Genomic DNA, 144,179 nt, shown 5'->3' with positions numbered 1-144,179 from the left:
GCAGAAAGCGCCGCCGTCCACGGGCAACCAGACCCGTCCACCCGCTCCACCTCCTCCGACGGCTGGCCGCAAGTGGCTACACTGCGAGGCATGTGGTGGTGGGGTTGAGTGTCAGCTTTGAGGCATTGAGGGGCACTTGGCGTCTCGCTGTCATCGTTGCTTTAAACGTGATTTCCTTGGCATTGGGAACAATGGGAAGGGTAACGAGAAGCAAGCTGCTCTCGCTACACAGGAGCTTGGGTTCACTCCTTCGTATTCGGTGGACTCTGCATGGTACATGGACACAGGAGCCACAGACCATTTGACGAGCCAGCTTGACAAGCTAGCCACTCGCCAAGCCTACACCGTTCATGATCAGGTTTGCACTGCCAATGGATCAGGTATGCCCGTCTCACATGTTGGTCAGGCATCTCTTCTTTCGCGTACCACTAAAACCTTGTGTCTTCTTGATGTCCTTCGTGCTCCTTCAGTCACATGTAGTTTACTGTCGGTTCCTAAATTAACTCGTGACAACAATGTGTTTGTTGAGTTTCACCCTTTCCTTTTTTTGTTAAGGACCGGGACATGAGGGCCGTTCTACTTAGTGGTCGAGCTTGCGACAGATTATATGAGCTTGATGTGCCACCAGTCCATGCACAAGTTCCTCAAGTTTTCAGTGGCGTTCGCGTGTCATCGTCGCAGTGGCATTCTCACCTTGGCCATCCTGCCACTCCCATTGTGCGCCATGTGCTTCATCGTCATAGTCTTCCTATTCAGTCGAGTAATAAGGAGTTTTTAGTGTGTGATGCCTATCAACAAGGCAAAAGTCATCAGTTGCCTTTTTCTGTATCGAGTCGTGTTGTCAAGACTCCTCTCGAACTTGTGTTTTCAGATGTGTGGGGCTATGCCCAAACTTCTGTCAGTGGTCACAACTATTATGTTAGTTTCATTGATGCTTTCAGTCGCTTTACTTGGATTTATCTTATTAAGCGCAAACCTGATGTGTTTCATGTCTTTATGCAATTTCAAGCACATGTTGAGCGATTGCTTAAGCACAAAATTATCAATGTTCAATCCGACTAGGGGGGGGGGGTGAATATCGTAATCTCAACACCTTCTTTCAGAAGCTTGGCATCTCACACCTTGTGTCTTGTCCTCATACACATCAGCAGAACGGTGCAGCAGAGCGCAAGCACCGCCACATAGTTGAAATTGGTCTAGCACTTCTTGCACATGCCTCTGTTCCTTTTTGGTTCTGGAGCGATGCTTTTGTCACTGCTTGTTTTTTGATAAACAGGACTCCCACACGACTTCTTTGCATGAAGTCTCCTCTCGAGGTGTTGCTTCATGAAACTCCAGATTACTCCTTCCTCAAAGTGTTCGGTTGTGCGTGTTGGCCACATCTTCGTCCATACAACAAGCATAAACTTGAGTATCGATCAAAAAAATGTGTGTTCCTTCGGTACAGTCCTCTACACAAAGGTTACAAGTGTCTCCACATTCCGACGAATCGCATTTACATTTCCCGTGATGTTGTGTTCGATGAGACTGTCTTCCCCTTTTCCAGGCTCACATCATCCACTGATACTCCCATCACCGAGTTGCACTCTTTTCCAGTTTTGCCTGATCAATTTGTGGATGCTGCATATTCTCCTCTGTTGTTTCCTAACCATGGAGCATGGACTGGATGAGGTGCGCGACTTGAGCTTCTTGAGGATGACAATGAGGCCTCACCTGAGCCAGCCGACACTACGCCAGCTGTCCTGCTGCTACGCCTGTTGCTCATGATGTTGATCGCGCGTGCATGGGACATGCATGTGGATCCGACAAGGCACCCACGTCGCCTGGGTACGTGGCCTCGTTGTCTCCTGGGCTGACTAACCCCGCGGCGCTATTGCCTGGGTTGCCTGAGTCAATGGCCTCGCTGCCGCCTGGGCTGGCTGACCCTGCGGTGTTGTCGCCTGGGCCGACTGACCCCGCGGCATTGTCGCCTGGGCGGACGGCCACGCCGACTGTTGCTTCGAGCGGGTCATCATCTTCTGGCTCGTCCTTGCCGATCACGCCCAGCCTGTCTTCACCGACCACTCCAGGCGCGTCTTCTTTGCCGCTGATGGACACTGGCTCCTCTATGGTGGCTGCTCCACTGCCACCTCCGCCTGTCGTCCTGCGTCCTCATACTCGCAGCAAGAGTGGCATCTTCCAACCGAAGAAGCGCACTGACGACACTGTTGTGTGGCTTGCGGCATGTATGGCGCATACTGAGGCCGACCCTACGACTGAACCACGACATTTTCAGGCAGCACTTGGCATTCCACATTGGCGTGCTGCGATGGAGGAGGAGATTCATGCTCTCCAACGAAACAACACTTGGCACCTGGTTCCACCTCCATCTGGTGTCAATGTCATTGACTCTAAACGGGTATTCAAAGTGAAGAAACATGCTGATGGTTCCATTGAGAGATACATGGCACGTCTGGTTGCCAAGGGATATAAAATATGGTATGGCATTGATTATGCAGACACATTCAGTCATGTTATTAAACCAACCACTATCCGTGTTCTTCTCTCCTTGGCTATTACTCGAGGATGGTCGCTTTGATAGCTTGATGTTCAGAATGCTTTTCTCCATGGAGTTCTGGAAGAAGAGGTTTATATGCATCAGCTGCCCGGTTTTGTTGATCCTGCTCAGCCACATCATTTGTGTCGTCTTGTCAACGCAATTTATGGTATGAAGCAGGCCCCTCGTGCATGGCATGCACATCTTGGCGCTGCTCTTCGTGCTCATGGATTTGTGCCTTCTGCAGCGGACACATCTTTGTTTATCTTTCAGCGACCGGAGGTGAATTTGTACATTCTGGTCTATGTTGATGACATCTTCCTTGTTAGTTCGTCTGCTGCTGCTACGGATCGGCTTGTGTCCTCTCTTGGTGCTGAGTTTGCTGTTAAGGATCTTGGGAGACTGCATTATTTTCTGGGTCTGGAGGTTCTTCATTCTGATGGTGGCTTAACTCTTACTCAGAAGAAGTACTCTCAGGATCTCCTACGTCGTGCAGGTATGTTGTAGTGCAAGCCTTCTACGAGTCCCATGTATGTCACAGACAAACTGACAGCTCTTGCTGGTGACTTGCTTTCTCCTGAGGATGCCACTGAGTACCGCAGCATTGTTGGTGGGCTGCAGTACTTGCTCATCACTCGACTAGACATATCGTTTGCAGTAAATCATGTGTGCCAGTATCTTCATGCGCCGCGTCATTCTCACTGGTCAGCTGTTAAGCGCATCTCGTGCTATGTTCGTCACATTGGTTCATATGGTCTTCATCTTCAGTCGGCGCCTTCTGGACTGATCTCTGCTTTTTCTGATGCCGACTAGGTTGGTAGTCCTGATGACAAGCAATCCACGGGGGGACATGCTATGTTCTTTGGACCTAACTTGATCGCCTGGCAAGCTCGCAAGCAAGCTACGGTGTCTAGGAGTAGTACTGAAGCTGAGTACAAAGCGGTTGCTAATGCCACAACTGAGATCATGTGGGTGCAGTCATTGCTTCGGGAGTTGAAGGTCTCTCCAAGTCAGCTGCCTGTCCATTGGTGTGATAACATCGGTGCTACATATCTTTCATCCAATCTAGTATTTCATGCCCGAACGAAGCACATCGAAGTTGACTATCACTTTGTGAGGGAACGTGTTGCTCAGAAGCTTCTTCAGATCAAGTTTCTTTCTTCTAAGGATCAACTTGCTGATATTTTCACTAAACCCTTGCCCTTGCCTTCTTTTGAAGGATGTCGACGCAATCTTAACCTTCTGAGTGTTCCAGGACATAGTTAAGATTGAGGGAGGGTGTTAGACTAAGTATATAGTAGATATATGTGTTGTAACATAACCTGTATATGTACGGTTCCCACTTATAAATATATGACAGCCATTTCCACCAAGGGTATCGAGCATTATTCTAAACCCTAGTTTGTCTAATAGGCCATGGCGAGCAACGGCGCGGCGCAGCCAGGCGATGGTAGGCGCGGGCAAGAGCGACCAGAGGAGTGAGCGCGGCCAGGGGCTCGTGGCAAAGCGTAGAGGGTGTTGTGAGCGCGGTCAAGAAGAGGGCGCGTGCGGAGCTCCCGGCGCTCGGTGACGGTGGTCTAGAGTGACGGTGCCAAGGGGGAAAGAGGGGGAATCAACGCTGCTTACTGGGGGAGGGCCGATGGCGAGCTCATATGAGGCCAGGATGGACGAGGTGACGTAGATCGATGGCGAAGCCACGACGACCGGAGGTAGAAGAAGACCTCGATCCGCATGATGCAGCGCCTCCGGGCTCGAGTTTGTAGACGAGGAAGAAGCGACGGAGCTAGCGGAGCTCGTGGACGAGGCCCTAGGGCACGTGGATGATAGAGAGAGCGCTGGCAAAGGCGGCCATGGCAACGAAGCTTTGGCCGAGAGTTTCAAGGAAGAAAACGGTGCGAGGGGGAAGAAGTGGTGGTCTAGGGTTTTTCTAAGGCGACGGGATGGTCTTGTAGGACATCGGGGGTGCATCGGATGGTCGACACAGCGACATCGGCAGCCTCGGTGAGGTGGATGGCCGCCATGCCATATCCTATGTTTCATGTGTACGCATGAAGCAGATATTTTCTCCCATTGGGATGGGTCCAATGTACTATAGCACTAGAGCCCACTAGCACAGTACTAGTTAGGCCCCCTTTTCCCTTTTTTGCTTTTCTTTTATAGTCTATGTTTTCTACTTTTCTAAGCTATCAAATGAAATTGTTCAACATGGAACTTGTCACATAAATCTAGTGCATCAGCATAGGGCCACATAGAAAATTTCATGCGGTTTGGGAAATGTAACAATATTTGTTGGAATTTAAATGACTCAATTAAATGTTTTTGGTCCACTAAAATATTGCTAGGGCCAAAAATATAAACCAATTTGAGTTGATTTCTTCATGGCAATTACTTGGGGATTATTGGCAACATCTCGAACATTTTTGTTTAATTAATTAAAGAAGATTTATTTTTCCTTGCTATTTAAATTTTGAATTGGAATAGGTTTTGGATCTTAAAGACTATTAGCAAGTTAATGATGATGACTTGGCATAATTAGAGGAAGTTCGCTGTAGCATGATTCTCGGGGTGTTACAAATCTCCTCCACTACAAGAAATCTCGTCCCGAGATTTAAGAGGTGGAGTAAGGGAGCAAGAGTTGGTTACAAAATTCTAACGAGTCTTCTCGGTATTGGTTGCTATTCTCAAAGTGGTTTATCCATAGTGTTGATGTCTTCATTTCTCTGCATCAATGCAAAATGATGAAGTTGCTATTCTTCCTTCCGGACCTTCACCATACTTATGAAAGTAAAAGAGGGGGAAAACTCTATAAGGACCGATTTTATCAAGATTGAGCATCGACGGTTAACTCAAGGGAAGAAGCATAAAGTATCTCTCGAGTTGATTACATGAAACACATCAAGAGCATTATAAGAGGGTACGAAAGTTTAAAATAGGTAAGCAACCGTTCGATTCCTGAAGTAGAGTGTGAAGCGGGTTCAGAGCAACGGAATAAGTATTGCGGCTGAAACTAGAATAGATCAATAGGAAGGTGGCTCCTGATCTATATATGATGCCAATCGTGACGAATAACTTTAGAAATAGGGGTGTATAGGAGTCAGGTTTTGATCCTGTGGAACTATGGGTTATGGGCCCACCATGTGGGTAAGAAGTAGGAAGGCCCTAACATCTTGCGCGGTCATGATAGCAAGGCATGTCCGAGGATAGCATGTCAGTTATGTTGGCAAAAACGTTGGTACCAAGGGCGAGGGAAAAAGGGAACCATTTCCTGCTCGCAGGAACGAGTCGGACCAATAGATAAAGTTCTCGTCCACCGGCGGTTACCGGTATGTCATCAAAAATAGTAGCAGGGTCTTGCTGACAAAGTGGTACACTGAGGTATTTACATAAGAAGGGAAATATTATTGCTTATATCATACAATTCACAAGAAAGGTTAAACAAAACAATGGAAAGGGAAATGTGATTATTAATTTAATCAGAACAATGGAAAGGAAAATGTGTTTAAACATAAATATCGAGAGTATATCCTTTCCAAGGACAAACAAAGCTTGGCATCCATGATAGGATAGTAAGTAGATTTCCATTTAGGTAAAGGGGAGAGGATATTCATGATGTTACCTATACAATAGTGTTTGGATAAGTGATCAAGAAACATTAAGTATTACACCTCCAATGTTCTTAAGGATGTTTGGAGTACCACGGTCATGCTTCGGGATAGCATTGACATGGTTATCAGGTAAAGGTTACACTTTGGATAGACAAGGATCCATCGGAAGCCACTTATAAAATAAGTCATAAACTTTCGGCAAGGAAAAGATGAGGATGTGGCCGACGGCTCAGCAACAATCCATCAACATGTCAAAAAGGATGTATTTCCAAAATTATATGAATATGTTTGTGTTAGGGGGAAGGCAAGAATGTTGTCAATGATAAAACAAATCATCAATGGGAGAGGATGGTATTTCTCATCATGAATTTGATTGATATCCTGGAAGAGTTCAGAATGTTGATGATGATCACGACACATTTGTCGAGAGATTCCATGAAGAGGTAATCGATCGGCGATGACATCAAGTCAGAGGAATGATGAAGCAAAAGGTTATTGGAAACACATGTATCACACAAACTCAAAACCAAGCTTGCTGTTCATGGTGAAATGATATGACGAGGAAGATCGATGTAAGCTTAGATAATCGTCGAAAATTATGCTCCGGGATGAAGGACTAGATAACACAGTTAAAATTTAGCTATCGCAGAGATATTCTTGACATACTGGAGGGTAATACTCAAAGGAAAATCAAAATAGATGTTGCATAGATGCATCGATCTGCAGAAGACAAGTGCTTTAACTTGTCTGAGAAATGGAATCAAGGAGAAAATATGGTCGCAACCACGATTGAAAAGGATCAATTCACAGATACCAGATGATATTATATAGAGGAAATAATTGTTGTTACGAGAAGCTTCCACGATAAGATCTACATCGTTTCCATGGGCATGAACGCAAGGTTAAAGGTCGACTCCCACTTCTCCATTGTACAACTTTCATTCACTTCTCACTTTCAAAGAAGTTGTAGCATTGAAATTTTATCTGACGAAAAGATAGTAGAGTATAACCCGCATAACTTCCGAGTTCACACAGATTAGGGAAGGCATAGGTTCAACCCAGTGGGGCATCTTGGGAACATATACCACAAACTTTAAGAGTAAGAAAACACAAGCTCGAAACCAGAGCATGGTTGACAAAACATGGGATGCATTTTACCAAAGGCTTTATGTATCAGGGGAAGAACTCACAAGGATTTTAAATATGCGGGGCTGTTGGGTAGTAATGCATCAAAGGATCTAGCGGACCATAAAGAATCGGTCGTGGGTACCAATGTTGAACCAGAAGAAGTAATGCAAAGCATCGGAATAAAGAAGTATCTGGATAATTTCAAAGGCTAAATACAAAGGAATTAAGATTTCCAAATTGGGGGATCAGAAGCAGAGGCTCTGATCAAAAGACAAGTAAGTTGAATATACGTAGATTGGCAATCAATCAATGTTTGATTTGCCGAGAACCAGCTCAAGTTCGGAGTGACGTCTGAGCCGGAAAGATAATTTCTAGGGAACAACCGATGACTGCGTGCATTGACAACCATATCGAATGAAATGTTCAAAATGATGATGACAAAGGATACTAACGATATCGCCAGACATATGAAAAGTATCCATGATGCAGTTGGGAAATGTAGTAATTTCAAAAATTTCCTATGCACACGCAAGATCATGGTGATGCATAGCAACGAGAGGGGAGAGTGTGTCCACGTACCCCCGTAGACCAAAAGCGGAAGCATTATGACAATGCGGTTGATGTAGTGGTACATCTTCATGATCCGACCGATCTTAGTATCGAACATACGACACCTCCGCAATCAGCACACGTTCAGCTCGAGGACGTACCTCGTACTCTTGATATAGTTGAGGCCGAGGGAGAGTTTCGTCAGCACGACGGCGTGGTGACGGTGATGATGAAGTTACTGGCGCAGGGCTTCGCCTAAGCACTACGATGATATGACCTAGGTATGTAACTATGGAGGGGGGCACCGCACACGGCTAAACAATGTCAACTTGTGTGTCTAGGGTGCCCCCCTTCCCCCGTATATAAAGGAGCAAGGGGGGAGGCCGGCCGGCCCTTGGGGCGCGCCAAGGAGGGGAGGAGTCCTCCTCCTAGTAGGAGTAGGACTCCTCCTTTCCAAGTCCAACTAGTTGGGGGAAGGGGGGAGGAAGGAGAGGGAGAGGGAAAGGGAAAGAGGGGTCGCGCCCCCCTCCCCTAGTCCAATTCGGACTCCCCTTGGGGGGCGTCACCTCCTGGGCTGCTGCTCTCCCTCTCCCATAAGGCCCACTAAGGCCCAATACTTGCCCAGGGGGTTCCGGTAACCCCTCCGGCACTCCGGTTTTCTCTGAAATCACCCGATATACTTCCGGTGTCCGAATATAGTCATCCAATATATCAATCTTTATGTATCGACCATTTCGAGACTCCTCGTCCTGTCTGTGATCATATACGGGACTCCAAACTATCTTCGGTACATCAAAACACATAAACTCATAATACCGGTCATCACCGAACTTTAAGCGTGCGGACCCTACGGGTTCTAAAACTATGTAGACATGACCAAGACTTGTCTCCGGTCAATAACCAATAGCGGAACCTGGATGCTCATATTGGTTCCTACATATTCTACGAAGAACTTTATCGTTCGAACCGCATAACAACATATGTTGTTTCCTTTGTCATCGGTATGTTACTTGCCCGAGATTAGATCGTCGATATCTCAATACCTAGTTCAATCTCGTTACTGGCAAGTCTCTTTACTCATTCCGTAATACTTCATCCCGCAAATAACTCATTAGTCACAATGCTTGCAACTCTTATAGTGATGAGTATTACCGAGAGGGCCCAGAGATACCTCTCTGAAACACAGAGTGACAAATCCTAATCTCGATCTATGCCAACCCAACAAACACCTTCGGAGACACCTGTAGAGCATCTTTATAATCACCCTTTTATGTTGTGACGTTTCATAGCACACAAAGTGTTCCTCTGGTATTCGGGAGTTGCATAATCTCATAGTGTGAGGAACTTGTATAAGTCATGAAGAAAGCAGTAGCAGTGAAACTAACACGATCATAATGCTAAGCTAGCGGATAGGTCATGTCCATCACATCATTCTCCTAATGATGTGATCCCGTTCATCAAATGAAAACACATGTCTATATTTAGGAAACGTAACCATCTTTGATTAATCGAGCTAGTCAAGTAGAGGCATACTAGGGACTATAGGTTTTGTCTATGTATTCACACATGTACTAAGTTTCCGGTTAATACAATTCTAGCATGAATAATAAACATTTATCATGAATTAAGGAAATAAATAATAAATTTATTATTTCCTCTAGGGCATATTTCCTTAAGATGCAAGCACACAAGTATTTGCAAAGCAATAGTTAGCAGTGGATTATCGGAAGACCGGATCGTATTTCAAAGACTTTTGTGATCCACATGAAAGACTAGGGATGAACGAATCCTCGATAATTGTGGGGAATTATCCTTAGATGTGTTCAAACATAAATGGAGCTGCAAGGTAGCAGGCACAATGGATTCTCGGGATATTGGAGTGTTTCATGGAATCGTGTAATAACAAGAGCAATGGGAATGAATGTATGAATGGCGAGTGTATTTAATTATACATAAGGATATAACGGTGGTAGGGAATTGCAAAGTCGGTGGGCACAAAGGTCTCGGAAAAACCTCAAAGTGTATCGGAATCTTCTGATGAAGCAGGCGGTCGTCTGGAATGAAGGGGCTCTCCGGGGGAAGTAGTTACGAGAACCTAGAGTTAGAGTTAGTAAATCTTTAACCCGAATAGAAGAGAGATCAAAGTCCCAGAGTATAGACGAGGAGTAAAATATCCTAATACCACCCAATGGCGACGTGGGCCCGTAAGACACACAACCATGTTATTAAAAGTATTGTAGTGACTAGACTCAACTTCGGCCAAAGAGTTGGAAAGGGGGATTCCTACAGGCAGTCGGCTCCGATACCAACTTGTGACGCCCCCGATTCAATTGTACACTAATCATACACGCAAATGTGTACGATCAAGATCGGGGACTCACGGGAAGATATCACAACACAACTCTAGACACAAATTAAAAGAATATAAGATTTATATTACAAGCCAGAGGCCTCGAGGGCTCGAATACATCAGCTCAAAAACAAACGAGTCAGCGGAAGCGACATTATCGGAATACATACATGATTTAAACAAGTTTGCCTTAGGAAGGCTAGCACAAAAGACACATCGATCAAAAAGGCAAGACCTCCGGCCTGGGAGCCTCTTAACTACTCCTGGTCGTCGGCGTATGCCACGTAGTAGTAGGCACCCTCGGGGTAGTATTGGTCGTCGGCGGTGGCATCTGTCTCCTGGGCTCCACCATATGGTTGCAGCATCCGAGGAGAATGGAAAGAGGTGGGAAAAGGGGAGCAAAGCAACAGTGAGTACTCATCCAAAGTACTCGCAAGCAAGGATCTACACTACATATGCATTGGTATCAATGAAATGGGTAGAATCTGTGGACTGAACTGCAGAATTCCAAAAGAAAAGGGGAAAGCCTACCCTATCGAACACTAGCATATTCAAGCAGCTCCAAGCATCTTGCAGCATTCAGAAGAGTAGAGAATAGCAATTTATATTTAGCAAACATGTTGTAACATTAGCGCCCAGAGATCGGTTCCTCGACTCCCTGCGAGGAAACAATCCCGGAGCCATCATTTCCATTTCATGCCTCAACACTCTTTATCCAGTTCTAGTTGTATTGATGGGGATACAACTCCGAGTGTCCGTTACCGTAGGACAGGCTATCGATAGATGTTTTCTTCCCTGCAGGGGTGCACCAACTTACCCACCACAATCAATTAACTCCGGCCGGACACACTTTTCTGGGACATGCCCGGCCTCGGCCAAACGATACGCCGCAAAGCGACCTAGGCCTAATAGAGAGGTCAACACGCCGTCTACATCCTAAGCGCGTAGGGGTATCGAGCCCATCTCCCTTTGCACTCTTGCATGTTGCGAATGCGGCCGGCGAGCAGACCTAGCCCCCCTTATACAAAGTGAGGCGTTCCAGTCCAACCTGGCGCGCGCCGCTCAGTCGATGATGTCTAATAAGCTTCGGCTGATGCATACGACGCAGAACACCCATACTATGCCCACGTGATGGTTAGTGCTATCAGGACAGAGGCCCCTCGGATCAAATATCCAAACCGTTAGTGTGTTGGTAGTGCGGTCACGAGCAGAGACTCACGAAAGATGTGACCCCATCGCCCCGTCTCGAGGACTTGCGGCAAGGGCTAAGAATTCCCGGCCACGCGTCATATTCAACTCTCAGGTACCCTCCAGGTCAACTCGTCTCCACATCACTCGCGGGTACCCCTCAGGGTTGACCCGCCTTTCCAAGTAACAGTTGTAAAGTCCAAGTATCCGTGTGTCCAAACACCAGGAGGAAACCACGAGGAATCAACCTTGGTGGATTCCACTCGATGTAATCATCAAGGTGAATGTAGGAGGAACCACCCTCGAGTTTCACACTTGAGGTGTTGCACGACAACATCGTTATCGGAAGTGAAAAGGAGGAATCACCCTCGACGACCACAACCGGGTAACTACTCCACAGAGTTAGGATCAAAAGTGCTAATGAGGTATCACCCTCGGCACTCGATAGTAACGCCGCGGTGCCGTACAACTAAGGTGAGTGTTGTGCGGTGCCGGGGCGTGGTATTCAATCCCGTTGATCGGGTCTTCTGATAATCCAGCGGGACAACTAGGACAAGGTGGGGGTCACTGATGGATCTCTAACCAGCCTATACTAAACAATTTAGAATAAGCAGGTAAGGTATGAAAGAAGGTAACAAAAACAAGCTATGCATCAGAGTGGGATCATACAAAAAGCAGTAGCAATTCTAATGCAAGCATAAGAGAGAAGGAAATGGGCGATGTCAGAATGGACTAGGGGGATTTGCTTGCCTGGAAGTTTGGTAGACAGATACAGATCTTCAACGGTGAAGTAGTAATCACTGGTTCAAGCGCGGTCTCGGGGTCTACCGGAAAAAAGTAATAAAGGGGAAACACAATAAATAATAGAGAAATCAAAGCATCACAAAACAGAACATGGCAATACGCGGTGCTAGGAGTGACCTAACGTATTGCTACATGTTACAGAGGAAGCGGGAAAATATCCGGAGGGGTTTCCCCAGCGTTTGGTATTTTCTTGAAAGGAAGGGGGTGGTTCCATGTTCACTATGCTAGAGGCACATGACAGACGAACGTTTGGCATATTCAGGTTCGTCATATTTTTGTGACGATTTTCATATATAAATTAATTTCAACCGACTTACAGTTTATCCTAAATGAATTTCCAAAGATTAATAGAGTTTATGAATTTCTAGTTTTGATTTAAATCGAGTTGACCAAGTCAATTTGACTGGTCAAATAGGGAGGGGGTGGCCGACATGTCGTAAGCTGTACCTAAAAATAAATAAAACTAACCTAATTAAATGGGACCCAGATGTCATAGGGTAGCACCTAATTTAACTAGTACTAATTAGCGCTTAATATAACCTACTCCTAATTAATTGGGTCGGCCATTGGTACAGCCGTGCCTCACATTTAGTGGCTGTGCCACGGTTGTGTGACCATGTTCAAGACACATGGGCGCACAGGCATTGGCCATTCTCAACAGCAGCAAAGCAGCGGGAGGTAGTAGTGCAAGCAAGCTATGGCAGCGGCAGCAGGAACTAAGAGCAGCAGCAGCGACGGAAGCCAAAGCATCGACATCGGCTGCAAGCGGCAAGAGCAGCAGCTAGAACACGCAGCAGCAGCGACAGTGTTGAGTAACGTGATTGTATTAGGAAACATAGGTTAGACTAGGAATTATTTTGGCTTGCCTTGTACTTCAAGTAGATCATTTACTCCTATATATATGCCCATGAGGTTCAAGCAATATATAAAACTATTCCACCAAATCCCTCTCTTCCTTCTAACATGGTATCTATAGTCGATCCTAAACCCTAGCAGCCGCATCTTCCGCACCTTCTTTTCTTTCGTTTTACTTTTATACTTTGTTTTAAGAAAATTGTTTGAATTTCAAAGTTTTCTCATGATTACAAAAATTGTTCATGGCTTTAAATTTTGTTCACTTTTTAAAAATTGATTCACAATTTTAAAATTGTTCACCGTATATGAAAAAATGTTCAATATGTATTTAATATTTGTTCAATACATATAGCAAAATTGTTCAATGTGTAGTTGAAAATAGTTCAACGTATATTACAAAAATGTTCAATGTGTATTTAAAATTTGTGCATCATATATCACAAAAATTTACACTGTATAGTTAAAAGTTGTTCGGCATATTTTCACAAAAAAATCAATTTATATTTTAAGCGTATATCGCAAAAAAAAATCTGTTCGAGAAAACGATATTCATTTCTTGAAGGAATGATTAAACAAATCTACCGCTGTACATAATACCTACTGTTGAGCGCTGCAGTCAAACATCTGGTCAGTCGCTAGTGCAGTGGTGAGTAAGGCCCAGTTCTTTTGAGCAGATTGTGGAGAATTTTGCTCTGGAAAATCTGGAGCCAAAAGAACTCGTTTTGACTTCCAAAATCTGGAGAGGATTCTATAGAATCCTAGTGCAATCTAAAAGCAGCCAGAAAGCTAGATTTTCCCAGAATCCTGAGATTTTGGCAAGTCCCACCTCTGAAAACGTTTCATAATATAGGAATACCCCTATCCCATGGAGAAATTACGCCCAGAATGCCACTAGCCCATCCACGCGCTGGAGAGAAAACACTCGAGCGAAGCGCTCGACCGCCCATGTTCGCATCAGGGGAAAACGCTCGGCCGCCCTGTTCGCGAGGGCTAGGGTTTGCCGCCGCCGCCTGGCCCTTGCCGCCGCCGCCGCCTGGCCCTTGCCGCCGCCGCCGCCCGCCTAGCCCTTGCCGCCGCGGCCGCCCGCCTTATCTCCCTCCGTCGCCCCTCTTCCTTCCCTGCTCCTCCTCCCCTCCGCCGTATCTCCGCCAACACTGACGGCCCACCTCGCCGCTGCCGGACGGGAGCTCCGCCAGCCCCGCCATTCCTCACGACGGCCCACCTCGCCGCTACCGGACGGGAGCTCCGCCAGCCCCGCTCCTCGCGACGCCGCTGGACGGGAGAGCTAGCCCACCACCGTGTGCTCGCCGCAGGCCGCCCTTCCTAGACGCCCGCCGGACGCCCGCCGGACGCGAGCTCCCGTTCATTGTCTCGTTTCTCTTTTGCCTCCTCTGTATTCTTCTGTCACTTCTATTTGTTTCTCTGCCAATATCTAGGTGAATAGATGGATGGATAGATGCAAGGATTGATGAATAAATGGTACTGGTAATGGATTGCTGTATGTTTGATTCTTTGAATTTGTAGCTTGATAATTTGCTATAAATTGCTTGCTATTTCGGTACTGCTACTTGGTGCTTGGTAATTATGTGCTGATGAATAGATGATGTATGTACGTGCTGATGGCTAAGGGTAGTATAGACATTTCGGCACAGAACTCAGTCCACAATCTCAAACTACAATTTCAGAAAAGAACTCGACAGTAGATTCTGCAGGAAGCGGATTCTGTGAGAATTTTCCAGAATCTTGATTCTGCAGAATCCTACATGAAAAGAACTGGGCCTAAGTCTTCTGTGTATTGATGTGTCGCGGGTTCGACTCCCGAACGCTGCATTTTTTGTGACATTTCTCTTTTAGGTTCGCTTGTGGGAATGGGCTGGCCCGTTTGGCGTGAATCCTTCAGCGGAAGCTACTCGTTTTGACGCACGCGAGCGTCAACTAGGAGCACTCGTGGCTGGCCGCGACGCCATAGCCTATGTTTCATGTGTACGCAGGAAGGGGATATTTTCTCCCATTGGGCTGGGTCCAATGTACTATAGCACTAGAGCCCACTAGCACAGTACTAGTTAGGCCCCCTTTTCCCTTTCTTTGGTTTTCTTTTATAGTATATGTTTTCTACTTTTCTAAGCTATCAAATGAAATTTGCTCAACATGAAACTTGTCACCTCAATCCAGTGCATCAGCATAGGGCCACACGCAAAATTTCATGCGGTTTGGGAAATGTAACAATATTTGTTGGAATTTAAATGACTCAATTAAATGTTGCTGGTCCGCTAAAATATTGCTAGGGCCCAAAATAAAAACCAATCCGAGTTGATTTCTTCATGGCAATTACTTGGGGATTATTTGCAACATCTCGAACATTTTTGTTTAATTAGTAAAGAAGATTTATTTTTCCTTGCTATTTAAATTTTGAATTGGAATAGGTTTTGGATCTTAAAGACTATTAGCAAGTTAATGATGATGACTTGACATAATTAGAGGAAGTTCGCTGTCGCATGATTCTCGGGGTGTTACAAATAGGTATCTCTCACATAGCTTTTTTAGGTCCAGAATTCCAGCTGCCGGTATTCTCCCTCTTTGTGTAAACCTTGCATATTATGAGAGAAAATACATTAGAATTACTCCACATAGTGTTATAAAGCATAAAAACGCTATAAGTAGCAGTAGGAAAACATCATGCAAAATGGACGTATCAACTCCCCCAAGCTTAGACCTCGCTTGTCCTCAAGCAAAAGCTGATATCGAAAATCATGTCCACATGTTTAGAGAGAGAGAGAGAGGTGTCGATAAAAATAAAATACGAACATGCTAGCATCATGCATATTATTATAATAGCAACAAACTTTATCACAGAACTTCATCATATAGGTTCTGATGAACAAGTAACAATTCATCACAACATCGAAGTAGAAAGCATAAACTTTATTGAAAACTAACAAACTATGTTCTCAGTCAACTTTGCAACTAGAATTCATCATGTTTTCAGGAAGGGTCTCGTATCGTAGCCTTTTGGCAAGTCCACATACTCAACCATCATTTAATCTACTATCATTGCCCATAGTCACAACATATATATGAGCAAAAAAATTCAACCAGACACATAGAAACACAAGGGCTTATAGTTTCGCTTCCCAACTTATTCACCTTAAGGGTGATGTCAACAGTAATAACTCATGGTCACTTATATTCAACTTGATATATGTTCCTAGATCATTCCCCACCACATGATGCTTGCCAAAGAGAAAAATAAAAGGAACAGAGGAAAATACTTTGACTCTTGCATAAAAGTAAATACATAAAATTAAAAGATAGGCCCTTCGCAGAGGGAAGCAGAGGTTGTCAGCGCTTTTTTTGGTTTTGTATGCACAATCTCTTAATGCAAAAGAACATCACGTTATATTAGACCTTATGATAGCAACCTTTATTATGTAGTCCATCACTATTATTACTTTGCCATCACAAGTTCGTACAATGCTTATTTTCCCTTACACTAAAGGACCAAACACATTTAGGAGCAATTTTTATTGCCTTTTTGCACCGATGACAACTTACTTGAAGTATCTTACTCAATTCATAGGTAGGTATGGTGAACTCTCAAAACATTGATTTGGGTTGAAGGGCTTTGGATGCACAAGTAGTATCTCTACTTAGTGCGGATGTTTAGCTAGCAAAGATATTGGGCAAGCACCACATGTTGAAGGATCTATGACAATATAACTCCTACGTGAATATGAACAAACATAAATGACTATGTTGTCTTCCTTGTCCAACGTCAATAGTTTGGCATAAGATATTTTAATGGGGTGCACAATCATAAAAGATGTCCAAGATAGTGTATTTGCACGTGAATCTTCTCTTCCATTATTAATTACTTCATGAATTGCATCATTGACCAATGATATGTTTTCCAACTTTAAATAAAATTTTCCAATTTTACTTTTGCTTATGTGATGTCATTACTTACCATAATATTAGCATATGATCTTTTTCATTATTTTCTATATTTTGATTGAAAAATAAAAGTAAAGAAGCAAAATCTCAAACTAAACTTTATTATATAAGTCTCACTTGATTACATAGATAGATAGATAGATAGATAGATAGATAGATAGATAGATAGATCACGAAACTAGCACTTGAAAATAGATCATACTAAACTTTTATTCAACTAAATTACGAATAGCTAAGGATCAAACTAAGATAGGTAAAGGTAATAAAGGTGATGGTGATACGATATTGGGGCATCTCCCCCAAGCTTGGCCCATACCTGTGTACTCAAGTCTCCTTCTTTGGTGATGAAGATGAAGATGGTGGTGGTGATGAAGTAGTAGGAAGATCATACTTCAGCCTCATTAGGTACTCCAACCTACGTTTGATGCTCTGGAGGGTGATGTTTTGCTCTTGCAACAAAATAATTTCACGAGTGAGGTATTTATTCTAAACACAAACCGTTTCGAAGGCCTTGAAGGCTTTGATTTCAGTGGGGGTGAGATGATCATAGAAAAGTTGAAGGATGTCCTCCTCTTTCTTGGTCTCCCCTACAAGCATGGCTTTCCCTTATTCTTGAGATTGGTCTCTATAACGCCCCGGATCCGATGCGCCAGGTGTCTGCTAGTTATTCGCCGTCGTTGCCATGTCATTTGTTTGCGTGTTGCATTTTAGCATGTCATCATGTGCATGGCATTGCATATGTGTTCATCTCATGCATCCGAGCATTTTCCCCGTTGTCCGTTTTGCAATCCGGCGCTCCTATGTCCTCCCGCATCCCCCTTTTGTCTTTCGTTGTGAGTGGGTTTTAAACTTTCTCGAAATGGACCGAGTCTTGCCAAGCGGCCTTGGTATAGCACCGGTAGACCGCCTGTCAAGTTTCGTGCCATTTGGAGTCCGTTTGATACCCCAACGGTTAACCGGGTAACCGTAAACCCCTCTTTCTCTTTGCAGCCCAACACCCTTCCAAAGTGGCCCAAATCCCAGCAAACTCCCCTCCATGCTCTCGGTCGTTCGATCACGATCGTGTGGGCGAAAACCGCTACTCATTTGGACTCCCCTAGCTCCCAGAAACTATAAATATGCCCTCCCCGTCCAAATTCGCGGTCTAATTCTTCCCTAACCCTAGATCGAATCGCCCCCGCCGCACCCGGACATGTCCGCCCGCTGCCGGACAAAGTCCGCTGCCTGCCTCCATGTTGCTCGGCCAATCCCGTGCCTCCACGTCAGCGTCGCCGCCTCCCGTGGCCAACGGGAGCGCGCCACGTGGCCTCCGGCCTCCGCCCCGCCGCCGCGGCCCGCCGGGGCCAGGCGCGGCCCGCCCAAGCCCGCGCGCGCCGCCCCGCGCCCCGCCGCCTCGCGCCTCTCATGCAGCCGCCGGGCTCCGCCTCCGGTCGCCGCCGGCCGGCGCGCCTCCCGCGCCCTCGGCCGCCCGCGCTGGCCGGCTCCCGTACCGCCCGCGCCCGTCCCGCTCTGCCGCGGAGCTCCGCCGAGCTCCTCCACGCCCGCGCCCGGTCTCCGCCGCCGCCGGGCCGAGCTCCCGCGGCTGCGCCCGCCGACGCGCACGCCACCCATCGCCGGACCGCGCCGCCGCCGTGTGCCCGTCCGCCTCCGGCGCACCTGCGCCGCCCCCGGCCTCCTCCGCCCCTTCCCCGACCGGATCCGCCCGCCTCCGGCGTCCCCCTCCTCTCCGGCATCTACTCCGGCAAGGATCCGGTGAACCTAGGGAACCGCCCCCCGATCTGGATCTGAAATCCCGAAGGTTGACTTTCCCCTCCCCGAAATTCGTCTAAGTCCCAGATTTTGTCATTTTCATGCCATGTTCATGCCATCGTATCTCTGCATACGTAGCTCCGTTTCGTGCGTGTAATATATCCAATTGTTCGCCTCGACGAGTACATCATTTCATTCCATTGCATCATTTTCATTTGAGGTCATCTTGATGCCTGAATCATCATTGTAAGAGTGCTTCATGATGTTTTCTGCTGTCTGTTATGAGAACGAGCTCTTTTGTCATTTTTGCCATGATTGATGTGTGCATCCTATGAGGTTGATATCTACATGTGTTTTGATCTATGCCATGTCTACTTTACAGAGGTTCTTACCATGTATTTTTGTGATCAATGTGGTGACTAGCATATTTTGGTCCCTGTTCTGCTGTTATTTTGGTGCCATGTAAACTTGATGCTACAGAGAGATCCATGCATATTTTGAGATACTTCAATAAGGGTGTTTTGAACATATGGTTATTGTCTATCCATTAATGGCATTGTTTGCAATTATGGAGTAGTCTAGCATGTCATTTGCATGCTCTACTTTTGCTTCAAAATGTTTCCTAGCAGATTGTTTACATGTTTTTCAATTTGGCCAAGGTTGTTGTAGTTGATCCTTGCATGCTATGGACTTGTTTTTGACTTGGTTTGTTTCACAAACATGTCTTCTTGATGATGCTATGCTTATCTTGTCATGCAATGTCTTGTGGTGAGTGAATCGAGCTTGTTAAGTAGTGTACTTGATGTTGCTGTTTTGCTAGGCTGAATCTGTTATTTCGTGATGCTATATAAACATGTTGCTACTAGTCATTCTATGCATAATCTGGAGATGTTCTATAAACATGTTTCGATCTACATGTCATCCTCTATCCATCCATGCCCCTGGTTGCATTTATAGGTTGCTGTAGCTTGTTCTAATCTTTCTCTAAAGTTGCTTCATAATGTTGCTGCCGGCCTGTTAACATTAAGTTCAGTTGTTTCCATGTGTTTTCCAAGTGATTCATGCACCCTATGAACTTTCTATTGCCATGCTTAGCTTCACAAATATGCCTTCTTACTGTTGGGTGCCTTGCCATTCCATGTTTTGCCCTGTAGAGAGTTGCACAAGCTCATCTACATGCCTTCATAATTCTGTTTCTGCCATGTTTGAATCTGTATTATAACTTGCTATGTTTACGTGGGTGCCATCATATTTTCTGATCCTTTTTGGCTTATGGTCAGTAAAGGACTTTTAATCTATGCATTTAGTAGATTCATGCCATGCCTTTGTTTGCCATGATAAGTTCCTGTAATATGTTGTTTGATAGCTCTAAACATTGCATCGTGATGTTATTTTCTGCAAAGTCTGGAATTGTTACAACTTGCAATCTTACCATGTGTGTTTGAGGGTGTTCTAGTGATTTCTGGAGTTAGCTCAGTGTTCATGTTTTGTAATGCTTTACCTGTACATCATGCCCATGCCTTTTGTTATCATGTTGGGATTCTGTAGCATGTTAGTTTGATGCTTGCAATATGCCTAGTTGCTGTTTTGGACAGATTGCTGCTATAACTTGTATAGTGTGTGTGTTGAACCGTTGCTCCGTTTTGAGTGTGCTCTATATGAAACTTGCTTAGAATTGCATGTAGTTTCATATTATCATGTTGCATCCTTGTTTTGAGGTGTTTTCTTGATGTTTGGGTGCATTTTGCATCAATGCCATGTTGATCTTGTTTTGCTCATATCTTCTAGGCCGTAGCTCCGAACTAAATGAACTTTATATGTAACTTGACTAGAATCTCGTGTAGATCAGCTTTGTGCATCTTAACTTGTTGTTTAACAACTTGAACATAAGGTTTATTCAGATCTTGACCAATTTTGAAATATGCATATGAGGACTTACCGGAATTGTTATATGTTGTTCCCGGCCTCATTTAACCTTGCCTTGATGTGTTGCTCTCGTTTGCGTCATCCCTTGCCATGAGTAGCTTCATGTAGCATTGTCATGCATCATGATTGTTGTGCATCATGTCTTGTTCATGTGTGGTGTGTTTACCATGTTGTATGCTTCTTTTCGATAGTTCCTGTTTCGTTGCGATCGTGAGGATTCGTTCATCTACGGTTGGTTCGGCTTCATCCGTTCGTCTTCTTCATGGACTCGTTCTTCTTCCTAGCGGTATTTCAGGCAAGATGACCGCTACCCTCAATCTCACTACTATCATTGCTATGCTAGTTGTTTCGTTCTATCGCTATGCTGCGCTACCTATTACCTGCTTTTCAAGCCATCCCAAATTGCCATGTCAGCCTCTAACATTTGACACCTTTCCTATGCAAACCGTTGTTTGGCTATGTTACCGCTTTGCTCAGCCCCTCTTATAGCGTTGCTAGTTGCAGGTGAAGTTGAAGATTGCTCCATGGTGGACAGGATTTTGGTTGGGATATCACAATATCTCTTATATTATTAATGCATCTATATACTTGGTAAAGGGTGGAAGACTTGGCCTTTTGCCTAGTGTTTTGTTCCACTCTTGCCGCCCTAGTTTCCGTCATACCGGCATTATGTTCCCTGATTTTGCGTTCCTTACGCGGTCGGGTGATTTATGGGACCCCCTTGACAGCTCGCTTTGAATAAAACTCCTCCAGCAAGGCCCAACATTGGTTTTACCATTTGCCTCACCTAGCCCTTTTTCCCTTGGGAGTCGCGCATCCCGAGGGTCATCTTTATTTACGCCCCCGGGCCAGTGCTTGTCTAAGTGTTGGTCCAAATCGAGCGATGTCTGGCGCCCCCTGGGAAACCAGGGTCTATGCCAACCCGACGTCTGGCTCATCCGGTGTGCCCTGAGAACGAGATATGTGCAGCTCCTATCAGGATTTGTCGGCACAGCGGGAGGCTTTGCTGGTCTTGTTTTACCATTGTCGAAATGTCTTGTAAACCGGGATTCCGAGTCTGATCGGGTCTTCCTGGGAGAATGTCTATTCCTTCGTTGATCGTGAGAGCTTGTCATGGGCTAAGTTGGGACACCCCTGCAGGGTATAATCTTTCGAAAGCCGTGCCTGCGGTTATAGGCAGATGGGAATTTGTTAATGTCCGGTTGTAGATAACTTGACACCAGATCCGAATTAAAATGCATCAACCGTGTGTGTAGCCGTGATGGTCTCTTTTCGGCGGAGTCCGGAAAGTGAACACCGTTTCTGGGTTATGTTTGACGTAAGTAGGAGCTCAAGATCACTTCTTGATCATTGCTAGATTCACGTCTGTTCTGCTTGCTATCTTCTCGCTCTTATTTCCGTATGTTAGCCACCATACTTGCTTAGTCGCTGCTGCAACCTCACCACTTTACCCCTTCCTTTCCCTTTAAACTTTGCTAGTCTTGATACCCATGGTAATGGGATTGCTGAGTCCTCGTGGCTCACAGATTACTACAACAACAGTTGCAGGTACAGGTTTATGCGATGATCTTGACGCGAGAGCGATGTTTGCTTGTTTTGGAGTTCTTCTTCTGCTTCTTCTTCGATTAGGGGATAGGTTCCAGATCGGCAGCCTGGGCTAGCAGGGTGGATGTCGTTTGAGTTTCTGTTTGTGTTTCATCCGTAGTCGGATGATGCTCTTATGTATTGTGATGTTGTATTCATGTGGCATTGTATGCCTCTTGTATGTATCCCCATATATTATGTAATGTTGATGTAATGATATCCACCTTGCAAAAGCGTTTCAATATGCGGGTCTATCCTTGGTGGGACCTTCGAGTTCCTTTTGGATAGGGTCGCATATTGGGCGTGACAAGTTGGTATCAGAGCCTCGACCGACCCTAGGAGCCCCCTTGATTGATCGTGTAGTTTGGCCGTTGTTGAGTCTAGAAGAAAACTGTTTTCGGAGTCTAGTTATATCGGAGAGTAGGGATTCTTTTTTCTCCTCAGCCCCTTCGTCGCTCTGGTGAGGAATCTTGATGTAGGTGTTTTGAATTACTTCTCTTCCCCTTCAAATTTTTCTTTAGGATCATGCAGTTGGTTTTTCGATCGTTGGTTCTCAGCTCTTTTCATCTGGTGCATTTTCTCGTCAAGTCGACTCGAGGCTCTTCATCTTTGAGTTCAATCCTCAGTTGTTTTCTTTCCCACCCGCCCTCCCTGTTCTTCTTCTCGGAACCGGAGTCCGTAATCGAGTATCCATCCTACTTGTGTGAAGTCTTTGCATTCTTTCAACCGGTGTTTCCTCTTCAAGTTATTCGTCGTTTCCCCTTCCAAGTTGTCTTTGTTTTCCCGCCCTCCCACCCTTTTTTCTTCCCAGAGTCTGAGTCTCTCTCGACAATCTATCTCATTCATGCGGAACCTCTTCAGTCTTTCGTAAATTATTTCAACCGGTGAATTCTCGTCTCGTTCGTCATTCTTTATCCATTTCTTCTCCGGTGGATTCAATTCAAGTTTTCGGTTGATCATCTTATTTTCCTTGGCTCAAGTGTTTTCCGTGCTCGTTCGCCTCTCGCCAATTTATCCTTCCGGAGTGTTCAAGACTTCTCAGGAGATTCGTCTGTGTTCCAACTAATTCAAGGTTGTCACCTCATTCAAATATTCCAATTGTTCCGGTGCATCATCTATTTGTTCATCATCCCTTTCCAACGGTGTTTTTCTCTCTAGTGGGCCCTAACCCACAGGTCTTTTGCCAGGATCTTACCTGACTCTTCTAATCCCCGGAGTTATTCTCAAATTCTTTTCAAAGTGTGACGTAAGAATGGAACCCATCAGTCACATGTCTTCTTCAAGATCGATTTCAAATCATTTCATTGTTGGCTCAACCTCTTCGCTTGTCATTCTCCCAGAGTATCTCAATAATTTTGGTGGTGTTTCTCGTTGTCAGTTGAAGACCGAAGAACAGTTTTCCCTCCCAATCTTGTCTATCCTCTTGAAGTTTTATGGTTTTAGCTTCATGTTATCCTCTCAAATTATTCCGTTTGACAGTAGTTCTTTTCGTCCATCCGGAGTATGTCAGGAGTTGTTTTCCCGTTTCTTTTCACCGGAGACCATCGTTCCAGAAGAATTCTTCGTCCTCAGATTTCAGCTTCCATTATCCAATTATCCCGGTGATTCAGCCCCTTTCATCAGTCATTTTAGAATTCTTACAGTGATTCGTTAAAGAATCTTTTCTTTGATTATCATATTAATCCATTCGTTCTTTCGAATCCTACCGGTGGTTCATGATGACTTTCTCAAGTTTTGTGCTATCCCTTCTCAATCCCTTTTTCAAGAAGAATAAGTAGTATGCAAAATCCATTGCTTGTCATCAATTTAATTTGATGAGGATAAGCATAACATAAATCTTATTCTTATTTCATCCAAGTGATTAATCCCTTCCTTCAGAGTTTGTTCTTGATGAATAAATTCTAGTTCAAGTGTTTTCATCTTTTCTTTTCCGGAGTTCAATTTCCTCGACCATTTCGTCGGAACCTCCATCTAAGTCATCGCAAGGCTTTAATCTTATTCTTTATTCCTTCTTCCGATTTCATCATCCTTTTGTTAACGGAGTTCTTCATGCTGGTTCTTCTTGATTTAATTCGTTCTTCGAGAATTTATTAAGTATCATTCCGTCGTCTCTAGTTCATGTTCTATTCCTTCCATTTTTTAGCCAGAGTGATGCCTAAATCCTTTCAGTCTTATTCGTTTCTTATCTTAGCTTTTTATTCTCGTCATCCTCGTCATTCCTCTTTTCCTTCTCGAGTGCTCTTGATTCTTTGTTCTTGAGCTCTTGTTTCACCTCATCCCTTTTCCCTTCCGTCTCGGTCCTAAGATCTCGGGACGAGATCTCTTGTTAGTGGAGGAGTGTTGTAACGCCCCGGATCCGATGCGCCAGGTGTCTGCTAGTTATTCACCGTCGTTGCCATCTCATTTGTTTGCGTGTTGCATTTTATCATGTCATCATGTGCATTGCATTGCATACGTGTTCGTCTCATGCATCCGAGCATTTTCCCCGTTGTCCGTTTTGCAATCCGGCGCTCCTATGTCCTCCGGCGTCCCCCTTTTGTCTTTCGTTGTGAGTGGGTGTTAAACTTTCTCAGACTGGACCGAGTCTTGCCAAGCGGCCTTGGTATAGCACCGGTAAACCGCCTGTCAAGTTTCGTGCCATTTGGAGTTCGTTTGATACCCCAACGGTTAACCGGGTAACCGTAAACCCCTCTTTCTCTTTGCATCCCAACACCCTTCCAAAGTGGCCCATATCCCAGCAAACTCCCCTCCATGCTCTCGGCCGTTCGAGCACGATCGTGTGGGCGAAAACCGCTCCTCATTTGGACTCTCCTAGCTCCCAAAAACTATAAATATGCCCTCCCCGTCCAAATTCGCGGTCTAATTCTTCCCTAACCCTAGATCGAATCGCCCCCGCCGCACCCGGACATGTCCGCCCGGCGCCGGACAAAGTCCGCCGCCTGCCTCCACGTCGCCCGGCCAATCCCGTCCCTCCACGTCAGCGCCGCCGCCTCCCGTGGCCAACGGGAGCGCGCCACGTGGCCTCCGACCTCCTCCCCGCCGCCGCGGCCCGCCGGGCACAGGCGCGGCGCGCCTAGGCCCGCGCGCGCCGCCCCGCGCCCCGCCGCCTCGCGCCTCCCGCGCAGCCGCCGGGCTCCGCCTCCGGTCGCCGCCGGCCGGCGCGCCTCCCGCGCCCTCGGCCGCCTGCGCCGCCGCCCGCGCTAGCCGGCTCCCGCGCCGCCCGCGCCCGTCCCGCTCCGCCGCGGAGCTCCGCCGAGCTCCTCCGCGCCCGCGCCCGGTCTCCGCCGCCGCCGGGCCGAGCTCCCGCGGCCGTGCCCGCCGGCGCGCGTGCCGCCCGTCGCCGGACCGCACCGCCGCTGTGCGCCCGTCCGCCTCTGGCGCACCGGCGCCGCCCCCGGCCTCCTCCGCCCCTTCCCCGGCCGGATCCGCCCGCCTCCGGCGCCCCCCTCCTCTCCGGCATCTACTCCGGCAAGGATCCGGTGAACCTCGGGAACCACGCCCCGATCTGGATCTGAAATCCCGAAGGTTGACTTCCCGTCCTCGAAATTCGTGCAAGTCCCAGATTTTGTCATTTTTATGCCATGTTCATGCCATCGTATCTCTGCATCTGTAGCTCCGTTTTGTGCGTGTAATATGTCAAATTGTTTGCCTCGACGAGTACATCATTTCATTACATTGCATAATTTTCATTTGAGGTCATCTTGATGCCTGAATCATCGTTGTAAGAGTGCTTCATGATGTTTTCCGCTGTCTGTTATTAGAACGAGCTCTTTTATCATTTTTGCCATGATTGATGTGTGCATCCTATGAGGTTGATGTCTGCATGTGTTTTGATCTATGCCATGTCTACTTTACAGAGGTGCTTACCATGTATTTTTGTGATTAATGTGGTGACTAGCACAAGCATGCAAACTAGGCATCGTGATATTGCTGATTTTAGTCCCTGTTCTGTTGTTATTTTGGTGCCATGTAAACTTGATGCTACAGAGAGATCCATGCATATTTTGAGATACTTTAGTAACGGTGTTTTGAACATATGGTTATTGTCTATCCATTAATGGCCTAGTGTGCAATTATGTAGTAGTCTAGCATGTAATTTTCGTGCTCTACTTTTGCTTCAAAATATTTCCTGGCAGATTTTTTACATGTTATTCAATTTTGCCAAGGTTGTTGTAGCTGATCCTTGCATGCCATGGACTTGTTCTTGACTTGGTTTGTTTCACAAACATGTCTTATTGATGATGCTATGCTTATCTTGTCATGCAATGTCTTGTGGTGAGTGAATCGAGCTTGTTAAGTAGTGTACTTGATGTTGCTGTTTTGCTAGGCTGAATCTGTTATTTCGTGATGCTATATAAACATGTTGCTACTAGTCATTCTATGCATAATCTGGAGATGTTATATAAACATGTTTGGATCTACATGTCATCCTCTATCCATCTATGCCCCTGTTTGCATTTATAGGTTGTTGTAGCTTGTTCTAATCTTGCTCTAAAGTTGTTTCATAATGTTGCTGCCAGCCTGTTAACATTAAGTTCAGTTGTTTCCATGTGTTTTCCAAGTGATCCATGCACCCTATGAACTTGCTATTGCCATGCTTAGCTTCACAAATATGCCTTCTTACTGTTGGGTGCCTTGCAATTCCATGTTTTGCCCTGTAGAGAGTTGCACAAGCTCATCTACATGCCTTCATAATTCTGTTTCTGCCATGTTTGAATCTGTATTATAACTTGCTATGTTTACGTGGGTGCCATCATATTTTCTGATCCTTTTTGGCTTATGGTCAGTAAAGGACTTTTGATCTATGCATTTAGTAGATTCATGCCATGCCTTTGTTTGCCATGATAAGTTCCTGTAATATGTTGTTTGATAGCTCTAAACATTGCATCGTGATGTTATTTTCTGCAAAGTCTGGAATTGTTACAACTTGCAATCTTACCATGTGTGTTTGAACGTGTTCTAGTGATTTCTGGAGCTAGCTCAGTGTTCATGTTTTGTAATGCTTTACCTGTACATCATGCCCATGCCTTTTGTTATCATGTTGGGATTCTGTAGCATGTTATTTTGATGCTTGCAATATGCCTAGTTGCTGTTTTGGACAGATTGCTGCTATAACTTGTATAGTGTGTGTGTGTTGAACCGTTGCTCCGTTTTGAGTGTGCTCTATATGAAACTTGCTTAGAATTGCATGTAGTTTCATATTATCATGTTTAATCCTTGTTTTGAGGTGTTTGCTTGATGTTTGGGTGCATTTTGCATCAATGCCATGTTGATCTTGTTTTGCTCATATCTACTAGGCCGTAGCTCCGAACTAAATGAACTTTATATGTAACTTGACTAGAATCTCATGTAGATCATCTTTGTGCATCTTAACTTGCTGTTTAACAACTTGAACATAAGGTTTATTCAGATCTGGACCAATTTCGAAATATGCATATGAGGACTTACCGGAATTGTTATATGTTGTTCCCGGCCTCATTTAACCTTGCCTTGATGTGTTGCTCTCGTTTGCTTCATCCCTTGCCATGAGTAGCTTCATGTAGCATTGTCATGCATCATGCTTGTTGTGCATCATGTCTTGTTCATGTGTGGTGTGTTTACCATGTTGTGTGCTTCTTTTCGATAGTTCCTGTTTCGTTGCGATCGTGAGGATTCGTTCGTCTACGGTTGGTTCGGCTTCATCCGTTCGTCTTCTTCATGGACTCGTTCTTCTTCCTAGCGGGATTTCAGGCAAGATGACCGCTACCCTGGACCTCACTACTATCATTGCTATGCTAGTTGTTTCGTTCTATCGCTATGCTGCGCTACCTATTACATGCTTTTCAAGCCATCCCAAATTGCCATGTCAGCCTCTAACCTTTGACACCTTTCCTATGCAAACTGTTGTTTGGCTATGTTACCGCTTTGCTCAGCCCCTCTTATAGCGTTGCTAGTTGCAGGTGAAGTTGAAGATTGCTCCATGGTGGACAGGATTTTGGTTGGGATATCACAATATCTCTTATATTATTAATGCATCTATATACTTGGTAAAGGGTGGAAGACTTGGACTTTCGCCTAGTGTTTTGTTCCACTCTTGCCGCCCTAGTTTCCGTCATACCGGTGTTATGTTCCCGGATTTTGCGTTCCTTACGCGGTCGGGTGATTTATGGGACCCCCTTGACAGTTCGCTTTGAATAAAACTCCTCCAGCAAGGCCCAACATTGGTTTTACCATTTGCCTCACCTAGCCCTTTTTCCCTTGGGAGTCGCGCATCCCGAGGGTCATCTTTATTTTACCCCTCCAGTAAAGTGTTGGTAGAAACCGAGCGATGTCCGGCGCCCCCTGGGCAACCAGGGTCTATGCCAACCCGACGTCTGGCTCATCCGGTGTGCCCTGAGAACGAGCTATGTGCAGCTCCTATCGGGATTTGTCGACATAGCGGGAGGCTTTGCTGGTCTTGTTTTACCATTGTCGAAATGTCTTGTAAACCGGGATTCCGAGTCTGATCGGGTCTTCCTTGGAGAAGGTCTATTCCTTCGTTGATCGCGAGAGCTTGTCATGGGCTAAGTTGGGACACCCCTGCAGGGTATAATCTTTCGAAAGCCGTGTCTGCGGTTATAGGCAGATGGGAATTTGTTAATGTCCGGTTGTAGATAACTTGACACCAGATCCGAATTAAAACGCATCAACCGTGTGTGTAGCCATGATGGTCTATTTTCGGCGGAGTCCGGAAAGTGAACACGGTTTCTGGGTTATGTTTGACGTAAGTAGGAGTTCAGGATCACTTCTTGATCATTGCTAGATTCACGTCTGTTCTGCTTGCTCTCTTCTCGCTCTTATTTGCGTATGTTAGCCACCATACTTGCCTAGTCGCTGCTGCAACCTCACCACTTTACCCCTTCCTTTCCCTTTAAGCTTTGCTAGTCTTGATACCCATGGTAATGGGATTACTGAGTCCTCGTGGCTCACAGATTAGTACAACAACAGTTGCAGGTACAGGTTTATGCGATGATCTTAACGCGAGAGCGATGTTTGCTTGTTTTGGAGTTCTTCTTCTGCTTCTTCTTCGATCAGGGGATAGGTACCAGGTCGGCAGCCTGGGCTAGCAGGGTGGATGTCGTTTGAGTTTCTGTTTGTGTTTCATCCGTAGTCGGATGATGCTCTTATGTATTGTGATGTTGCATTCATGTGGCATTGTATGCCTCTTGTATGTATCCCCATATATTATGTAATGTTGATGTAATGATATCCACCTTACAAAAGCGTTTCAATATGCGGGTCTATCCTTGGTGGGACCTTCGAGTTCCTTTTGGATAGGGTCGCATATTGGGCGTGACAGTCTCCCGCAACTCCCTTGGCCTTGTCCTCCTTGGTGGCTTCTTTTTGATCCTCTCAGCTCAGCTCCATCTTTAGCAGCCAAGCATCACATTCTAAAAAAATTGTTGGATGAGGGAGAAGACATGATGCCTGGCTTGATAGATCTGACAGAAAAACAGCACGAAACAAGAACAGAGGAATTCTTCGCGATGCGATGGTCAAATCATCCACGGGTATATATTAAGGTTTTTTATCTTTGGAAACAAGTATACAGAAGGAAAATGGAGTCGGGAAGGTGCCCAAGGGGCCCATGATGTAGGGTCGAACCCTAGAGGCCCGATCTTTCATGATTGGAGCAGATCCCGCGACGAACACGAAGAACACGAGGGCAAAACATGAGAGGATTCACTCAAACCAACAATATTCGATTACACATGTGCTAGATCCGAACACACAAAGAGATACATGATCCACAATGAAGAAAGGACGATACACGTAGCAAGTTCTTCTCCGTGAGGAGGTCTTGAAGGTCTTCCCGCGAGGGGTCTTGAATCCACTTGGGGGATCTTCTTCGTAGAGGTTGTGAACTTCGATGGAGAAGGGATCAAGTGGAGAGCAAAGCTCTATCTCAAACGAGCTACTACTTTGCTAAGCCTCGAAAAGTGGAGGAGGAGGAGTTTATATAGTCTAGGGGCGAAGGGGTACATGGGCCACGAGCCCTTACACTATGCGTAGACAGGGGAGACCGTAAGTCCGGGCGTCGGGACAGACGTCCGGTCGTCGGGACGGACGTCTGGGCGTCGGGCCAGATGCCCGGGCCTTTATGAAGTTTGGGATGTCTGCGCTGGTGCCGGATGTCTGGGCGGTCATGGCTGGTCTTGGTGCTCTCTGGATAGGTGGGGTCCGGATGTTCGAGCTATAAGCCAGAGATCTGGTGGCTCGGGATGGGCCGGATGTCCGGGCCCTGGGCCGGATGTCCGGGCTGACTTGGACGATTTGGTTGCTCTCTGGATAGGAGGAACCGAATTTCCGGGTGGCGGGCCGGATGTCCAGGCCCTATAGCTCCAGGCTTGGGCCAGATGTTCGGGGCTGGGCTCGGCTAGTGGGCTTCACCTAAGGTTGAATGCTCCAGGGGCAGATGTCAAGGGCTTGGGGTCGGATGTCTGGTTCCTAGGGACTTCTCCAGTTCTGTCCGTTGTTTCTCTTCATCCATGAACTTGGGGACTTGACCGTCTTGATGTGCATCTTCAAGAGGGCCTTCTTGGTACCTGATCATGCACAACATTCCAGACTTAGGTAGTAGCCATGTCTTGAGTGGGTCGTATGGAATATCACTAAGGAGAGATGTCAGCTCGTTCTCGAGAGCTCTAGCTCATGCTCGTGTCATTGGTCCTCTTGGCAATTTGTGAGATGATGGTAGGTCCATGGGGATGGACACATGATGCTCCACATCATCTCCCCCTCCCCCCTAGGGAAAGATCCGACCTCGGATCGAAATATTCATCACCATGGTAGGGCAAGAGATCCTTGACGTTGAAGATATCACTCACATTGTACTTGTTGTGTGGGATGTCGATCTTGTCGACATTGTTGTTGTAGCGTTCAAGCACCTTGAAGGGTCTGTCGGCTCGTGGTCGAAGCTTGGACTTGCGTTCATTGGGGAAGCGTTCCTTGCGATGGTGTAGCCACACAATATCTCCAATTTTGAATAGCATAGGTTTCTTGTTGAAGTTGACCTTGGTCGCGAGGCGTTGTACTTGGCGCTCGATTGTGTTCCTGGTATCTTCATGCACCTTCTTAAGATAGCTCGCTCTAGCACTCCCATCCATGTTGGTGCGCTCTTGTAGGGGTAGAGGTAGAATGTCCAATGGGGACAATGGGTTGAAGTCATATACGACCTCGAAGGGGGACTTGCTGGTAGTAGAGTGTCTTGCTCGATTGTAGGCGTACTCAGCGATGGGTAGGCACTCCTCCCACTCCTTGATGTTCTTCTTTATCAACACGCGTAGGAGAGTAGATAGCGTCAGGTTTGTGACCTCCTTTTAGCTGTCAGTTTGAGAATGGTATGACGAAGAGAACAAAAGCTTGATTCCGAGATTAGAGCATAAGGTCTCCCAAAAGTAACTAAGGAGCTTGACGTCGCGGTCCAATACAATAATCTTGGGAACTCCATGTAGGCGCAAGATTTCCCTACAAAAAAGGGTTTCAACATGTGAAGCACCGTCTATCTTGTTGCATGGGATGAAATGAGCCATCTTAGAGAATCGGTCCACAACAACAAACACGTAATCCTTTCCATTTTGAGTTCTAGGCAAACCAAGCGCAAAGTCCATACTAATATCTTCCCATGGTTGATACGGAACAGGAAGTGTCATATAGAGACCATGGGATTGAGCTTTAGACTTAACTTTGCGACATGTAGAGTATCGGATGATGAAGCGTGAGACATCGCGGAACATCTTGGGCCAAAAGTAGTTCTTGGAGAGTGTAGCGAATCTCTTGTCGCGTCCAAAGTGTCACATAAGTCTGCCTCCATTAGCTTCAGGAAAAATAACAAACAAAGAGAGGGCTCGGGTATACATAGCTTGTTAGCGCTCATAAGATAATCATCTTTGATGTAATAGCGTTCCCAAGATGTATGCGTCAAACATTTGGCATAAGGAATAGCAAAAGTGGGATCATGCACATACAAGTCTTTGATGTGCTCAAAACCAACAACATTCAATTCAAGTTTAGTGACAAGCATGTATTTGTGGGAAAGAGCATCCGCCACAACATTTTCCTTACCTTTGATGTACTTGATAACATAAGGAAATGACTCAATGAATTCACTCCACTTGGCATGATGTTTGTTCAACTTAGTTTCTCCCTTAAGGTACTTAAGCGTTTCATGATCGGTATGAATGACAAATTCATGTGGACGAAGATAATGTTTCCACTCACGCAAAACTTGCACTAAAGCATATAGCTCTTTGTCGTAGATGGGATAATTGAGTTGTGCTCTAGAAAGTTTTTCATTAAAGTAAGCAATAGGGTGCTTCTCTTGCATTAACACGCCTCCTATGCCATTACCGCTAGCATCGCAATGAACTTCAAAAGTTTTTTCAAAATTGGGCAAAGCAAGCACGGGAGCATGTGTAAGCAAATTCTTAAGCTCATTAAATACGGTATCTTAAGATGGTCCCCAAATAAATGGTGCATTCATCTTACTGAAGGCATGCAAAGGAGATGCAATGGTGCTAAAATCTTTGACGAATCTACGATAGAAACCGGCTAAGCCAAGGAAACTACACACTTGTTGCAAGTTGGTTGGTTGTGGGCAAGTTTTAATAGCATTGATCTTAGATTCATCTACATGCACACCCTTAGAAGATACTACAAAACCCAAGAAAACAAGCTTATCAACACCAAAAAGGCAATTGTCCATATTAGCATACAGACGCTCTTTCCTAAGGGTTTGCAAAATGGTTCTAAGATGGGTGACATGATCTTTGAGAGATTTGCTAAAGACAAGAATATCGTCAAAGTATACCACAACAAATACACCAATGTATGGCCTAAGAACAAAATGCATGACTCGCATGAAAGTACCAGGTGCTTCGCGTAAGCCCATTGGCATGACCAACCATTCATACAAGCCAAACTTGGTTTCAAAAGAGGTTTTCCATTCATCACCTTCTTGGGTGCGTATTTGGTAGTATCCACTTTTAAGATCAATCTTAGAGAAAATTGTGGCTGCGCTAAGCTCATCTAGCATGTCATCTATGCGTGGAATCGGGTAGCAATGTCTGCCCGTGATAGCACTGATAGGACGACAATCGAAACACATGCGATATGTACCATCTTTCTTGGAAACAAGTATTATCGGGATGGCACATGGGCTGAAGCTTTCTCCTACATGGCCATTTTCGACGAGTTATTGTACTTGCCATTGGATCCCCTTGGTTTCCTTAGGGTTGATGTGGTAGGAAGCCTTGTTAGGAAGAGGTTCTCGGGGGATGAGGTCAATGTAGTGTTTGATGCCTCGAAGAGGAGGTAGTCCTGGAGGTAGCTCGTCGGGGAATACATCTTGGAATTCCTGCAATAGAGAAGACAACACTAAAGGTAGATTGTGAGAGGTGTTCGTTTTTGGTGCCTCGTCCTCGCACAATAGGACATAGTGCATAACACTTGATGGGTTCTCACACACTTCTCTCATCTCACTTTTGGTGGCAAATAGCACTAGGTTTTTCTTGTTTCTCATCGTGGAGGCACTCAATTTGGACTTGTGGCTCTCACTCGATTTGTGGTGGTTTGCTCTCTTTCTATTTTCTCCATGATGGTCGGTAGCTTGCTTGTTGGCGATCACTTGGCTTGGAGACATAGGTCATAGCACGTACTACTTACCTTTCATCTTGACGCTCTAGTGATTGGTTCACCCGTTGTGGATGATGCCACGGTCAAATTGCCAAGGTCGTCCAAGTAGGAGGTGGCAAACAGATATAGGAACAACATCACACTCCAAAGTGTCTTTGTATGCTCCAATTTTGAAGGAGACTTGGACCATGTTTTCCACTTGAATTGTGTTAAGAGTGGCTAAGCCATTGGACCTTGTAGGGATGAGGGTGCTTCATCTTTACCAATTGGAGCTAGGACCATAGTTCTTCACTTGCCAAGTTATGGAAACTTCCTCTGTCGATGATGACCTTCACGGGTCGTCCATTGATGCCCGCCTTGGTGTGGAAGATATGGCATGTTTGGTCTTCGTCTTGTTGATGTTGAAGTGTAAAGACCTTGGAGACAACAAGAGCGGGGCTCGAATCTTCATCACAAAAGACTTGATCATCTTCATCTTCGTTGACACACCCGTGCATGGCCACTTGCTTAAGGGCTTCCATTTTTTATTCACTCATGGAGTCATAGGTACCATCATCATTGAGAATGATGGTGCGCTTGTTGGTACACTCGAAGGACTTGTGGCCTCGGCCCCCGCAAGTGAAGACTTGATGGAACTTGTCTTGATGGTCTCATCTGATGGAGTTGTAGATGATGAAGCTCTCGTCTTGAAGTTGCTTGTAGTAAGAGGACGACTTGAGGTTGTGGAAGTTTTCTTGTAACTTGACTTTTCGACATCGCTTGGTGAAGCATTTGCTGGGGTAGGAGTCGTTTTAGTCGTTGAAGCGTGGTTGTAGGAGGATATGTAGGTCTTGGAAGCGAACTTGGCATACTTGTAGTCATCTTGCACTTGACGTTCCGCCTTGGTAGCTTGGTGCACTAGCTCGATGATGTTGGATTAAGGTTGGAAGTCGGCGATCTTCTTGATAGGATGATTGAGTCCATTCAAGAAACGTGCCATAGTTTGCTCATCATTTTCCGTGACATTGGCTCTTATCATGGCAATCTCCATTTCCTTGTAGTACTCTTCAACGCTCTTTGCCTTGCTTGAGGAGTTGTAGTTTCTTGAAGAGGTCGCAGTTGTAGTAGATTGGGACAAAACACGCTCTCATGACATCCTTCATTTGATCCCAAGTTGTGATGGGTGTGTCACCTCTTGCTTCTCGTCCCTCAAGGACTTGCTCCCACCAAATTAGGACATAGTCTTGGAACTCAAGGGATGCCATGGCGATCTTCTTCTCTTTCTCATAGTTGTGCAAATGAAAGATCTTGTCGACTTTCAATGCCCATGAAAGGTACTCTTCGGGATCATTGCTTCCGGTGAACTTGGGAATGTTGAGATTGAGCTTGCCATAGTGTTTCTCTTCATTGTGTTGGGGTCAGGTATGATGTCGCCCTTGACATGGAGGGTTGTCAACTTCAAGTTTCTCTGGGTGTAGAGGATTCCCATTGTCTTGTTTTTCTTGGTGAATTTGTGGTTCTTGGCAAGCTTGTTGTTCATGTCTAGCTTGAGGAGTAGTTTGTGGAACTTGCCAGTGCAAACATGCTACGTGCTAGGTGTATGTGTTCTTGTACTTGCTCTCGAAGTGCTTCTTCTTCTTCTTGAACACGTCAGTTGCAGTCGGTGACGGCACAGGTTGTTATTGAGTAGAGCATGTTGCGCCTCAAGAGCTTGTGCTTCACGCTGTTGTTGTTGTTGATGTTGTGCCTCGACATCTTGTTTGTCGTGGTGTTGGCGCGCTCGCTCTTCCTTTTGTTCTCGTTGGCATAGGCATTGCCTTTCTTTTGCTTGTGCAAGGGTAGCTTGATTTGGACGGTGTCGATGTTCTTGCGCTAGAAGTTACTCTTGATGATCGGTGTCATGTAGAGGATTGTGGTTTGCTTGATAGTCTTGGCGCGCGGCTCGATGAAGAGTGTTTGATGTCGGTGTACTTGAGCTAGAGATGGTGTCGTCGGAGTGGCGACTCGAATGTCTCCGTCTTGAGTAGGACGACGAGGTAGAAGAGCGGTTGACCATCATGGCTCGGATATCCTCCTTGAGGGATGCCATTGATGTGTCGAAGTAGTCCCTTGTACGTTGCTCAGATTGTTGTAGGTTGAAAGTGAGTAGGTCGATGTAGTCGCCCAATGAATCATTCTCTTGATGTAAAGCTCTTTGTGCACCGAAGAGGTGGCTCTTGGTGATGTAGTTGTTGGGGAAACCGAACACCTATGGGTTCGCAAGGATCCGTTCTATGTTCGGCGGAGGGATTACCTATACGAAGAGCAGGCCGAGCCTTAGCACACGGGGGATTTTTATCCAGCTTCGGGCCGCAAAGATGCGTAATACCCTAGTCCTGCTTGTCTGGTTATATGTGTGTTCTTGAGCTCTTGAACTACCTATGGTGCATGCTTTGTCCAAAAGTCTGAATCCTCTCTCTTTGTGCCTTGGGCCTCCTTTTATACGAAAAGGGGTTGCCACAGTGTCACACAGGAGGTGGCAAACTACTATGCACGAGCTTACGCTCGGCAACGTGGGGCAAAAACATTTAATGCGTCACCTATGTGTCCTCTTGCTTTATTGGGGATGGCAACAGAAGCCATCTCGTCCTTCGCTGCTCCTCCTCGCTTTGACACTCGTTCGTGTCAACGAGGAATGCAGCGCCACACTGGCCAACCAGCTAGTGTGTTGGCACAATAGTAAGCTTCCACGAAGATCTGCATGCCACCACGCAGGCGCCTGCTTAGTTGGCACGCCTATCGTCGCACTGGAGTGGTGGTGAGGTGGGGAAACCTTACCGGGCGCGGGTCTGGCCGCGACCCAGCGATCTTCCCCGACAAGGCTTGTCGGGAGGCCTAGGAGTCATCCCCAACAAGGGCTTTGCCGGGGGTCTTTGTTTTCTGGAACCACGTGGATCTGTGGGCTGTCAATCTTGGTCTTACCGTTATCTAGGATCTGTAAGCCGTCAATCTAGGATCTGCATGCTATTGAGCATGCGCTCTCCAGAACTTGGTCTTAACATTGTCGATGGTGTCAGAGCTCTCAGCCCCAAGGGTGATGGACTTGCTGGCGCTGTGTAGGGACGCCCTGACAAGGTCCTTTCCGGGGGTGGTCCAGCTCGCCTTCTACTCCTTGCGCTTTGGGTCTTGGTAGTCTTCGTACTTTGCCTTCCTCTGCCTCGCCAAGCCCTGCCGCAGGTGTGGCTGCGACTGCCCGTGCACTAGTAAGGGATACAGAAGTACCCATACTTTTGTACACTGACAGGAGCTCCCTGGCCTGGGCCACACATACGCGCAAGGCGTAGTTGGGCCAGGCCCAAGGTAGTGCGCGGGCGTGCGTGGCAGAGATGGATCACCATGATCTTTCGGTCAGTTGTGCTTCCCCATGACCCGCGCCGAGTGCGTGTCACAGGGTTCGCGTGTGGGATGGGCATGGCATGCATGCGTCACCCCGCAGTAAATGGTAAAGAGCTGGCCCGCGGCTTCCCCATAAAATGGGGAAATTCGCAGGGGCACTGCGCATTTACCCTCTCTGCTTCTCCGAATCATGGAACTATCGTTCCCCTCTTCTTCGCCAAATCGAAACCAGAGCCCCACGCCCCTGCTTGCCACCACTACGCCTTCATTGACTCTCGATCCCCTGCTCCTTCTCAGTCGCCATGGTGCCTAAAGCTAGCAAGGGCAAGGGAGCAGCCAAGGCTGTCGCGGGGAATGTGGTTCCGGAGAGTGAGCTGGTGAAGTTGCGGAAGAAGCGCGCCCTCTTCACTCCGGCAATCGACGTGCTCATGCTCAAGGACCAGTTCCTGTGCTTGTGGAGGAGAGAGATGACGGGGCATCCCGCCACGCAGGTCATCCCCGCTCCCTTGACCAAGCCTGGACCGGATACTTATCCTTTCTTTGTCGATTACTTCTCCTGCGGGCTCTGCCCCCTTTCTCAGATTTCTTAAAATGACATCATGCACACCTACGACTTCCATCTCCTGGATTTCATGCTGAATGATGTGGCATGCATGGCCCTCTTCACCCACCTTTGCGAGGGCTTCGCCGGATTCCAACCTAGTACGACGCTCTTTCGCCATTATTTCGTCCCCCGTGTCCAGCAAGGGGATGCCATTACTCGCTCTGTTGCTTGGATCCCAAGACCTCTATGCAAGTGCGCCTACCCAGATGGTTTCCAGAAGGAGCGGTGGAGGAATGCCGAGGCCGGTGGTGCTGGATCATAGAGAAAGAGCCACAATCATTTTGGAGGTTATTCGGAGTCCGCCGGTCCGTGGCGGCGACTAGAGCGATTTCGATCCCAATGATGGGAAGCTCATGGTTGCCACCACCAGAATCCTCTGCCTCGTCTCTACTGGCCTCAACCAGGAGATGATTCGGGCTGACTTCATCCGTCGCTGCATTGCTCCTTTGCACAAGAAGGGGAGGCCGGCCTGGGATTTCAAGAACGCGGCGGATATCATGAGGCTCCGCCCTGGCTTGAAGCATAACTTCACACTGATTCAGCATGTGTACGTCTGCCAGAGGCTCTTCCAGCTCAAGAATAACAAGGACGGCAACGCTGAGAGGAACGGCAAGGACGCAAAGGCCGACAAGACCGACCACCCATTCAGGTTGCCGGCAGTGGTGCATCCATTGAGAAACAACTCCCTCCTGACCGAGATCATTGCTACGATGCCCGCCTTCAATGCCCATCGCCTAGATCCAACCTGGGTCGAGCCAGTAGTGGAGTTGGTGTAGCAGTTCTTCGACAACTTGTCAGAGGGCACCGTCCATGCCGAGCCAGAGCTCATCCGCCCCACCACCAACGAAGAGGTGGCGTACATTGCTGCCAGGGCAGAGGAGGTGGCCCTTGCCAAGGAGGCCGGTAGTTGCGGCACCATGGAGGATGAGGCCGAGGCGGCCGAGGAGGAGCAGAGATTTCTTAAGTGGGTGGGACCCACTGGGGAGACAAACTGTGCCGGTGTCGGGGTTCCTCCTGCCGCGAAGGCGGCCGAAGAGCTGGCTGAGAAGGTGTCCGAGGCGGACGAGCCCTTGGCCCCTAAGAAGAGACTCGTCTTGCGGTAGACCAGCTCTGGTGAGCTACTCTGCCCCGGAAGGGCCACGGAGTGGCAAGGGGCTCAAGCGTAGCCCATGCGCCAGACGAGGCGCGCAGCCGTGGAGGCGCTGGAGGAGGCCGCGACAGCAAAGAGAGCAGCAGGCACTGGTCCCTCCTCGACCCGACGTGCTGCCGATCCTTCCTCGATCGAGCGCGTAAGGACCCCGTCTCCTTCCCCGGCAGGCTACGTCCCAGCGGCCAAATACGACCTTGGGTCATTCAGACCAAGGAAGAAGAGGAGGGCAGAGGAAGAGGATAAGTATTTACTCTGCTTCCCCCATCTATTCTCTGATTCCTTATTTGAATTGCTTCATCTTGACTTGATCTAATCATTGCAGGGACACGAAGACGCAGACCCTGCAGGTCGCAAAAGGAGCCAGGGCCTCAACAAGCACTGAGCCCCTGACAAGCACCCCTCGTGCGTTAGGGATGATCTTCATATGCCCGGAGTCCAACCCCCAGCGCAGACCCCAATCCAGCCCCCAACATAAGTTTGTCACTTATTTCTTGCCGGCGAGCGTTGGAGCACACCTCCTTATTTGATCTTGTCGGGTCTGTAGGAGGAGAGCAGCAGCAGGAGGAGCCATTAGGGGCCACTCCTGACACGCCGCCCCCATCAACTATGCCGAACAGAGGGGCGTCCCCGGCAAGGGCACCTACCGATGAGCCCATGCGCACGGAGGAGGAGGTGGCGGGTGAGGGAGTCCTGGACAAGGGGGTATCGGAACAGCCGGGCTATATACTTTGGCCGGACTGTTGGACTATGAAGATACAAGACAGAAGACTTCGTCCCGTGTCCGAATGGGACTCTCCTTGGCGTGGAAGGCAAGCTTGGTGATTCGGATGTAGATCTCCTCCTCTGTAAACCGACACTGTGTAACCCTAGCCCCCTCCGGTGTCTATATAAACCGGAGGGTTTAGTCTGTAGGATACAACAATCATACCATAGGCTAGCTTCTAGGGTTTAGCCTCTCTGATCTCGTGGTAGATCAACTCTTGTAATACTCATATCATCAAGATCAATCAAGTAGGAAGTAGGGTTTTACCTCCATCGAGAGGGCCCGAACCTGGGTAAACAACGAGTCCCCTGCCTCCTGTTACCATTAGTCTTAGACGCACAGTTTGGGACCCCCTACCCGAGATCCGCCTGTTTTGACACCGACATTGGTGCTTTCATTGAGAGTTCCTCTGCGTCGTCACTGCAAGCCTAGATGGCTTCTCCAACCTTCAACCACGCTGCCCTGGGTGAGACTTTTCTCCCCAAACAGATGTTCCTGTTCGGCGGCTTCGCACATCGGGCCAACTCGCTTGGCCATCTGGAGCAGATCGATAGCTACGCCCCTGGCCATCAGGTCAGGTTTGGAAACCTAAACTACACCGCCGACATCCGCAGAGACTTGATCTTCGACGGATTCGGGCCCATGTCAAGAGAGCCGAACAATCACGACGTGCATGACCTAGATCAGCAGTCGGACAGTAATTGGAACATCGCACCTGCTACAGCTCCGGACTTCGTTCCAGAGCAGGTCGTGCCCTCTAAAGACGGGTGGATGGACCCTGCCCCGGAGGCCGCACACTCCTCGGCGTTGGAGCCGAGCACAGACTCCTCTCCCAAAGGGGTCTGTGTCTCCGGACCCCCGGACTCATCTTCGGTAGTGTGTTCCAGACCGCGCGCAACCGTGCCCATCGAATCTAATTGGGCTCTAGTCATGGAGTTCACCGCCACGGATATCTTTCAGTACTCACCCTTTGGAGACGTGCTGAAGTCATTGAGGTCTCTCTCTTTGTCAGGAGACTCCTGGCCGAATTATGTCCGGCTCGAGTGGGAAGCTGGCGACGAAGAAATTCGTCACCCACCCACCACCCACTTAATAGCCACGTTCAACGATTTGACCGATGTGCTTAACTTCGACTACGAAGACGTCGACGGTATAGACGACAACACGGGAAAGAACAGGAACCACCGTCCACAGGGCGCTGGACTGCCACCTCTTCGTATGATATATATATGGTGGATGCTCCCAAAGTAAACAATGGCGATGAGGCAACTGGAGATAACCACTCGGGGAAGAAAGCAAAACATGGGCGTCATCGGCGCTGCTCCAAGCCTCGCCACAACAATACATGCACTAGAGAAGAAAATCCAGATGGTGCCGAAGAGGAATATGATCCTGATCAACCCACCTTCGAGCAAGCTGAACAGAACACAGGAAGGCTATCCCAGACGAACAGGCGATAGACGGATACTTGGAGGACGATAACTATATGCCTCCCTCCGAAGACGAGGCGAGCCTCAGTGACAACGAATTCGGCATACCAGAGGATCCCATAGAGCATGAGCGCTTCAAGCACAGGCTTATAGCCACTGCAAAAAGCCTGAAAAAGAAGCAGCAGCAGCTCCAAGCGGACCAAGATCTTCTTGCAAACAGATGGACCAAAGTCCTGGCGGCCGAAGAAGAAGGACTCGAAATCCTAAGCAGGGGATACCCAAACCATATACCACTAGAAGAAGAGGCTGAAGAGCCTGAACTTCAGGCACAAGATGAGGCTGACCGACCACCACATGGTCGGGATAAAATGGCATGTCAGGACGTACACCAGCCCGCACCCCCATGTCGGTTCACCACGACCCGGGGTAATACGCAGGACATGCGAGATATACTGGAAAACAATGCAGGACAACCAAGATCGATCTACGGAGCACGAGGGCGCGCCACAGCTCAGGACACCGATTGTCATGCCGGACACAATACTGATAAATCCGGCCGGGCCGGATATTACCAAAAAGACCTAATCGGACTACGCCGCGACATAGCCCGGCACAGAGGTGCCGCACACCCCCTCTTCTTCACTGATGAAGTAATGGAACATGAATTCCCAGAAGGGTTTAAACCGTCAATATCGAGTCTTACGATGGCACAACAGACCCCGCGGTGTGGATCGAGGATTTTCTTCTCCACATTCATATGGCACGCGGTGATGACCTACATGCCATCAAGTACGTCCCACTCAAGCTTAAAGGGCCAGCCAGACACTGGCTGAATAGCCTGCCAACAAACTCTATTGGCAGCTAGGAAAACCTTGAGGACGCATTCCTCAATAACTTCCAAGGCACCTATGTGCGACCACCAGATGCTGATGACTTAAGTCACATTACCCAACAACCCTGAAAGTCAGCCAGGAAATTCTAGACTCGGTTCCTAAATAAAAAGAATCAAATTGTCAACTGTCCGGACGCCCATGCCCTAGCGGCCTTTAAGCATAATATCCGTGGCGAGTGGCTTGCCCGACACCTCGGCCAAGAAAAACCAAAGACCATGGCGGAATTCACAACACTAATGACCCGCTTTTGCGCGGGAGAGGACAGTTGGCTGGCTCGCAACAACATAGTGCCAGGAAAGCCTGGCACCTCAGATACCCATCACAGTCACGGAAAGCCACGGCGCAATAGACACAAGCATCAAAACAACAACGACAATGCGGAGGACACGACAATCAATACCGGATTCAGCAACTCCAAATCCTATCAGCGGAAGAAGCCGTTCAAAAGAAACAACCCGGGATCGTCTAGTCTGGACCGCATACTCGACCGCTCGTTCCAGATTCACGGCACCCCCGATGAACCAGCCAATCACACTAACAGAGATTGCTGGGTGTTCAAACAGGCCGGGATGGTAAATGCCGAGAACAAGGACAAGGGGTTGCACAACGATGATGACGAGGAGCCTCGGCGTCCGAACACTAGAGGACAGAAGAAATCCCCCCCTAGGTCAAAACGGTGAACATGATCTATGCCACTCACATCCCCAAACGGGAGCGAAAGCGTGCACTTCGGGACGTCTATGCGATGGAGCCCGTCGCCCCAAAATTCAACCCATGGTCATCCTGCCCGATCACCTTTGCTCGTAGGGACCATCCGACCAGCATCCGTCACGGCGGCTCAGCCGCATTGGTCCTTGACCCAATCATCGACGGATTCCACCTCACGCGAGTTCTCATGGACGGTGGCAGCAGCCTGAACCTGCTTTATCAGGACACAGTGCGCAAAATGGGCATCGATCCGTCATGGATCAAACCCACCAAAACCACCTTCAAAGGTGTAATTCCAGGGGTAGAGGCCCGCTACACGGGATCAATAACACTGGAAGTGGTCTTCGGATCTCCGGATAACTTCCGAAGCGAGGAGTTAATCTTCGATATCGTCCCTTTCCGTTGTGGCTATCATGCACTACTTGGACGAACTGCATTCACTCGTTTCAATGCGGTACCGCACTATGCATACCTCAAGCTCAAGATGCCAGGACCTCGCGGGGTCATAATAGTCAATGGAAACACAGACCGCTCCCTCCGTACAGAAGAGCATACCGTGGCCCTCGCGGCAGAAGTACAAAGCAGCCTCCTCCGACAAATAGCCAATCCGGCAATGACATCCCCGAACACTGTCAAGCGAGTTCGGACTACACTGCAACAGGACCGTTAGGCACACCAGGAGCTCGATTAGCAATCCGGCCTCCACCCCAGCCCCATTCAAGCGGCGTTAGTGCCACGCGTACATAACTACGCGCTCAAGATACCATGGGCATATGTGGAGGCAGGACGACAATGCGGCCAGAGTGCGGTTCAGCCGCCAGGAGGCCCGCATACCTTTTTCTTTTTTCAGGACCCCACCTTCGGGCAGCCCCTTCAGAGAGATCGGATAGCCGGACTCATCACATAAGGTACACCAAGGAGGCACGTTGTCATCGCACGCAAGGGAGTACTCGGGTGGTCTCATCCAATGATCGTTATACCTGTCCTTACATTCACGCATGTAGCCTGCCCTTGGATAGGATATGTCAAATAGTCCTATTTTTTCTGCTTAATGCATCAATTGTACACCTACGTTTTGCCGTATTGTCCAAATAAATTGGACGTAATACATAGTGTCAGCTTCTTATTACTATCCTCGTATTTTCCTTTGAATATTTATTCAGTATTTGCATCCGTACACTTTGGTACGGTCAGTTCACCAGGGGCTTCTTATCAAGCACCATAAAATGGCAAGAAAAGTCCGAACACTTTCAATAGTGCGGCACCCCGAACTTATAGGATTATATGCATTAGCTCTGAATCATGTCTTGGGTCAATAGTTGGGTTAGCCCGACTCCCTTGTTTTGGTACCTTATGTTCTGTTATATCAGCTAAGGTAGCACAGGGAGAACTACTGCGATTGTGTCCCGATTCTTCCGGACGAGCACCTCAGTAGAGAAAGCCGAAAACTGGCCGTCATGATGCGGCGAGAGCTGGTCGCTGTTTACGAGGTAGTAAAATCCCTAAAGATTTTTTCCGCTTAAGGCGAGGAATCGGCCTTGCCCGATTTAGGCGTGCATAACGCCCCAATTTGGCCTTCCGAATACTAGGGGCTTGGCCGAAATTTAAAATTATAGACTTCTATGGCCAAGTGAGACTTATAAAGCCGAATAGTCCGATTGCCTGGTTCGCTGCGCTAAACACCTTCTTAAAGGACCAAGAATTTGGATAAAGAGTGTTTAGGTTTTCCACGAATACCCCAGTACTAGTTACAAGGGGGGCGGAAGCCGACGACTGGCCTACTTTCAGGTTTTGATAAACGGCCGCAGATAAGGTAATATTTTAAATCAAACAAAGCGTTATATAGCGCAATCAAACTCGTCCTCATATTACACAGACGACATGAGTACATTTACTCGAAAATAATGTTCTTAGGACATTCATTCGCCACAAGCCGAGCGCCTTTCATAACACCACCATAATACATCTCGGGGTAGCAATGCTCCTTGCCCTTCGGGGGTCCATCCTTCATGAGCTGCTCAGCATCCAGTTTGCCCCAATGCACCTTCGCGCGGGCAAAGGCCCGTCGGGCACCCTCAATACATACGGACTGCTTGATAACTTCTAGCCGTGGACAGGCATGCACTATCCGCTTCACAAGGACAAAGTAGCTGCCGGGCAGGGGCTCGCCAGGCCACATCCGGACTATGAGGTCCCTCATGGCCTGTTCGGCCGCATTGTGGAGTTCGACCAGGTGCTTCGGTTGGTCACTCAGAGGCATAGGGTGTCCGGCCCCAGTATATTGGGACCAGAACAACTTCTCCGTAGAGCTCCCCTCTTGAGCGCGATAGAACTCAGCGGCATCTGAAATGCTATGTGGCAGATCTGCGAATGCTCCTGGAGAGCTCCGGATTCGTGTAAGTAAAAGATATGACTCCTCCACATGCTTGCTTTGCATAAAAAATGTCTTACCCTCTGCTATCTTCTTGGCTGCCTGGATTTTCTGGAGGGCCTTTTGGGCTTTGGCCTTGGCGTCGGTCGTGCTCTGGAGGGCCTTTTGGGCTTTGGCCTTGGCGTCGGTCGTGCTCTGGAGGGCCTTTGCAAGCTCAGACGCTTGCGTCTTGTAGTCATGCTCCAGGGAACCGAACTTCTTGCCGAGCTCCTAGAGCTCCTACTGTACCTCTCCCACCCGAGCATCTTGCTTCTCTCGCTCGGTGCGCTCCGTATCCACCTTGGCTTCGGCCACGGACAACGCTTCCTCAGGGCCGCCACTTTGGTCGCGGTCCCTATCAAAATCCATGATGCTTTTTCTTAGCATAAACAACTTTTTATCCTCTATACGACATATGGACGGGGTTTCTCTTACCTTTGTTCGCCTCGAGATGCTTCTTCACGAGGCCGAGCTCTTCTTCGGCCTGCCCCAGTTTGCGCTTGAGTCCGGCAACCTCAGCCGTGTGCACATCGGCGGTCAGCAGCAGTGCCTGTTTAATTCATTCAGACAAATACCATTAGCTTCCTGCGGTTCTTTAGTTGACCCTCGATTTGGTTATTCTTTCCGAACACCAACCAGAGTATTAGGGGCTACTGTCTATAGGGTGGTATTTTCTCACACTTTCTTTACCTCAAAGCCTGTTAGCAGGCTGGTGCAGGCTTCGGTCAATCCGCCCTTGGCGGACCGAACCTTCTCAATCACCGTACCCATAAGTGTACGGTGTTCATCCTCGATAGAAGCGGCTTGAAGCACTTCCAACAAATTATCCGATGCCTCCGGCTGGGCGGAGGTCATCGGCACGGCCGGCTCGCCCTCCTTTGAGAGGGACGACTTACTGGAATCCGGAACCTTTGTAGGTTCCGGCGCAGTAACCGGCTGGGAGCCAGACTTGCTGTGACTCCCATCAGCATAATCCATGGGGTTCTCATCCCCCATGTGCCCGGCGCCCGAGATTTTACCTTGGGGCATCCCCGGAGCCGTCGCCTCCTGCTCCGGCATCCTCCGGGACAACACCTCGGTGTCCTCCACAAGTCGTCGGGAGGTTGCCGTCGGGAGCGAATTCATCTCCGACTCATTTAGAGACTCCTCCGAAGAGGACTCCTCGAGATCAGACCCGGCCGAACTTCATAAACATGTCCGGCATCATTATAAACCATGAGTCAAAGGCGCACGGAAAGTATTCTAGAATGCGGATACTTACAACCTCGCCCGGGTCTTGCCCCTGTGCAGCCACTCCTCGTCGCTGAAAGCGGCGGTAGTGCAGTGATCGGGAAGGGACGCTTTTCCCTTCTTCGTTGTCCCAGCCTCCCCTGACGAGGCGGCCTTCCTTTTCTTCTCCTCCCTAGCGCGGGGAGGAGGCATTTCTTCATGTTCTCCCCAATCTTCGGGGGGAGAATCTTCCCCGTCGTCTTCGGATGATGACTCTATCACGGCCTTGCGCCGGCGACCTTTTCTGGTCCCTGCGGCCACCTTCTTGGACCCTCCGGCCCCCTCAGTTGAGGCAGCCTTCTTCTTCTTCCTCTCCTCCCCTTCATGGGAGGAGTGCTCCTCATCATCTTCTGGCGAGGCGTCTGGTGCGGCTTCGCGCCGGAGACCCTTACGAGTCCCTGCGGCCTTCTTCTCAGCCTTTTTCTCCGGCACCTTGTAAGACACCGGAACCAACATCTCCGCTAGGAGTGCGCTCGCTGGGTCCTCAGGCAATGGAGCCGGACAGTTAATCCGCTCTACCTTCTCCACCCAACCCTGTTCGGTCAGTATAGTGACCTAAGAATCCTCCCACGCACATACCAGGAAGGAAATATCTTACAAATAACCTGAGGACTTACCGGATTGGCGAGACGGCTTGCGCTGAGCCCCTGGTCCTTGGAAAGGGGAGGAGGAACTTCGCCGGTCTTGAACAACACCTTCTAGATTTCTTTGTGCGTTGTGCCAAAGAGCTCTAGCAGCATCTAGTGTTCGGCCGGGTCGAACTCCTACATATCAAATGCCCGTCTTTGACACAGGAGAATCCGACGAATGAGCATGACCTGGACCACATTGACAAGCTTGATGTTCTTGTCCCTCATACTCCAGATGCAGGTCTCGAGTCCGGTCAGCTTTGTGGGTTCGCCCCAGGCCCGTCCCTTCTTCTCCCAAGAAGTGAGCTGCGTGGGGATTCTGGATCTGAATTTTCGGGCCGCCACCCAGTCGGCGTCGCGCGGCTCGGTGATATAGAACCACCCCGATTGCCACCCCTTTACGGTCTCCATGAAGGATCCGTCAAGCCATGTGACATTGGGCATTTTGCCCACCATGGCACCTCCGCACTCTGCCTGTTGGCCGCTCACGATCTTTGGCTTCACGCAGAAGATCTTCAACCACAGACCGAAGTAGGGCTTGATGCGGAGGAATGCCTCGCACACGATGATGAACACCGAGATGCTGAGGATGAAATTCGGGACTAGATCGTGAAAATCTAGCCCATAGTAGTACATAAGCCCGCGGACAAACGGGTGGAGTGGAAACCCTAGTCCGTGGACGAAATCAGGGAGAAATACTACTCTCTCCTGAGACTTCGGAGTGGCGGTAATCTGTCCCTCTACTGGAAGCATGTGCGTGATGTTCCCGGCTAGGTATCCGGCTTCCCAAAGTTGGTGATGTTCTCCTCTATGACAGAGGAAGCCATCCACTTGCCTCCCGCTCCGGACATGATGCGATCCTATAGAGAAGGTGAGAACTTGGGCGCTGGAGCTCAAGGGTGAGAGAATAGATGAGCAACGGAGCAAGAAGGCGTGGGTGAAAACGGGAGATATCTATCCCTTTATAAAGGCGACGTAGAATGTGCGCCTCCCCACTCGCCTCTCGAAATTTCTTATCTTTCCAAGCGCCTCGATTGATGGCGCTGGTTGGGTTATCCATACCCGTATTGAGATCTCGTGATAAGGGGACACGATCTCTGCTTTGACAGGACGTGCCAAAGAAACCGCCTCGCGATGAGTGCAGGAGCAGGTTGTAAAAATGATTCGAATAAGTTACTGAGCTATGGCGTGATGTCACACAATGAAGAATTGTCAGTAGATCAGATTTGTGGATTATTATTCTCTCTACGGTGATATATGGAATTTATCTTACATAGCCGGACATGGTCCTTATGTTCAGAATTAATTTTGGAGTATTTGGAGGTGGAACCCGCCACTTAATGCAGAAGACAATCTACGCGCTGGACTCATCGTCATTGAAGCCTGGTTTAGGGGCTACTAAGGGAGTCCTGGACAAGGGGGTATCCGGACAGCCGGGCTATATACTTTGGCCGGACTGTTGGACTATGAAGATACAAGACAGAAGACTTCGTCCCGTGTCCGGATGGGACTCTCCTTGGCGTGGAAGGCAAGCTTGGCGATTCTGATGTAGATCTCCTCCTCTGTAAACCAACTCTGTGTAACCCTAGCCCCCTCCGGTTTCTATATAAACCGGAGGGTTTAGTCCGTAGGACACAACAACAATCATACCATAGGCTAGCTTCTAGGGTTTAGCCTCTCTGATCTCGTGGTAGATCAACTCTTGTAATACTCGTATCACCAAGATCAATCAAGCAGGAAGTAGGGTTTTACCTCCATCGACAGGGCCCGAACCTGGGTAAACATCGTGTCCCCTGCCTCCTGTTACCATTAGTCTTAGACGCACAGTTCAGGACCCCCCGAGATCCGCCTGTTTTGACACCGATAGCGGGCACTGGTGCTGGCGACCCTGCCCTAGCAACGGACGTTGCCGGGGAGGGGGATGCATCCTCCCCACGCGCCGTGGGTAAGTTACATGCCCCTGCTTCTTGCCATTATCGCTTTGATTTCTTTGTTTTTCCCTGTCTGAAACTTTTCTAATTTTAGCTTTCCTTTATTCCCTTCTTGGCTTCAGATCCTCCCTTGGCAAACCAGGCAGACTTTGACGCCGTGATCAAGGAGACCGCCAAGGACGCTGAGGCCGAGGCCACCAATATTGCTGCCGAAGAGGCCGCCAAGGGATCCACTGAGGAGGCCGTCACGGGGCCTGCCGGGGGAGGCCGACAATGACCCTGTCAGGAGGAGGGGGCCAAGGAGCCTGCCGGATAGGCCAGCAAGGCTTCCGCCAAGAACGCCACCACGGGGCCTGCCGGGGAGGCCAGCAAGGCCACCACTGGAGAGGCCGCCGAGGATCCTGCCGGGGAGGAGGTGGTCAATGACCAACCTTCCTCCTCCTCAGCCTCTGCCCTGAGCAGGTACTTGAAGGTTGCTGATGACCTTTTCATTAGCATCCCAGAAATGGCAGGCACCAGAGTGCCTATCGAGGGGGAGGTCTTTGATGAAGAGATCCTCACCGCTGCCGGGCTGCAGGTTATTGACGAACCAAGCGTCAGCAGCGGTGGCTGCAAAGAGGACCAACTCCTTCAGGCCATGAGCGCTAACTTCCACAAGCTCCAAGCTCTCCATCGGGCTAGCAAGGAGAAGGTGGACTCCAGGATGGCGGCTGTGGACAAGGCCGAGGCGGACTTCCAGGAGCGCGTTTGCCCAGATGAATGTCTGGTTTGACGAGGCTCAGGAAGATCAGAAGGCTTCCCAAATCCAACTGAGCGAGCGACATCGGGAGCTCCTCCTGAGGCAGGCCGATTTCGACAAGGCACAGGAGGTGGCAAAGGCCAAGGCCACCAAATACGAGTCCGACAAGACGTAGCGCTGTATCTTGCTCGATGCCCAGAAGGAGGACCTGGTCGCTCGTGAAGCGGCTCTTGCCACCACGCTTCGCGCCAAGGACAAAGAGATCGAGAAGGTCGTCGCGCAGCGGAACCAAACCTTGATGCAGAAGTACCACAAAGCACTTGATGCTCTAGTCCTCGACCATGCTGGCAAGCTACCGTGTTGAGGTGGTAGACGCGACTAGGATCGAGCTGGCCGACAAGGTGGAATAGCTGGAGGCGGACCTGGTAGAGCTCACCAAGGAAATCTCCACGCTCAAGGACGACAGGGAGAAAGCTCTCTACGACCTGGCGAGAAGATGCTCTCAGAGTCCCAGGCTTGTGAGCAGATCCTGGCCAAGGATCTTGTGGACGAGCAGCGGCTGTTACAGACTGCCACCTCTTCCCACAACAAGCTCATGGAGAGCATGAAGCTTTGGACCAGCCACCTTGTGGATGTCGCGGAGAAGCTCACCACGTAGCTGACTACCAAGGGCATGCCAAACTTCAGGTTCTCCCGCGGGCAAACGTGGCTGACAGCGCCAGGTTGTCCCTGTTCTTCAAGCGTGTCCTTGACGCCCTGAAGCTGCTCCATGGTGCCAAAGTTGTCGGGGAAACCTAACACCTATGGGGTCACAAGGATCCCTTCTACGTTCGGCGGGGGAATAGCTGTACGAAGAGCAGGTCGAGCCGTTAGCACACGGCGGATTTTTATCCAGGTTCGGGCTGCAAAAATGCGTAATACCCTAGTCCTGCTTGTCTGGTTATATGTGTGTTCTTAAGCTCTTGAACTAGCTATGGTGTGTGCTTTGTCAAAAAGTCTGAATCCTCTCTCCGTGTGACTTGGGCCTCCTTTTATACGAAAAGGGGTTGCCACAAAGGCAAACAGGAGGTGGCAAACTAAAGTGTACGAGCTTATTGCTCGGCAACATAGGACAAACACATTTAATGTATCGCCTACGTGTCCTCTTGCTTTATTGGGATGGCAACGGAAGCCATCCCGTCCTTCGCCGCTCGTCCTCGCTTTGACACACATTCGGGTCGACGAGGCATGCAGCGCCACACTGGCCAACCAGATGCTGTGTTGGCACAATGGTAAGCTTCCATGAAGATCTGCATGCCACCATGCAGGCGCCTGATTAGTTGGCACACCTATCGTCGCACTGGAGTGGTGGTGAGGTGGGGAAACCTTGCCAGGCATGGGACTGGCCGCGGCCCAGCGATCGTCCCCGGCAAGGCTTGCTGGGGGGCCTTAGAGTCATCCTCGGCAAGGGCCTTGCCGGGGCTATTCGTCTTTTCGTTCCACGTGGATCTGTGGGCCGTCAGTCTTTATGAGGATCTGCATGCTATTGAGCATGCGCTCTCCACATCTTGGTCTTAACGTTGTCGATGGTGTCAGAGCTCTCAGCCCCAAGGGTGATGGACTCGCTGGCATCATGTAGGGACTCCCTGGCAAGGCCCTTTCCGTGGGTGGTCCAACTCTCCTTCTACTCCTTGCGCTTCGGGTCTTGGTAGTCTTCGTACTTTGCCTTCCTCTGCCTCGCCAAGCCCTGCCGCATGTGTGGCTGCGACTGCCCATGCACTAGTAAGGGGTACATAAGTACCCATACTTTTGTACATCGACAGGAGCCCCCGGGCCTGGGCCACACATAAGCTCAAGGCATAGTTGGGCCAGGCCCAAGGCAGTGTGGGCGGGCATGGCAGAAATGGCTCACCATGATCTTTGTGTCAGTTGCGCTCCCCCACGACCTGTGTCGAGTGTGTGACGTGGGTGTCGCGCGTGGGATGGGCGTGGCATGCATGCATTACCCCACAGTAAATGGTAATGTGCTTCCCTGCCTTCCCCATAAAAAAGGGAAATCCGCAGGGGCACTACTCATTTACCCTCTCTGCTTCTCCTAATCTTGGAACTGTCGTTATCCACTTCTTCCCCAAATCTGAACTACAGCCTCGCGCCCCTGCTTGCCACTGCCGCACCTCCATTGCCTCGCGATCCCCTTCTCCTTCTCAGTTGCCATGGTGCTTGAAGCTAGCAAGGGCAAGGGAGCGGCCAAGGATGCCGCAGGGAAGGAGGTACCGGAGAGGGAGCTAGGGAAGCTGCCGAAGAAGCGCGCCCTCTTCACTCCGGCGATCAACGTGCTCATGCTCAGGGACAAGTATCAGCGCTTGTGGGGAAGAGAGACGACGGGGCATCCCACCACGCAGCTCATGCCTACTCCCTTCACCAAGCCTGGCCCGGATACTTATACTTTCTATGTCAATTACTTCTCCTGCAGGCTTTGCCCACCTTTCTCATATTTCTTCAATGACATCATGCACACATACAGCTTCCATCTCCTGGATTTCACGCCGAATGATGTGGCATGCATCACCCTCTTTTCCCACCTCTGCGAGGGCTTCGCCGGATTCCACCCTAGTACAACGCTCTTTCGCCATTATTTCGTCCCCCATGTCCAGCAAGGGTATACCATTACTGCCTCTGTTGCTTGGATCCCAAGACCTCTGTGCAAGGGCGCATACCCGGAGGGTTTCGAGATGTAGCGGTGGGAGGAATGGCGAGGCCAATGGTGCTAGATCATAGAGAAAGAGCCACGGCTATTTTGCAAGGTAGGTCGGAGTCCGCCGGTCATGGCGACGACTGGAACGATTTTGATCCCAACAATGGGAAGCTCACGGTCGCCACCATCAGAATCCTCTGCCTCGTCTCTACCAGCCTCACCCTAGAGATGATTGGGGCCGACTTCATCCGTCGCGGCATTGCTCCTTTGCACAAGAAGGGGAGGCCGGCCTGGGATTTCAAGAACGCGGCGGATATCATGAGGCTCCGCCTTGGCTTGAAGGATAACTTCACTGTGAAGCAGCATGCGTCCGTCTGCCAGAGGCTCTTCCAGCTCAAGATTGACAAGGACGGCAACACTGAGAGGATCGGCAAGGACACAAAGGCTGGCAAGACCGGCCACCTGTTCAGGTTGCCGACAGGGGTGCATCCATTGAGAAACAACTCCCGTCTGACCGAGATCATTGCAACGATGCCCGCCTTCAATGCCCATGGCCTAGATCCAACCTGGGTCGAGCCAGCAGTGGATTTGGTGCAGTAGTTCTTCGACAACTTGTCGGAGGGCACCGTCCATGCCAAGCCAAAGCTCATATGCCCCACCACCGACGAAGAGGTGGCGTACATTGCCGCCAGGGCAGAGGAGACGGCCCTTGCTGAGGAGGCCGGTAGCTGCGGCACCATGGAGGACGAAGCCGAGGTTGCCGAGGAGGAGCAGAGATTCCTTAAGTGGGTGGGGCCCGCTGGGGAGACCGGTCGTGCCGGTGTCGGGGTTCCTCCTGCCGTGGAGGCGGCGGAATAGCTGGCCGAGGAGGCTACGAGGCGGACGAGCCCCTGGACCCTAAGAAGAGACGCATCTTGCGGCGGACCGACTCTAATGAGCCAGTCCGCACCAGCAGGGCCACATAGTGGCAAGGGCCTCAAGCGCAACCCATGCGAAAGACGAGGGGCGCAGCCGCGGAGGTGCTGGAGGAGGCCGCAACAGCGAAGAGATCCGCAGCCGCTGCTCCCTCCTTGACCAGACATGCTGCCGCTCCTTCCTCGGTCAAGCGTGTAAGGACCCCATCTCCTTCCCCATCAGGTGAGGGAGTCCTGGACTAAGGGGTCCTCGGACAGCCGGACTATATACTGTGGCCGGATTGTTGGACTATGAACATACAAGATAGAAGACTTCGTCCCGTGTCCGGATGGGACTCTCCTTGGCATGGAAGGCAAGCTTGGTGATTCAGATATGTAGATTCCTTTCTCTGTAACCGACTTTGTATAACCCCAGCTCCACTGGTGTTTATATAAAACGGAGGGTTTAGACTTCTAGGGTTTAGTCACAACAATCATAATCTCATAGGCTAGACCTCTAGGGTTTAGACATTATGATCTCGTGGTAGATCAACTCTTGTAATACTCATATTCATCAAGATCAATCAAGCAGGAACTAGGGTATTACCTCCATAGAGAGGGCCTGAACCTGGGTAAACATCGTGTCCCCCGCCTCCTATTACCATTAGCCTTAGACACATAATTCAGGACCCCCTACCCGAGATCCGTTGGTTTTGACACCGACATTGGTGCTTTAATTGAGAGTTCCTCTATGTCATCAAAGATAGGTTTGATGGCTCCATCAATCATCTACAACGACGCAGTCCAGGGGGAGACCTTCCTCCCCGGATAGATCTTCGTATTCGATGGCTTCGCACTGCGGGCCAACTCGCTTGGGCATCTAGAGAAGATCGATAGCTACACCCCTGGCCATCAGGTCAGATTTGGAACCCTGAATTTCATGACCGATATCCGCGGAGACTTGATCTTCGACGGATTCGAGCCCGTGACAGCTGTCCTCGGCCACCACGATGAACATGACCTAGATATGTCATCTGGTCGCACACAGGACCTACAACATGTGACCGCCCTGGCCCTACAGGCGGAGCGGATTGCATCATCCGAAGATGGGAGGCTCAGCCCCGCCGCGGAGGCCGCAGACTCAGCGGCGCTCCAGCCGCACATAGACCCAACATCGAGTTGGGCTTGTGTTTCTGGAACCTCGGACTCGTCTCCGGCCATGGACTCCGGTCCGCGTTCATCTGCGTTCATCGAACCTGATTAGGCGTCGGTCTTAGAGTTCAGCTCCGCGGACATTTTCCAGCACTCGCCTTTTGGCGACGAGTTAAGCTCATTAAGATCCCTCTCCTTGTCAGGGGACTTTCAGCCGAACTCTGTCCGGCACGAATGGGAAGCGGATGACGAAGAACATCATTTCCCACCCACCACCCACTTTGTAGCCACTGTCGATGACTTAACTGACATGCTCGATTATGACTCCAAAGACATCGACGGTATGGACGACGATGCCGGATAGGAGCAAGAACCACTGCCTACAGGGCATTGAACAGCCACCTTCCCGTACGACATTTATACATGGTGGATACACTTAAAGAAAATAATGGCGATGATGAAAATCCAGTCGAGGATAAACCTCCTAAGATACAGTCGAAGCACCGATGTCAGCGGCGCCGCTCTAAGCCACGCCGTAGTAAAAATAGCAATACCGTCACAGAAGAGGATAACACTCCGGACGGTGCCGAAAATAATGAAGACCCCATTGAGACGACCTTCGAAAAGGAGGAACGGGAGGACAGGAAAGCCAACCCTAGTGAACAGGTCACGAACAAAGACTCGGAGGATAGCAACTACCTTCTGCTCTCCAAGTACGAGGTTAGCCTCGGTGACGAAGATTTCATCGTGCCTGAAGAGCCTGCCAAGCAAGAACACTTTAAGCGTCAGCTAATTGCCAGTGCAAGAATCCCGAAAAAGAAGCAGCAGCAGATTAAAGTTGATCAGGATCTGCTCAATGAAAGATCGACTGATGTCTTGGCAGCCGAGGAATATGGCCTCGAGCGCCCAACCAAAAGCTACCCAAAGCGCAAATTGTTGCCACAGTTCGATGACGAGGTGCTGGATCCCGTCTTACCAAGGTACAGTATAGCTGACCGACCACCACGTGGCTGGGACAATGCGACACTTCAAGCCGAATACCAGCCCGCACTTTCTCGCCGAACAAACATAAATACAACATCTCGGGGATATACACATGACCTGCGACACGATTTCAAAAAGAGAGCAGGTCAGACAAGATCAATCTATAGATCACGGGGGCGTGTCTCAATGCGCGACAACGGCCATCTGGCCGAGCGTGAGAAACATAACCACGCCCAAGCTGAAAACCGCACACAAGCTCCATCCGAACTACGTTACGACTTGGCTCGATATAGAGGCGCCGCACACCCCCTCTGCTTCACTAACGAAGTAACGGGACATGATTTCCCAGAAGGATTTAAACCCGTAACATCGAATCATATGATGGCACAACAGACTCCATGGTGTGGATTGAGGATTTTCTTCTCCACATTCATATGGCCCGCAGCGATGATCTTCATGCCATCAAATACCTCCCGCTCGAGCTCAAAGGACCAGCTAGATACTGGTTAAAGAGCCTGCCCGAAAACTCAATTGGCAGCTGGGAGGAATTGGAGGGCGCCTTCCTCGACAACTTCCAAGGCACATATGTCTGACCTCCGGATAACGATGACCTAAGTCATATAATCCAACAGCCCGGAGAGTCAGCCAGGAAATTCTAGACTCGGTTCCTAACTAAAAAGAACCAGATTGTCGATTGTCAACGCAGAAGCCCTAGCGGCCTATAAGCACAGCATCCGCGACGAATGGCTGGCCAGACACCTCGGCCAGGAAAAACCGAAGTCCATGTCAGCCCTGACGGCACTCATGACCTGCTTCTGTGCGGGCGAAGACAGCTGGCTAGCCCGTAGCAACAACAATACAAGCGAACCTGGCACTTCTGAAGCCAGAAACAGCAACGGCAAGCCTCGACGCAATAGGCATAGGAGTCGAAACAACGATGATAGCACCAAAGACACGGCAGTCAACGCCGGATTCAGTGTCTCTAAGTCCGGTCAGCGGAAGAAGCCATTCAAGAGAAATAATCTGGGCCCGTCTAGTCTGGACCGCATACTCGATCGACCATGCCAAATCCATGGCACTCCTGATAAACCAGCCAATCATACCAACAGAGAATGCTGGGTTTTCAAAGAGGTCGACAACTTAAACATCGAGAATAAGGAGAAATGGTCGCAAAGCGATGACGATGACGAGGAACCCCGACCATCGAACATAGGGGGACAAAAGAAATCCCCCCCCCAAGTCAAAATGGTGAATATGATATATGCCACCCATATCCCCAAGAAGGAGCGCAAGCGTGCACTCAGGGACGACTACGCGATGGAGCCAATCGCCCCTAAGTTCAACCCATGGTCCTCTTGTCCGATCACCTTCGATCGCAGGGATCACCCGACCAATATCTGCCATGGCGGTTCAGCCGCACTGGTCCTTGACCCAATTATTGATGGATTGCACCTCACGCGAGTCCTCATGGATGGTGGTAACAACCTGAACCTGCTCTATCAGGATATAGTGCACAAAATGGGTATCGATACCTCAAGGATCAAGCCCACTAAAACCACATTTAAAGGTATCATACCAGGTGCAGATGCCTATTGTACGGGCTCAATTACACTGTAAGTGGTCTTCAGATCCCCAAATAATTTCCATAGCGACGAGTTAATCTTAGATATCGTCCCTTTCTGTAGTGGTTATCATGCACTCCTCGAACGAACCGCATTCGCAAAATTCAATGCGGTGCCGCACTACTCCTATCTCAAGCTCAAGATGCCCGGACCACGCAGTGTAATAACGGCCAAAAGAAATACGGAGCGCTCCCTCTGCACGGAGGAGCACACCGCGGCCCTTGCAGAAGAACTACAGAATAGCCTTTTTAGGCAGAACCTCAATTTCGCAGTGAAGCCCCAAGACACCGTCAAGCGAGTCCGAACTACTCTGCGGTAGGACGGTCCAGCTAGTCTAGAGCTTGACTAGCAATCTGGCCTCCGTCCCAGTCTCGATCAAGCAGTGACATTTGTGTCACGCATACATAACTACGCACTTAAAATACCATGGGCACGGACGGAGGCATAGCCATACCATGGTTCACAATGCGGCTCAACCGCCCCTAGATCCGCATACCTTTACTTTCTCTTTCTTTCAGGTTTTCTCTTCTTGAGGCTTTTCTGATAACCTGATCATTGGACCCATCAAGGGACGGATACACCAAGGAGGCAAGGAGCTTTGACGTACAAGGGAATACCCAGGTAGTCTCTGATAATGATTGCTATACCTGTTTTACATACCCGCACGCAGCTCGCTCTTGGTCATGGCATGTTAAATAGCCTTACTTGCTTATCGCACTACTTGTACAAGTATGCATCGCCGTATTAATCAAATTACAATGGAAAATAATTTGTAGCGTCAGCTTCTTACTTGATCTTTTCCTTGTCTTTGTATTCATTATTTATTGCACCCGTACACTCTGGTATGTACTAATTCGCCATGGTCTTCAATATACCCAACAATACGGCAATCAAGTCCGAACACTTCTATATATAGTTCGGCACCCCGAACTTATAGCATTATATGCATCGGCTCCGAATCATGTCTTTGGTCAATAGTTGGGTTGCCCGGCTCCTGTGCTTACTACCTTATGTTCCACTATATCGGCTAGGGTAGTAAAGGGAGAACTACTGCGATTGTGTCCCGGTTCTTCCGGACAAGCACCTCAGTAGGGAAAGCCGAAAACTGACTGTCATGATGCAGCGAGAGTTGGTTAGCTGTTCGAGAGGTTTTCAAATCCTTCGAGATTTTTTCCGCTTTATGCGAGGAATCGGTCTTTATCCGATTAGGCATGTGTAGCGCCCCAACTTCGGTCTTCCGAATACCAGGGGCTTCGCCAAAATTTTCATTGTCAAACTCCTATGGCTAAGTGAGGGTGATAAAGTCGTATAGTCTGATTGCCTGTTCATTGCGTTAAACACCTCCTTTAAGGACCAAAATTTGGAGTAAAGAGTGTTTATATTTATCCCAAACACCCCCATACTATCTATGTGGGGGCAGAAGCCAACGACTGTCAACTCTCATATTTTCATAAACGGCCGCACAGGAGGTAATTTTTTTAAAGAAACAAGCATTATATTACATAACAAACTTGTTTCATATTACAGGACAGGATAACATGAATGTTTTCATGGGAATATAACATCCCTCGCACATCGAAATATAGCTCAGGTCGGTGGTGCTCCTTGCCCTTAGGCAGCCCCTCGGTCATCATCTTGGTGGCCTCCATCTTCGCCCAGTGCATCTTGGCGCGGGCAAAGGCCATTCGCACACCTTCAATGCATACTGATCGCTTGATGGCTTCGAGCAGTGGGCAAGCACTGACAAGCCGCTTTATGAGTCCGAAGTAGCTGCTGGGCATGGGCGCGGCAGGCCATGGCCGGACTATTAAGTCCTTCATGGCTAGTTTGGCCGCCTTATGCAGCTCGACCAACTGCTTTAGCTGGTCTCTAAAGGGCACCGGAAGTTCTGGTCCAATGTATTGAGACCAGAACAGCTTCTCCGTAGAGCTCCCTTCTTTGGCTCGGTAAAATTGGGAAGCATCTGATATGCTGCGCGGCAGATCCGTAAACGCCCCTCAAGAGCTCCAAATCTGTGTAAGTAATATGAATGTTTCCTTCACATATCTGCTTTGCATAATGAAAGCCTTACCCGCTGTAATTTTCCTGGCTGCCTGGATCTCCTGGAGGGCGCCCTGTGCTCCGGCTCGGGCGTCTAGTGCGCTCTGGCGGGCCTTGGCAAGTTTAGACTCTTGAGTCTTAAAATCACGCTCCAAGGACTCGTACTTCTGGACGACGTCCTGGAGCTCTTGTTGGACCTCGCTGACCCGGGCCTCCTGCTTCTCACGCGCGACGTGTTCCTTGGCCGCTTTGTCCTTGGCCTCGGCCAACGCCTTCTTGAGGGCCGCTACTTCGGTTGTGGCCCCTAACAAAGTTCATGACAATTTAGTCAGCCCAAACCATTCATCTTTCCGGAATATACACGCATGTCACTGTGTACCTTGGTTGTCCTCCAGCTGCTTCTTCACAAGGCTGAGCTCCTCCTTGGTCGGCTCCTAGTTTGGCTTCAGTCCAGAGACCTCCACAGTTTGAGCAGTCGCAGCCAACAACGAAGCCTGCTCATTCACATAGACACTTTATGTTAGTCTCCTGCGAAATTATTTTGATCCTGTGTTCGGCTTTTCTTTCCGAACACCGAACAGAGCATCAGGGGCTACTGTCTATATTGTGACATTCTTTTACAATTACTTACCTCGAAGCCTGTTAGAAGGCTAGCGCAGGCTTCGGTCAGTCCACTTTTGGCAGACTTGACCTTCTCAATCACCGTGCTCATAAGAGTCTGGTGTTCTTCCACAATGGAAGCGCCTTGTAGCGCTTCCAGTAATCTATCCGGTGCCTCTGGATGTACAGAGGTCACCGGTGGAGTTGGCTCACCTCCCTCGTTTGAAAGAGGCGGCCTGCCTGAATCCGGAGCCGCTTGGGTCTCCGGAGCTGTATGCAGCTGGGGGTCAAATTGGGCCCCCATCGTCGGTGTCCATTGCGGTTTGCTCCCCCATGTGTTCGGAAGCCTGGGCGTCAGCCTCCGGCACCACCGGGACGGCCTCCTGAGTTTCTCCCGGGCCTGGGATCCTTCGAGACAACACCTCGGTGTTGTCCGTGGCCTTGGGGGAGGAGGCCGTCGGAAGGGATGTGTTGTTCATCACCGACGGGTCTAGTGACCCCTCCGAAGAGGAGGACAGAGCGATGTTGGACTGGGCCGGGCTGCAAGTGCATGATCCAGCACAATAAAAACAATAAAGTAAAAATGCCGGATATGTTACTGTGTCCGGACACTTACGAGCTGTCTAGGGGCTTGGCCCTGGGCTCCCACTCCCCGCCGCTGTTGGTGCCCGCTGCGGAGTTGTCCAGAAGGGAAGTTTTCCCCTTCTTGGACGTCTCGGCCTCCCCATGTGTGGAGGCCTTCCTCTTCTTTATCCCCTAGTAGGGGGGGTGGATTTCTTCTTCCTCCTCCTCTTCCTCGTCGTCTTCGGTAGAGGAGTGCGTCTTGGTGTCTTCGGATGTAACGTCCGAAGTGCCCTTGCGATGGAGACCACTTCTGGTCCCCGAGGCCTTTTTTGGCCTTCTTCGGCGGCACCTCATAAGGTGCCGGAAACAACATTTTGTCAGAAAGAGGCATTTCTGGGTCTTCGGGCAGCGGAGCCGGATAGTTAATCTGCTCCGCTACCTCTATCCAGGCCTGGAAAATTGATAGGGAGGCTTAGTTCCTCCCTCAGATATGCCAGTAAAGGATATACCTTGAAAACATGAAAGAACTTACCAGATTAGCTAGGCGTTTTGAGCTAAGCCCACCATCCTCGATCGTGGGCGGTGGTACCTCGCCAACCTTGAAGAGCACCTTCCAGATGTCTTCGTGGGTGGTGCCAAGGAACTCTACCAGCGTCCGGTGCTTAGCCGGGCCGAACTCCCACAAATTGCTAGTCCGGCGCTGGCACGGAAGGATCCGGTGGAAGAGCATGACCTGGACCATGTTGACAAGCTTGATTTTCGTGCTTATCATATTCTGGACACACGTCTGGAGCCTCATCAGCTCATCCGAGAGCCCTAGGCCAGGCTCTTCTCTTGCCTGGAAGTGAGCCGCATTGGGACTCCGGATCGGAATTCGGGGGTCACCGCCCAGTTGGTGCCGCGCGGCTCGGTAATGTAGAACCACCCCGATTGCCACCCCTTTGTCGTCTCTACAAATGAGCCTTCGAGCCAGGTGACATTTGGCATCTTGCCCACCATGGCACCTCCGCACTCCGCTTGTTGGCCGCTCACCACCTTTGGCTTCACGTTGAAAGTCTTCAGCCTAGGCCGAAGTGAGGTGGGATGCGGAGGAAGGCCTCGCACACGATAATAAATGCCGAGATGTTCAGGATGGACTTGGGGGCCAAGTCATGGAAGTCTATCCCATAGTAAAACATCAGTCCGTGGACGGTGAAGGGGGATCCCAGCCCACGCACGAGATGGGTGAGAAACACCACCATCTCCTGCGGCCTCGGGGTGTTGACGATATGTCCTTTGGCTGGAAGTCGATGAGCGATATCCTTGGCCAGGTACCCAGCCTCCCGGAGCTTCTTGATGTCTTCCTTCTTGACGGAGGAGGGCATCCACTTGCCTCCAGCTCCGGATCCGGACATGATTGGAGTGCTTTTTGGGCAGAGAAAGCTAGAACTTGGGCGCTGGAGCTCGAGAATGGATGGGAAGAGGAAGGAGAAGGCGTGGGTGAACAAGGATTGATCCTTATCCCCTTATAAAGGCAGTCAAAGTTATGCGCCTTCCTGCTCACCTTAAAATCCGCCCATTCCCCAAGCGCCATGCAGATGACACGGTCGGGTTACCCATGCCTGTATTGATGAGAATCCCGTGATAAGGGGACACGATCTCTGCTTCAACAAGACGTGCCAGTGAAACCGCGCCTCGAAATATGTAGCAACATGCTAAAAACGGTTCGAATAATGACCTGGCAGTGGCATGATGTCCCCCTACAAAAAGTTGTCAGCGGATTGGACTCATGAAATATTATACTCTCTACGGTTGTGTGTGGTATTTGTTTTACAGAGACGGACATGATTCTTGTGTTCGGAATTTACTTTGATGTATTCGGAGAAGGAACTCGCCTTGCAATGCCGAAGACAATCTGCACGTCGGACTCATCATAATTGAAGCCTGGTTCAGGGGCTACTGAGGGAGTCCTGGCGTAAGGGGTCCTTGGACAGCCGTACTATATACTGTGGCCGGACTGTTGGATTATGAAGATACAAGATAGAAGACTTTGTCCCATGTCCGGATGGGACTCTCCTTGGCATGGAAGGCAAGCTTGGCAATTTGGATATGTAGATTCCTTTCTCTGTAACTGACTTTGTATAACCCTAGCTCCTCTGGTGTCTATATAAACCAGAGGGTTTAGAGTTCTAGGTTTTAGTCAGAACAATCATTATCTCATAGGCTAGACTTCTAGGGTTTAGCCATTACGATCTCTTGGTAGATTAACTCTTGTAATACTCATATTCATCAAGATCAATCAAGCAGGAAGTAGGGTATTACCTCCATAGAGAGGGCATGAACCTGGGTAAACATCGTGTCCCCCGCCTCCTATTACCATTAGCCTTAGACGCACAGTTCGGGACCCCCTACCCGAGATCCGCCGGTTTTGACACCGACAGCGGGCTCTGTCCCAGCAGCCAAATACGACCTTCGGTCATTCAGCCCGAGGAAGAAGAGGAGGGCAGAGGAAGAGGAAGAGTATGTACTTTGCTGCCGCCATCTATTCTCTGATTCCTTACTTGAATCGCTTCATCTTGACTTGATCTCATCGTTGCAGGGACACGGAGACGCTGGCCCAGCGGGTGACGAAAAGAGCCAAGGCCTTGATGAGCGTTGAGCCCTCGACAAGCACCCCTCATGCGTCCGGGATGATCTTCATCAGCCCGGAGTCCAGCCCCCAGCACAACCCCCAGCACAGCCCCCAGTCCAGCCCCCAACGTAAGTTTGTCACTTATTTCTTGCCGGCGGGTGTCGGAGCGTGCCTCATTATTTATCATCTTCTCGGGTCTGTAGGAGGAGCACAACAGCAGGAGGAGCCATTGGGGGCCACCCCTGACACGACACCCCCATTAACTATGCCGGCCAGATGGGCATCCCCGGTAAGGGCACCTACCGACGAGCCCATGCACATGAAGGAGGACATGGTGGGCACTAGTGCTGGTGACCCTGCCCTTGCAAAGGACATTGCCGGGGAGGGGGATGCATCCTCCCCACTCGCCGCAGGTAAGTTACATGCCCCTGCTTCTCACCATTATCGCTAATTTCTTTCTTTTTCCCTGTCTTGAACTTTTCTGGTTTGGCTTTGCCTTTCTTCCCTTCTTGGCTCCAGATCCTTCCTTGGCAAACCAGGCGGACATCGACATCGCGATCATGGAGACCACCAAGGACGCTGAGGCCGAGGACACCAATATTGTTGCTGAGGAGGCCGCCAAGGGATCCGCTAAGGAGGACATCATAGGGCCTGCCGTGGAGCCCGGGAAGGACCTTGTCAGGGAGGAGGTGGCCAAGGAGCCTGCCAGAGAGGCCAGCAAGGCTGCGGCCGAGCGCTACAAAAAAAAGACACATCCGTGACATTTGGGCTGAACGAAATTTTTTCCGGTCATACATATGACACTTCTATGATGATAATTGTGACAAAACCCGGTATCATCATAGATGTGGTGGGCTCCTACTTCTATGACAAAAAATCATGACAGAAAATGGGCTTTTCGTCCTGGGCGGGCCAGAGACGCAGCTGCATGACATTCTTTGGGCCGTCCATGACGGAAAAAACCATGGTAGAAGCGAGGGCGAGGAAAATTTCGGGGAGTTCCCAGTTACGGTGGGACGTCGGGGACCGAGTGATGCGTGTTTCTCTCGTACACGTACGCGCGTGTGTGCGAGGCATTGGCTCTAAATGAACCTGAGAAAGGCATTGGGCTCTAACTGAACCCGAGTGATTGCATTGCAGGCTACGCGTCACTGAACCCGAGCGATCGATCGATGGCTGTTAACTGAACCCAATCGAGCGATTCCTTCGCTACTGCTACTAACTGAAGCCGATTGATGCTGCCTCTTTGGATGAGCAGTGAGCGTTGAAAGGGGGGGGGCTTGGATGAATAGTGAGCAGTGGCGTTGCCTCTGGATGGACAGCCGCCCGTGGTGTGGAGGGCTAGATGAATAGGACGACCATGTGGAGGGCTGGATGAATAGTAGACGGTGGAGGGGTGCCCATGGAGGGGTGGTTGAACAGTAGCCGGTTGAGTAGTGCGCGGTGGAGGCTGGATGAATAGGAGCCCGTTGAGGCTGGAGGAGGTCGATGGTAGCCCGTGGAGGCTAGAGGAGGTCGACGGTGGAGATGAACAATATCCCTGGAGTCCCGTTTCGCACTACGCCACACCCCTAACGATGAACAGGACCCCCGTTTCAACCGTAGCACTCCAACACAAGTCTGTTTCATACATAACTATGCACTTATAATACCATGGGCACGGACGGAAGCACAGCCAGACCACGGTCCATGGCTCAACCACCCCTGGATCCGCATACCTTTACTTTTTCTCTTTCTTTCAGTTTTTTCTCTTTTTGAGGCTTTTCTGATAACCTGATCATCAGACCCATCACAGGACGAATACACTAAGCAGGCAAGGGGCTTTGACGTACAAGGGAATACCCAGTTGGTCTCTGATAATGATTGATATACCTGTTTTACATACCCGCACACAGCTCATTCTTGGTCATGGAATGTTGAATGGCCTTACTTGCTTATCGCACTACTTGTACAAGTATGCTTCGACGTATTAATCAAATTACAATGGAAACTAATTTGTAGCGTCAGCTTCTTACTTGATCGTTTCCTTGTCTTTGTATTCATTATTTATTGCACCCGTACACTCTGGTATGTACTAGTTCGCCATAGGCTTCATTATACCCCGCAATACGGCAATCAAGTCCAAACACTTTTATAGTATAGTTTGGCACCCCGAACTTATAGCATTATATGCATCGGCTCTGAATCATGTCTTTGGTCAATAGTTGGGTTGCCCGGCTCCTGTGCTTACTACCTTATGTTCCACTATATCGGCTAGGGTAGTAAAGGGAGAACTATTGCGATTGTGTCCCGGTTCTTCCGGACGAGCACCTGAGTAGAGAAAGGCAAAAACTGACTGTCATGATTGAGCGAGAGCTGGTCAGCTGTTCGAGAGGTTTTCAAATCCTTCGAGATTTATCCTTCGAGATTTGCCTTGTTCGTTGTGTTAAAAACCTCCTTTAAGGACCAAAATTTGGAGTAAAGAGCGTTTATATTTATCCCGAACACCCCCGTACTATCTACGTGGGGGAAGAAGCAGACGACTGCCAACTCTCAGATTTTCATTAACGGCCGCACAGGAGGTAAATTTTTTAAAGCAACAAGCATTATATTACATAACAAACTTGTTTCATATTATAGGACAGGAAAACATGAATGTTTTCATGGGAATATAACACCCCTCGCACATTGCTCCGCCTCAAGGCGGGATCCCTCCAGGACACTATCAAAATATAGCTCAGGTCGGCGGTGCTCCTTGCCCTTAGGCAGTCCCTCAGTCATCAGCTTCGTGGCCTCCATCTTCGCCCGGTACATCTTGGCGTGGGCAAAGGCCATTCCCGCACCTTCAATGCATACCGATCGCTTGATGACTTCGAGCCGCGGGCAAGCACTAACAAGCCGCTTTACGAGTCCGAAGTAGCTGCTGGGCATGGGCCCGGCAGGCCATGGCCGGACTATTAAGTCCTTCATGGCTAGTTCGGCCGCCTTATGCAGCTCCACCAACTGCTTTAGCAGGTCTCTAAAGGGCACCGGAAGTTCTGGTCCAAGGTATTGAGACCAGAACAGCTTCTCCGTAGAGCTACCTTCTTTGACTCGGTAAAATTGGGCAGCATCTGATATGCTGCACGGCAGATCCATAAACGCCCCTCGAGAGCTCCAAATCCGGGTAAGTAACAGGAATGTTTCCTTCACATATCTGCTTTGCATAATGAAAGCCTTACCCGCTGTAATTTTCTTGGCTGCCTGGATCTCTTGGAGGGTGCCATGTGCATTGGCTCGGGCGTCTAGTGCGCTCTGGCGGGCCTTGGCAAGTTTAGACTCTTGAGTCTTAAAATCACGCTCCAAGGACTCGTACTTCTTGACGACGTCCTAGAGCTCTTGCGGGACCTCGTTGACCCGATCCTCCTGCTTCTCACGTGCGACGCGTTCCTTGGCCGCTTTGTCCTCGGCCTCGGCCAATGCCTTCTTGAGGGCTGCTACTTCGGTTGTGGCCCCTAACAAAGTTCATGACACTTTAGTCATCCCGAACCATTCATCCTTCCAGAATATACACGCAGGTCACTGTGTACCTTGGCTGTCCTCCAGGTGCTTCTTCACAAGGCCGAGCTCCTCCTCGGCCCGCTCCAAGTTCTGCTTCAGTCCGGAGACCTCCACAGTGTGAGCAGTCGGAGCCAGAAGCGAAGCCTGCTCATTCACATAGACACTTTATGTTAGTCTCCTGCGAAAATTATTTTGATCCTCTGTTCGGCTTTTCTTTCCGAACACCCAATAGAGCATCAGGGGCTACTGTCTATATTGTGACATTCTTTTACAATTACTTACCTCGAAGCCTGTTAGAAGGCTAGCGCAGGCTTCGGTCAGTCCACTTTTGGCAGACTGAACCTTCTCGATCACCGTGCTCATAAGAGTCCGGTGTTCTTCCACAATGGAAGCGCCTTGCAGCGCTTCCAGTAATCTATCCGGTGCCTCTGGATGGACAGAGGTCACCGGTGGAGTTGGCTCACCTCCCTCGTTCGAAAGGGGCGGCCTGCCTGAATCCGGAGCCCCTGGGGTCTACGGAGTTGTATGCGGCTGGGGGTCAAATTGGGGCCCCCATCGTTGGTGTCCATTGGGGTTTGCTCCCCCACATGTCCGGAAGCCTAGGCTTCACCCTCCGGCACCACCGGGACGGCCTCCTGAGTTTCTCCTGGGCCTGGGATCCTTCGAGACAACACCTCAGTGTTTTCCGCGGCCTTGGGGGAGGAGGCTGTCGGAAGGGATGTGTTGTTCATCACCGACGGGTCTAGCGACCCCTCCAAAGAGGAGGACAACGCGATGTTGGACTGGGCCGGGTTGCAAGTGCACGATCCAGCACAATAAAAACAATAAGGTAAAAATGCCGGATATATTACTGTGTCCGGACACTTACTAGCTGGCTAGGGGTTGGCCCTGGGCTCCCACTCCCTGCCACTGTTGGTGCCTGCTGCGGAGTTGTCCGGAAGGGAAGTTTTGCCCTTCTTGGACACCTCGGCCTCCCCATGTGTGGAGGCCTTCCTCTTCTTTCCACCCCAAGTAGGGGGGATGGATTTCTTCTTCCTCCTCCTCTTCCTCGTCGTCTTTGGTAGAGGAGTGTGTCGGCATTCTAGGGATGGGGGTCCCCAGACTTGCCTGCCTGGGGCCTGCGGCGTGGCTAGAGCGGAGGCCCAATGTAGCCCAGCTTCATCAGCTCAAGCTCAAGACCCTCGCGAGGGGCCAAGCCTTGCGGGGCGGATGAAAAGAAACTTCCTAAGGAGCATCCTCATTAGGTGGGCTCGCGAGGAGGCGGAGAGATCAAGGCAGGGTACCTCGCGAGGTGTCCGTGATGAAAGCAATGACGATCGAAGCCAGGCGGGCGTCGGCCTGCGCAGAATCCTTGTTTCCCCTTCGGTGCAAAGGGGGCAAGCATAGGCCAAAGCATCAGGCAGAGGTTACCGTTTCGGTGCAACAAGACCAAGACTAGCGGAACGGCAGGATGGAGTTCACTGTGGAGCCCAGGACGGCGCCACCGTCAGAGTCTTTGGTAGTCTAAGACCAACTTTAGTCAGGATAAGTGTACTAGATGTTGCCCTTCAAAATGGCCAATTGTTGGCGCCCTTCCCGCTCATTATTTGGGAAGAGGCCCAGGGCCTCTATAAATAGAGCTAGCCACCACAGAGTAGGGGGATCCAGATTTTGGGTAGACTCGAGAAGGAGAGAGGCCACAGAACTCACCCAAGCAGTTCATCGCACCAGCTCAAGAACACCCCTCGCGAGTCTGTTCTTCCTTTGTATTGTTCATCATCATCCCCTGAGGCAATCCACCACACCACACACTAGAGTAGGGTATTACACCATGATGGTGGCTTGAACCAGTATAAACCTCGTGTCCCCCGTGTGTTCTTCTTTCTAGCCTAGATTCCGTGCAAGGCTTCGAGACGTGAGTTGGTATGAGAGAGATCTTCGCGCGCACCCCAGAGTTCGAACCTCATGGGTCTGCCAGAACTCGAAATCCGACATTTGCCGCGCCAGGTAGGGGTGCGCCGGAGCTTTCCCTTCCATTGACCCATTCCCCACCGACACCGCGCTCTGCCCTCATGGTGGCCAGCGCACCGCCCCCTCCAGCCATCGGCACCGGCGCGGAGACCAGGGGGCTCCGAGCCCTGGTCCCCACCTTGCGATAGGTGTAGTGGCCACGCAAGGCCAAGCCGGACATGCCGCCGCACTACGGCGGCATGGCCGACCCGCAGGCCTTCCTGCTGGCGTATGAAGAAGCCGTCCTCAAGGCCGGGGGCGACGACAAGGCCATGGCGAACTGGCTGCCCATGGCCCTCACTAGCGTCTCACGCATGTGGCTGCTCCACCTGCCAGCGGCTTCTTTGGCCTCCTGGGAGGAGTTACGCGGCATCTTCCTTGCCCAACATGCCGCGCTGGCACCCTCAGTCGTCGCGGCCATCCTGGGTGTCAGGACCGGTTTTCCAATAGAATATCGATTGAAAAATCGACCATTTTATCATACTAGTATAGGAAAATCTTCCTTACTAGTAGACAAATCCTTGATACAGAAATCCAGCAGTACTAAATATTATACAAGGTTGAGCTAAGGCTGCTCAACAATTTATTACAAGCATGCCGATATTATACATAAAGGCGGATATGACACAAGGACTATGGTGGCATAACTACTGACTGGTAATAAAAGTGGTGGTGGATATGTCATAGTGACGTGGGGTGACATGACTCCTAAATCTTACAGCTCATCGAGCGCCGGAGTGAGGCTCCATGATTTTATTGGGGTAGCGGAAGCGTATATGATACAAAGTGACCAATTCCAAGATCGCACGGGACTGACTGGGACTCCTCTAGGCGTCGGACTCGCTATCGTACTCTTCATCCATAAGATCACCTTTGTCAACATCTGGCCAAATCAACAAGCCAGGTGAGTACTTTGAATGTACTCGCAAGACAGTCTGGACATAAGATATAACAAATGCAAACATGATGCACATGAGCAGATTAGTAATGCACACTCAGATAATAAATTTGCACGGCATGTTAAATAAAAAGGAAGTCAGGCGGTAGTCCTCCCAAAATCCCAATAAAATAACTAAAGACCGATCAGGTGTCTGAAGTGACGCCTCGAAAGGTAAAAATAAATTAACATGCCGCAGTCGGGCGTCAGGGCGACACCACATAAAGGGCTTATATTGGAATGTAAATGACAATGCGTGCCACAGTCGGACGTATAAGCGACATCTCGAAAAGGGCTGATAATGGAAGTAAATAACATGGATGCCACAGTCGAACGTTTGAGCGACATCACATAAAGGGCTTATATGAAAAGTAAATAACGAGAATGCCACAGTCGGACGTCTGATGACATCACATAAAGGGATTATATCAAAAGTAAATAACAAGTATGCCACAGTCGGACGTCTGAGCGACATCACACAAAGGGCTTATATCAAAAGTAAATAACAAGAATGCCATAGTCGGACGTCTGAGCGACATCACATAAAGGGCTTATATTTCGCCATTCGAATTCAAGTAGCTCATGAATTTAAATCATCCCAAGGAAATACTCAGTACATAATAATAAACGGGTTAGTCCATCCACAGGAATAACATTCAGCTGGGTTTACCACTCATGTTTATTCACCAGGGTTGTCACTGAAGCTGACACTGAGACTGACAATGAGACGGACGTTGAGACTGACCCTGATACTGACATTGATATGTTGATCACAGTCCTTGAACATGGACACGGTTTCTCAAATGGTTTTCACTCTCCAGAGTTTGTACTCTCTACCCACAACCAACGGATTTCCCTAGTCACAAAGGACTAGTTCTGTTTACGGTATTTTAGAAGAAACACATCTAACCAGTACACACCCATTACACATCCCACTGCCAGGAATCACCCTAAGCAACATTCAAGAAAAACTCTAAGACGGGGAGGCTACAACCTTGAATAGCATGGGATCAAATTTATAGCACGCGCTCTAAGGGGTGCCCCCCTCTCAATCCCAATCGGAAACACCCATGACCCCTGACCGGATGACGGGCTTTAATCCAGGGCCATGGAACCCTCATCGCGGCCCCTCTATTTGGTGTGTACAAGGAAAGAGGTTTGCAACTGACTAGACCGTATTCTTTGCAGAAGACATGTGGCGGCCCAAAAAAAAGGGGACGAACGGGAACATGACTTGATCCACGTTAAAGCTGGAGTTAAATGATTGATGTAAGACTGGCATGCTTCAACAATACCAGCTTGCAACCTATCATGCCACCACATGATCAGGTTATCTCACCATCATAGGAACACATAAAATTTCGAAGCTCACTTGTAGCTTGCCTTGCATGCAATACAACATTCTCTAATGCTTATATAAACATGCCATGAGAGAACTACTCAAGTAAACATGCAAGACACTCATCATATCAAAGGTTCAAACATGCTTGCCTGGTTCGGAGTAGTCGGAGTCTAGCTCGGTGAAGTTTGTGCTCCTTCACCTCCTTCGGTATCTATGTTATAAACAAAAATCGGATACTAACGTAAATACCGTGCGTGCATAAAAGTTGTTCCAAATAATTTTGAGATAAATATGATAAAAAATTAGACAGAAAAATAAAGATGACAGAAAAAGAATCAACTCAAAATCATCTTTTGTTTAAAAGTTATAAGGGTTTTTTGTACAGGGACTAATTTGTGATGAAACAGAAACTTTCCAGGGGCTAGTTTAAAAAAACAGAAAATGTTTCAGTTAGAAAACGTATTTTGCTCGAAGGCACTTTCAGAAAACATTTTGAAAAAAAGAAAAAGTTGAGGAGGGGGTCCCACCTATTAGGATTAAAAACCGAAACAGAGTCCAGGCGGCGCCCGAGGCTTGCGGTGGTCACCGGCGTCGATCCACGACGAGGCAGGGGGACTGGAGGGTACCTACGGACTCACGGAGCTCTCCCGCGTCTGTGGGTGGTGGAGTTGGTCGTCGGCGAGCACCACATCGACGGCGGCCTCCTCTCCGGCGGACGGCGGTTCGGTCGAGGATGGATCTCACCGAGGAGGGCTGCAGACGCCAAATTGAAGCGCAGGTTAGAGAAGTGGGTGCACTAGGAGGCTCCTGGCGCAGTTTGGGAGGCGGGGGTGCTCTCACCAGAGAGGATCTTGCCGGAGCCCAAAGCGGATTGGGGCGGCTGGAGCCGGGGAAGAAGGCTCTCCCGAGGCCTTCTAATGAGCGTGGCGGGGTTCTTAGGCAAGGAGGGGAAGTGCTGGGTCGAGAACGAGCTCGGGGCCTCCATTTATAGCCGGCCCGAGGCGGTTGCCGAGAACGGGATTACTCCGGCTAGTGATTACGGCGAGGCAAAGGTTGGACAGGGGATTTAGGTGACTGGGCAGCTTCGTGTTGGTCCACTGGCACCATTCATCGTCTAAACCTGGTCGGATTTGGCCTGCTCCCGTGGTTTTGGCGGAATGGAGCTCACGGGCTCGTCGGCGGCAGAGAGCGTGCTCTCCGCCTCTCAGGCCACGGTGACTGTTCTGCAGTACGCACCAGGAAGAGGAAGGCCATGCGGAGGCTCCTGGTGGTGTGGGCGGTGCTGGACGGTGCCGTATGGCAGGGCTGGCCCCTGCTGGCCGCCACGGGTGGTTCTGCTACCGCGGAAGACGCCGGCGTTGGCGAGACACGTCGCCACCGACGCTCGCGCCTGTCCAAACGACCGTGCGGCGCACTGGATAAGAAGGGGGAGCAGTGAGCAAGGCGCCAATGCATGCACTGGCGAGATTGACGCCGCGGTTCTGAAGAAAACGACACTGTCGACTGAACTGAACACTCAACTCTGAATTTTGACAGAAACAGTGCCGGCCACCTGTTCGACGAAATGATTTAGGCATGTGGAAAATTTTTCTGGAGCTGGGACTTGGTGAAGTGATCTCTTGATGCATCTAGAGGCTGCCTGATTTATCTCAGATTTTTAGGAAAAGAAAAGTAATGAATTTCACCAAAAATGGCAAATCTGGTCCAAACTTGCAGCAAGCATATTTTGAAAATTTTGAACTGTGGACCAGCAGATCTTGATGGATCTAGGTTGAGGGTACTAAGGAGTAACTAGGGTAATTTGCTTGGGCTCAGAAACTTAAGGGATTTGGTACTTCCTTTGTAAATCCCAAGAGTCCAAAATAAATTGCAGAAAAATGTTTGAGGTTAAAAGAAATATAATTAAAATCTAAAAGAGGTTGAAACTTGCTGGAATTGGATGTTTGACTTGACCCAAAGTAGGAGGGGTGGGTTTTGGAAGAAATATTCTACATAGGTCATGGCAAGAGATAAATCTTTGAGTGGGAAAGAATTAAATCCTTAATTTATAGGAATTCTTTTTAATAGAAAGAATTGTAGAAATTTTCCAAGATTATTTGTGTTGAGCCAACACAAGATGAAAAACCCTCAAGACCCAAAATCAAGGTTGAGCAGAACCTAAAAAAATATTTGTCATAAAAGAAAACCTTTGAGAAGGAGAGTCTTTTAGTGCCTACAGGAGTAGGAGCAATGACTTGGTCAAACTCCTCAGTGGTAGGCAGGCGGTGAGCGGTGGCTAAGATGGCAGGTGTATAGGATGCTGAGGACGAGACGTAAGTCAGTGGTGGCGCTGTATGGAGGAGCTCCCTCCTGTTGGCGGAACAGCCCTGCACGAAGTCCATACGAGCAGCCACAAAGTCGTCCACGAGGTTATCAAATGATGCCTCAAGAGCTTTGAGATACTCAACCAACATTTCAATAGCCGCATCTCTCTCTCCCCTAGGGCAAGCAAATGCATAGTGACATGTGTATGGCACGTGGCATGGGAGGTAGCGGTAGCGACGAGCCTTCATTGAAGGAAGAGCATCCCGGAGATGAGCTATCGCATCACGGGCAACCATCTGCATGGCATACCTCTTCGTAGGCACGACCCTTCCCACAAATCGGAAGCAGCGTGACTCAGAACGTCCTCCCTTGAATTGCACCATGGCCTGGTGCATAGACACGCTGTCGTTGATCTTGTGCTAGTAGAGTGTGAACTCCGGACGAGTCGATGGCCCGATCATGACCTTGGTGATGGAGACGAGAATCTTGATAAACCCCTCAGGTACATTGGCGAACACCTGTGACTCACAGTCACTGCCAGCCATCTACAAAGGTAGACAAAAATTCCGAACAGTCAAATCATAAATTTATGATGACTAACAGAAAACTGCTACATTTGCAAAATGTTAAAATAGCACTTATTACGCTAATAACCGATTAGCGATCGCACCTAGTGGTTTCCTATAGTCAGCCTGGCTCTGATACCAAGGTTGTCAGGACGGGTTTTCCGATAAAATATTTATTGAAAAATCAACCATTTTATCAGACTAGTATAGGAAAATCTTCCTTACTAGTAGACAAATCCTTGATATAGAAATCCAGTAGTACTAAATATTATACAAGGTTGAGCTAAGGCTGCTCAACAATTTATTACAAGCACGCCGATATTATACATAAAGGCGGATATGACACAAGGAGTATGGTGGCATAACTACTGACTGGTAATCAAAGTGGTGGTGGATATGTCACAGTGACATGGGGTGACATGACTCCTAAATCTTACAACTCATCGAGCTCCGGAGTGAGGCTCGATGATTTTATTGGGGTAGTGGAAGCGTATATGATACAAGTGACCAATTCCAGGATCGCGCGTGACTGACTGGGACTCCTCTAGGCATCGGACTCGCTATCGTACTCTTCATCCATAAGATCGCCTTCGTCAACATCTGGCCTAGTCAACAAGCCAGGTGAGTACTTTGAATGTACTCGCAAGACAGTTTGGACATAAGATATAACAAATAAAACATGATGCACATGAGCAGATTAGTAATGCACACTTAGATAATAAATTTGCACGGCATGTTAAATAAAAAGGAAGTCATGCGGTAGTTCTCCCAAAATCCCAATAAAATAACTAAAGACCGATCGGGTGTCTGAAGCGACACCTCGAAAGGTAAATATAAATTAACATGCCGCAGTCGGGCGTCAGGGCGACACCACATAAAGGGCTTATATTGGAATGTAAATGACAATGCGTGCCATAGTCGGACGTCTAAGCGACATCCCGAAAAGGGCTTGTAATGAAAGTAAATAACAGGGATGCCACAGTCGGACGTCTGAGCGACATCACATAAAGGGCTTATATCAAAAGTAAATAACGAGATTGCCACAGTCGTACATCTGAGCGACATCACATAAAGGGCTTATATCAAAAGTAAATAACAAGAATGCCACAGTCGGAAGTCTGAGCGACATCACATAAAGGGCTTATATCAAAAGTAAATAACAAGAATGCCACAGTCGGACGTCTGAGCGACATCACATAAAGGGCGTATATTTCACCATTCAAATTCAAGTAGCTCATGAATTTAAATCATCCCAAGGAAATACTCAGTACATAATAATAAACGGGTTAGTCAATCCACAGGAATAACATTCAGCCGGGTTCACCACTCACGTTTATTCACCGGGGTTGTCACTGAGACTGACATTGAGACTAATGATGGGACGGATGTTGAGACTGACACTGATACTAACATTGATATGTTGATCATAGTCCTTGACCATGGACACGGTTTCTCGAATGGTTTTGACTCTGCAGAGTTTGTACTCTTTACCCACAGCCAGCGGATTTCCGTAGTCACAAAGGACTAGTTCCGTTTACGGTATTTTAGAAGAAACACATCTAACCAGTACACAACCATTCCACATCCCGCTGCTAGGAATCACCCTAGGCAATGTTGAAGAAAAACTCTAAGACGGGGAGGCTACAACCTCGAATAGCATGGGATCAAATTTATATCGCGCGCTCTAAGGGGTGCCCCCCTCTCGGTCCCAACCGGAAACACCCATGCCCCCTGAACGGATGACGGGCTTTAATCCAGGGCCATGGAACCCTCATCGCGGCCCCTCTATTTAGTGTGTACAAGGAAAGAGGTTTGCAACTGACTAGACCGTATTCTTTGTAGAAGACAGGTGGCGGCCCAAAAAAAAGGGGACGAACGGGAACACGACTTGATCCACGTTAAAGATGGAGTTAAACGGTTCACGTAAGACTGGCATGCTTCAACAATACCAGCTTGCAACCTATCATGCCACCACATGATTAGGTTATCTTACCATCATATGAACACATAAAATTTGGAAGCTCACTTGTAGCTTGCCTTGCATGCAATACAACATTCTCTAATGCTTATATAAACATGACATGAGAGAACTACTCAAGTAAACATGAAAGACACTCATCATATCAAAGGTTCAAACATGCTTGCCTGGTTCGGAGTAGTCGCAGTCTAGGTCGGTGAAGTTTGCGGCTCCTTCACCTCCTTCGGTATCTATGATATAAAAACAATTGGATACTAACGTAAATACCGTGCGTACATAAAAGATGTTCCAAATAATTTTCAGATAAATATGATAAAAAACTAGACAGAAAAATAAATATGACAGAAAAAGAATCAACTCAAAATCAGCTTTTGTTTAAAAGTTATAAGGGTTTTTAGTCCAGGGACTAATCTGTGATGAAACAGAAACTTTCCAGGGGCTAGTTTCAAAAAGACAGAAAATGTTTCAGTTAGGAAACGTATTTTGCCCGAAGGCGCTTTCAGAAAAAGTTTCAAAAAAGAGAAAAAGCTAACGAGGGGGTCCCACGCATCAGGTTTAAAAACCGAAACAGAGTCTCGCCGGCGCCCGAGGCTTGCGGTGGTCGCCGGCCACGATCCACGACGAGGCAGGGGGAGTGGAGGGTACCTACAGACTCACAGAGCTCTCCCGCGTGAGTGGGTGGTGGAGTTGGTCGTTGGCGAGCACCACGTCGACGGCGGCCTCCTCTCCGGAGGATGGCGGTTCGGTCGAGGATGGATCTCACCGAGGAGGGCTGTAGATGCCAAATGGAAGCGCGGGTTAGAGGAGTGGGTGCACTAGGAGGCTACTGGCGCAGTTTGGGAGGCGGGGGTGCTCTCACCAGAGAGGATCTTGCGGGAGCCCGAAGCGGATCGGGGCGGCCGGAGCCAGGGAAGAAGGCTCTCCCGAGGCCTTCTGATTAGCGTGGTGGGGTTCTTAGGCGAGGAGGGGAAGTGCTGGGCCTGAATTTATAAGCGGCCCGAGGCGGTTTCCAAGAACGGGATTACTCCGGCGAGTGATTACGGCGAGGCAGAGGTTGGACGGGGGATTTAGGTGACTGGGCAGCTTCCTGTTGGTCCACTGGCACCATTCATCGTCTAAACCTGGTCGGATTTGGCCTGCGCCCGTGGTTTCGACGGAACGGAGCTCACGGGCTCGTCAGCGGCAGAGAGCGTGCTTTGCGCCTCTCAGGCCATGGTGATTGTTCTGCTGTACACATGGGGAAGAGGACGGCCACACGGAGGCTCCTGGTGGTGTGGGCGGTGCTGGACGACACCGTATGGCAGGGCTAGCCCCTGCTGGCCGCCACGGGTGGTCCTGCCACCGCGGAAGATGCCGGCGTTGGCGAGACACATCGCCGCCAACGCTCGCGCCAGTCCAAACGACCATGCGACACACTGGATAAGAAAGGGGAGCAGTGAGCAAGGCGCCAACACATGCACTGGCGAGATTGACGCTGTGGTTCTGAAGAAAACGGCACTGTCCACTGAACTGAACACTGAACTCGGAATTTTGACAGAAACAGTGCCGACCACCTGTTCAACGAAATGATTTAGGCACGTGGAAAATTTCTCTGGAGCTGGGACTTGGTGAAGTGATCTCTTGATGCATCTAGAGGCTACCTGATTTATCTCAGATTTTTAGGAAAAGAAAAGTAATGAATTTCACCAAAAATGGCAAATCTGGTCCAAACTTGCAGCAAGCATATTTTAAAAAATTTGAACTGTGGACCAGCAGATCTTGATGGATCTAGGTTGAGGGTACTAAGGAGTAACTAGGGTAATTTGCTTGGGCTCAGAAACTTAAGGGATCTGGTACTTCCTTTGTAAATCCCAAGAGTCCAAAATAAATTACAAAAAAATGTTTGAGGTTAAAATAAATATAATTAAAATCTAAAAGAGGTTGAAACTTGCTGGAATTGGATGTTTGACTTGACCCAAAGTAGGAGGGGTGGGGTTTGGAAGAAATATTCTACATAGGTCATGGCAAGAGAGAAATCTTTGAGTGGGAATGAATTAAATCCTTAATTTATAGGAATTCTTTTTAATAGAAAGAATTGTAGAAATTTTCCAAGATTATTTGTGTTGAGCCAACACAAGATGAAAAACCCTCAAGACCCAAAATCAAGGTTGAGAAGAACCTAAAAAAATATTTGTCATAAAAGAAAACCTTTGAGAAGGAGAGTCTTTTTTTAATTTTTCTAATAACCTCCTTCAAATTAATTAAAGAATTTGATAAAAACCAAATCAAATTTTTTGGAGTGTTACACTAGGCGGATCACAGGCACCACCTTCGAGCCGCCACGTCAAGCTGTTCGCCCGCCAGATCGGTGCCGCACTCAAGCGCCGAGAAGCCCCCCCCCCCCGGGCTGGGCGGCACCCAAGGCCGATCCGACCTTCAGCTCGGATGATCACCCCTCCAACCCCACCTGTTCAGGCGCGCTCCCGATGCTATGCACCCCCACCATCTGCCAAGTGGCCGTCACCAGGACCCTCGTCGACGGTGGTGCCGGCGTCAATGTGCTCTTGATGGAGGCCTTCAGCCTCCTCCACATGCCGCTAGAATGGCTTCAGCCTAGCAGGCCCTTCTCAGGCATCGGAGGCGGTTCCACCGGCCCCTTGGGGCAGATCCGCCTCCCGGCGACCTTCGACACTCACGACAACTTCCGCACGGAGCTGATCGACTTCGACATCGCCCCCATCAGCCTCCCGTACAATGCCATCCTCGACTACCCAGCCTTGGCCCAGTTCATGGCAGCGACTCACCCGGCATACAACCTCATGAAGATGCCCGGGAGCAGCGGCGTCCTTACCGTGTCCGGAGACACCGGGGATGCGTTGTAGGCGCTCAAGCTTGCTTTCAAGACGGCCGCGGTGGCGCAGCCCGCCAGCGCAGATGTCCTCGAGCCCAAGGGGGCTGCGCCAGCTAAGAAGAAACAGCTATTCAGCCAAGACAAGACAAAAACCAAGCAGGTACTGGTCGACGAGGATGGATCTGCTGGTGCCGCCTTCACCATAGGCGCCAACCTCGAGCCTGTGCAGGAGGAGGCCTTGGTCAGGTTCCTGCGCGCTAACAAGGAGGTGTTTGCATGGGAGCCTGATCAGCTGGCAGGAGTCCCAAGGGATGTGATTGAACATCATCTCAATGTGTGCCCCAACGTGCGCCCTGTGAAGCAAAAGGCAAGGCGGCAGTCCACTGAAAAGCAAGCTTTCAACATCCAGGAGACCCGCAAGTTAGAGGCAGCAGGGGTTATTTGCAAGGTCCGCTACCCAGATTGGTTGGCCAACCCGGTTGTCGTGCCGAAAAAGGGAGGAAAGGAATGCATGTGTGTCGACTTCACCAACCTCAACAAGGCCTGCCCGCAGGATCCATTTCCGCTCCCTCGCATCGACCAGATCGTCGACTCTACCGCTGAGTGTGACCTATTGTGCTTCCTGGATGCCTTCTCGGGCTATCACCAGATCAAGATGGCAGTAGAAGACATGGAGAAAATGGCTTTCCTGACCCCATGCAGAGTGTAATGCTACACCTGCATGCCGTTTGGGCTACGCAACACAGGAGCGACCTTTCAGCGGCTGATGCACATCGCCTTGGGCCGGCAGCTCGGGAGAAATGCTGAAGCTTACGTCGATGACATTGTGGTGAAGTCTCGGGAGATGAAAACCCTCATACAGGACCTGGAAGAAACCTTCACGAGCCTCTGTGAGGTAGACCTGCGGCTCAATCCGGAGAAGTGTGTATTTGGGGTCCCTTCGGGCAAGCTCCTGGGCTTCCTCATGTCCCACAGGGGCATCGAAGCCAACCCAGAGAAGGTCAAGGCAGAAGAAGACATGAGACCGCCGAAGACCCTCAGAGAAATGCAGAAGCTCACCGGGCGTGTAACCGCGCTAGGACGCTTCATCTCCAGGTTGGGGGAGCAGGCACTTTGCTTCTTCAAGCTGATGAAGAAGAAGGGCCCGTTCGAGTGGACTAAAGAGGCCGACAGGGCATTCCAAGATCTCAAGAAGTACCTTACCAGCCCTCCGGTGATGGTGGCTCCATGGCCTCGGGAGCCCTTCGTGCTTTACCTTGCAGCCACCCCCTATTCCACCAGCACAGCCCTTGTGGCGGTTAAAGTGGAGCGCCGGACCAAGGCCGCAGCCGTCATCCCATCCGAAGCAGAGCAAGGCCAAGAAGGCCTCACGGAGACCATGACCCCAGCAGAAAAGGATCAACCTCAGCAGGGGAGCGCACCCAGAGCAGAAGAGGCCTCTCCAAGTGACCGAGCGCTGGGGGCTCCGTCGCCTCAGGAGGCACCTCAACCCCCGAAGGACGCGGGCGGTGCCATCACCCTCAACCTCGTCGAGCACCCTGTCTACTTCGTTAGCACGGTGCTATAGGACGCAAGGGCGCGGTACCCCATGCCCCAAAAGCTCCTCCTCGCACTGTTAGTGGCCTCGCACAAGCTGCGGCACTACTTTCAAGGCCATCCCATCAAGGTCGTCTCAGCATATCCCTTGGAAAGGGTACTTAGGAGCCCCAACTGAGCTGGGAGGGTCGCTGAATGGAACATCGAACTACAAGCGTTTCAGCTAGAATTCAGCACGACCAGGGTCATTAAGGGAGCATGTTGGCAACTCCACAGCTAACTAGCTGCCTCATCTTGCAATTGATGTTGACACATTTGCAACAAACACATGAGGCAATAGAGATGACTCAACATGGGTCCATATTGTGCAGTTCCCCTGAAATCATATTCATTGTCCTGAATCTGAAAAGATAGGAAAACAATAGCTATACTTAAACGGTGTTGCAAAATAGTAGCACATATCAATAGCTCGGCATGACAAAACACGATCATCTAGACTAAGGGGATACTGACCTGCCTGAGGAAGATTATATACAATTTCATAAGTCGTTGGTTGATTTCCACCTTCGGCTGCACTGCTTGTTTGCTCCTCCACACATGACAGGATCGTTCTGCACTGCATTCAGCAAGTCAACGTATGAATAAGCTAATTTCATCTTGTGGTGGTCATTGTACCTAGTTAGGAATGTAGGAATAGCTGGAGCACCATGAGGTTAGCTAACAGCGGGTAGATGCAGCCATATAAATTTTGTGCGGTGCTACCAAAATTGAGGTTTGTATCCGTTCCCGTTATGAGAATTCTTCTTGAAGTTGGTAGAATATGACGGCTTTTTCTTTGCATCAAACTTTCCTTTCCCATGAGATTTGTTCTTATTGTTTTGGGGCTGGTTGGGCTGGAAGTTCTTCTCGTGTACCATGTGGGCACTAGAAGCTCCCATAGGGACTCGAGCACGTGTGTCTTTTGCTCTCGCCGTCTCCTCAAAATCAAGAGTGCTATTGAGATCCAAAACAAAAAACTCATGTCTCTTGTTTTTCAGAGAAGTAGCAAAATCGTTCTACGAAGGTGGAAGCTTGGCAATGATGGTCCCAGCAAAAAATTTGTCGGGCAACACACACTTAAAGTACTCAAGTTCCTTAGAGAGTGACTGTATCTCATGAGTCTGCTGAACAACAAAGCGCTCATCAGTCATCTTGTAGTGACAGAATTGCTCCATGACGTACAACTCGTTGTTAGCGCCCGAGGGCCCAAACGTGGCCTCGAGCGCAGCCCACATGTCTTTGCTGCTGTCAAACGACATATATGAATCCACAATGGAATCGTCAAGAACACTCAGCAGGGCGGCTTTGAAGAGGGTATCCATGTTCTGAAAAGCTTCCTGCTGTGTAGGATTAAGATCGCCCTCAGGATTACCCTTAGTGGCGCCATAGCAGTACATGATCTGAAACCAATATACTGCTCTTGTGCGCCACCTTTTATATTGCACCCCCTTAAAAGTAGGCGGCTTCAAAAGCGCAGCAAAATCACTCGGAGTAAATTGCCTGGAATCAGGTTTTTGGATTGGATTGTTGAATATATGAGCAATTTAGTATGAGATTTAATCCGAATCAGCAGTAAATAGATCATGATGACAATTGCAAACATCAAAGTAATGATGCAGACTAAACCAGGAGGACAGAATCACATACTGTACAGCGGGAGCAGAACCGATGTGGTTGATGTTGTCACTCATGTCGTTGATGAAGAGGTTACCAAGGTCGGGGAAGAAGGCTGTCGTTGAGGAAGTCGTCGCTGGCAGCAGTCACAGGAGTGTGCTCCTAAAAAACCTGATCGCCCCTCTCCCGTACAGGATCACGAAAGCCGAGGTTCGGAGGACTGCTGTCCCTTCTCACAGTGCACGTCGGAAGGAGGGATGGAGAAGGATTGTGGGGCGGTGCTAAGATCTGGAACGGTGCGAAACCATATGATACAGCGGCAGCTAGGGTAGAGCAAGTCAGGTTGGTCGTGCGAGTATAATAGTAGGTCTTTGGCCCCCAAACCCCACGTCCAAGTCAATAATAGCTCAAAAAAAGTCAATAATAGCCCCACCAAGGTTTGTATCAAAAAAATGGAGTAATTAAGGCATCCGTTAGTCCCTTTAGTATAAATACTATATGATTAATAATGGCCCCACCTTTTGTCTCACAAAGTATGTTGGAGTACAACCGGCTACACGTTTATAATCCGCTTCTCTTCTCTCTCCTTCAACTAAGCACAAATACTATATTTAAATCCTTATAGCCTGCTTATGTCATCTAATTGTAGTACTTGCTCTAAAGTTACTTTCCACTGTGTAGTCTGAAATGCCAGGCGTGCAGCGGGCGGTGCCCTCAGTCGGCGCTCCGCTTCAACGGTGGAAGCAGTGAGAGGTCGCGTCGCCCTGACTTGCCATCAATGTGGAGCGGCGGGCTCAGCTGGAGCCGGGCAGGAAGCGCGCGCGGGAGGGGGGAGGGCTTTTTGTTGGGCCAAGAAGGTGAGAAGCCAACTTGGGATCGGTCCCGACGGGGAACTATCATGTCCTCCCATATGCTACATATGACACTAGTCTATGTTACTACTCCCTCCTTTCCGGTTTATAGAGATGTTTAGAGTAACATAGTAATATGTAACAGTATAAGTTACTCCCCACTATGACCAGCATTGGCCTCTCCCAGTGCTCCACCATGTATAGCTGCTAAGCCTGCCACGTAGGCATAAAATATGGTGTGGCACCAATAAACTAAGCACCTATGCATTGAAGACTTGAGTTACTAAGCCATTTAATGCACTTAGCACCTCATCTAAAGAGCATGGTTAATAGTATAGCCAGCTGCTGGCTATAAGCCAGTGTTATGTCATCTACAACCCATCTTATAGTCAACATGTACAATAGTATATCAAAAGAGTTTACTACTTTTTTATTATGTGGCCCACCTTTCATTCTTACAAAGTGCCTAGGAGCATGTGCTAGAGCTGGCTCTTCACGAAGAGCCTACTTACCTTTTCTCTCCTCTTCTCTTTCCTCCAACTAAGCAGAAATATACTAGTTTATTCCTTATAGCCCGCTGACTCAACTCTATTGTACTTGCTCTAAGCACATCTAAGAACATACTAGCACCCCCTTGACCGTGGACCTTGATGGTGTATGTCACATTGTGTCTCATATTTTTTCTCGTCATCATCTGAGTCCAAGAAGATCTCACCCACATCATCATTAGCATGCAGCGGCCTTGATATAGACAACGTGCACAGAAGGAGTAGAGGCGACTGGGGATGCACCACCACCACGTCATGGGCACTCCGTATGTACTCGTGTGCGTGCAGCGTGCATGTTTTACCATCGGTGCTAGCTCTAAGGCCGAGGCTGCGGTCGTCTTCGTCTCCAACTAGTAGTTGAGCAACGACGACAAAGAGGTGCTGCAAGAGATGCGTATGCACTGTTGCGTGCGAGCTTTGCCGTAGCACGACAAACCGGACGTCGCCGTGGATGGCGCACGGCTCCATGCAGCTGAGTGTGTGCGCATGCATGTGTTATTCACGTGCATTCTGCGGCCAAGCATGTGTGCATGCACGTCTTGTGTACGTGCATTGTGTGGTCCATGCTGTGCGCGTATGTGCATGAGTTGGATCGAATGGAGTTAGTGCGTTGTCTTGTGTATATGCGTGGCTGCATGCATCCTGTACATGCGTGGCTTTTCGCGTGGTTATCAATAATTCAATAAAAACTACTCCCTCCGTTCCTAAATATAAGTCTTTCTAGCCATTTCAAATAGATTACAACATACGAATGTATGTAGACATATTTTAGAGTGTAGATTAACTCATTTTGTTTCGTATGTAGTCCCTTATTGAAATCTCTAAAAAGACTTATATTTGGGAACAGAGGGAGTATAAAACATCTTCAACTTAGCATCCTGATGTACCGTTTCTAGTGGTTAGCAAAAAGTTCATGTTCGTTTATTTGTTTATAGGTGGGCAGGTGGCAAAAAACAGGGGAAAACGCGCAAGGTTCCTTGCAGACGCTCCACCACAAGGTTCCTTTCTCCTTCTCGGTCGTCGGGAATCTATGCTCTTAAACTCTTTTCTTTTACGTGAGCTTTGTTCATCCTTTTCCCAACATGCGAGACATCTAGCATCACGTTGCACGTGTCATGCAAGAAAATGGAGATAATTAGATAAGGAGTGCGTAAGTGAGTCATGCGGGGGGGGAAAGCGGGGGCAAAACCCTTTTTCGTAAGTGAGTCGTGCACTTCGATGGCACCTATGCAATATTTTTTCTCCTCGATGGCACGTGAATAGTGCACGTACTCAACGACGGAGCACGGGATGGTAGCAATGACATGGTCAGCCCTTTTTTGGAGAGAGTATGTACTACTAGTAAATAACTTTGATGTGTCCCATCAACTCGCCGAACGACGAGAAGCTTGATTACGCCTTCTCACTGGCCAACGCGTGCGCGGTGGCTCACAACACGAGGAGAAACTTTTGCTTACAAGCGGTGGACGTGCAATAGTTCATTTGTTGTCAGATTGCCAGAAGCACTACTGTAAAACCATCGACTTTCGGAAGAGGCAAAGAGCCAAGCGCAAGGTCACCTACTAACCTTAGGCTAGGCGTAGTGGGAGTAACATAAGTAGGGGTACCTCCTTTTTTATTCTAGAAACAACCACACGCGAATATCAAGGTGCTGGTTACGTAGAACAAATTTCCTGGAGTCCGTGCTCAGCCCTCCTCTATCTCTCTTCTCAGCCAGCCAGCGGATGCGCGGAGCCCATCGTCTGTTTGCTCACATGCGGTCCCACATGTCAGTGAAAACAAAGAGGACCCACGGAACCTGCACATCTTTCACCTTGACGTGCTGGTAATGAAAAACAAATCCAATAAAGATCTTCGGTGGCCGCTTTTGGAGTTACTCAAGAGTAGTAAGATTCTATTTACAGTTTAACCCAAGATGCACATCACGTGGCTTCAACTACCACTCTATTTTCTTGCATGACACGACCTGGATGCTGGATGTCCCACGTGTCGGCAAAAGGAGGAAGAACCCGACCAAATCTTCGGTTGTGCTCTCGGATTAGACTAGTTGTGCTAACTTAAAAATTTATTGTGTACTCCCTCCGTTCCAAAATACTTGACTTCCATTTGTCCAAAAATGGATGTACCTATATACTAAAACTTGTCTAGATACATATATATTTTGACAAATAAAAGGCATGTATCATGGAACGGAGGGAGTAGAATGGATGCAAGTCTTGGTATTGGGAAGAAGAGTACATCCATATATTGATATAGCGCAATTTAGTAGATGTTCTAGCACTTTTAGCTAGCATAGAGGCAAGAGATGAGACTAGTGCACTTGTTGATACTCCTACTAGAATAGAGGCTAGACATGAGACTAGATGCGAGGAAGCAACGTCTATTTCTTTACACTCGAAGAAGAAAGAAGCACGCAAGATCGAGCCTCCGCAGATCAACAATGAATGCATCGAGAAGGCACTAAACCAACTTACAGGAGTAGTAAAATGTATTCTTGTGGTTCTTGTTTTCTTTGCTCTTGCTTTTCTAGTTAAAATTATCGTTGGAGTTCATGCAAAACGGAGGTCCGTTTGGGGTCGTGCGTTGGAGTTGACCTTAAAAGTGGGATCGCAGTTGAGGAAACCGACTATCGGCAAACCCCCACCTCTCTCGCCGCGCGATGGCTGAAGTTAGAGAAACGACGAGGTTGAAGAGATTGCTCTAGCACAGACTCCAAGAAATAATACAGTGTCAGATGGATGTGGTGGTGGCGTGTGCCGTACTCCTGGACGTGAATGCTTGTTCTGGCACATGCCACCCTACTACTCCTACTACTTACTATATAATACTAGTATCGATGATTCGAGGTGCTGGTTATGTACAGCGAACACATATTAACATATGGCTACAGTAAAAACACCCGCCCGACGTGCGAAGCATGTGAAGCTAGTACAAACAGTGTACTACTATTGTTGATTGGCCTCATCCGATAACCTGTTGCAATGCACGTACAATTATGTATTCGGAAAATATTTTTTTGCCTCGTCGTACCACTCACTCACAAAGCGACTCAAAAGCCATTCATAAATTTAGTAAGTTTATCACAGGCATATCATTTTATACATACAACAAGTCATCAACCCACATCGACAACGAGGATACATCCTAAATACTAAAGTTTTCACCACACAACAAATAACAAGCAATGAAATGAACTTCAACTCAACCATTCCTCGGCGTTGGAAACACTTGCTTTGAACCACAAGTGATTCTCTGGGACGGGCCATCTATTGTCGATCTCGAGACCAACGCAGGACTGATCATCCAGGCTGAAGCGGCCTACTATATCAGTACCAGGGTAGGGAACCACCGAAATGTCCGAGGTATAGACACAGTTGCTTCTCATAAATGGTACTAGTAACGTTGTGTCAACAGCAGTTGGATCGCCTTTCACCATCATCGGATAGTTTTGTCCAAGGAAGAGCGAGTTTTCTCCAAGACTATCAATTCTGTACCAGGGAGAAGGTGTTGGCGCTAGCACACTAGTATCCATCCCGAATACCATGCAACGGGTGTTGGAATAGGTCCGGAGAGTGCGACCATGGGAGACAACACGTGCTCCCTCAGTAGTAACAAACTCAGTGCGCTGTATACACACAAGAAGAGGTGATCCATCAGAATTAGTTGCCAGGCGCCACTGAGTATATACGTTCTGCTTGTCCTCATGCTCGTGATCATCACCATCGTCATCTCCCCCTTGGTTATAAAAATTTTCAAGTATAGGTGGTGGAATGTTCACAGGACCTTGGAAACACAAGAAGAAGGTTAATTAGTAAAGGGAAACTTGCTAACCCGCATGCTTGTGGATGAAACAATTATAATTATGGTGGAAGACAAATGTACCAAAATCATAAGGATTCCATGCAAAAACAGTGCCATGAGTGGTGGCAGCAAACACAAGGCACTCGTATTGAATTGCATCACAATACACATCCATGTATAGAAACTGAATTTTGAGCAATATCCATCCAGTCGAACCATGAAGGACGGCAACAAGCTTGTCGAAGATAGAAACAACTTCATAGTTGTTATAATTCCAAGAGCGGTTGGGAACTCGACAAATTGCCATCTTCCATAGAAGATAGTCACCATGATCGTATTTGAACGTGCGTACAATACCGGTGTGCTCAACCTCTGGACAGTCTGCTGAGATTTTTGGAAGTGGAACCCGATCACGAGTGTACACATTCACAAGTTCCCACTCGCAGTTGGACCCAATGTAAACAACCCAATCTCCATTTGCGCTTGCCCAATCCTTCCCCTCAAGCGATGGCATCTTGACATCATACGTATCATTATCAAGTGGCATCAACTTGCACAAGGCGAGGCCTCCTTCGTCCCCGTGCCAATAGTCATCAGGGTCATGGCGAAGAAGATAGGGGAGATCAAACAGCTCCTTGACTCTTGGGTTCCTTGTAATGATGTTATTAGTTGAGTCGAGAATGGTCTTGAACGAACCTGCCATGCTAGCCGAGGTGATGACGTCGCACCGATCAATGAGTTCCTCCACCACGTCATCTTTCAGATCGGGGCAAGAATAACGGGGTCGTTTCCGGCCTGTTCCCTTCATGGAGAAGATGATCGAACAATGGCAGAAAGAAGGGTGAAGGGCTAAAGGAAAATGGAGGAGGGAGAGGAAGAGCGTGCGACAGCAGTTCCAAATCGAGAGGGAAAGGCGAAGAGTCAATGGACGGTTGCTAGTTTGCCACGGTTCACGAAGAGGCGCCCCGGCCTACAGGTCCGTTCAGAAATACTACTACTCGCAGTCGTCTCACTTATATGTTGGAACGGTACCACATGTCAACTAAACATGGTGTGTAATTTCTCGTGCAAAATGCAATCTGGCCGCGTTGGCCCGAGGTGCCGCATTAGTTTTTTTTTGAAAGTTTGCCGCATTAGTTATCGACCTTTATTTTTTTAACATGCAATCTGAATGGATAGCTCCTGTGGTCATCACACGTGAGCGGATATAGTGATGGTTGATTCGCCCGAGCAACTTATTACTGTGGGAATATGGGAGTAGCAGCGGATTCAAGGAACAGAGAAATGATGGTTGCTTCGTCCGAGCAACTTACTGTGGCGAAGGTGGGGCTCTGTGATTTGACTGCTCACTAGTCATTACTACTGCGGCGCAACGACCGGGGTGAATCTTTCCCTGAAGTTGTGTTGTGCACTCAATATTGTTGCATGGCAGGTGGAGCCGGATGAAGGATGTCCAACATGTCGGCGAAACGAAGTTGAATTGTTTCTGGCATTGCTATCAATCCTTCAGGATTTGTTTATATGTACGCATAATTTTGATGAAATTGTACTGTGATGCTATGAAGGTTTCAACTTTGGTTCCCGCAGGAAAAAAAGGTTTCAACTTAGGATTCATGTGTCTTGCCTCGAGATTATCTCGTTACAACATTCCATCAAATACAAATGAAACTACCATGGCTAATGCATCTCAATGGTTCGCAAATCAGCGCCAATATTCACATCACAACTGAAGACAAAGTTGTGAGAAGGTGTACAAATAAAGAAAAAAATATAATTGATCGATGTTGTTCGTAGGCATGGCTCCATTTTGTTGGCACAATGTTCATTACTTGGCAGCTAGTTTCACCCAGATCTGTAGCCAAAAAAGAGGTGTATGAAGGACACCACAATCCGATCATTTTGTGCACCTCCACTAAAATCGAGCGGACCATCCCTGTTTGCAAAGATATCCAGTCAGTGTGATTACAATAATAGTGGAACTAGATGATGAAACATAACACACATAAATAGAAGCCGATCACCTCTACGATCTCTCTTTAGGACTAACTTCTTGTTGGAGAAGATTAGGCACGGAGTTGGATGAGGAGGATAGCAAAACCAATCTCCCTTTCCGCAGTCCCACAGAAATGTAAAAACATTGCCCGTATGACATTTTGGTGGAATTGCACAAAACACTCTTCAGAAAAGTGATTTGTACAGTTCACCAAAAGGTCGCAATAGCAACGACGTCAAAATGGATAGCCCTATTTGCAAAAGGAGGTTGAAAGGAAACAATTACTACCCAGTAACACGAGTTGAAGACACATACGCCGAAAAAAAAGAAGCATGTTCCATGTAATAAGGGAAAGATAGCACATGGTGGTTTATCAAAAATGGTTTGAGGACGAGATTGCAAGATGGAAAGTATGACATCCGAGATACAATTTAAGCAAACAACTAAAGAAGATCCACATGCAGCAACGTGGGAAGATGGGCAGTGGAGCAAGGCCGGAGGAAGTTGTACCTGAGGGTCGTTGGGATGTTACTAGGAGGGCGCCGGCGGTCGGGGTCTGCCCATACTGCGGCAACGAGCAAGTGGCGAAGGCCCTACCGTGCCGGTGCTTGGTCAGAGAGAACGGCGGGTACCGCGGATCGGGACGTGCTGCCTCAACGCTGTCGAACGGAGAGACGATGCACATCCTCCCTTTCCACCGGCGGACGGGATGCGGCCGGATCACTAACCAACACTGAGAGAGAGAGGCCATGGCGGCCTTGTGTGAGATGGTGTGACAAGAGACAAACCCATTTTTCCATTTCCCCACGGCAATCGTTTTATATTTTGTATGTGCCATTGAGGAATATATATCTTTATTTAATGCTAATGCGTCAAGTCGAACTTTGTTCCGTCTAGGCATGGTACCCGACCCTCCTTCGAGTAAACAACCACTACACACGTCAAATTATCACGTGGGCTTCCTTTTCGTACAGAAACGAACACCACCGTGTACCCGCGCGGGTGTGGCCGGGAACGAGACGTGAGTACGTGCGTCCTGCGTGCACTTCTTCTTTAGGTGCAGGTACGTACGTGGGTGGGCATGAGAGAGATGGTTTGTGAGAAACAAAGGAAAGGTGTTGATGATATCTCAATCAGAAAAATGTAACATATGCAATGTGTGTGAAACAGAGTCATGGACGTGAGATATCGATAGAATTGAAAACAGGGATGAAGTGTGTGGTTGCGCGATCGATAAAGAGTGACATCGAATTTGTGTTTGCCCACGTCAAAGATACAGGGCGGATGGCCTACTAGAATTTGAGAGGGCAGAGGTGCAGTTTTTCTCCGTGGCATGGATACCTACCTACAACGTTTGACTATCGGTGTGTGTGTGGGGGAGAGGGGGTAGAGACCGATCGACTAGTATATGTGTGGGGAAGGAGAGATACCTTGCTATGTATTGAGGGAGATCGATCGACATCCATGGATATGTGTAGCAGAGGAATAAGGTTGGGAAAAAGAAAAAGGTAGAGCATCGTAGGGTTGGTGGTGGAGTGGCGTCTCACAAATGGTGGGAGAGGCCTTCTAGACAAACGGATGGTATGAGTGCAATATCAATAAGAGAGGGCAGGGGATGTCTATCTGTCTATGCACGTGCGTGTGAGAGACGGGTCGGGGGGTATTCAAGGATGATGGGGGGAGAAGATATGGTTGTGGTAAGCATACGTAACTACATAGGAAGATCAACCGTTGTGTGTCCGAGAAAAGGAGAGACATAACTAGCGAGGTAAGTGTATCGGTGCTTGGTGAAAACGAATTATGATCGACCTGGCTATATGTAGGGAGATCAGTTCATATACACGCTTGCATGTGTTACAAGAAAATAAGGTCCGGAGAGGTAGACAGGGGGAGAGGGTGTGGCTAGGAGGTGGTGCGAGAGGCCTACCATCTCGAGGGGGAGGAGTGTGCGAGTATGTGATCAATGAAAAGAGGGGCGGGAGTGTGCACCTGCGTGGAATCGTATTGGACATAGGGGGCATGGACGGTGAGAAGAGAAGAGGGGAAGTATATATGTGTTTGTTGTAGGCACACTTGGCTAGAGAGGTATATCGACCGGTGTGTGCCGGAAAGAAGCAGCCGGGGGCCTACACACACCGCTGGTGGACGACCTAAAGAGAAATAATGAACGTGCGCGATGGAGGGGACGCTAAGGGTGGGTGAGAGGGGGCGGGCGTGTGCATGCACGATAGAAAGTTAGCGCTAGCTAGCTACAAATAGAAGAGGATCATGAAGGTGTAAAAGACGAACAAAGATCATAATTCATTATAAAAAAGTGGATACGGATACTTGAATAAGATATCATAATGTAGAACATTGATTATAATTTGGGCTAATGTGTGGCTTTTGCAACTCAGGTCTAAATACTTGTCATAATGTAGGGGGCGGGGCACTATACTTTGTGTGATAAACACGGTGTACGTATGGAACATGGTTTAGATTATGAATATATAGTTAGTACATCAAATGTACTATTATTTGGAATCAACATCAAGTGTATTCAAAAAATAGAATTCGAGTTCATGTAGTACACATAGTTCATATCTATCTCTATAGTAATCATGTGGTGTGTTATTAAGGTAATACACGAATGATGGTTGAAGTTGGCAACAATCATGATTGTAGATTCTTATTGAAATAGAGAAACGAATTCAAATTTAGTTCGAATTGCAGCGGTAGTATAGACATTTGGAATGCACTAAAATGTTGGTATGAGTAGGTTACATGCATTATACAGCAAGCGAAAAAATTTAATCGGACATAACATGGATTCATACTCCCTCCTTCCATCTGTATAGGGCGTAATGAGATTTTTAAGACCGCCTTTGACTATTGACAAGATTAATAGTACATGACATGCACAATGTGAAAAATCTATCATTGAAAGAACCTTTCACAGACGAATTTAACGGTGTGCTTTGTGTAAGTTGCATGTCATATATTATTGCTCTAATATTTGGTCAAAGTTAGCATCGAAAAACGCATTAGGCCCTATATAGATGGAAGGAGGGAGTAGCTTTGAATAGCATTTGTATAGTAAAACGGGGCAAGACTCTCTCTTTGTGTGGTGTGAATAGTTTTATTTTTTTTGTTTTGTTTTTGGTTGAGGGAAGTGCGAATTGATTTGGTACGTACAAGTACAATATTACTACACGTTAGGCTTGTCCCTAAAATTCAACCCGCGTCTTGTTATATCCCGAAAATTCAGATATCGTGCTCCCAAAACTGGCGCCTTCACAATCCGCGCCTTTCTATCCTGAAATTACAACGCGCACGAAAACTCCCTCCAGCTACCAAATCCCGACACGCAAAATCCCCATTCTAACCCTGAGCCGAAAGGGCCGCTAGTTCAAATCAGTGGGGGTACTTTTGTAACACACCATACATTTTGGACAAGCGCGTCCCTAAGTCATGCTTCACCCCTTCCCATCACCCCCTTTTCGCCATTCGAAATCCCAGGCCGCCATAACCTCTCCGCTCCAGCCGCGAAACCCCACCCTCCTTCGTTGGCCACGTCACCGCTGCCCAGCCGGAGCCTCTTCCCCGACGATGTCGTCCACCGCAACAGCTCGACATCCCTCGTCCACCTCCCCGGATGAGGATCCGTCGTCTGTCTCACTATCCCGCCGGTTCAGCCGCCCAGTCCTCCACCTCCAAGCAGCTGCTCCGATGATCGCCTCGTCTATCGCGGCTACTCCATCCCCACAGCGCCGCCTTAACCTGCTCCACCAGAACCGCAACATCCTCACCGACTCCTCGGATGAAGCCGAGGCCTACTCGGTGCCACCAAAGAGGTTGAACACTCATCGCATCACACCTTCTCCTTAACTCGATTCCCTGCACCGACGGTGCTCCATCCCGCACCCCGATGGAGCGGCTACCTTGAAGCCAGTGCCGCGGTCGACATCTCCATGGCGGCTCTCCCCCAGTGCGAGGCCCCTTCGGCGGCGGCGGCCATACCAGCCGGATCGGATGCTGCTTCTCTGGCTCTCGCTCACTCGCTCGCGCTCCTGCTGCTGCTGCTCCGGCTCTCACTCGATCGATTGGTCGCCCATGCTGCTGCTGCTCTCCCCCTCGCTCGTGCTGCTGCTCTGCTCCGATTTAGCCACACTTCAGTCGACTGAATCGACTTTTGGGTCAGTCAATTTTCAGGGGTTGGGGGGGGGCTTGCCGGAGTTAAGGAAGAACCACCCGTAGCGGGGACGGGGGCTCGGCGGAGAGGTACCCCACTATCTATCTTAGGGTTGAGGGTGGGGGTGGGGGCCTAGTGGGCTGGCCGGGGCGGCGGTGGGGAGTTGTTTTGGGGCGGAGAGGCGGCGCTGGGGCCGGCGGTTTGGCCGGTGGTGGCTGGCGGCACAGGGGGGTGCAGGTTGAAGATGAACTGCAGGCCCTCTCTAAACTACATGTCAAGTGCCTCTCTGCTACCATTGCATTCAGTTTCGATAGTAGCATTCAGATTCCACAGTAAATTTCATTTTTGACAGTTAAGTTTAGAGTCAATAGTTTTTACCTCATCTGTTGTAGTCGGGTGGTTTTTGGTGATGTAAATTTTACATCCATTTTACATCATCTATTGAAGATTCTATTAGAATCCCACTTGTGATTGACGATGTTTGTCTTGTGCTGCTTCAGCCTTGACATCTTACGGCTCACCGGAGCTGCTCCAACGACAGAACGATCCAGCATAATAGAGCAGTGCCCTGGACGCCGTCTATAGATTCCTCAGATCTTCCTCCACACCTCCGACAGCCACCTCGGCCTCAACTGCTTTAGCGACCAACCCAATTATTCATGCGTTTTGTTGAAAGGAATGAAGCAAAACATCCACCTGGACCTACTTTTCAAAATCCTATGCATGAAAACAAGACCAAGTGCATTAGTGCCAGAATAACATTCGAACTGTACACGCTTTCATATGGTTTCACTTTATTTTGGCCATGTTTCATTGCATTCCTCTGCTCTTCCAATTCCTATAAACCAAACACCCAAGTTGACAGAAATCCTGTGTTTACAAATGCTCTATTTACCATGTGCATTTTCCTATCCTATTCCGGTGTTTTTCCTATCACTGCGTTTTAAGAATCATGCAAGCCAAATGAGCCGTTACAGAATTACTTCAGTTACAGGTACGTGTCGAAGGGAACTTTGTGTGGTTTATCCTGCTCCTGCCGCGACGTTGTCCACCTCACCTGAGCTATTTTGTCGACATAAGCATCCACCAAACTAGATATCACGACTCCTGACCGTCTTTTGCCGCCTCAGATCTCCTTCGCTGCCACCGGCACCCACCGCAACGGCATCACCATAATCGACTCAGCAGATGAACCTGAGGAGTACACGGGTCCACAAGAGAGGTCGCACTCTTTTGTTTCTGCTTATGTTATGCATTGCTTAAACTTACATGCTACTCTATTGTCCTGTTCAGCTCTTGGACTCCCAAGTCAGGTCCAAATTAAAGTTCAAACTTTAGTTCTAAATTAGTTGTGGGGCACATATCGAGGCAGCAATGAATAGTCTGTCTGCCTAATATCTGGTTCACCTACGTTATGCCTATGTTGTTCATCTTGGGTGGGAAACAAATAGTAAAGCAATCATCATCTGTCTTTTTATTAATTTAAAGCAATCATCAGCCTGCTATCATTATTTTTGGATCCATCCACTGGTTGTTACCATCACTCTAAATTTTCGCATGCTCTCCTTACATAATATCACCATATTTTTTTGTATGCATGTCAGATATTGTACACAGTCATCATCAACATGTAGAGAAAAAGAGAAGAGTTTTGCGCGGCAATACAATGTCATGCAGACATCGCTCCATGGTTGGTTCAATGGCAAACCCTCCCCACCCCTCTCTAGATTGTAATCCAGAGGAAGATATCTGTTCTGAGGCGGATTCAGACGCCGCTGACCACTCCTATTTACCCCCAAGGTGTTTGCTCTACCTTGGCATGATGATGTTAGTCATATCATGCATATGTTGCCTTGCAGTGCCTACTTTTGACATCACATATGTCATCTGCTTAGCTTAGACATGTTTCTTAATGCCACATGTTTAGTTTGTATATCATATATGGGAATTATGCAGTCTCATGTCTTTTAGCCAGCCATAATATATGTGAAATGTGCAATGCCATCCTGTTTAACCAGACATCATATATTTGAATGATATCTTGCCCATCCTTTTCTTCATTACATTTCCATTTGTCGACAATGTTTATACATTAAACTACTCTTCCTGTGAATCAACCATTTGGGTGGGGGATGGAAAAATCTGGAGTGAAAACAAGGCCTTCAGAGCAGACAGTGCTACCTGTCAAAGCAGATCTCTTGTTGGGTCCCGATAGCTCCTCAGAGATGGATTCAGAGACAGATGACCAGTCCTATTCCCCCAATGAGGTGTATGCTCTAACTTGGCACGGTTATACTGCTCATATCATGCATATGGTGTCTTGCATTGCATAGTTTAGACATCATATACACAATATTCAACACCATGTTCTTAGTTCAGACATCATATCGAATGCCCTCTATTTAGCATATAAATCACATATGTGAATTAAATGATGCGATCCTGATTACTTAGATAACATGTAGGTGAATTATGTCATGCGATCCTGTTTAGTTATTCATCATATCTTTGAATTATGTTATGCTATGCTATCCAGTTTAGATAGACATCATATATGTGAAATTATGTCGTGCTATCCATTTTAGTTAAACAATATACATGTCAACTATTTCATGCCCTCCTTTTTCCACACTATCTATTGCATCTGTCTTTCATACAATGTCTGTACATTCAACTATGTTACATGTTTATCAGCCATTTGAATTGGAGTGGGTGATGCCAGTATCTAGCGGACTAAAAACACGGTCTTCAAATAAAACAGTGCTACCTCTTGGTGGAGATAGCACCCCGGTTGTACATGCACAAGAACCAACCCGACCACACATAACCCAAACTCTCGTAGATTGTACCCCTACTACGATGGACAGAGAACCAGCTTCACCCAATCTAACCCCAACCCCAGCCGACAATAACCCAGTTCCGGTTGACACAACACCATCTCCACCATAGAGCTCCCAAACAAGAGCAGTTAGTAAGGCAACTCCAGTGCCCAAAGGGCCAGTACTATCACGGCGAACCCCAACTCCACCAGTTAGTACGCCTATTCCTGTGGAGGAAGCACAACCAGCTAGTCATAGTTTAGCATCTATCGCATTTGATGTTGTTAAATCGTATGTGCGTATCTTCCCATCTTGGAAATATTATACTAAAGATGAAGGAAAATGCCAGTTGCAGGTGTTTGTCCAGGAGTTATGTGTAAGTAATGTTATTCATGGAAATTATTTGCTTCGTCCCATACATCCTACCTCCATGATGGTTATAATACAACAAATTTTCCCATTTTTCTCTATAGAGAAGGACCAATTTGGAAACTCGGAATGAGGTAACCTGTGCTAATACCTCTGCTATCTTCAAGAATGCTTGGTGGTAGTATCGGAATTACCTGAAGAAAACATACTTCACAAGCAAAGTAACTCATCAAATTCCCTTATGTTCTCCTAAGACACATTTACTGGACGATGACTGGGAATGCCTTGTTCTGTACTGGTCCCGAACCAAGAATGTGGTAAGGTCTATGAGCTCATTTTCTATTTTTAAGTATTATATTCTTGCGTCTTACTGTACTCTATTCATGTAGAACAAGTGCCTAAACCTGAAGAACAACTGTTCTAATTTAAGATTCCATTGCTATCATAGTTCAAAAAAGAGCTAGGAGTTAATTGTGTGTTTTGCCACCGCCTTGCGCTTTAATGACCAAAGCGCATGCTTATGCGCAGTTATGCACAGATTAAGCGTAGTTATGCGCAATGCTTTTGCCAATGCCTAGAGCCTAGGCGCGGTTAAGCGCTCGCTTAGGCGCGCCTTTTTTTAACTATGATTGGTTTCCTCTTGTATCACTGTATTTACTCATACAAACTTATTTTTAAATTGAAGGATCCAATTGAAACTCCGATGGCACAACAGGTATGTTCAAGCATGTTTCTTTAAAAGGTTTGCTCTTATCAATAGCTCTATTGATTTCAATTTCAATTGTATATACAGTTGACTTTCATATCATGCACATTACTAGCATCACAACAAAGCCAATAGTGTTGTTGTACATGTAGACCCGTGGTACCCATCTGAAATCTTGTTGTGTCGTGTAGTTTCCCACGCTTTATATTCTTTCACTCCTGCTTTGTCTTGAACTGATATGATTTGAACCGTGTCTCTATTTTGATTTGGCAAGACAATGAAGTGACCATAGGACATAGATATATGTTTGTTTGATGCTTTTATTATGTACTAGTACTTGGCAATAGAAGACTTGGTAGTTTAATCCTGTCCACCTTACTAATGAACTGGTTCACCGAAATGAGTTTCATATACTAGTACATGCTAAACTTGTTATGGTCTACTTGTTTCTTCTTTTAGAATGCTGATAGAATATCGGGGAAGAGTGCCTTATTAAGCAATGGTAAAGGAAGTAATGCAGATAAGGTTCAGGATAGTGACACATCCTTGTTGGTCTCCAACAAAGCTGATAAAACAGCTAAGGAAGACTATCTTGAAGGCAGCAAGACAACCCCAAAGTCCTGGCTTGGTTTAGTGTTTGAGTTACTGGCCACTACCGCTTGCACAAGCTATTCAAACTCACTGTCTGAATTAGTTCAGTTTCTTGAGTCTCAAATACTAGTTGAAAGACATCGATCAGCTGTGCCGTGACAAGAAGCGAAAGGACTGCAGAAGTCCCTGGAGCATTCAGATGCATACTTTCTGGTGCAACAGCAAGCGTTGGAGGATTTTAGCGCCAAACATGACATAGCTAATAAGCTTGCTAAGCTTATTGCCAGCATGGTGGATACCCAGGATAACGTTTCTTGAGCTCTTTTGAAGTTGTTTCAGTTATGCTCTTGTTTTGGCTGCCACATTTATTTGCACTGGTGGCCAATTTTGATGGCCAGTGTATGTAATATTCTGCTTTGTTCCCTATATTTGCACTGGTGGCGAACTTTGATGCCAAGTGGATGTAATATGTGTAATAGCGGTAATAGGCTAGAGTTAATTGCTTGCTTATTTATTTCCTTATTGTCTTGTTAAGTTGTTTGCTTGTAGTCACTACAGTTCTTTTTCTGTGTTTTTCTAGTGGCCACAATAGCCTATCTTTGGTAACTAGGCCAAAATAATCATGGCAACACACGGACTGTTGTAACCATGGGCCTCCTGTAGGCCGTATGATCCATGGGCCTCCTTTCGGCCGTAGGATCCATTGGCCTTCTATACGGGCCGTAGGATCCATCGGCCTTCTATACGGCCCTTAGGATTCATGGGCTTCTACGGGCCCTAGGGTCTCTGGGCCTTTTACGGGCCATAGGGTCCATGGGCCTTCTACGGGTCGTACGATCTAACGGCATTCTACGGGCCATACTATCCATGGGCCTCATATGGGCCGTAGGATCCATGGGCCTTCTATGGGGCGTATCATCATTTCGCCGATCATGGGCCGTACTATTCGTGGACCATAACGGGCCGTTAATAGGCCGTATTTGATAACTCTATGAAAACAGCCCAACGTTTTTTTACATGAAAACGACCCAACGTATTAATGGTCCGCAAATGGGCCGACTGTAATGATGGGATGAATTTGGCCCACAAGCAGAAAATGACAGTAACGGGCCGTATGTAACCGAATGCGGCAAATCAGCCCAAGAAGCAATGGGCCCTGAGAAGGCCGAAACATAACTTGGGCTGGAAATGGCCCAATGGAATAACAGGCCGTTAATGGGTATAAACTCATACACTTTTCATTACGGGCCAGTTTCACCACGGGTCGTTAATGGGCCAAGAGTTACAAAGGGCCTCATATGGGCCAAAAGAAGTCATGGGCCACACATGGGCCAGAAGTTAAAACGGGCTGGAATCATACTGGACGGCCCAGATGACGCTACTGGGCCTAATTCGGAGAGGTCGTAATGGGCCCTGGATTAGCGGGCTGTAAATGGGCTATATGCAAACAGGCCGTTAACAGGCCCTGGGTTAGCGGCCTGCCACCTTTTGACCAAGTCAAACGGGCCGGCCTTTTCATAGGAATCGGCCTCTATTGGGCCGTGCCACGTGTCGCCATATCATAGGCGCCTTTGGTCCAATGAGTGGATGACATCTGTCCCAATGGTGAGCCGACACGTGTTTCCTCCAGCCATTGATGATTTTACACGTGGAAGATCCCCATTGGTCGGGGCTGTTAATGGGTTACCGGATCCAAAACCGGACCCGATAGCTTAACGGCGTTCCGTTACGATGGATGCCATGTGTCGGTCACCCTTGACGAAAGCACTTCTGTGACGCGCGATTTATCGTCATGGAAGTGGACACTTCTGTGATGATAATTTTGGTAATGTCATGGAACACTCGACAACACAGGTATGACTATCTTGATTCTATCATAAAATCATCATGGATGTACATGCATGACAAAAAACGTGACCTACTGTGACAAACACGTACCATCATGGAAGTGTATTTTTTTGTAGTGGAGGAGGCCGCCACGGGGCCTGCCGGGGAGGCCGGCGAGGCCACCACTGGAGAGGCCACCAAGGATCCTGCCAGGGAGGAGGTGGTCAATGACCAACCTTGCTCCTCCTCAGCCTCTGCCCCGAGCAGGTACTTGAAGGTTGGTGATGACCCTTTCATCAGCATCCCAGGAACGGCAGGCACCAGACCGCCAATTGAGGGGGAGGTCTTTGATGAAGTGATCCTCACCGCTACCGGGCTCCAGGTTGTTAACGAACCGAGCGTTAGCAGCGGTGGCTCCAAAGAGGACCAACTCCTTCAGGCCATGAGCGCTAACTTCCTCATGCTCCAAGATGTCTATCGGGCTTGCAAGGAGAAGGTAGACTCCAAGATGGCGGTTGTGTACAAGGCCGAGGCGGACTTCCAGGAGTGCATCACCCAGATGAAAGTCTGGTTTGACGAGGCTCAGGAAGATCTGAAGGCCTCACAAATCCAACCGAGCGAGTGCCAGCGGGAGCTCCTCCTGAAGCAGGCCAATTTCGACAAGGCCCAGGAGGTGGCAAAGTCCAAGACCACCAAGGGCGAGTCCGACTAGACGCAGCGCCGCATCTCGCTCGATGCCCAGGAGGAGGACTTGGTCGCTCGCAAAGTGGCGCTTGCCGCCATGCTTCGCGCCAAGGACGAAGAGCTTGAGAAGCTCCTCGCGCAGTGGACCAAAGACCTGATGCAGAAGCACCAGGAAGCACTTGATGCTCTGGTCCTCGACCATGCTGGCAAGCTGAAGGAGGCCGTCGACCGTGCTGAGGTGGCAGAGGCAACCATGATTGAGCGAGTCGGCAAGGTGGAAAAGTTGGAGGCGGACCTGGTAGAGCTCACCAAGGAGATCTCCACGCTCAAGGACGATAGGGAGAAAGATCTCTACGACTGGGCGGAGATGCAGACCAAAATATCTGACAAAACCAAGCTGCTCTCCAAGAAAAACAAGTCCATTGATGATCTAAAGCTAGAGAGCCAGGAGAAGATGCTCTCAGAGTCACAGTCTTGTGAGCAGATCCTGACTGATCGAGTATGACAATCTTATTGTAGTATAGTGTTATGGTTCTTGCTTAAAAGCTTTTCGCTTATCTTCTCCTTTTGCTTAAAAGCTTGTTTGGCTCTTTCTCTTTTGAGCTCTTTCTCGTGCAAAACTTCACGAACCAAGATAGCAATTGCGTATATGCTATGACAACCTTGTGACACAAGAGATGATACCAAGATATGGACACCAAGATGATGATATATGCAATGATCACTAATGTGCACAAGTAACATTGTAGGCAATACTCAAAGGCTAGTCTCGATGGGTAAGTGATGCAAAAGGAAGGTTTTGGGGTTATCACTGCAATAGAAGGAGTACACAATGTGTCGTCGAGGTTACCGTCCTTGCTTACGGTTGAGGGTGTCAAAATGGTGGAGTGGTCGTTGTCGATGATGAGTCTGTGGCGAAGATGAGCGGTGGTGATGTCATTGTTGAACCGTCCCTAAGTAGCCGAAACACGTTAGGAAATGATAACCGCAAATCAAATTCTCAAAGCAAAGCATTCCAAAGTTTTCGGAGTTGGTAGCGGGTAAACGATGGTGGTTGTAGAGAGCGGTGGTGGTATGCGTAAGTATAGGTGTAGGCCCAGTCAAAATTGGCGAAAGTTACGCGGAAGAAAAAAGTGGTGGAGAAGGTGTTGCTGCCATGGGCCGGAAGTCCGGGCTTGCGGGCCTGATGTATGGGATGTCGGGCTGGATGTCCGGGTCCTGGCTCCGTGGACGAACTCGGTGGATATTGTGGGGAAAGCAAAATTTTGAGTCAAAATTCGAGAGATTGCGTGGATGGAATTGGGGGAAAAGTTAGAAGAAGCTAGATCACTTGCAACACATCAAATCCATGGATCAAATCCAACAAAATTTCATCACACCAACAAATCACAAAAAAATTGGGAGGGCTATTTTTGTGGGGATTTTTGAATTTGGGACAAAAATAACAAAATTAGGCTAGAAAACAATGGGGGAGGCTCCAAATTCGTGATCAACGTAGCTCATGATGCCAAGATGATGTAGGGTAGAACTCTAGATGCCCGATCTTTCACAATTGGAGCGGATCCGTGGAGAACACGAAGAACACGAGGGGAAAACACGAGAGGATTCACTCAAACCAACAAGATTCGGTTACACATGTGCTAGATCCGAACACACAAAGAGATACACGATCCACAATCAACAAAAGACGATACAAGTAGCAAGCCTTCTCCGTGAGGAGGTCTTGAAGGTCTTCCCATGAGGGGTATTTAATCCACTTGGGGGATCTTCTCCGTAGAGGTCATGAACTCCAATAGAGAAGGGATCAAGTGGAGAGCAAAGCTCTATCTCTTAGAAAAGTGGAGGAGTAGTATATATAGTCTAGGGGGTGAAGGGGTACATGGGCCTTGGGCCCATACAATATGCGTAGACAGGGGAGGCCGGACGTCCGGGCGTCGGGCCGGATGTTCGGGCCTTCATGAAGTGCCGGATGTCCGGCTGACGCTGGATGTCCGGGCTGTCGGGGCTGGTCTCGGTGCTCTCTGGATAGGCAGGGTCCGGATGTCCGTGCTGTAGGCCGGATGTCCGCTGGATCAGGACGGGCCAGATGTCCAGGCCCTGGGCCGGATGTCCGGGGTGACTTGGCCAATTTGATTGCTCACTAGATAGGAGGAGCCGGATTTCTGGCCGTTGGGCCGGATGTCCGGCGCTGGGCCGGATGTCCGGGCCCTGTAGCCTCAGCTAGTGGGCGTTGCTGAGGTTGAATGCTCCAGGGGCCGAATGCCCGGGGCTTGGGTCCGGATGTCTAGTTCCTGGGGACTTCTCCGGTTCCTTCCGTCGTTCCTCTTCATCCATGAACTTGGGGACTTGTCCTTCTTCACGTGTATCTTCGAGAGGGCCTTCTTGGTACCTAATCATACACAACATTCCAGACTTTGGTAGTAGCCATGTCTCAAGTGGGTCGTATGGAATATCACTAACAAGAGATGTCACCTTGTTCTTGAGAGCTCTAGTGCATGCTCGTGTCATTAGTCCTCTTGGCACTTGGTGAGACGATGGTAGGTCCATGGTGATGACCATAGCATGCTCCGCATCAGCCCACTACCCACCAGGGTGTGCCAGGTGGGGCAGGTGTGCCCTGGCGTCTTCTAGGCACCTGGGCTGCCTTCCCGATTGTTTCTTATTTTCCTATTTCTTCAAATATTGCAAAACTGACAGAAAATATTTTTGCGGATTTTTCGGAGACTGTTTACTTACCGTATCATGTAACTCTTCCCTTTCAGAGTTCTGGAGTGTTCTGGAAGGTTTCTTCTATGTGTTCCTCCGGTGTCATGGTTTGGATAATGTTAGTTTCAACATTAATAGGTGTACCTAAAATATAGTGTATAATTCTTTGTCCATTGACCACCTTTGAGTTGGTACCTGCGGCATTATTAATCTTGATAGCTCCAGAGCGATAAACTTATTCAATGATATATGGTCCTTCTCATTTGGAAAGAAGTTTTCCTACAAAAAATCTAAAACGAGAATTGTACAATTGAACATGTTCACCAACTTTAAATTCCCGCTTTTGGATTCTTTTGTCATGCCATCTTTTAACTTTTTCTTTAAATAGTTTGGCATTTTCATAAGCTTGGGTTCTACATTCATCTAGTGAGCTAATATCAAATAACCTCTTTTCACCAGCAAGTTTGAAATCATAATTGAGTTCTTTAATTGCCCAATATGCTTTATGTTCTAACTCAAGAGGTAAATGACAAGCTTTCTGATGTAGGGCGGAACCCTAGGGTCCGATCTTTCACGTTTGGAGAGGATCCCTATGGGGAACACGAAGAATGCGAGAAGTGGAACGAGGGAAATCACGTGGGAAACAAAAGAGGAAAACACTCAATCAACGAGAATATGATCACACATTTCCGGGTCAAATTTCCGGGGTCGGTCCGGATGTCCGGGCTGGGGCCGGATGTCCGGGGCCTGTAGCCGCTGGCTCTTCTTCCTTCTCCTCTTCCATGCTTGGCCTTGGTCCTTTGATTCTCCATGGTCATCTCGGTTGTACCTGAGTATAGACAAGGTCCATGCATGAGGTAGTAGCCTTGTCTCACATGTGGAAAGTGATGGTTCGAAGAGGAGTGAATTCACCTTGTGTCCAATGGCGTATGTTTGAGGTCTCATCATATGTCCTCTTGGGGCTTGGAGAGTAGTCGGAGTGTACATGGGGATGAACGTGGGATGCTCTGCATCATCTCCCCCCCCCCCCACTTTGGGAAAGATCCAACCTCGGATCGTGATCCTCATCACCATGGCAACGGTTGTCGTGGACGGACTTTGTAGTTGGATGAAGTTGAAGACATGGCGCAATCCAAGTAGTCCAAGGTGTCACTGGAGTGATAGACATGCAAAAAGAGCAAACACAAGCGACACTCAAAAATAAAATGGTTAGCGCACACAAAGTGTCCATCATGTAAGAATGAGTCCGTGTGGCAAGATAGTGCGTGGCAAGACACATGATGCTTATCAAGATGATCTAGAATGATATACAAAGCATTCATGGGGTAACTAGCATGGTGCACAAAGCGACAAATTCTACCATTGTGCAAAATGATGTCATAATGGGATGGTGCATCAAAAGCATGAACATGGCAATGGATGCTCAATATATATATATGTTATCATGCAATTGATGGTGGACAGTATGATCATGATGTATGAATATGCCATCAAGGAAGATCACAACAAATTTTCTTTGGAAATGCACAAGCTCATATATCATGGATGTCATGGAAATAGATACAACAAGGCAAGCATAATGTGACTCAATCCATGCATGGGGTGCAAAATTGTGGTAAGTATGGTATGTCCATCGAGCATGACATGTATGAGTACAATCAACAAATATGGAGGTGTTGGTGTACCAATGCTCAATGTCGTGGCAAGAGTGGAGGTTTGAAAGTGCATCCAATAAGTGCGAGCACTCCTCAATGTGAAGGTCCATAGAGCCAATCTCCAATGTCGCTCCTCCGTTCATGAGATGTATCATGTAGACAACAAGAAAGAAACAACAATGAAAGAATGCTCCATCCAATATTCATATGTGAGGGTGGCTTAAAGGGACTGAGGTCACCTTTATGAGGATGGTGAAAATGTTGGTGTCGCGCATCGTGTATGCCTTCGCATGACCAAGTTGTCGCATGACTGTACCGCCTTGTGGATCCTTCAAAACGAAAGAACATGACAAACACTTGGAAAAACAAATGAGGTTAGCGAAAGTGCAAAACCTATCATTCGTGTGGTAAGATACCAAACAAGTGTATGCATCATGCTCATCATAAGAAAGGACAAGGGAGCATTTCATAGTGTGGAGGCATAAGATGCAAGAACAACCAAATGCAATAGGCTCAATCAAACAAGCATGCATCATAAGTAAGGTGTCAAAGTCTCCAAGATTAATAAGCATAGTATGGTTGCACTAAATACAAGTGGATATGAAAGAGGCAACTAATGGACACAAGAGACAATGATCAAGATATATCATGTGAGAGGCATGAGCATATATGTCATCAACCCAAGAAAGCAAGTAATAGTGGAACATGGGTGATGCAACATAGCAAGTAATCATAGCGATCAAGTCAAGCATGCTAGTAGTGCGAAGATGCAACATACTAGAAGGAATCATGGCAAGCATGTCATGTGTGCAAATAGTGGGCATGAATAATTCACATGACATAGCACAAGCATGAAAGCAAGATATGTGAAAAATATCAGCAATGTATTGGCGAGAGGCCATATGTAAATAGCAATGGGACATCATGACTCTCCCAAGACAACAAGCATCAATAGCATGGGGCACAAAGAAATCGTGGCAATAGCTACTAGGATCTCCACCAAGCATGCAAATACACATAGAAGTAGCATAATGGTGAATCATGGGTAGATGCAAGCAAGGGTCACAATTGCATGGCAAAGTCATAGGAGCAAGCATAACATGCAAAGTGAACACAATAGTATGGCCATAAGGTGACAAGTGGTAAATAGCCCATAGCCGTGTGAGAGACAAGTAAAAGAGATGCGCATACTCGTTGAGCGAAGAGAACAGTGGTAAGGACAATTCACGTGATCCCGAAGCATCGTTGCTCTCAAGAGCTCGTTTTGTCAACTCTTGGGATTGAGAGGTTGACGAGTATATGTGAGTACCTACAAAAAATCAAGGCAAAGGAAAAATTGTGTGTGCGTGATATATGTACACATCATCCATCATGATGCGCATGTTCATGTATCGGTTAGCACAAAATATCAAATGCTCAAATAAATGAGATGTGTGATATAGAAACATGTCATCCATCATGAGAGGTTTGTTATTACGTATGGCATAATGGAGACTCAAAGGATGTAAAGCATTGTTATTCATGGAATGCATATGGTGCACGCAATTATGGGAATCATGCAAAGTAAGAAATGCATCAAGATCTCCTAATATGTATGAAGAAACTATGTGGGTCTCCTCATGAGTATGAGTAGCAACATCACATGGAGAATATTGACAACATCCAAAACAATGCATATTTGGAACAATGTGATCATGGCATGGCATAGTAGATGAATTGCGCAAATCATGTAAAGGAAGCATGCCAATACGATCACAAGAGAAGCAAAAGCCAATGACCATAATCTCGTCATCTATGCCATAAGTGCAAATGGGATTGATTTTAATGGGGCATGCATAGTTACTATGTTGAGATTGAAATGATGAAATATTGGAGATCTCACTCATAGCATATGACAAGTTCAATGAATTGTCAAACATGATGTGACCAAAAGAATTTTCACATGATATCCTATGGAGCATAGCATCACAACTAGGCAACTCAACATGCTAATCATCATGTTCATCATAAATAGGTAAGTCATGACATGAGGGAGTCGCACTAGCATGAAGCATGGGAATAGGTGGATCAACATCATGCAAGCAATCATTGTCAAGAGAGTCCACTAGTGGGACAAGAGAAGCACCATCACCTATGTTACCTTTGGAGCGTCGCTCATGTGTTGTAGGTGAGGTGTTGAAGACCAAGACATGGTCATCGTCATATTGATGGAACCATGTGGGGGGGTGCATCATCGTCCACCATGGCCATTGTCATCTCCATTGGAGGTATGGACTCATCGAGGGTAGGCATGCTGTCATGTAGGAGACCTAGCACCAAAGAAAACACACTCGGAGTAGAGGTTATGTGGTTAGAAATCATAGTGGCCTCACATGCTGTGTCAACTACCTCACTCGCTAAGTGTTGTGGCTCACTCACTCCCTCAAGGATGCCCTCACTCATATGGTTGGTGGAGTCACTCAAATGGCGCTCAACCTCACATAGGATGTGTGGCATGCTCTCATGTGTGGGGCTAGTGGTGGTCACACTCATTCTCTCATAGGAAATGCTCTCAGTGTCATATATGGCAGAGTCACTAATCTCACTCATGGGGTGGTGGCTCTCCACACATGGCAAATGGGGCATCTCAACATATGTAGGTGTCGGAGATATGTAGGTGCAAATGTCTCCATGTGCGGTCGCATAGCTTGACTCGGAGTATGAGTCCAATATGGGCGCCGTCTTCATGTTGTTGAAGAGGTTCGCTCTTGTCGCCGTGGTCAAAGGGGATGGCCCTTGCTCGATTGTCTTGTCGTCGTCTTGTTGTTGGAGTTCCATGTGATGTGGCACCTCGTAGCTCATCTCCATGACCGAAGGGAGTTTCCCATGCTCAGCCATCTTCCTTGAGGGGCTTCCGAAGATGGAAGTGTCGCCCTCGCTCGTAGGTGGTCGCCTTGGACTTGAAGAAGTCGTTCTAGGCATACTTGTGGGAAGTAGGCGAAGATGCCGTATGTCCAAAGGCGAAGATGCCTTGGTAGCACTTGGCAAAGATGCCAAAGTGGTTGTTGTAGCCGTAGCGTCGTCTTGGTGGTGGTCGTCTCGCGGTCTTCTGTTTTTCTCATGAAGCTTGGACTTGGCGTGAAGTAGGGCTTGTTGGGACTTGTGCATTTGCGCTTGTGGAGCATCTTCATGATGATGATGTCTTTGTCGTGCTTGAGCTCGTAATAGATGCCTTTTGTCATCATCGTGCACAAGTTGCCTGGAGGTGACTTGCCCTTCATGATGATGTTGATCACGATTGTGATGGTGGTCATCACGAAGATGTGGACGTGCACGAATTGCGCTTGCATCATTTTCACGCTCCGAAGACTTGTGGCTTGAATGTCGCCGCCTTGAAGATGACGAAGGGGAAGAAGACTTGATCAAGGCTCTAATCTCCTCCATCCTTGCATCTTGCTCCTCTTTATGTGCAGAAAGCTTCTTACTGATGTAGTCCCTTTTCCTTGCTTCGGAGTGACGAATGTCGATGGAGATGTTCTTGATGCTCTCTCGCAATATTGATTGTGCGCCTTGTATTTTTCGTTGTAGATCGAAGATGGACACTTTGGTGTTGTAGTTGTTCAAGTCGTCGTGGTTGTCATATACCGGAGAGGAAATGCCTTGCCTAACCATAACAAGACTCGAGCAAGTATGAGTGGGAGAAAGAGAAGAACTATACCAAATGTACCTTGACCGATGTTGAAAATGGATCAATGATCACTCAAATGTGTAACAAGGAAACAGCACAATTGGTACCAATTCTTGTCGGTTCTCACACCTACACAAGTAAGGCTTATGGTGGAGCTTGGTGAGGATAGTGGAACAAAAATTTAATGCAAAATGTTAGCAAGAGTCAATAATGTTGAAAGAGATTCACAAATTTGCAAGCGAAACAAGGAGACCAATAGCAATATGGATGGCACACGGAAACTCACCCACGGATAGATAAATGGGGTCGTACAACCAAGGAATGAGCACAAATTAGGGAATCCATGGAAAACTCTCGTGTTGCACAACTCAAGAGAGACGCTAGCACGATTGCTCTATAGGCGGATGCGACACTTGTCCACAACCTATAAGATGCAACATAGATATACTTTCTATCCCAAATATTCTATATGTGTATGGTTACCGGTGTTTCTCTCAAGATGATCCAAGATGATCGGATATGACAATCGTATATGCAATGTGGTATGATGCTATGGCACTTGCTTACAAGCTTCTTTGCTCTCTTTCTTTTTCTTAAAATCTTTATTTTTATTTTTATTTTGTATGGCCACTTTTGCACAATGCACAAACCAAGATAGCAATTTTGTATATGCGGGAACAAACTTGTGACACAAGATATGATACCAATATATGCACCACGATGATATGGTATGTATGCTATGGGAAGTATGATCACTAATGTGCACAAGTAACATTGCCGGCAATAGTCAAATGGCTAGTCTCGATAGGCAAGTAACGCAAAATGGGCTAGGGGTTAACAATGCAATGGCAAGGGGAATATACAATGGAGGGATACCATGATATCAAGAGGATGTGGAGGTTACCGTCGAAGGTTTCTCGTATGTACGCCACGAACGGATGATGGTGAAGTGGTCAAAGTCGATGACGATCTCGAGGTGATGATGAGTGGCGGTGTTCTTGATGTAGAAACCAAGATGATGGAGACGCGTCCCTAAGTAGCCGAAACACCTTAGGAAACGGAAAAACCGCAAACTCAAAATCTCAAACGTCAAATGTCAAAATGGCGGTAGCGGAAAGCGGTGGTGGTGTGCAATCGGCAATGCGGAAGTGGAATGATGGGCTATACACGTGTCGTAGTTGAAGTTGCCTTCCCTAAGTATCCGAAACACCTTAGGAGACACAAGCAACTCAAACAAAATTGGGTTAATGGGTTGGCAAAATGTATGGTGGGCAAGGTTATGTGGAAATGGTGGTGGTGGTTGATGAAGAAGTAATCGTCCCTAAGTAGCCGAAACACCTTAAGAGACACAAATCACTACTCAAGCAACCACTAATGCTATGGCAAGTAAAATGGGTTAGGCAAACTTGCCAAATTTCGGAAACTTTTATGGATTCAAATGGTGTTGAATCCTCTCTAGATTTATGGGGGATGTCAATAGCTTCTCAACGAGCTAAAGAACGCTAAAATCGGACTCCGGATGTGAAAGTTATGGGCAAAACGGTGAAACGGGAAAAGCTGAAATGCAGCGGCCGACCATCCGGGAGGTTGGCCGGATGTCCGGGACCTGATGTCCAGAACTTTGCGCGAAAATGCACTTCAGGAGCCGAATGTCTGGGATGGCTGGATGTCCAGGGGTCGGGCCGGATGTCCGGGCTCCAAATCCGATGATGAACTCGAGGAACTCGATTTTGGGGGCGGAAATTGATGATTTCGGGGGCAAAATTGCGGAGATTTCATGGATGGAAGGTGGGGAAACTTGGGGAGATGCTAGATCCACTTGAAACCAAGCAAATCCATGGATCAAAATCAGCAAAACATCATCAAACCAACAAATCACAAAAAAATTGTGGGCTATTTTTGGTGGGGATTTTCGGATTTAGGACGAAAACAACAAAATCAAGCTAGAAAACATGGTGTAGGGGCTCCAAAAACGTGATCAACGTGGCTCATGATACCAAGATGGTGTAGGGCGGAACCCTCGGGGCCGATCTTTCACGTTTGGAGAGGATCCCTACGAGGAACACGAAAAACGCGAGAAGTGGAACGAGGGAAATCACGGGGACCATAGGATTTTTCTAAGTTGGTCTATAGGCCCAAAGTGCATCATCAAGTTTCTTAGCCCAATTCTTTCGGGACCTATTGACAATTTTTTGTAATATTAATTTTATTTCTCTATTGCTAAGTTCAACTTGACCACTTGATTGAGGATGATAGGGTGATGCAATTCTATTGTTAAAGTCATAGTTAGCAAGCATTTTTATGGAAAGCACCATGAATAAAATGTGAACCACCATCAGTCATTAAATATCTAGGGACTCCAAACCTTGGGACAATAACTTATTTAATCATTTCAATGGAGGTGTTATGATCAGCACTACTAGTTGGAATATCTTGTACCCAGTTAGTGACATAATCAACAGCAACCAAAATATGTGTATACCCATTAGAGGAAGGAAAAGGTCCCATAAAATCAAAACTCCAAACATCAAAGAGTTCAGCAACAAGTGAATAATTCATAGGCATTTCCCGACGCTTACCAATATTACCAATTCTTTGGCATTCATCATAAGATAAGACAAACTTACAAGCATCTTTGAAAAGAGTAGACCAATAAAAAAATAGATTGTAATACCTTATGCACAGTTCTATCTCCTACATGATGTCCTCCGTAGGCTTCGGAGTGACACTTCCGTAGGATTTGTTCCTGTTCATGCTCAGGTACACAACATATAATAATACTATATACTCCTTTGTAAATATGTGGGTCATCCCAAAACTAATGTCTTAAGTCATAGAAGAACTTTTTCTTTTGTTGGTATGTGAAACTAGGAGGTATAAATTTAGCATGAATGTAATGAGCATAGTCAGCATACCAAGGAGTGTTATGAGAAGCATTTATTACAACTAGTTGTTCATCAGGAAAGCTATCATCAATAGGTAGTGGGTAATCAAGAATATTTTCTAACCTAGACAAGTTATCAGCTACAGGATTCTCAGCTCCTTTCCTATCCGTAATATGCAATTCAAATTCTTGGAGCAAGAGAACCCACCTAATGAGTCTAGGTTTGGCATCTTCTTTTCCATAAGATATTTAATAGTATGATGATTGGTGTGAACAATTACTCTAGAATCAACGATGTAAGATCTGAATTTATCACAAGCAAACACAACTGCTAAAAATTCTTTCTTAGTAGTAGCATAATTTCTTTGGGCATCGTCTAGAATTTTACTAGAATAAGGGATAAAATTTAATTTTTTATCAACTCTTTTTCTTATAATAGCACCAACAGCATAATAACTAGTGTAAGTGCATCTAGTGGCACCTCTAGTTGGTTTTGGAGTATTGACGACAAACATGGTTGATGGACTAATGTGTTTGTGAGATTCATAGGAGAACATAGGTAGAAGTCCCTCATTGATTTGGTTTACCTATCAGAGATGACCCCTAAAAATGCATGAAGACATTGAAAACAATGGTGGTTCATGAAGGCATTCACATCAAAGATAACGACATGTTAAGACATTCACTAGAACACAATGGAGTGCGAAGACATAGTTTCTTTCGTAGTTTCATTTTCTTCTTTCTTGAGTCATGGGAACAAACGAACTGTCAAGTTAGGTCCAAGTGAACAAAGATAGAAAACTAATGTGATGCTCAACACAAATCATATGTCTTCGAGTGAAGACAATGAGAGAAAATTTTATCTAGAGTTGGATGAGTCAGCTTTGCTTATAGCCCAAGTCAAGATGTCATGCGTGTTTGAAATCCGGCTGTTGGACACGTGTCGGTTCCTTAGTGACCCAGGGTCATTTGAGACATATCATGTCGGGTTGCCTCCTGACTATAAATAGCCCACCCCCTACACCATAATTGGTGGCTGGTCAGAGTTAGTGCATGACTTTTTTCGTTTGAGAGCAACCCACCACTGAAGCCTTTGAGAGAGAATCCTTGCAAGGACAAATCCAAACACCCAAAGCCCAAATAGTGTTGGCATCACTGAAGTCTTCATGTTCGTGTGATCTGAAGACTTATCTAGTCGGTTAGGCATCCCATTTTGAGGATCCAAGAGTCATTGTGGATCGTCGGTGAACGAAGCTTGTGAAGGTTTGGAAGTCTACCTTGAAGACTTACCAGAGTGATTGGGCGATTATGAAGTGTCCTTAGCTCAAGGGGAATAAGGTGAAGACACGGTCTTCCGAGTTCAATCTCAGCCTCCCTAACTAGACGTATAGTTGTCACAGCAACTGGAACTGGTCTACCACATCCTTGTCTTTGTCAAGCATGTGGTTCTATCTCTTCACTCACTACTTACTGTTTAGCTTCGTGGAGTCATTGTTTGCTTGCCCTGTCTGACTTCACTATGTGAAGATATTCTCTCTGGTTGCATATCGGGCTTGACACTGTCTTCCTATTCTGATATATCATACCTAGTTGCCATTTGTCTTCGTGTTGTCCTTGTTATGTTTCTTTGACTATGGCATGTATAGTGTAGTTTACCTTCCGCTGCATATTGTGTAGGTGTTATTTGCTTACTTGTATTTGAAGACATTTCATGTCTTGAAGACTTTCACAAAAATCGCCTATTCACCCCCCTCCATTCCATAACTAGCACTTCTAGTTGGTACCAGAGCAAGGTGCTGCCTTGTTCTGTGTGATTTGGTTTAACCACCTGGAGTTTGAGCTATGTTGAGTGCAGGGATAATTAAAGTCTCCGCTAAGTGCCCGTCTTTGATGGTATTGATTACACCTATTGGAAGAATAAGACGTGCATGCATCTTGATGACATTGACAACAACCTCTGGTATGTCGTCAAGACTAGTGTTCCCAAACTCGGTGAAGGCGTCACTGCTGCTAATGTCAAGAGGTTCGTGCAACGGGACTCAACTGCCAGGAACATCATCCATGGTCATCTAACCAAAGGGAAGTACGACCGTGTGAGTGCTCTGGAATATACGAAGCTAGTATGGGACTAGCTGTCTAGGGTTAACGAAGGCATCTCAACTCAAATAGACTCAAGAATAGATGCGCTTCACAATCTCTTCAACTGATCAAGAGGAATGAATGAGAATGTCCGGCTCACTTTCGACCGCCTCATTCATAACGCAAATGAGCTTCGTGCTCTTGGTGGCACTGAAATTAGCAAGCATGAATTCGTGAAGAAGCTACTAAGATCACTTGACAGCTCATTTAACACTCTAGACTTGATGATCCAAGAATGCCCTAACTTCAAAGACCTCGATGGTCCCAACTATGAATTCCAGCTATCTGAGAAGAGAGATATCTATGGTCCCAACTATGGCTGATCTCGTGCTTTGAAGGAAAAGATTGTATCCTCATATGATGAACCTGACTATAGTTCTGATGATCCTGAAGACATAAGCAAAGAGCTAGCAATGCTTGTGAGAAAGTTCCAAAAGTTCTCCAAGAAGAATCGCTTCGGAAAATCTTCAAGTTCCAACACCAAGAATGATGAGGCTTCCACTCATGACTACAAGAAGAACATGCCACAAATGCAAGAAGCCAGGCCACTACATATCTGAATGTCCTCAATGGGAGAAGGAAGCAAATAAAAAGAAGAGGAGCAAGTAATATGACTCTGACGATAAGAAGAAGAAGAAATCCTCAAAGTCCTCTTCAAAGACTTCTTCAAAGTCTTCATCTTACAAGAAGATCTCATCCGTCAAGGCTCATGCGTTCATTGGCAAGAAAATATATTCAAAGGAGGAGTCTGCTTCTAAGGAGGCAGAGGTGGAGTATAAGGAGGAATCTGATTCAGGCGTGGCAAGCCTGGCTCTAGCTTCAGCATTCGTCGCCAAGTCCATATTCAACACTGAAGACAATGGTCACAACGCCGACGCTGAAGCCAATGATGATGATAATTCTGCTCCCACCTACTGCTTCATGGCAAGAGGTGCTAAGGTAAACTCACGTGATGCTTACATTCAGACCTCAAGAGAAGATGACTCTGAATGTGAATCCAAACCTAGCTATAAAACTCTTACTAGAAATTGCAACTGAACAACAAACAACCATGGAAAAGATAAAAAATTACTAGACAAAAGTGATGACCCGTTGGACGAGGAAATGAATTGAACTCAGTCCTTAATTGAAGACATAAAAAATCTTCGTGTTAAGTATGAGGAACTTGAAAGTCGTAATGAAACCCACTCAACTACTCATGAGAAACTCTCTTATGATTATTTTCAAAGGAAGCATGATCTAGAGAAACTGAGAGCGTCTGATAAAGATCTTCAAAAGGAAAATGATTCACTACTTGTCGATGTCAAAATCGGCGGATCTCGGGTAGTGGGTCCTGATCTGTGCGTCTTAGGCCGATGGTAACAGGAAGCAAGGGACACAATGTTTACCCAGGTTCGGGCCCTCTCGATGGAGGTAAAACCCTACTTCCTGCTTGATTAATATTGAAGATATGTGGAATACAACAGTAGATCTACCACGAGATCGTAGAGGCTAAACCCTAAGAGGTAGCCTATGATGGTATGATTGTAATTGTGATCCGCCTTCTAAGGACCATGCTCTCCGGTTTATATAGACACTAGGGAGCTAGGGTTTACATGGAGTTAGTTTACAAGGAAGGAAACATAATATCCGGATCGCCAAGCTTGTCTTCCACGCAACGGAGAGTCCCATCCGGACACAAGCCGAAGTCTTGAGTCTTGTATCTTGATGCTTCTATAGTCCAGACGATGTATATAGTCCGGCTGTCCGCATACCCCCTTATCCATGACTCCCTCAGTAGCCCCTGAACCAGGCTTCAATGATGATGAGTCCGGCGCGTAGTCTTGTTTTCGGCATTGCAAGGAGGGTTCCTCCTCCGAATACTCCAAGGTTATCATTGAACACGTAGACCGTGTCCGGGTCTGCAAAATGATCTTCACATACCACTGTAGAGAGAATGATACTCCAGCTGACAACTTTTAGACGACGTGACATGCCATTAGGGCCTGGTCATTATTCAAACCGTTTTTTTACAACCAGCCACAGCGCGTATTGCGAGGCGGTTCCCTTGACACGTCCTGTCAAAGCAGAGATCATGTCCCCTTATCGCGGGATTCTCATCAATACGGGTATGGGTAATCCCCCCATGCCATCAATCATGGCGTCTAGGAAGTAAGCGATTCTCAACAGGCTAGTGGGGAGGCGCACCGGTTTCGTCGCCTCTATAAAGGGATCAGAGTTCCTCATTTTTACCCATGCCTTCTTCCTCCCATCGCATACTCTTTCCCCCTCGAGCTCCAGCGCCCTAGTCCAGGTCTTCTCTGCACAGTTAGTCATGTCCGGAGCAGGAGGCAAGTGGGTGGCTTCCACCACGACGGAGAAGAAGATCGCGAATCTCCGGGCGGCTGGATACCTGGCCGCAGACATAGCACACCGGCTACCAGACGAGGCGCATGTCATTCCAATTCCAGGACCCCACGAGAGGGTCATGTTCCTTGCCCACTTCGTCCGTGGACTGGGGTTTCCACTCCATCCCTTTGTCCGCGGGCTTATGTTCTACTACGGGCTAGATTTTCATGATCTAGCTCCGAACTTCGTCCTCAACATCTCGGCGTTCATTGTCGTGTGCGAGGCTTTCCTCTGCATCAAGCCTCATTTCGGCTTGTGGCTCCAAACCTTCTGCGTGAAGCCGAAGATCGTGAGCGGCCAGCAGGCGGAGTGCGGAGGGGCCATGGTGGGAAAAATGCCTAATGTCACCTGGCCTGAGGGCTCCTTTGCGGAAACCGTGAAGGGGTGGCAATCGGGGTGGTTCTACATCACAGAGCCACGCGACGCCGACTGGGCGCCGGCCCCTGAGTTCCGATCTAGAACCCCTATGTGGCTCACCTCCTGGGAACAAGAACATCAAGCGAGTCTGCAGAGCTGACCGGACTCATCAAGTGCGTCAAAGGCATGAAGGACAAGAACATCAAGCTTGTCAACGTGGTCCAAGTCATGCTCATTCGCCTGATTTTGCCATACCAAAGGCGGGCATTCAATTTGTGGGAATTCGTCCCGGCCGAACACCGGATGCTCCAGAGGATCTACAGCATGAAGCATAAGAACGCATGGAAGGCGTTGTTCAAGGCTGCCGAGGTACCTCCTCTCATAACCAAGGACCGCGGGCTCCATGCCGCACGACAACCTACCCAGGTGAGTTTTCAGGCCATCACTGGCTCCGGTTCTTCCCAACTTACTCATGGGGGAATTCCTAAGTGATTGTGTATTTGTTTTAGGAGTATGTGGAGACGGCGGAGCGGATCGACAGTCCGGCTCCGTTGCCGGAAAGCCCAGCCAATGATCTTCTAACAAAGATGTTGGTCCCGTTGCCTTATAAGGGGCCGGAGAAGAAGGCCGACAAGAAGACCCCGGGGACCCGAAAGGGTCTCCGAATTAAGGTTGCACAAGCCTCGTCCAAAGATGACAAGGCACACTCCTCCCCAGAAGGGGACGAAGAAGAAGAGGAGGCCTCCCCGTCCGGAAAGGATGGGGGGCCTGAGACGGTGAATCAGGGGGCCAGGAGAGGCTCCCGGCGTAAGGCCGTCATACCCTTGTCATCTAATGACGATGAGGCGGATTCCTCCTGCGGAGGCGGGGAGGAACAAGGAGAAACACCACCTCCCCGTGTCGGGGGAGGGAAGAAGAGGAAGGCTGCCCCAGTGGGGGAGACTGGGACGTCCAAGAAGGGAAAAGCATCCCTTCCGGACTACTCCGCCACCGCCACCGACAGCGAGGAAGGGTGGCTGCCCAGGAAGAAGCCCCTCATGCGGTCGTAAGTATCCACACTCAGTCGTAATTTTCGCTTCATAATTTTGTTTATAATGCCGAAATTTTATACAGTCCGTCCAGGGCCCATCCGGGAGTGTCGTCTTCGGACAGCTCCTTGAGTGAGTCAGCAATGAACTCACTCCCGACGGCCATGTCTCCTCGTCCTGCGGATGACACGGATGTGTTGTCCCGAAGGCTCCCGATGATGGCGGAAGTGGGCCTGGAGGCGCCTCAAGGCGGCGTCCCAGGCGTCGGACTCGCGGGGTTCAAGGTCCCTACGGATCGTGTCGATGAGAGCCACGGCAAGCTGGGCTCTCAGCCGAACACCGTTCCGGAGCCTTCAGTGGTTCTGGACATAGGCAGGCAACCCCTCATTATGGAGGGAGGGCCATCTATATCAAGGACTTCCGTTGCGCCTCAGGCGCCGGATTGTCTGCTGGAAGCGCTTCGAGGCGCTTCCCTAGATGAAGAGCACTGTACTCTCATGAGTGCGGTGATTCAGAAGGTTTCTTCCGCCAAGAGCGGACTAACCGAAGCCTGCACCAGCCTCCTAACAGGCTTTGAGGTAAGCAGTAAAAATGTGTAAAATCATAACCCGATAGGTAATAGCCCCTGATACTCTGTTTGGTGTTCGGAAAGAAAAACGAAACGAAGGGTCAATTAGAATCCGCAGGAGTCTAACAATAAGTGTTGAATGTAAATAAACAGGCTGTGCTGCTGGCCGCTGATGCTCGCACGGCCGAAATCGCCGGCCTGACGCAGGATTTAGAGCGGGCACAGGGAGAGCTCGGCCTCTCGAGGAGGCAGCTCGAAGAGAACAAAGGTGAATGATTCCCCTCTCTCATATAAATAGTAAATAAAATTTGATTATGCTAATGACGAGACATCGTGATGTGGTAACAGAGGCCGCCACCCAAGTGGCGTCTCTCAAGAAGGCGCTGTCCGAGGCCGAACACAAAACGGCCTCGGAACTCAAGGAGCGCAAAAAGAAAGAGGCCCGAGTGGGCGAGGTACAAGAAGAGCTCCAGCAGCTCGGCAAGAAGCTCGAGTCTGCGGAGCGGGAGCTTAAAGCAAAGGAGGCCAAGATTGCGAAGGCCCTTATGAAAGTGCAACTATCCCTAGGTGGTTTTGGTAATTCATAACAACATATAGCTCAGTGAGCTAATGCTATTCCAAGACAAATATTTCAGGAAAGCTCAATGAATGGCATGACATGGATGATGAAAGTGGATCCCTCAAAATATCAAGGACAAAGGATTGGCTCAAGCTCAAAAGCTCAAGACTCTTCATTGTACATTTTAGTGATCCAAGATCACATTGAGTCTATAGGAAAAGCCAATACTATCAAGGAGGGATGAGGTGTTTCTTAATGAGCCTCTTGCTTAATGTGCTTAGTGATATGATCCCAATACCCTCAACTACTTTCCCACATCCACATATGACCTAAACCTAAAGTCAAAATCGGTCACACCGATTCTTCCTATCCGGCGCCACCGAGTTCAGATGTCATAGCCACTGCCACAAACCCTAAGCAAATCGGTCTCACCGATAGGGATCTCGGTCCCACCGAGATGGGATTGTAATCTCTCTGTTTCCCTTCGTAATGTTTTGGTCCAACTGAAGTGAGCAATCGGTCCCACCGAGATTGCAATGTAAACTCTCTGTTTCCCTTTCGTAACATTTTGGTCTCACCAAAAAGAGCGAATCGGTCCCATCGAGTTTACCTGACCAACTCTCTGGTTAGCTAATTACCAAAATCGGTCTCACCGAGTTTGTGTAATCGGTCTCACTAAGATTACGTTATGCCCTAACCCTAACCATATCGGTCCTACCGAGTTGCATGTCAGTCCCACCGAAAATCCTAACGGTCACTAGGTTTACTGAATCGGTCCGACCGAGTTTGTTGATTCGGTCCCACCGAGATTGGTAAATTGTATGTAACGGTTAGATTTTGTGTGGAGGCTATATATATACCCCTCCACCTCCTCTTCATTCGTGGAGAGAGCCATCAGAACAAACCTACACTTCCAACTTACCAGTTCTGAGAGAGAACCACCTACTCATGTGTTGAGGCCAAGATATTCCATTCCTACCATATGAATCTTGATCTCTAGCCTTCCCCAAGTTGCTTTCCACTCAAATCTTCTTTCCACCAGATCCAAATCCTATGAGAGAGAGTTGAGTGTTGGGGAGACTATCATTTGAAGCACAAGAGCAAGGAGTTCATCATCAACGCACCATTTGTTACTTCTTGGAGAGTGGTGTCTCCTAGATTGGCTAGGTGTCACTTGGGAGCCTCCGACAAGATTGTGGAGTTGAACCAAGGAGTTTGTAAGGGCAAGGAGATCGCCTACTTCGTGAAGATCTACCGCTAGTGAGGCAAGTCCTTCGTGGGCGACGGCCATGGTGGGATAGACAAGGTTGCTTCTTCGTGGACCCTTCTTGGGTGGAGCCCTCCGTGGACTCGCGCAGCCGTTACCCTTCATGGGTTGAAGTCTCCATCAACGTGGATGTATGACAGAACCACCTATCGGAACCACGACAAAAACATCCGTGTCTCCAACTGCCTTTGAATCCTCCAAACCCTTCCCCTTACTTTCTTGCAAGTTGCATGCTTTAATTTCCGCTGCCTATATACTCTTTGCATGCTTGCTTGAATTGTGTGATGATTGCTTGACTTGTCCAAATATAGCTAAAATCTGCCAAACTCTAAAATTGGGAAAAGGTTAAGTTTTTAATTGGTCAAGTAGTCTAATCACCCCCCCCTCTAGACATACTTCAAGGTCCTACAAGTGGTATCAGAGCCTTGGTCTCCATTTGCTTTGATTTCCATAGCTTTTGGTGGTCATAGCCTTGGTTTCACAACCTAGGAGAGTATGGCGTCTATCGAGGGAAATTATCACCGTAGAGGTCCTTACTTTCATGGTACTTATTTTGCTAGTTGGAAGCATAAGATGAAAATGCATATTCTTGGACATAACCCCGCCGTTTGGGCTATTGTTTGTATTGGCTTGCAAGGTGAATTCTTTGATGGCAGAGAGCCGAACCATGAAGCTAGTGCGGATGACTTGAAGATGCTGCAATACAACGCTCAAGTTTGTGATATCCTCTTCAATGGATTGTGCCCCAAAGAATTCAACAAAATCAGCCGTCTTGAGAATGCAAAGGAAATTTGGGACACTTTGATTGATATGCATGAAGGTACTGACTCCGTCAAGGAATCCAAGTTGGATGTGCTCCAAAGTCAGCTTGACAAGTTCAAAATGAAGGATGGTGAAGGTGTCGCTGAAATGTACTCTAGGCTTGCTCTTATCACAAATGAGATTGCCGGCTTAGGGAGTGAAGAGATGACCGACAGATTCATCATCAAGAAGATCCTAAGAGCATTGGATGGAAAATATGATACCGTGTGCACATTGATTCAAATGATGCCCAATTACAAGAATCTCAAGCCAACGGAGGTCATTGGTAGAATTGTTGCTCATGAGATGTCACTCAAGGATAAGGAGGAACTTCACAACAAGTCAAGTGGTGCTTACAAAGCCTCATGTGAAGCCCCCACATCATCAAGTGAGAAACAAACCTTCAATGAAGAATTGAGCTTAATGGTGAAGAATTTCAACAAATTCTACAAGAGTAGAAGCAAAGAAAGAAGCTCTAAGTCAAGGTCCTACAATGACAAAAGATCTTCCAGTCGAGAGCGCAATTGCTACAATTGTGGGAGACCCGGACACTACTTCAATGAGTGTACGGCACTTTACAAAAGAAGAGAAGATTCTCCTAAAAGAAGAAGTAGAAGAGAAGAATCACCGCCAAGAGAGAGGAGGAGTAGAGATGATCGTTATGAACGAAGACCCTCACGGAGAAGCAAGGATTCGGAAAGGAAGGACAAGTCATCAAGGAGCTACACAAAACGAAGACATCAAGCTCATGTTGGTGAATGGGTATCCGGTTCCGACTCTGAACATCACTCCGAGAGAAGCTATCACTCCGACTCTGAACATACTCAAGATGAAGGTGTTGCCGGTCTAGCACTTGTGTCGACCAACTCCTACGACATCTTTGAATCACCAAATGAAGGAATTGGAAGATGCTTCATGGCTAAAGGCCCTAAGGTAACTCATCCCGAGTATGTTGATTTCAATAGTGATGAAGATGACTTGCTAGGTGATGATGATTTACTTATTGACAACTCTAGTGATGAATACTATGATGAAACGTCAATTAATCATGCTAAACAAGATAAAACGAATGACAATGATAAGGAGAAGATTGAGCTTCTAACTAAAGAACTAAACACTCTTAAGTTAGCTCATGAAACTATCTTCGAAAATCATCGAGAACTTTTAAGGGCTCATGAGAAGTTACGCTTTGAAAAGCTCAATCTTGAGCAAGAGCATGAGTTCTTAAAGGCAATCAATGATGATCTTCGCAAGAAAAGTTCTTCTTATATTGCCAAGCGTTTACTCTTATCTACTTACATGCCTCAAGTCAAGTCTAGTAACAAGAACAAGAAAGATTCTTCATCTAGTAGTAACAATAACAATGCTAAATCCAATATTGTTGCTTCTAGTAGTTCTCTTGATTCCACTAATGATTCTCTTAGCCAAGTTACACTTGAGCAAGAAAATAGCTTATTGAAGGGAATTATAGAGAAAGGTGTATACAAGAGCCTTGCCGGGAGTAAGCAATTCGAGGAAATTGTACGCAAGCAAGGAAGGCACCGGAAGAATCAAGGTGTTGGTTTTGAACGAAAGTTCAATGCCAATGGAGTTGAGTGGGAAGAAGATCAATACCCCAAGACGAAGTTTGTTCCTCAACAAGAGAAGTATGATCCTACTTCCTTCAAGGGAACACAAGCACAAGATGATCTTCCACCACAAGACCACAAGAACAAAGGCAAGGACAAGCTTCAAGAGGAGATTGATGCATTTGAAGAAGCACCTAAGGCCTTGGTCAAGTGGGTTCCCAAGACTACGTCAAGTTCTACTTCATCAAGCACAACTACTACACCAAGGATTCCCATCAAGATGATGTGGATCCCGAAGAAGAAGAACTAGAGAGTTCTTGAGGGTGACTCCGCCAACATTCTTCACTCATATCATTATGGCAAGGACAAGTGCAATCAACTTCCACATCTTGCACTAGTTCAAGGAGTCACAAACCCTCATGTTGGTAAGGCAAGGGACAAGGTAACCTAATGTTTTCATGGACATCATATTGTGTGTGCATCACTCTATGTCTATGGATATTCTTGTTTGTTCCTTGTGGGACTAACCCGTGTAGGTATTGAAAGTGCAACTCACTCCAAAGGATTGCTCCAAAAGATCTACATCAACATTGAGCATCCACATCTTCAACACCTACATGAAGTCATCATCGACAAAACCCAAGGTTAGTTCATCCCTCTAAGGGGGGATCTCACATCTAGGGGGAGCTTAACTCTAAGAATTGAGTCAAAGCAACTCTAATGGTGTGAACACATCAATGCATTATGTAAAAGTGGTAACCCCACTTGAGCTTAAACGATGAGTATGACCTATGATCAAATGTTCTCATTTGACTCCTAAGTCAATATACTCATATATAGATGACCTAGTCATCACCAATTGTTTGATAGATGCTAGAATTGGGTGTGCATGCTTTGCCACATATTTCATTTGTCATTTTATTGTGTGAGCATGTTGATTGCATATTTTACTCATTCGAGGACATCCACTTGTTGTTTTGATTGACTGGTTTCTTTTTCTTTGGCCAAGTGGATGGACAAGAATGTCTAAGAAACTTCTCTAGCTATCTATGCTTTTCTCGTCTCAAACTCTATTCATGCTACATCACAAAATTTGATCAAGTCAGATTCGAACCACTCTGTGTGAGGAGCACTCGAAGTCCCCGATTCGTCATAGAATTAAACTTCCAAAATTTCTTTGGTCTGACCGATTCCTCCAATTCGGTCCTACCGAGATCACTAAGTCGATCTAGGTTTTCAATCTCGGTGCAACCGATTTGAACTTTTCGGTCACACTGAGTTGCTGAAACTGTATACAGTTATGCATCTCGGTACCACCGAGTTGTTCCACTCGGTCACACCGACAGTGTCGGGCTATATATACTCACGGGGAAATTTTGGAAAACTTTCTCCGAAACTCTTCGCCCGCGCATAGCTCGCTCTACCTACTAGGTCTACAGATTGTCAACTTCGTCGCCAGCCGCCTCCTGTCGCTGGTCTCCGCTGCCGTCAACGGATTTCTTCTCCACCATTGCCGTCGTAGCGAGTTCACCGCCGAACTAGGGTATGAACTCAATCACAGTGCTATCCTCCTCTGATTCTCAGCACATTGTGTTCATAATGCATCTTGCCATGATTGAAACACTCCTATCCAGTCAATGTGATCCACAGAATAGATGTGATTCGAAAATTTAGGGTTAGGTTTCCGCCGAAACCATCTCGGACCCACCGAGTTGAAAAACACGGTCCCACCGATTTGGCTAACGCCATTGCACTAGTAAGTCTCGGTCTGGCCGAGAATTACAAATCGGTGTGACCGATTTTAGAACTTTGTGAAACCCTAACAGTCTTGGTGCCACCGAACTGTGACTCGGTCTGACTGAGTTCACTAGTTTAGGTTCCAAAACTGCTTCGGTATCACCGAGTTTGAAAATCGGTAGATCCAAAATGATTTCTGTGGAAACTAAAACTAAGTTTTTTTTGAATCATTCTTTTGCAAAAATCTCTGCATTTTGTGATGCTCATCCATTCTATCTCATCTATAACTATTCACAGGGTCAGCAGTCAGTGATTTGCAGCATGTCAGACCAAAGTGATAGTCAGAACAAGTCAGCAGAGCAGATTCACATGAGTGAGGGCACTAGTCCCTCTAGTAGCTCAGATGAAGGGAGCAGAAGCACTCCAAGCAATTTTCCCAAAGCAGCCACAAGAGCAAGAAGGAAGAGAACCTCAGACTCTGAGGATGAGGATTATGTGGCTGTTGAAGATGAGGCTACTTCCAAGAAGGTAGTGCTCAAGAAGGTGCACAGCTCAAGTGCAGTAAAGCCAGGCATGAAGATCAAAAGGCCAGCAGGAAGATAGCCAATGTCCAAAGCTAGAGGATCAACTCAAGTACCTGAAAAGCCTGATCCCAAAGAGCCAGCTGAAGAAGGAAAGAAAAGGAAGGAAAGGGTCAAGAAGACCATGGCGAGAGTTGTTGGTCAACCTTCCATGATGGAAGAGGGAGAAGAGGTTGCTGAACCAGCACCCAAGGCACATAAGCTTATGGGTGATGCTATAAAGTCAGGGGCTGCAACATCAAAGCCCAAAGAAGCACCCAAAGCTGCCCCCAAGCCCAAGATTGCACCTAAGAGAATACCAGGAGTATACCAGCAGCTGAGAAGAACAAGGCCCCAATGCCTGATGTTGCTGCTGAGGAAGATGAAGAAGGGCAGGTCCTAAGGAAGCTCAAACCCAAGATCCCAGACCACAATGATGCTCATCCTGTGGCTGAGGACATGAATATCAGGAGAGACTCAGGGTTGAGGCTATGGAGATTGTCAGATCCATATGCCACCAGGAGAAGGACTGCTGTAGATTACAGGTTCCACACCAAGGAATAGCAGGACTTCTATGAGACAATCTTGTTTGACAAGAAGCCCATAGTGTGTGATATGAGGTGGGTCGACTGGACCTACATGAAGGAGAATGAGGAACACTATCCTGGAGTACATGACAGTTTTGTTGCTTGTAGAGTTGCAAATTTTGTTGGGCAGAAGCTCACCAACTGGAATGATGAACTCATTATGCAATTCTACTCCACGTCACACTTCTATCCAGATGGGAGGATAGTGTGGATGTCTGAAGGAACAAGATACCAGTCAACCATTGAGGAATGGGTAAGTCTGATCAATGCCCCATAAGAGAGTGAAGATGACTTGGATGTATATGCCAAGAAGAAGATGGGACACAATACTATGTCACATATGTACAAGGAGATCCCAGACAAAGCTCTAGAGACTTTCTCATTTGGATCAGTTCATTTTCTTCTGTCAGGGCTGCCTACGATCAACTGGATCTTAAGGCACACTCTTTTGCCCAAGTCAGGTGACCACAACATGATCAGAGGGCATGCTATTAACTTGCTACACATTTTTTATGTACCCCAGAAATTCAAGGTCATGAGCCTTATGGTTGAAACAATCAAGAGGACTGCGGCAGATCAGAAGAGAAGGTGTGGATATGCCCCACAGATTAAGGAGTTGATTAACTCAAAGATGGGCACAGGAAAATATCTGTTGGATAAAGAACATTTTGCTCTCTATCCAGACTTTGAGGACAATCAAGTTGTCATGACTGAGAATGAACCATCATCAGTGCAAGCTCAAGAGAAGAAGGAGAAGACAAGGAAAGAGAAGGCTGCCAAGATGCCAACTCAAGAGGAGGCATCTGAGTATTTCTTGAAGAACAAACAGGAGCAGCTTGGTTACTTGATAGCATCAACACTGAGGATTGAGAAGGGGTTGGCCACCCTAACTCAAAACGAGGAGAGCCTGGAGAGAATCATGGAACAAAAATTCTATGATATTGATGTCAAAGTAACTGAGATTCAGTTAGTTGTGGAACATCTTTAGGATGACATGCAGGAGAGGAAGGGCAAGACAACCACTGATGCATTTGCCAGAGTGCCTAGAGCTCAGAGGTCAGCTGCAGTGCCTGTCATAGACACAAGAGCCACACCATCAGCACCAGCTACAACTCCTACAGCTCAAGTGCAACCAGCACTAGCACCAACTCCTCCAGCTCCATCTACATCGACTGAAGCCTTCATTCTTGGAGTTATCCGGACACTACTACCACCACCTGAAGACCAAGCCTGAGAGTCGATCTAGCACTATGCATTTTCTATGAACTTTTTGGTAACTTGTTGCCAAAGCGGGAGAAATATGTATAGATCATAGGCTTTGAGAGAGAGTGTGTTGCTTTTGTTCTCTCTTGTCTTCTTGGTTGAACTTTGGTTGCTTTTGATTGCTTGAGATACTATGAAATTACCTGTGAGACATTGATGATCATGTGTTTGATCATAAGCTACACTTATGCATGTTTGGTGATATTATCTTACTTATCCTTATATGATCATTCACTTTGCTTGGTGATGAGTGCATGTATTCAATCTTTATTATTTTGAGCGCTCCACCAAGATGTATGTGACATGGAAGAGTAATCCATGAGCCTAATTCCTTGTGCATTTGCAATCCAGAGCAAAATTTTAAAATATGCACAAATTTAGGGGGGGCTCTTGGTTATCACATACTTCTCAAAGCAACGATGTTTTTCAATCTTATTATCATTTATCGAAGCTTTGACCTATATGTTGTCATCAATTACCAAAAAGGGGGAGATTGAAAGTGCAACTATCCCTAGGTGGTTTTGGTAATTCATAACAACATATAGCTCATTGAGCTAATGCTATTCCAAGACAAATATTTCAGGAAAGCTCAATGAATGGCATGGCATGGATGATGAAAGTGGATCCCTCAAAATATCAAGGACAAAGGATTGGCTCAAGCTCAAAAGCTCAAGACTCTTCATTTTACATTTTAGTGATCCAAGATCACATTGAGTCTATAGGAAAAGCCAATACTATCAAGGAGGGATGAGGTGTTGCTTAATGAGCCTCTTGCTTCAATGTGCTTAGTGATATGCTCCAAATACCCTCAACTACTTTCCCACATCCACATATGACCTAAACCTAAAGTCAAAATCGGTCACACCGATTCTTTCTATCCGGCGCCACCGAGTTCAGATGTCATAGCCACTGCCACAAACCCTAGGCAAATCGGTCTCACCGATAGGGATCTCGGTCTCACCGAGATGGGATTGTAATCTCTCTGTTTCCCTTCGTAACGTTTCGGTCTAACCGAAGTGAGCGATCGGTCCCACCGAGATTGCAATGTAAACTCTCTGTTTCCCTTTCGTAACATTTCGGTCTCACCGAAAAGAGCGAATCGGTCCCACCGAGTTTACCTGACCAACTCTCTGGTTAGCTAATTACCAAAATCGGTCTCACCGAGTTTGTGTAATCGGTCTCACCGAGATTACGTTATGCCCTAACCCTAACCATATCGGTCCTACCGAGTTGCATGCCAGTCCCACCAAAAATCCTAACGGTCACTAGGTTTACTGAATCGGTCCGACCGAGTTTGTTGATTCGGTCCCACCGAGATTGGTAAATTGTGTGTAACGGTTAGATTTTGTGTGGAGGCTATATATACCCCTCCACCTCCTCTTCATTCGTGGAGAGAGCCATCAGAACAAACCTACACTTCCAACTTACCAGTTCTGAGAGAGAACCACCTACTCATGTGTTGAGGCCAAGATATTCCATTCCTACCATATGAATCTTGATCTCTAGCCTTCCCCAAGTTGCTGTCCACTCAAATCTTCTTTCCACCAGATCCAAATCCTATGAGAGAGAGTTGAGTGTTGGGGAGACTATCATTTGAAGCACAAGAGCAAGGAGTTCATCATCAACGCACCATTTGTTACTTCTTGGAGAGTGGTGTCTCCTAGATTGGCTAGGTGTCACTTGGGAGCCGCCGACAAGATTGTGGAGTTGAACCAAGGAGTTTGTAAGGGCAAGGAGATCGCCTCCTTCGTGAAGATCTACCGCTAGTGAGGCAAGTCCTTCGTGGGCGACGGCCATGGTGGGATAGACAAGGTTGCTTCTTCGTGGACCCTTCTTGGGTGGAGCCCTCCGTGGACTCGCGCAGCCGTTACCCTTCGTGGGTTGAAGTCTCCATCAACGTGGATGTACGATAGCACAACCTATCGGAACAAGGACAAAAACATCTATGTCTCCAACTGCGTTTGAATCCTCCAAACCCTTCCCCTTACTTTCTTGCAAGTTGCATGCTTTAATTTCTGCTGCCATATACTCTTTGCATGCTTGCTTGAATTGTGTGATGATTGCTTGACTTGTCCAAATATAGCTAAAATCTGCCAAACTCTAAAATTGGGAAAAGGTTAAGTTTTTAATTGGTCAAGTAGTCTAATCACCCCCCCTCTAGACATACTTCAAGGTCCTACACCTTACAAATACCAAGGATGCCAAGGCCGAAGCTGGGAGGGCTCTGCAAGAGATCCAGGAGGCCAAGAAAATAGCGGCGGGTAAGAAATTTTTTATCCAAAGCAAACAAGTGGAGGAGGCGTTTGTTCTACTTACTCGAATCCGGAGCTCTGCAGGGGCATTCACAGACCTGCCACACAGCATATCAGACGCCGTGTAGTTCTACCGTGCCCAGGAGGGGAGCTCAACGGAGAAGTTGTTCTGGTCCCAGTATGCTGGGTCCGAGCATGCAACGCCTCTGAGTGACCAACTGAAGTAGTTGGTCGAACTCCACAAGGCGGCCGAAGTGGCTCTGAAATATCTCATAGTCCGGATATGGCCTGGCGAGCTTCTACCCACCAGCTACTTCGGCCTGATCAAGCGGATGGTGGATTCCTGTCCGCGACTGGAAGTCATCAAGCGATCCATTTGCATTGAGGGTACTCGCCGGGCCCTTGCCCGCTGAGGGAGTCCTGGATTAGGGGGTGTCCGGATGGCCGGACTATGACCTTTGGCCGGACTCCCGAACTATGAAGATACAAGATTGAAGACTTCGTCCCGTGTCCGAATAGGACTTTCCTTGGCGTGGAAGGCAAGCTTGGCGATATGATATGAAGATCTCCTCCCATTGTAACCGACTCTATGTAACCCTAGCCCTCTCCGGTGTCTATATAAACCGGAGAGTTTTAGTCCGTAGGACGAACAACAATCATACCATAGGCTAGCTTCTAGGGTTTAGCCTCTCTGATCTCGTGGTAGATCAACTCTTGTACTACCCATATCATCAATATTAATCAAGCAGGAGTAGGGTTTTACCTCCATCGAGAGGGCCCGAACCTGGGTAAAAACATCGTGTCCCTTGTCTCCTGTTACCATCCGCCTAGACGCATAGTTCGGGACCCCCTACCCGAGATCCGCCGGTTTTGACACCGACATTGGTGCTTTCATCGAGAGTTCCTCTGTGTCGTCACCTTTAGTCCCGGTGGCTTCTTCGATCATTAACCATGACGCGGTCCAAGGTGAGACTTTTCCCCCCGGACAGATCTTCGTATTCGGCGGCTTCACACTGCGGGCCAATTCGCTTGGCCATCTGGAGCAGATCAAAAGCTACGCCCCTGGCCATCAGGTTAGGTTTGGAAGCTTAAACTACACGGCCGACATCCGCGGGGACTTGATCTTCAACGGATTCGAGCCACGGCCGAGCGTGCCGCACTGTCACAATGGGCATGATCTAGCTCTGCTGCCGGACAGCGCCCAGAGCGCCGCTCAGGTGTCCGCTCCGACCATTAGCTCGGAGCCGACTGCGCCAGTCGGGGATGGTCGGTTGGACGCCGCCCCAGGAGCCGCAATCTCTATGTCGGTAGAGCCGAATACCAGCCTAGTCCTTTGCAAGGCCTGTGACTCCAAGGTGCCGGACTCCGTTCTGGACTCCGAATCTTCAGCACCCCTTCCGATCGAACCTGATTGGGCTCCGATCATGGAGTTCACCGCTGCGGACGTCTTTCACCACTCGCCCTTTGGCGATATCCTGAATTAACTAAAGTCCCTCTCTTCGTCGGGAGAGCCCTGGCCGGACTATGGTCAGCATGGTTGGGATGCGGATGATGAAGAAATTCGAAACCCGCCCACCACCCACTTTGTAGCCACTGTCGACGATCTAACCGACATGCTCGACTTCGACTCCGAAGACATCGACGGTATGGACGCCGATGAATGAGACGACCAAGAACCAGCACCTATAGGGCACTGGAAAGCCACCCCATCACACGATGTATACATGGTGGACACACCTAAAAGAAGCAACGACGAGGATCAAAAGGGCGCAACCAGGGATCGCACCCTCGAAAAACAATCAAAGCGGCGGCGTAATCGCCGCGCCAAGCCCCACCTCGACAGAGACCCAGCCATAGAGCAGGGTGAATCAACGAAGACGAACATGCCATCAAGCAACCCTCCAAACAGAGTAGACAAACCGAACAATCCGTCCCCGGGAAAGATAATAGTCCGGACGACCTCACGCCGGACAAGTCGCTGGAACACCAGAACCTCCACCAAAGGCTCATTGCCACTGCACGTAGCGTGAAAAAGCAGAAGCAGAAGCTCAAAACAGCGGAAGATGCACTCAGAATTAGATGGGGCAAAGTACTCAATACAGCACACAAGTACGGCAACAGTCATCACACAAAGAGGTATCCGAAGCAGAAATTACTACCAGAATTTGACGAAGAGGCCTTAGAGCCCCCACATTCAAAAAACAAGGAAGCCACCAGGTCGGATAGACGACCCCATGATCGATCTCAAGCGACAAAGGGCGCCGCACTCAATACGGTGCGCGGTCCGCCCAAGGATTCACATCAAAAAACCGGTCCAACTAGATCCATCTATGGGCCAAGAAAGCAAGCTCCAGTGAGTAATGCAACAAAAAAAATATCCGAACATCGCGACACACCTACATATAGGGGCGCCGCACATCCCCTATGTTTTACCGATGAGGTACTAGATCACGAATTTCCAGTGGGAATCAAGCCCGTAAACATAGAAGCATACGACGGAACAACAGACCCTGGAGTCTGGATCGAGGATTATATCCTCCACATACACATGGCTAGAGGAGATGACCTTCACGCCATAAAACACTTACCCCTTAAGCTCAAAGGGCCAGCCCAGCATTGGCTTAAAAGCCTTCCCGAAAACACCATGGGAAGTTGGGAAGCGCTCGAGGATGCTTTCCGGGCAAATTTTCAAGGGACCTATGTCCGACCTCCGGATGTAGATGATCTGAGTCATATAACTCAGCAGCCCGGAGAGTCAGCCCGGAAACTCTGGAACATATTTCTTACTAAAAAGAATCAGATAGTCGACTGTCCGGAGGCCGAGGCAATAGCAGCTTTCAAATATAGCGTCCGAGACGAATGGCTCGCCAGACACCTCGGCCAAGAAAAGCCAAGAACAATGGCCGCATTAACAAGCCTCATGACCCGCTTTTGCACAGGAGAGGATAGCTGGTTGGCAAGAAGCAGCACCAGCGGCCCGAGTACATCCGAACTCAGAGATGGAAACGGGAAACCGCGCCGTAACAAAGAACATCGCCGGATCAAGGATAACAGCCCGACGAGCACGGCAGTCAACGCCGGATTCAAAAGCTCTCGACAAAATCAGAAAAAGCCGCCCCCAAAAGATGACATGGACGAGCTATCTAACCTCAACAAAATCCTGGACAAAATATGTCAAATCCACAGTACCCCCGAGAGACCTGCAAACCACACCCATAGAGATTGTTGGGTCTTCAAGCAGTCCGGCAAACTCAACGCCGAACACAAGGGGCTCGACACACCAAGCGAGGATGACGACGCACCCCACAAGCAGAACACCGGAGAACAAAAGAAGTTCCCACAAGAAGTCAAAACAGTAAATTCACTTCAGATGACAAAAGGGAAAAACAGAATGGCGCTTACGAAGATACGCGCCATACGGCCCACCCCAGAGGAGCATCGCCACTGGTTTTTACAACCAATCACCTTCGATCATCAGGATTACTCCAGAGGGGTCTGGAACGCAGGCTGGACTGCCTTGGTCTTGGATCCGATTATTGACGGACTCCAATTTACACAAGTCCTTATCGACGGCGGCAGTGACCTAAACCTGTTATATCAGGACACAATCCACAAACTGGGGGTCAACCTAGCAATAATTCGCCATGGCAACACTTCCTTTCAAGGAGTCACGTGGGGCCCAGATACCCAGTGTATGGGTTCCCTTTCGTTAGAAGTCACGTTCGGCTCACCCGACAACTTCCGAAGCGAAAAGCTAACCTTCCACATCGCCCCATTCATAAGTCGCTATCAAGCGCTACTGGGACGTGAAGCTTTCACCCGCTTTAATGCAATACCGCATTATGCATCCCTTACAATCAAAATGCCCGGTCCACGAGGCATCATCTCATTAAAGGGAAATATCAATTGATCTCCAAAATATGGGTAATGGTGCGGCCGCCTGGACAGCCACACACTAATCCAGCCCTACTATCTCGGACACGGCTCGACGAGTCCGGCGTAAACATACAAAGGCTTAAAAGCCGCATAACCCTGTACAAGGGGCTCGGCGTGTTTACACCAGGAGACAATATGGCTCAATTTTGCTCATGTCTGTGTACTATATTTTGTTTATTTTAATATAGATTTCTTGCACGATTATTTTTTACTAAGTTCCTCTCTTTCGCAGACGAACACCGTGCTACGCCCGTCTAGGATACGGCACAACAGAGACACAGGCGCAGACGTGCAGTAAGGACCCGTTTTAAGGATTCTTTTCAGATTAAGACCCTGCGTAAACCTTTTTTACTGTCTCTTGTTGATAAACATCCCCCGGTTTTCGCTATAACCGAGGAGGAGGCTGGCGTCTTGGCATGTGGCCACGCCAGAATCTTGCGCTTACCTGGACACCAGGGGCTTTTTTACCAAGGGCTTTGGTTCGGCCCGTCTTCATAAAGACCAAATACCTTAGGGAGTGTTCGGCGTCGCGAGTTTGGCCTTATATGCATCAGCTCCGAATCATGTCTTTGGTCAAATGTTGGGTTTGCCCGGCTCCTGTGTTTTGCTGCCTTACGTTCCGCTCTATCGGCTAAGGCGGCACCCCCGGTTTGGCCAGGCGAGCACCTCAGTAGAGAAAGCCGAAAACTAACTGTCATGATATAGCGAGAGATTGGTTAACCACTCGATGACCCTCGGAATCTTTAGGATTCCTCCGCATTAACGAAGGGCCGCTTCCCGGTCAGGCACACACGCGCCCCGAATCCGGGCGAGCGCGGTGCCCCTAGGGGCTATTAAGTAGCCCCACTATCAAACTCCTATGGCTAAGTGAAAGTGATAAAGCATTATAGTCCGGTTGCCTAGTTCGCTGCGCTATCACCTCCTTTGTAGGACCAAGATGTTGGATTAAGTGTGAAAAGGCGCCTTTTGCGAACACCCCCGCATTATATGCGTGGGGGCTGAAGCCAACGACTGCCATCTTTCAGGTTATATACACATATACATTAACGGCCGCACAGGAGGTATTATAATTCTTGCAAGCACAAGTATAAAAAGCTTTTATATTCTATCAAAATATTCCTTTTACAATAGCACATGCTATTCGAACACAACATCCTTCAAGCACTGCATCTCTATTAAACGAGCGCCTGGAAGAACTTCCTCAAAGTAGTGCTTGGCAGGTACTCGACTTTCGTCCGAATCCCGGGATGCAACAACACTGGCCTTCATATCTGCCCAGTATGTTTTGACACGGGCAAGAGCCATTTGTGCACCTTCTATGCACGCCGACCTCTTCATTGCATCAACATGCGGCACCGAACCAAGGAACTGCTGCACCAAGCTAAAATAACTCTTCGACTCTGGCTCTTCCAGCCACAAACGACTCGCAACATACCTCATGGCGAGTCCGGATAACCTGTTCAGCTCCGCCCAGGCGGCCAAATGGTCGGATACCGAAAGTGGGCATTCTGGATTGTGGAACTGCGACCAAAAAAGTTCTTACAATTCATGGTCACCTCGACCTCGGAAGTGTTCGGTTGCGTCTGCCGCACTCGCTGCCAAATCCAGATAAGTGTTTTCCGCACTCCACTACTGGTCTAACGGAGCATACTTAGGATCCCCATACTTCATCCACAGCATATAGGGCTTTCCAGCCGTGATATCTCCGGCCTGACGTAGCTCCTCGTTCATAGCTCTCATTGCAGAGCGAGTATCCTTGGACTCGGCAGTGATCTTCTCAAGGTCCTTCTGAGCCGTCGTATCTTCTTGTTCGAGAAATTTACAGCAGTCGGGAGCATCCTTCAATTTTATAGCCATCTCGGCTATTACTTTCTTGCTCTGGCAGTTAGCAGCCTATTCGGCTTTTAGCTCTTCAGCCGCCTTAACGGCAGCCGAATCACTTTTCCTTGCTTGCTCCTTGGCTCGGGCAAGTTCCGCCTGAAGGTTCTCCACGGCAGCAGCACCATCTACATTAAGCACATATCTTATAAGGCACGAGCATCGAACTCCTCTTATCAGATGTCTGTGGAGCATACCTTGTGCCTCGTCTAGCCGCTTATTTACAAGCGCGATGTCGGCATCCGCCACGTCAAGTTGCCTCTTTAGCTCGGCAGATTCATCAGTCCGGCTAGCCACTGAACGCCTCGCCACCTTCATAAAAAGGTGGCATATTATACCTGGGGTTATGATCCTTTGTGCGCCGTCACTTTTGACGACACACAGAGTCTCAGGGGCTACTATTTATACATGGCGCATTTTATATATGCGGTTCTACCAAAAGGTACACCTTTTCACGTACCTCAAAGCCTGTTAGTAAACTCCTGGCGGCCTCGTACAATCTGCTTTCCGCGGATGAAATGCTTCCTATCACCGTGTTCATCAACATACGGTGTTCTTCTGAGATGGACGCTCGCCCGAGCAGATCCTTCAGCCCCTCCGACCGCGCACCAGAGGGTGCCGGACTAGCCTGACGACCTTTTTTAGGGTCCGGACTTGGAAAAACCCTCCGGGACGACACCTTGGGGTCGCCTGCCTCGTAAGACGGTGCGGCTAGGGGAGGCGTTTCGCTCTCCATCATCTCCGGACGAAGATCCCCTGAAGATGAGCTCTGCTGAGAAGGGTTGAGATCCGAACTGCAAGGTAATATTTCGGTTATCTTCCTAAGAAATAAAATAGGAATGCCACTCATTTTGGAACCCCTCTCTTTACTTACGGCTCGGAGGAGAGCTGATCCCCTTGAGGGTGCAATGAGGCCGGGGCATTCTCCGGCGCCGGATCCTCTGGCGAAGTTTTCTTCGCCCGTTTCGAGGGCATCCCCTCCGGGTCTTCAGAGGCAGTCCTTTTCTTTCTCAGGTTGGGGGAATTCTTGATTCCTCCCTTCTTGACAGCCTCCTTCATGGAGGCGGTAGCTCCTTGGTTCCCCTTTTCGCTCTCTGCCGAAAGCATAATCTCCAGCATCCTGGTTAACACGGGATCCGGCACGGTCTCGGGCAGGGGGGCTGGACACCTGATAAGCTTTGCCTTCGCTATCCACTCCTTTTCAAAGGATAGCTCTATTAAAAGGCAACTTTATGATGAAAATACGGATGGTGTGTCCAAATATGGGGCTACTTAATTGAGCATCCGGGCGATTGCAGCTCAGACCTGCGTCCGCGGACAAGTCCGGACACCTTGCTTGTGATCCGAAGAACAATTTGTACATCTCCATGGGCGTCGTGCCCATAAAATGTTGGAGGACTTGCGGTCCCTCCGGATTGAATTCCCACAGGCAGAGAGGGCGACGTTTGCAGGGCAGCATGCGGCGAATCAGCATAACTTGTGCCACTTCGGTCAAGTTAATATCTCTCTCTTGGAGATCTTGAATGCGGTCCTGCAGTAGGGGCACGTCTTTGGACGGCCCCCGGATAAGCCATTCATTGACCCATGATGCTCGCCGTGGTGGGGGAGCCGAGCAAAAAGTAGGTGGCGCCACCCATGTGGTGCCCATGGGGGTTGTGATGTAAAACCAGTCCCGTTTCCATAAGTCGAACTCCTCTTGGAAAGAGCCCTCGGGCCATGGAGCGTCAGCCATCTTGCTTATGATAGCTCCTCCGCACTCAGCGTGCTGCCCCTCGATCATCTTCGGTTCCACCTTGAAGGTTCTAAGCCACAATCCGAAGTGAGGAGTAATATGTAGGAAGGCCTCACACACGACAATGAATGATGAGATTTGGAGGATGGACTCCGGAGCTAAGTCGTGGAATTCCTGCCCATAATAAAACATAAGCCCCCTCACGAAGGGATCAATCGGGAAGCCTAGCCCCTGAAGGAAGTGAAATGTGAACACCACGCTCTCACCGGGCTGGGGAGTGGGAATGGCCTGCCCTTGAGTAGGCAGCCTATGCGAGATTTTGCTGGTTAGATACCTGGCATCTCTCAGCTTTCGCACGTCTTCTTCGGTAACAGAGGAAGGCATCCACCGGCCTAGAAGGTCGGAGCTGGACATCGTCGAAGGTCCGAAGCGCCTAAAACTAGAGCTTTGGCTGTTGGAACTCGAGGCGAGGGGCGGATTCGATTGGATTGAAAAGAAAGGAGTCGAGCCTTGGTCTCTTTATAAAGGAGTTGAATACCAAGAGCCCTCCCCGTAACCGTTTGGGACTCGCTTTCAATTAGGGAGTCATACCAAAAGGCACGGTTGAGTTACCCACGCCCGTATTGATGAGAATCCCGGAATAAGGGGACACGATCTCTGCTTTGACAAGACGTGCCAAGGAAACCGCCTCGTTAAACACGCTGAGGTGAAACAGTAAAATGATTCGAGTGAAGGCTTGGCCGTGGTGTGATGTCACGCTATGGAATACGTCAGCAGATTAGATTAGTGCAGATATTATTCTCTCTATGGTGGTATGTGGAACTTATTTTGCAGAGCCGGACACTATCCTTGTGTTCAACATCTTCTATGAAGTATTCGGAGGAGGAACCCGCCTTGCAATGCCGAAGACAATTGGCGTGCCGGACTCGTCGTCATTGAGGCCTGGTTCAGGGGCTACTGAGGGAGTCCTGGATTAGGGGGTGTCCGGATGGCCGGACTATGACCTTTGGCCGGACTCCCGGACTATGAAGATAAAAGATTGAAGACTTCGTCCCGTGTCCGGATAGGACTTTCCTTGGCGTGGAAGGCAAGCTTGGCGATATGATATGAAGATCTCCTCCCATTGTAACCGACTCTATGTAACCCTAGCCCTCTCCGGTGTCTATATAAACCGGAGAGTTTTAGTCCGTAGGACGAACAACAATCATACCATAACTAGCTTCTAGGGTTTAGCCTCTCTGATCTCATGGTAGATCAACTCTTGTACTACTCATATCATCAATATTAATCAAGCAGGAGTAGGGTTTTACCTCCATCGAGAGGGCCCGGACCTGGGTAAAAACATCGTGTCCCTTGTCTCCTGTTACCATCCGCCTAGACGCACAGTTCAGGACCCCCTACCCGAGATCCACCGGTTTTGACACTGACACCCGTGCCAAGGTGCATTGGGGCAAGCTGGATGCGGACAAGCTGGTGAAGGACGGGCCGCCGGAGGGCAAGCCGCATCGCGTCCCCGAGAGGTATTATGATGGCGTTATGAAGGGTGCTTGCCTCGTGGCCGATGAATGTACCAAAGACATAATTTTTGAATGAATTCACCTCTGTCATGTTTGTAATTTAAAGACGAAGTTACTTGCGCTATGTAGTGCTTTTGTGATTTAAAATATTACCTTCTGTGCGGCTGTTTATCAAATTCTAAAAGTAGGCCAGTCGTCGGCTTCCGCCCCCATGTAACTAGTACTGGGGTGTTCGTGGAAAACCCGGACACTCTTTATCCAAATTTTTGGTCCCTTAAGGAGGTGTCTAGCGCAGTGAACCAGGCAATCGGACTATACAGCTTTATAACCTTCACTTAGCCATAGAAGTATATGATTTTAAATTTCGGCGAAGCCCCTAGAATCCGGAAGGCCGAATTGGGGCACTATACACGCCTATATCGGACAAAGCCGAATTAACGCCTAAAGTGGAAAAATCTTTAAGGATTTTAGGACCTCTCGAACAGCGACCAGTCTCTCGCCACATCATGTCAGACAGTTTTGTGCTTTCTCTACTGAGGTGCTCGTCCGGCAGAACCAGGGCACAATCGCAGTAGTTCTCCCTACGGTACCTTAGCCGAATTAACGAAACATAAGGCACCAAAGCAAGGGAGCCGGGCTATCCCAACCGTAACCCAAGACATGATTCGGAGCTGATGCATATAATGCTATAAGTTCGGGGTGCCGCACTGTTGAAAGTGTTCAGACTTAACTTGCCGTATTATCAGGTACCCTAAGAAGCCCCTGGCAAACTACACATACCAAAGTGTACGGATGCAAAATTAAATAGACATTTATAAAAAATGCTCAAATAAAAATAAGTAAGCTGACGCTATTTGTGGTCTCCCATTGATGAATAATACGTTTAAGCGTATGTTTACAATGTATGCATTAAGCGGAGACAAGTAGGATTATTTGACATATCCTATCCAGGGGCAGGCTACGTACAGATAGATAAAGCAGAAACAACGATCAAAAATAGATTCCACCTGGTTGTTTCCTGCTGTGCCCAAAGCATGTTGCCTCCTGGGTTTCTTCTCCTATGTAAGTCCGACAATCCGGCTATTCTAGAGAAAATGTGCTAAAGCAATGTCCTTAAGGGTAAAAGGAAAAGTTACGAAGCAATACCGTACTGTTGACTAAGCTCCTGATACGCCTCCGCCTGTGCCCATGGTATTTTGAGTGCGTAATTGTGTACGAGTGGCATGAATGCTGCTTTGCTGGGATTTGAGCGAAGGCCGGACTGCTAGTCCTGCTCTTGTCGTGCCTGCTGATCTTGCTGCGGGGTGTTCCGCCCTCGCTTGACGGAGCTTGAAAATGTCGTTGCCAGATTGGTGGTTTGCCGGAGGATGCCGCATTGTACTTCTGCCGCAAGGGCCACAATATGTTCGTCTGTACGGAGAGAGCGGTCCATATTCCCGTTGACTGTTAAGACCCCGCGCGGGCCTGGCATCTTGAGCTTGAGGTATGCATAGTGTGGTACCGCATTGAATCTATCAAATGCGGTTCGTCCGAGCAGGGCATGGTAACCACTGCGGAAAGGGATGATATCGAAGATTAGCTCTTCGCTTCGGAAATTATCCGGAGATCCGAAGACCACTTCCAATGTTATAGAGCCCGTGCAACGGGCCTCTACTCCAGGAATGACACCTTTAAAGGTGGTTTTGGTGGGCTTGATCCTTGAAGGATCGATGCCCATCTTCCGCACTGTGTCCTGATAAAGCAAGTTCAGGATGCTGCCTCCTTCCATAAGGACTCTTGTGAGGTGAAATCCTTCTATAATTGGGTCTAAAACCAATGCGGCTGAGCCACCGTGACGGATGCTGGTAGGATGATCCCTACGATCAAAGGTGATCGGACAAGCTGACCATGGGTTGAATTTGGGGACGACTGGCTCCATCGCATATACGTCCCATAGAGCTCGCTTCCATTCCCGCTTGGGGATGTGGGTGGCGTAGATCATGTTGACCATTTTCACCTGGGGGGAAATTTCTTCTGCACCCCCATGTTCGGACACCGGGGCTCATCATCATTCGTTTCTTTCGGAGTGTCCACCATATATATATCGTATGAAGAGGCGGCTGTCCACCGCCCTGTGAGCGGTGGCTCCTGTATGTCTCCTGCATCGTCGTCCATACTGTCGATGTCTTCAAAGTCAAAGTCGAGCACGTTGGTTAAATCATTGATCGTGGCGACAAAGTGGGTGGTGGGTGGGCAGCAAATTCCTTCGTTCCCTGCTTCCTACTCCAGTCGGACATAGTTCGGCCCAGAGTCTCCTGACAAAGAGAGAGACTTCAATGAGTTTAGCATGTCGCCAAAGGGTGAGTGTTGAAAGATGTCCGCAGTGGTAAACTCCATTACCGGAGCCCAACCTGGCTCGGCTGGCTCAAGAGTGAGTGGACCAGGACCAACAGCCGGATATGAGTCCGAGCGTCCGGGATTACAGGCCTCCACATCGGTGGGACCCGTGTTCGGCTCTACCGCCGATAAGGGTGTGGCCTGTGGAGCGGGGTCCAGCCCTTCGTCCCTAGGCAACGCGACTTGCCCTGGATTTAGATCCAAGGCTGCTTCGGGGATGATGTCACGGGCACTGTCCGACAGCAGGTCTAGGCCATGCTCGTCGTGGCTGTCCGGCGCTCTTGGCGCAGGCTCGAATCGGTTGAAGATAAAGTCTCCACGGATATCCGCCGTGCAGTTCAAGTTTCTGAACCTGATCTGGTGGCCAGGGGCAAAGCTGTCGATCTGCTCCAACTGGCCAAGCGAATTGGCCCGCAGTGCGAAGCCGCCGAACACAAAGATCTGTCTGGGGAGAAAAGTCTCACCCTGGACCATGTTGTTGACGATTGAAGACGCCATCAAGCCTCGAAGCGACGACACAGAGGAACTCTCAATGAAAGCACCAATGTCGGTGTCAAAACCGGCGGATCTCGGGTAGGGGGTCCCAATCTGTGCGTCTTAGGCTGATGGTAAAAGGAAGCAAGGGACACAACGTTTACCTAGGTTCAGGCCCTCTCGATGGAGGTAAAACCCTATTTCCTGCTTGATTAATATTGAAGATATGTGGAATACAAGAGTAGATCTACCACGAGATCGTAGAGGCTGAACCCTAAGAGCTAGCCTATGATGGTATGATTGTAATTGTGATCGGCCTTTTAAGGACCATGCTCTCCAGTTTATATAGACACCGGAGAGCTAGGGTTTACATGGAGTCGGTTTACAAGGAAGGAAACATAATATCCAGATCGCCAAGCTTGTCTTCCACGCAAAGGAGAGTCCCATCCGGACACGAGCCGAAGTCTTGAGTCTTGTATCTTGCCGCTTCTATAGTCCGGACGATGTATATAGTCCGGCTGTCCGAATACCCTCTTATCCAGGACTCCCTCACTACTCACTCAATACATCAGTTTCGTTCAGGAAGATTTTGTGCCACCTTGCCTAAAATGTCTTGAGCATGACAATGCTATCTATATTGCTAAATTCTCTAATGCTTTTGAAAGTGCAATTTCTTCAACTATTGATGTGGTATCTAACCCCTCTTCTGAGGATGCCACTACTATTGTTGATGAGAATGCCGGGTTTAAGACATTGCTTGAAACAGGCATGTACAAAATCCTCAAAGGGCATCATACACTATGTGATATCCTCAAGAAACAGATTCTGAACCGAAACCCTAGGAATGAGCCTGAGCAGTACCCCAAAGCCACATGGGTTGATGCAAAAGGCCCTTCAGTGGATCCATCCACCCTATCTGGTTTCACTTGTGCTAACCCTGTTATCATTGATGAGTCATTTGACTCTAACTATAAACTGTTCAAGAATCAGAATGGTGAAGTGTTTACCAGGTTTATTGGAACTAACTGCAGGAATGGGTCACCTATGAAGAAGATATGGGTACCTAAAAGTTGTCTTGACAAGCTTCCCGTGAATGGCATCATAACACCACAAGGGAGGAAGAAAACCCCCAGATCAGAGGCATCATACGGCCCAAAGGCTTCATACAGATTGACGACCTCTCAAGGTCTCCCTAACACCAATGTTTTGCAGGGAAACAATTATCAGACTCATGAATATGAGCGTGTTTCTTCAAACCGCTATGTTCACAAATCAAAGAACTTTTTTGCATATTCATTTGAGTACTATTCCCCACCTGCAAAACTATTTGCTAGGGCTTCAAAGGTAAAGTTCTCAGATGTTGCACTTAGCCTCATTGCTTCCTAGCCACCCCTTCAGATGTCGGTGGTTAAGAAGAATTAACTTCTCTTGCAGGGACGGGTCTCCAGCCGAAAATCATTGACTTCTAAAGACACTGTTGGGGACCTAAAACATCTTGTTGGATGCAAGATAAAATTCCAAAATGGTCTTACCATTTATTTCGTCCCTGGGTTTCTTGATAAACATCCTATCATACCATCCAAGAATTAACATTTCATAGTATCCTTGTTTGTCAAATGTTTCTCCTTCACAATACTCTTTGTGAAGCCTATCCTACTAACTGTTCTATAGGGTACCACTCTAAAAGCTACTGAATGGATCATGGATAGTGGAGGCACTAACCACATGATTGGTGATCAAAGTCTTCTCATGGATTCTACTCTTCGACCATCTACTAAAAGCCATATCACATTTGCGGACACTGGTAAAAGCAAGGTATTGGGCCTAGGTAGAGTTGCTATCTCAAAGGATTAACACATGGATAAAGTGATTGTCGGTGCAACAAACATCCGCGTTCATTGACCGGACTCATACATAGGCGCTGATGATCATACATCCAACACCAACGTGTAAGGCAGGGCCGAGCCAGAGAAGACGCTCTTCGCGAGATCAAGGAGTGCATCAAGAAGACCAAGCCAACATATAAGGCAAAGATTCCATGGGAAGTATCCTCTGCTGTTCAGGCGGGGCTGGCAGGGTCGATCCAGTAGATAAAAGCAAGCTACAGCCGCGCCATCCACGTCTCTCGGATGGCCAGATACCAAAGCATGCAGCCCTCCATGGAGGCCCGGCAAGCCCTGCCCCCGGTAGGCACAGGCCAGTTAGCAGTGCTCCACCGCACGCGACGCCAGTCACTTATCGATGCGGTGTCAAGCCCCCAGTGGATTAAGTGGAACTCACTAAGCACAACAATTTGCCAGAAAACAGATCACACCCATTTGACAGCTGTCCAGATGTCAGGACCCCGACTCAATGCCACATCGATCTAGCATGTAACATCTCATATCACTTTACGGCCTCATGCACGGTATCCCCACGGGTGTCGACTTACCTTTGCCCAGGACCGTTTGCGCCTTTTGGCACACGTATATGATGGTGTCGCTAGCATCCATATGACAAGGAGCCCGGGCTGACATGGCTAGTCGTAAACCCAAAGTGGCACTAACTTACAGGGACAGGCATCCATGACCCAACATCGAACATGTCGGTCATCAGCGAGTGAATCCAGGCTGTAGCACTGGGCTAACAGGACTCCGGTGAACCGGGCTGTAGCGGGCTAACAGGACTCCGGTGTTCATCACGTGACATTTCCCCGAAGGGACAGACACAGGAACAAAGAAGGACACATGCGGGCCAGCCTAAGTGTTCCAGAGCAGTAGCAAGCTACCAGGGCTCAGTGGAAGCACTAGGAGACATTTCCCGGTAAGAGAGACTACTAAGAATAAACAACTAGATAGTCAGATCCCACACATAGCAATACACATTACACGTACGCATAACAGGCAAGTATGTGTTGTACAACATGGCATCACAGCATAACTCAACAACTCATATAGATAAAGGCTCGGAAGAGCCAACATAGCATTTATTGCAAACAGGGGTCACAGAACCCATCATACAGAGCATACAAGCATCAAGCGGAAGCATTACATGTCTGAGTACAGACATCTACAAATGAAAAAGGCTAAAGAGCCTGACTATCTACAACATCCGATCAAGATCGTAGCTGAGGTACAAGCTACTCGTCGAAGTCCATGAGAACACTAGTAAGACCGAAGTCTCCGCCGCAAAAACATAAATAAAGCAACATGAGTACAAAGGTACTCAGCAAGACTTACATCAGATCCTATTATACATGCATTTGTATCAAGAGGGTAATGTGGGGTTTAGTTGCAGCAAGCCAGCTTTGACTCTGTGGCTATCCTGTTCTACGACTACCAGAAACTCTTGAGGTGATATGGCGCACATGAGTCCACTAATCACCACACAATACACTACTATGGATTCATCCTCGTCTCCCTACGAGAGGGCCATCCATAGCACTCACACTTGTCTTGAACATTTTAGAGTATCCACTTCATGTTGTCTATGTACCATGTAAGCATCCAAGAAGTCCATAACCGCGGACCCGGCTATTCGAATAGATCATGTTAACCCTGCAGGGGTGTACTTCTTCACACACTCTCTCGCCACTTACCGCCATGTACACGTCATGTATCTCGGCAACCTTCAAGCGGAAGCCTAGCGAGGGTGTCGGCCACGACCTGACTAACCACACAAGACTATAGTCCAGGTTTATCGCCTATTCGGGTTCCATCCGCAAGGAGATCCGGCCGGGGTGTCGCTCACGGCCCCAAACGATGTGAGCAGGGTTCCCAAGCCCACCATCCGGGTGCCACTTGGTACACCGTGCCACTGTGCCTAGTCTGTCCCAAGCCCACCTGGCCGGGTGCCACTTGGTAGACTACTAACACTACCTACAAACACCAGAAACTAGTTGCGACTCCTGGACAGAGACCAAGTTGGTTAATAAGTCGAGAGGGGCACTTAAGCATTCCAATGTGTGGTAGTAGCTGGTCATTGGACAACATACATAGAACTCAGTGCTTAAGGACGGTTCCAGTAAGACAACCCACCATGTACTCCTACATGGCCTCTCACCGCTACCTTTACCAAATCGTGTTCACACACTTCACTCTCAGCACCAGAACATATCATAACACTCCCAATTCATTCCCAATGAATCAGACCTGACACAACTCTAAGCAATAGCAGGCATAGCATGGTAGGAACACAACATGGCTCAAACAACTCCTACACATGCTAGTGGGTTTCAACTATTTACTGTGGCAATGACAGGTCATGCAGAGGAATGGGTTCAACTACCGCAGCACAAAGTAGCAGATGAATCATTGTTGTCCTAATGCAATAACTGAGAGCAGGAGCGAGAGAGTAGGATTGTATCGGAATGAACAAGGGGGTTTGCTTG

Source organism: Triticum aestivum, chromosome 7B (assembly GCF_018294505.1).
Source record: "Triticum aestivum cultivar Chinese Spring chromosome 7B, IWGSC CS RefSeq v2.1, whole genome shotgun sequence".
Taxonomy (NCBI): Eukaryota; Viridiplantae; Streptophyta; class Magnoliopsida; order Poales; family Poaceae; genus Triticum; species Triticum aestivum.
Note: the sequence above shows the minus strand (reverse complement) of the source record.